Consider the following 143,655-nt stretch of genomic DNA (forward strand, 5'->3'; position numbering starts at 1 on the left):
CCTCTCCCGCTGAGAAGCACAGGCTCCGGACGCGCGGGCTCAGCGGCCATAGCTCACGGGCCCAGCTGCTCCATGGCATGTGGGATCATCCCAGACCGGGGCACGAACCTATGTCCCCTGCATCGGCAGGCGGACTCTCAACCACTGTGCCACCAGGGAAGCCCGGCAGGGGGATTCTTAACCACTGAAACACGAAGGAAGTCCTAAATGATGCTCTTGATGAATACTTGATCACTTTGGGAATTGCCCTGGTTATAAGAAGTGAAGAAAAGATACAAGAATGTATAGAATCCCAATTTTGTAAAAGAAAAAGAGAGGGGAAAAAAGATTAAGGGAAAAGAGACAGATGACTGCCCTTGGTGACCGCTGGGTGGAAAGTGTGGGTGGTGTTGGAGGGCCTCCCCTGTCCTAAATGTCTGATGGGAAGCAGGCGTCAGAGCCATCCCAAGCCAGGAGCTCCCATCCCCACCCTGAGGGGCCCCCCGAACCCTTGCTCAGGCCCCTTCAAGGGCACAGCCAGTTGGTCCCCGTCGCCGTGCCCTCACCCTGCTGTCTCCCTGGCCCTGGCCCTGCTGGTGCGGCGGTGGGGAGGTTCCGGCCCCTGGGGTGTGATCCTCCCTTGGAGGCTGCTTTCATCCTCCCCGACGGTTGCCTCTGCGGAGCTGGATGGGATACGGGGCCCTGCCAGGCACCGCGGCCCTCGAGGCCTCCAGCGGGAGGGAGTCCTCATGCCAGGTTTCCGGAGAGCCAAGCTCTGCACAGCGCACCTGATTGCGTGTGAGTGACTTTGGCTAAACGGGGTCACGGGTTGGAGCCATCAGGGCTGGTCCTGGAGGAGAGCAGGGGAAGCTGGCAGCGTGAGGACAGAGCTGCGCGCGCCGCGGGAGTATATTCTCTGCAGCATATAAAGCAGGGGTTGGGGAGGATGCAAATGTCCCAGCTGTATTCCAGGGACGGAGGATTTTAAAACTTGGGCATATTTTCCCCGACGTTTTGGGAAAACTGCTTGGACATCAGCCTGCAGGCCGGAGGGACTCACGCGTTTTGGAGCCGGGCACCGTGCCCAGCCCTGCTCGGCATCTATCCTGCAGGATTCGGGATGTCCTCTTTTGCGGGACCTCGCCGTAGGGCGGTCTTCCCCAAGGTCAGGCTAGTGCGGTGGGTTCTCCGTAGATGAGCGGCCACCCTCCAGGCCTCGCCTGGCCCGACGCCTTTCTGAGATGGCAGTGATGGCGGTGTCCCCTCGCGGGACCCCCACTTTGCGGCACTTTCCCCTGGTTTGTCGTGCGCTCAGCCGAGTAAATCAGACCATAAGCTACTGACTCTCCAGTCCACAGGGGTAGAGCCTGTCCTGCCCGAGGGATGTTTTCTGGCTGTCTGGGCTCACGGTGGGCATTGGGTGCACAAACTTGTTGAGAAGCTAAATGCTGGCACAAGGGCCACCGCGTTGGGGCCAGTCACCGGTGGCCCTGAAGTTCAAGGGCAAGGCCCACACCTTTCTCTTCTCCTCCCAGCGGCGGCCGCTTCCCTGACCTGAAGGCACCGCATCTGCTGGTGCAGCCCCTGCCCCTTATTCCACCCAGCAAGGTGCCTGGGCCACCAGCTCTGCCTCACCACACGCTCGTGACCCGCCCAGTGCTCCTTTAAGGCCCGAGTCAGCGGCCGGGACTTTTGGGTGCCTGCCGACCCTGTCGGTACCTTTGTAGACCGCCAGCCCCACCCCCACCCGGGCCCACGTCTCTGTCATCCCCTGACCGTGCGCTTCTCCGTCCTTCCCTTGGTGGCCTCAGGCTTCCTGCTCGACATGGGGTCCTGTGCTGGAACCATACCGGGAACAGGGTGCATCCGGCAGGCGTCTTCAGGCCAAAGGGCACCGATGCCCACACCACGCCGACTGCCAAGAAGCGGGAGCTGAGGCATCCCTCTCCAGACCCGACTTTCCAACGCAATGCCACGTGAGACAGAAAACCTTCTGTAGATGCTTATTCTACTTCAAGTAACAAAGCTATGAAGCTCCATGTTTTAATGTACAGTGATGTAATTCTTTGCAATATAAAATACAATTTACAGAAATTTCTATCAAGTAAACCTAAACAAACACACTGCATTTTTTACATTTCTTGCATTTAAATTAGAAAAATTTTGTTTTACACGTAAAAAAGCCTTCACATGTCGTTAGATGTTGGAACTCGTCGCCACTTTAACGTAACCTACTGACAGGGTCTCTAACACCAATCACTCCAAATTGCTAAGTTCTCGATGTTCTCATAACTTAAACGTTTGTGCTAGAAACTGAAAAATCTGTAGTGATGTTCAATGGAACAGACTCCAAAGAAAAAATGAAATTCTCTCATTTTATGTTTGCAAAAGTAAGTTTATGAAAATATAAAAAAATTATCAAAGTTTCTTTGTACAGTCAAATAAATGAGCACGTTTTTTCTCTCTTTCGCACTTCAGAAGTACTTACACATGACGAGAAGCGGTATACTGTGTCTCACAGTGAAAAGCTTTCTAGTTGGCAGTTCTTAAGCTAGTGTCACTATTTTCATCTCAGGCTTTACACAAATATTGTTCCGTTTCAACGACAAACGTTGAGATTTGTCACCTGACAAGTACCACAGTGCAGAGCTCGTGCACCTTTCCCGGGACAGAGAACGAACCGCTCAGATGGTAAAGTTCAACAAACAAAACGTTCCTGATTATCCAAATCAAAGAAACCTACTCCCTCCACCCACCCTGCCTTTTAAAGTACACTTGATTGCTTTCTTTTCTCACTTTCTTTAGGCTGGTAAAATTTACACCTTTCAAAATAAATTGTTCTTTAAAATTCCACAATTTCTATGCAGATGTTGCTTTTAATCCTGTTTGGGGCTGGGGGGAACATGTAAGGCGATACCTAAACACTGAGCAAAACCAAGAAATGTGTTTTTGTTTCCGGGTTGAAATTTGTATTTCAAATTTCTTCATGACAAGAGAAAGATGCACCTGTAAGTCTGGTGTTTCTCAACATTCCAGAGACGAGCTGACACAGCCATGCACAGAAACACGCGGCCGCCTGCCCCGAACCCTGTGAAGTTAGCTTCTGGAAACAGGTATCACAGATGAGAAGATGTCAGGAAAGGTATGGCTCTGAGGTCCACTAAACTCCCTTAAAATTTACAACAGTCAAGTTATGAGAAAAGATAACTTTATACTCTGAAAAGCAATATGCTCTTGTAGATACTTTCCCATTTCAGTACATTCAAATGGACATGTTAAAGACTTCTTAGTTTTTTGTTTTTATTTAAAAAGCGTCAGAATTGTAAAGGTGTGAAATTTTGTAAGAAATAATCACACACAAAATTACAGTAATTTCTCAAGTCCAGAAGGTTCTGTCCTGTGCGTCAGCTCCCAGCTCTTTCCAAGACCACCTGCTTAGCACGTGAGCGCGGCTTCACGGGCGGCCCTAGGTCTCGGTGGCAAGGGCGGCGCCCCGCGGGGCCACGGCCTTGGGGTCCCGGGGTCGCTCCGGGCTCCGACTGCGGTCCCTGTGGTGCTCCTCCTTGCGGGCCTTGTCGCCTTCGTGGTCCCTGCTGCAGGACCTCTCCCGCTCACGTCTGCGGTTGCGGTGGCAGCTCCGTCCTCGGGCCCAGTGCCACTCGCGCCGCTCGGCCCTGCCCGCGTTGCGCTCGCGGCCGCGGTCCCACTCGCGGCCAGTGTCCTTGTCGCGGGGTTGGTCCCACTCTCGGCCTCGGTCCCAGTCCTGCTCGCGGCTCCAGGTCCGGCCGCGTTCCCGCTCCCAGGGCTTCCCACGCTCCCGCTCGCGCCGCCGGTCCTCGAAGGCCTGGCCCGGGCGGCTGTCGGGCGGCGGGGCCTCGGGCTCCTCCGGGGCCTTGTCCCGGGGCCGCCCCTTGCAGCCTGGGCCTCTGTACTCGTGGCCCCTGCCCTCGCGGAATTCGGCCTCGGGGCCTGGGGCCGGCGCGGTGGGTGGCTGCGCAGCTCCAGCAGCGCCCGGGGCGCCGGTTTGGCTCTGGGGTGGCCGGGCCCTGGCAGTGGAAGTGTGGAAGCACCGATTCGCTCTTCTCCGGGAAGGGAGTGGCCCCCCGGGGCCCCCCAAAGGGCAAGGGCGCCGCTGCCCTCTGGCCGGTGAACCTGGGCGGCGAGTGGACCCTCTGCTCTTCGAACCGCTGAGGCTGCATCCCCCTGGGTCCCGGCACGAATCCAGGAGCTTGGCCCATTGGGCCTTCAAACTGCCCAGGGTGTGCCCCCTTGGGCCCACAAAGTGGCCCGCGGTGGGGGCCTCTCTGACCTCTGAACTGAGGGGGAGGAGGGCCACCTCGGGGTCCTTTGAACTGTGACAGCAGAGGCCTCCTCTGGCCCCCGAACTGGAAAGGCGCGGTGCCCGTTTCCCAGGAACGGGGCCTGCTCGGGCCCCTCGCTCTGGCCAGGGGGGCCCGAGGCCTCAGCGTACGGGGCCTCCGGGAACTCCCTCTTCTCCCCGTGGGGGTCCTTGCGGTCTCCAAATGGAGGCGGCCCTGCTCCCCTGGGCCCGCCCACGTGGGAGACGGATGGGCCCCTCCCATCCCTGTAGGGAGGTGGCCCGTGTGGCCCTGAGAACAAAGAAGGGATGGGCCCGTTTGGGGGCCCGAATCTGCCTGGTGGAGGCCCCCCTCGGCCCATCGTTATTAGAATTCTCTTCCGAGATCGGAGGGACTGGCCCCCGTGGGCCTGTGAAATTGGGGCCGTGAAGGCCCGACATCCCGAGAACGCGCGGTGCAGGCTCCCGCTGGCCTTGGAACTGGGGCCGAGGCCCCCCTTTCTCTGCTGCGGTGGGGAACGTGCCGGCCCCCTCAGCCGGCCTGGGCTGTGGCTCTCTGTCTCTTTCGGTTTCAGTTGCCAGGGAGTCACGTTTTTCGGGAAACTGAGCATTTCTCTGATCCTCGTACTGGCAAGAGCCCAGAGGTTTTTCCTGACAGGCGTACACTGGACCCGAGAAAGAATCCCTTCTTCCGGGAGGGTGGAAGGTCTGGCCGTCGTGCTGCCAAGGGAAGAGGGGCTGGAAGGAGGTGCCCTGCAGCGTGGGCAGCAGCACCTTCCGGGCAGGCCTGGCCGCGCCCTCCGCGCCCGCAGGCCCCGGGCTTTCTGTGGGCTCGCGCAGGGGGCCGTCCTGCTTGGCCGGCAGTGGGGCCTCTTCGCCCGGAGCCCACGGTGGAGGGGCTGACTCTGGCTCCTCCTGGGCTGGAAGTGGCCCCGGGGGAGCAGCGGCCCCTCCGGGCGCTACTCTGGCCGGCGGGGGCCTCGGGGCGCGGCCTCGCTCTCGTTGCTCTCCGTGGCCAGCCGCTGGGCCTGACGCGGGTCCCGGCTCAGCCGCGCCTCGGCGCTCGGGCCCGGGGCCTGGCTGCCAGCGGGGGGCGCGGCCGCCTTGGCCGCGGCCTGCGGCTCCTGCGGCAGGAGCACGGGCTTCGGCGGCGGCGGCGACATGAGCGCGTCCGACACGGAGAAGTGGGCCATGGAGGCCCCGACGGCCGCCCTCTGCTGCCTGAGCGCCTCCTCCTGCTCCTCCACCTGCTTCTGCTGCTCCTCGATCTGCTTGGTGAGCTCCTCTATCATCTGCTGCCGCTCGGCCAGGGAGGGCGCCTGCAGGCCAGGCCCGCCGTGCGCGTCCACACACATTCTGGTGGGCAGGTCGTCCACGGTCACTTTGGCTTCTTCTAGGATCGTCTCGTCCTCCGGGTCATAGGCCACCTCCTCCCGCTCAGCTGCCTCCGCGGCCTTGTCCGCGTCCTGGCGTCTCCCGCGGTCTCCGAGCTGAGTGTCCAAGGCTCTCTCAGGACCGTACTCTTCCTCGGGGTCATACGGCCTGTCGTCTTCCTCCTCCTCCAGAGCTCTGTCTTTGGAGAGCTGACCAAACTGCTGGACAATTGGGTCCAGCAGAAGCGCCGACGGCACCCCGCCGCCGGCTTTGGCTCTCGAGTCTTGGTGGGGGGCTGGGGCCGACTCGGCAGGCTCTTCGGTGGGGGTGTCAAACGCCTTCTTCTTCCCGAAGAGAGTCTGCAGGATATATTCTAGGGGTGAAGAAGAGGAAGTGACAGAGGAAGCGGCCACCGCAACCGTCACTGACGCGGGTGATGCTGTGACAGTGTTCGTGGCTCCTGGTTTGAGCGACGACGGTATCTGTAACCCGGAAGATGAGGCCGGCGCACCTGGTGCTTCTGGAGGAGGGGCTGGGGGTGGGGGAGACCCCGGGGGTGTGGTGCTGACAGCCGCGTCCCCTGGGCGCAGCGGGTACTTGCGGGGTTTCTTCTCAGGGAGCAGGGCTGCTGGCATTCTGGGGTGGACGGCATCCATTTCTTCTTGTGTCTGAATACGGGGCCGCTTCTCCTCTGTCTTGTCTGATTCGCCAGCATTTGAAGGCCGCTGTATTTTTTGGCAGATTACTAACCCCAGTATTATGTTTGGACGCGGTGACTCAAGACCTAAAAAGCAAAAGAGTTGTGCAAATTTTAGAATCGAATTGTAGCTTTTGTCCTTCAGGGGTCAACTCTGGGTGTGAAGGGCAGCAGGGGGATGGTTTCCAGAGGGAGGAGGAGGGGGAAATTCTGTGGCAAAATAGAACCAAGTTTTTGAAGACCGGCCGCAAAAGACGCAGACTGCACCGCGCACCTGCCCAGCCTGACGGGCCCACAGACCACAAAACCAAGGGCCCAATGCACACGCGCATTCGCCCAGTGCTAAAATTATTACAGGTTTTCAATTATACACAACGCTAGGGTAGAGGCGCGCTGGGGGAGGTGGGGAAGGCCAGCACGCACACACTCCAGACCGTTCACCTACTGGGAGTGAAGCCTGTATGTACCAGGATGTTTTCTAAACAAACTCTTAGCTGTGTTCCTTCATTTGCCTCTTGCTACAAATCAGGAAGGCAGCACCCCCTTTCGACTTTAACTTATGAGCTGCAATACGTAAATTAAGCTATTCATACTAAAATTAAAGGTTCAATTAAGGACCAATTCTACAACTCAATTATAATGATCAACAAAATTATACGGATCGATATAGCACAACCATTCGATAAGTTCATGAGTCACTGGTGTCAAAATGACAATTGATGGGAAAAGTGATGCTGACCAAAATGCCTAAAACAAATGTTCTTGCAGGTTTAGAGAGACATTCAATGACCAGTAACTTCTCAAAAGCTACCGAACGCTCAGGTGTCTGTCAACACAGGACGTGCGGCTTAAAGCCCAAAGGTGTTCAGTACAGAGGCAACAGAAGACAGACCACGTGGAGAACACGCTGGGAATTTCAGAACATTGCGCAGTTCTTAAAACATAATTATTTCTTAACAAATTCTTCGTGCAAACCTTCTGGACTGTGGTGCACTGAACCAGGGATGCTATTGTTTCTGTATGGCTTCGCCACCCTCACATAACAACAAACCCGGAATACCAACAGGGGAACAGAGAAGCCCACGTCACAGATCAGTAAGTTAGGGAGAAATGATAAACACGGGACCAACATTTTGTTTCAAGAGCATATTTTAAATTAATCAAATTGTATAAACTCAATTTACACATAAATCACTATTGTGTAAAAGACATTCATGCTATATATTTTTTGTTGACTCACTAAAAAAGAAAATCAGCACTGTTTTTCCTATTCTTTCTGTGATTTGAAGTTGATCACAGATCAAAGAGTTGTCCCTAGACACCCTCTGTGTAGTTCTGAGCGCCTGTCACCCTTCCTAAATTCCAACAGAGACGGGGTGACATGCCGAGCACGAGGGTGGCGGATGTCCCGTCCCGCCCCCAAGGAGGAGGAAGACCTGGCATGCCAGAGGGAGCTGGGCTGGCCCAGCATCCGCATGGATCGGCGAGGTACTGCTGGCGCCCCTCCCCACTGTGCTCAGCGCCTCGTTTCACAGGCTGACATTCAAGGGCTGAGGTGCCCATGAAGACACCCACTCATGATAAGAGGAATGGCTTCCAGAATGTCCTCTGCCTGCCCTTCTAATGACAGTGGTGACTCAGGGGAAGGAGGAGCTGGGCAAAGGAGGGCGTGGACACAGGAAGGCCAGGCCCACTGCACTGAGCATGGCATCCAGATGGTTCTGCTCAGATGTGAAAGATACTCTATCGTTTGCTTTCTAATCAAAATGAATTATTTTAACTTAAAATAGTAAATCTCTCACTCACTGTAACAGCCACTTACTGAATAATTTACAGCTCACTAATATGCACTCTGGGGCACAGTCAATAGCTCAACTGGCTCTCGTGGCCCTCTCTGGACCGACTGTCACCGACACGGCCCCAGATCTGGTAGAACAGGTCCCCATCCAAGCCACAAGCTGGAGCCTTGGCCAGCCCCGTGAGCAGGAGCAGCAGAGGAATGTGCTCGGCCACGCGGGCGGGGGCGGGGAGGGCTGGGGAGCCCTGGCCGGGGGCGTCCTCTCAGCAGCCCAGGGTCCACGACTATCCTCATTGTCCTCAATGCAGATGGGCTATGCTACCTGTGAAGAGCTAAACCTCTAAGGTGCCAACACCAGGGCTTGCGGCATGAATCACGTTTCAGGTCAAAGAGGCTGTGTGTGGAGGCTAAGGCACTGCGTTACATCCAGGGAGATGGGGTCCTGTCCTCGGGAGGTGTGCCAGCCCTACAACTGGCAACAGCTTTATATGCCTCCTAACAAAAAGGATACACCCCAGACTTGGCAAAATTCTCTAGACTCTACCCTTTGCGGTCACAGGCATCACAGCTGAGGGTAGGATTCAATTACTTAACATTTACATTTGTTTCGAAAACAGTAAACTCCCTGGAGACCAGCATCTAACTAAGCAGCTAGTATTTTTAAATGCTTTCAGCTCTCAACTACTTCACCTACACACACCCATAAGCGATCTAATAAAGCTCCAGAGTTGGAGGAGTGTTAGTTATGCATTTCCCCACTAATCTTCCCCAGGATTTTACATTTGAATTGGGCTGTTTTTGAAGCAGTCAAACCTTCTCTACTTCACCTGTGCACGTTATGGCTGCATGGAGACTTGAAATGTAACTAGCACCGTGGAGATGACTGACTCGTGGAAGAATATGATTCACTGCGCTACCGGGGTCTCGGCAGTGACCTTTAGGGAGGTGAGGGCACGTCTGGCTCCACCCCGCTCCGCACCCTCACGACAGGTGCCTGGCAAGGGCACGCTGGACACAGTCAAAGGGCTACTACCACTGGGGCGGTGGCAGGGGCAGCTTTCCCCCGAAGGCCCCATTTTATGCCTGGGGCCCCTGTGGGCGCGCCCACTGTTGAGTGTGACCCCTGGAGAGGAAAGGGCGCCCCGAGACGGCGCAGCAGCAGTGAGCACGCTGGCTGTGTGCAGAGACAGGGCTCCCTCCGGGGGCCCGGGGCGCCCCCTCGGCTCCGCACAGGGCCTCTGTCCCATGGTTACAAGGGGGGTGCTTACTTACCGACCTCCCTTTCAGGGTAGTGGTGAGGCTTATGACTCATCAAGTAGATGAGAACTAGGTGGGAGGCCACTGAACTATCATTTCCAGACAAGGGGTACTGGTCAGACTGAGCACCGGGGTGTCAGCACCCCTGCCCGACCCCCTCCAAATTGCGGGAGCAAACGTGTCCACAATGTCCCGTGTGGATGAAACGAGCCTTCCTAGCTACATGTAGGTCCCCGAGTCTTCACGGTGAAAGAAAGGGTCAGCCCCAGACCACCCGTACAAAGAGAGAAGTGGACAAACCCAGGGACGAGGGACAGCTGAAAAGGTGTGTGTGGATTTCCTGAGCCAAGACCCAAACCAGGATCTGTGTCCGGGTGTGTCAGCAACAGGGCCGCGGGGGAAGCAGCCCCCATGCACCTTGGACATGGCACAGCGGGAGACGAGGTTTAGTTTTAATTAATAAACCAGCTGAAAGCTGCCCAACTATCAAATGAGGCTTTTACCCCTAAATCAACCTGGCATGCTCCACTATTCAGTATTTACAGTGAACACCTTTTTATGGTCTGAGTCCGACAAGACAAAACGTCCACACCTGCGGGAACAGAAACTGTGCTGGAGTTAGCAACAACCATCCTCAAAGAGGACTTGGGCAGAGACCCAGCAAATACAGGGAGAAGCAGCTGCCCGCCCGCCACACTCGGCTCCCATGCAGACTTCGCCCGCTCCCACTCTTGGGTCCCTAAGACCTGAGCAAAGCCAGGGCTCCGCGTCCCAGTGAGGAGAGCGTCGTCCATCCGTCCGTCCGCCCGCCCGTGTCCAGGCGCCCCCAGCGCAGCACCGCCGCCTGCACAGCCAGAAGCACACTGGCGTCGGCTGAGGCAAAGCAAGGTGGAGACAGTCCTCCCTCACAATGCACCTGGATGGGCACCAAGAGCTACCAAATGGTTCAAATTCAGACAAACAATGGCCAGTTTCCATGAAATATTCATTGATTTCAAAGGAGAGAGAAGCACTTTCCATTCAGCACCATTTTGCCTTTGCTTACAACATATGTACACAGCTACGCAGGAAGACACGCAGAAACTGAAGACGTGCTTTTATCTGACAATACTGCAAGTCACGAAAACGGTCTGCTGTTCAGGAAGCAGATAAGAGTGAGGACAGAAGGCAGACACCACGGATGGAGCCAGCCTAAGAGAATGGCCCTCTCCCGGCAGTGCCTCGGAAGGCAGGCCCCTATCCTCTGCTCAGGGTGGTCCACACCTTAGATGCCCGAGGGCCCTCGACAGGCACCCCCCACCCCCTCGGGAGGGCCGGGCACCCTGGCCTAGGCCCAGCGTCCCATCTGACTGCTCTTCCTTCCGTGAATAAAGCCCCTAGAATTAAAAACATATATACTAAATTAAACAAGCTGAGATTTAGAAGCCCTTCGATTGAAAAACAAAGTCTTTAAAAGTTTATGGTACGGCTTCCCTGGTGGCGCAGTGGTTGAGAGTCCGCCTGCCAAAGCAGGGGACACGGATTCGTGCCCCGGTTTGGGAAGATCCCACGTGCCGCGGAGCGGCTGGGTCCGTGCGCCATGGCCGCTGAGCCTGCGCATCCGGAGCCTGTACTCCGCAACGGGAGAGGCCACAGCAGTGAGAAGCCCGCATACCACAAAAAAAAAAAAAAAAAAAAAAAAAAAAAGTTTATGGTAAAATTTCCCGTACAATCACGTCTGCAAAACCCCTCCTACTACTTTATTTTAATGAAACATTCGTTCTCTATTGTGGATGAACACCTGCAGGCTTTTGAGCATCCCCTTCAGGAAGTGACAGCCTTGGCAATGCAGGTGGAGGAGCGATGTCCACTCCGCTGGTCATCAAGTGTGGTCACTTAGCAGATGAGGTGGGCGCCCTGCCCAGCCTTCCTTGTCCCCGTGTCACCCCGGAACACCCAGCGCGGCCCCCTCCCTCTGCCAGCCGGGCCCCAACCCAGCACTGCACCAGCTCCCGCCGCGGCTCCGACTGGGGGTTTCCTCGGTGGCCCCCGCACCCCTGCCTCCTCACCACGCCTGACCTCGTCCACCTCTGCCCCCCTCAGGGTCTGTGTGTGGCCCCGAACCTGGCAGCCCCCTGCTCGTGTGACAAGGTGCACCGGGACGGTGTCAGGCAAGACCCCATCGCGGGCTCTGCAGGTGGAGTCGTGAGAGGGGCTCCAACACGGGTGAAACAGGGCTTCGTCACCTCCCAGGTCCCGCTGCTACAGACGCACAGAGTGTGCGTGTCACAGGATCTACGCTCACACTAGGCCCCGCACAGGCTTCCGCCCTTGTGACTGACCGGAGGCTCTTCACGGTATCGGGAAGTCGGCTTCACCACCGTCACCGCTGCTTTGGGAACACGGCGTCCAGGGAGCCGGCCGGCGCCCCGGGAGCTGCCCGCCAAGAACCTCGGCCACAGCCCTCCCTGCTGCCTGTCAGGCGGCACCGCTTTAGCGCGAGGAGTGGGACAGCCCCCCGGAGAGCTTGGCTTCTAACGTGTTTGGCACTGAGACAGTTCCGTGTGTTGTGTCAGGGGACACGAGCCCTGAGGTCACGGGGACCGACCAGGACGCTGGGCCCAGCCGCAGAGCTGCCGGGGCGCTGGCCATGGACACGGAGGCGCCGGGTGCGGGCGTAGCTAGCTACTGCCTGTAGAAGCAGGTGCTTCAAGAGCCCTCACCGCGGGTTACACTCAGCATCTTTTAGGCTTAGCCGTTTTGGGGGCGCCATGGACAAGGAGACACTCCCATTTAGGTGAGACTTAAGTCCCGTCAACTTCTCAGGGTTAAGGGGAGTTGGGTCCCCAGAGACCACGCCCCCCTTGGAATCACCCTTAGCTCCCTTGAGAAGCCTGAACTTTCTTTCTGGTCAGCCTGGAAATAATTCTTTAAAAGCAGCACTTTCTAAGGAATGAGTGAACAAAACGTGGTCTGCCAAAGACAAGAATTCGAGCAGCAGATTTCAAAGTGCCTATTTCTAGAACTAGTTCCTGTCTCTCAACGCTATTTTTCGTTTCTCCTCAAAACGAATGCCTGCAGCCAAGAGGCTCTGCCTGACGCCTGCAAGGAGCCAAGCCCGCAGGCCAGGCCCAGGCCCCGCCCTCCCGGCACTGCCCAGCCCCTGCCAGCAACACCCTGCTCATGCCAGGCGGGCGGGCTCCGGACAGGGTTGTCCCTCTTCACAGGACTTTTCTAAGACAATGCACACCTTCCTCAGGGGACCTCCCGTGCCACCCTCCACTATCCGCTGCTTCACCCCCGTTCCCAAGTTCCGCTGCCAAAGGCCGGGTCTAGGTGAGGCACGCAGCTTGCTGGGACGGACTCCGCAGTGTGTGTGGGGGACGTGTGGGTGGAAGCCTGGGCCTACCTGGTCCCTCAAAGGGCAGGAGTTTGGAGGGGACGGGGTCCGCGGCGCTCAGCGGGATCAGGTAGAAGTCCTCGACGTGCCTGCTGTTGTTTACCACGACGCCGAAGCGGCCGCGGCTACTGAAATAGGAGTACAGAGACATGTAGGCCACCTCCTCCTCCTCCGTCGCGGGGTGGAAGCGGATCAGACACAGCTCCTGCAACAAACAGAGGGCGGGGAGCATTGACCTGCGGCCACTCGGAAAGGCAGCCCCTTCTCCTTGCACCTAAGCCCCCAAAGCAGGAGGGAAGCGAGGAGAGAAGCGACCAGCCCTGATTCTGACTGTCACAGCCCTGCTGCCCAACACATCAGAACAATGAGCTGCTGAAGAGGACACAGGCCCGAGTCTCAAGACTGCTGGGTTTGATCTTGGTTTCGGAGGACTTGCTTTAAAACTACTTAGCCCCACCGTCCTCAACACAGAGCCCACCTCCTGGGGCTCTCGTACTGATGGGGTACTCTGTGTGCAGGGCCAGTCTGGGGCAGCGTCTGACACAGAGCTAAGTGACCACTAAGCGTGCGATGAGCTGCCCGCAGCTCCGAAACGGGAGGGCTGAACTAGACCAGGGTCGTAACCCTTCTGTGACCCCAGTGAAAACCAGAGCCCCTCCCGCAAAGAGCACTGCACACGCAGACACAGAGCTGCGTCCGCATCTCAGCGGTTCACAGACTCCAGCCCAGCCGCCTCCCCCGACCTCTCCTCCATCAGCTCAGACAAGGGACACAGCATCTGTATTTCTAACTCTGAACCACACATGCGCTTTCACAAAGCTTCCACCGTCATGCTACTCAGACCCCCCTTCACAGGTTAGCCAGCTATCAACTTCAACGTCCACCTGCAAACATCTCACCAACTAGAGACATTTCAAGTATTAACGCGCAAGATGAGACGTCAAAAAAGAGCCGTGGGTAAACAAACCCCTTCTTCCTTGGGTGCAGAGGTCAGACTGTGGGCAGGTACCTTAGACACCGAAGACCTGAGTTTGCCGACGTAATCCCAGACTGTCTTCGGGGCAATCCGTCCGCCGATGTGAATTGTGTCAGGCAGGTCCTAAGTGAAATGAGCTCTGATTCAATGGCCGGTGGAACCGTGGCCGTCACAGAGACAGACCCCAAACTACCCGAGATTCACAACTAAGACAACTGCAACTATCCCAAACACAGCGGCAATAACTGTGTCAAATGTTGCTTAGTTGACTAACATCCGGGATTATGAGTGACCAAACCCAAGGGTGGTAGGAGGATAAGCTTCTGCTAAATAGGATGACATTTAGCAAAGTGTGTTACTGTTGTCTTTTAGGAACATACACATACAGGAAAGATCCAGGTATGTCTCAGAAGAGACTGAGCACTCTTTCTTAAGTCTGAAGTGCTAGTGCTGTTTCGTTAATTTTGAAAAATAAAAGACCTGTCACGTGTGCCCCTCCACACCAGGGCAGGTCACGCGTGTCTGGCCACACCTGCAGTGGGCACATGCACATCCAGCTTTTGCACAAGCTCTAGCGGAACAGAGGGAGAAGGAAGACAAGCTTCAGCTTTTTCAGAAAAGAGGGAGGGTCTGATTTCTCATTTCAATTTTCGCCACTGTCCAAACTGCGTAACCTGCTGACTCGGCCCGGCAACCCTTATTTTGCCTTCAGAGGTGCTTGTGCGTCCAGAAACTCAGCAGGAAGGTGGTCACACGCCTGACTCCAGCGCCGGATCAGAGTGCCTTTGGAAAACGCGCGCGTGCACGCACATGCACACACACACACTTCTCTCCCTCCTGGTTCTAACCTCACTGAGATAATCAAAATATCCAGAGACAGGAAACGCCTTAGTGACAAACTTCGCTACACTCTGCATGTTAATGAATCCTTTCCATATGGTGCCGAGTTGAGACAAAAAGAGGGTGGTATCTCCTTCTGGAGGGGACTGGGACTCCGAGATGCTGTAAAACAGAACCACAGAAAATATGTGAATCTTTCTCTGCCCAAAGAATCCCCAAGATTTATTTATTTATTTATTTATTTGACGTGTTTATAAAAGCAAAGTGAATTCCTGCAAGTTTTGATAGCTTACTTTTTCAAATTAATTACCTTCATCATAATGATATGAACACATTCTGGTCAAAGAAATATAAACTATATAGGCAATAAACTGGATGGCTGTAAATTCAAATTCCAGTTTTCAACAACTATATGTCTAAGGTGATAATTAGTCATCCTAAAACTGAAGCTTTAAAAAAACGCCTTTCTAAAATAGAAAATTGAGGAGAGTTGTATATCTGGGTGGATTTCCGAGCCGAACGACTGAATCACTCATTACTGCTCCTTCTGTTCATCTGAAAGAAAGGCCACAGCTCAGCTGCTCAGACCACACACGGGGGCAGCACCTGATGCTTGGCGACGGCGGGACCGACAGGAGGTATCTGGGCTCGGGCAACGTGGACGGCTTGACCAAGATGGACTTGGGCACCGTCACGGAAGTCGGCAGAGGCTTCGGGACATCCTGTCGGGGCTCTGCTGGGTGGGCGCTGCCTGGGCGGGCTGCCGAGGGAGCCGTGCCCGTGCTCGGCCTGCCTGGTGCAGTCCTGGGGTCTCGGCCGGACACCGTGACTGTGGTGAGCACTGCGCCGCCACCAGGGGCCGGACAGGGGGCGCCTTCCAGGGCGGAGGGCTCGGGGTGGCCATCCCCTGGAGGCACCGGGAGGGACTTTCCCTCCAAATGGGCGCGAGCAGGGCTTTCCAGGTCTGGCTCCAAGGTGTTTTCAGGCAGAGTTTCTGGGGCCGCATCATCGGCTGAGCTGAGAGCAGGCTCAGAGGCAGAGCTGTCACGCTTGGACTTTGAGTCCTCCTTCTTGGCACAAGTTGACCACTTTTGTCTTTGCGGAGCTGGCTCATCTTCCGACGATGGAACCTGACCTGGAGAACAGAAGGCAGGCCTTCATCATGAAGTCCCACACATTCGAGAGCAAAGGCTTCCCATGGGTAGACAGACGATCACTGCTTTAAAACAACAACACTATAAAGGTAGGGGCTCACTTCCTAGGCTTGAAGAAACGATTCTAGCCTTTCCACTGTGTGACTTGGTTTGAATGCAGCCATCCTGAGAAGGGTCTCCACAGTCTCCCCCCAGATCTGCTCACCTGTGCAGATCTTACAGTTCCGGTCAAAGAGGTGCGTGCGGTGCTGCCCGGTCGTGTCCTGCAGCGTGCCGCCGCCAAGGCCCAGCAGCGGTACCGCGCTCCTCTCGGGGGCCGCCCGCACCGATTCTTGCTGTCCCTAAAGCACAAGAAGCAGAGGAGGTCATTTCTTTTCCAGCCCCTCTCCAAATTAGCAGCACCCATGGAAAAAACATCTCACGTGATTAAGAACCACTGAAAAAAGAGGAAAAGGACTACTGAATACAAGTCCTCGAGAAGCAATACAACTACACACACTTGTGTCAGCTCAGTGTCTTGCCCAGTAATTCAGGCACCTAACAACGCCTGGAACGGGATCATCTTTGTCAATTCTCGTGAGCACTGGAAATCCTAAACGCTTACATCACAATCTGATACTGGCGGAGAATCTTCCATATTGGGAATAGTTTCTGGTTTAACGGTCGGCTTCTTACTCTCATTATGCAAGTTAGTTCCGGACTCCATCACCTAAGATGAAAAAGACAGACAAACGTGAACCCTTAGCCCTTCTTTCCCAAGGGGACTCTCTCACGCCAACAGGCTATTAATTCACTCTGGGGTGGGGTTGGGGGCGGCGTTGGTGTCAGGCTTCTGGCATCCGCAGCCGCCTCTCCCGTCGGCACACACAGGATTTGACGATCTCTCTTTCCACATGGAAAGCCCTTTGGAGACAAGTTCTTCTGGCTTCATTCTCACAAGTTTTGCCAAAGAGATTTCTTCACGCAGAACACGATGGAAGAGCCCCTGTAAACAAACATCTCTTGTTCACTCGTTCAAAACCCTCTAAGATACTAGAGAGGATGTGGAGGTGGGCAGCAAGGCAAGCCCCTGCCCCGCGGCAGGACGAGGGCCCGGAGCCTCCCATCGATGCTTGGAGAACAAGGGCCCTGAATTCGGGCAGCTCATCTCCAGTATCCCACCGCACTAACCCTGCTACAAAGACCACTTCACAGAAAACACAATTGACTGAAGAAGGTACAGTGTTAGGGACAAAGGTAGAAGAAATCCCTTCTGCCAGGGGGTTAACAAGGCGAAATGGAAAGTCAAGAGTATGTGCCCTGCTTCTAAACACAGGCAAGAGGTCAAGAGGCCGATCCAGACAGCGTGGGCCCCGGCAGGCACACAGGCGCGCAGGTGGCAAGAACCTCAGCTGGCGAGCGCCTGGCCCCACGGGAACAGCATGCCACTCACCCGCAGCCGCAGGGGGACCCAGTGCCCTAACCCAGGCCTGGGCAGCCCCTGGCCAGGACTGCCCCAGCTCCTGACGGTCGGACACGCACCTGGTTGTTGGGGTCCTTGAGGTTGAACATGAGGCTGCGGTACTTGCTCTTGTACCGACTGTCTGTGACTCGGAACAAGTTAAACATCTCCTTCTCGAGGTGCAGTGCAATTTTTCCTACTTCATTTTCTGTTATGATTAAGTCATCGCCGTCAGTGACTCTAGATGGAATGAAGAAAGCCCCACGGTAACTGCTGCACTTACCATGCCACATGGGATCTCAGCTCCCCAACCAGGGATGGAACCCCGGTGCCCCCTGCAGTGGAAGCGTGGAGTCTTAACCACTGGACGCCAGGGAAGTCCCACATGGGACATTTTTCATAAACAGCAGGGCCATCGTGAAACAACCACCCTTTACGTGGAAAACTTTCCACTTTAACAGATAAGAAACAAAGTGGAACAGCCCACCTTTTCCACAAGATCTCCTTCAAGGAGCGTCGTATGTTTTGCCGAATTTGAGAATTTGGCTGTGACGAGGCGGGGCGCGCGGGGCCCAGGCATCCCGGGGCTGGAGAGGCCAGGGGAACCGAGGTGGTCCCAGGCTTCCTGATGGCGCCCACCGAAGCAGCGGAGCTGGGGAACTTTCTGGAAGCAGACGTGGCAGCAACAGGTGCCAGCCTTGCCTGCTTGGCCGAGGGAGCGCTGCCCGAGGGGGAGGGGGCAGCCGAGAGCCACGGCCTCTTGGGGATGGTGCCCTTGAACCCCGGTGGCAACTTTTTGATGGCCGGTTTGGCTGCCGCCGCATTTACAAAAGGAGGGGACTTCTTTGGAAGGAGACTTCTGGGCGAGGGTGGCTTGAGGCCCCCCGAGGAGCCTGGAGGAGCCACCTTCTTCGGCACCGCCGCCACCGCCGCCTTGGCCTCTGCGCGTCTGTCCTCCTTCACGGCTGAAAGGAGAGGGGCCGCTTAGTGAGGCAGGGGTGCAGGGGACCCCACACAGCATGTGCACCCGAAACCAGCAAAGCTAATAACCAGGCATCACTGTGAGACAGATTTAAAGAGGATTTTTAAAGTAACTGTTAAATTCACAAAAGGAGTGTAAACAGGGCTACCAGCAACATTTACGATACTGAATATACTTTTTTTTTTTTTTTTTTTTTTTTTTTTTTTTTTTGTGGTACGCGGGCCTCTCACTGCTGTGGCCTCTCCCGCTGCGGAGCACAGGCTCCGGATGCGCAGGCTCAGCAGCCATGGCTCACGGGCCCAGCCGCTCCGCGGCATATGGGATCCCCCCAGACCGGGGCACGAACCCGTATCCCCTGCATCGGCAGGCGGACTCTCAACCACTGCGCCACCAGGGAGGCCCCTGAATATACTTTGTTTCAGAGAGAAACGCTTTAGTATTAAAACTTTTACTCCAACCGATAAACCAGTAAGCTATCAAAGGCTTGATTTGAACCGTTAGCTTAGCTTGGAACTCCAAGGCCAAATTTCGCTGTATCAAGAGAAGGCATAGATTTCAAAGACCACTCGCATGGAGAGTCCCAGTGCAGTTTTTGGTGAACAGGAGCTTAGAAACTCTTTCCAGGGTGGATCAGACACATTCTCTTCGAATGCATATCCAAGCCCCACCTCGGGGGCCCTTGGGGCACTGGAAGGACTAGCGAGAGTCCACCCTGGGGTTAGGGGCTCACAGGTGCTCATCGTCCTCTTGGACAAGAGTCAACTGGACACGGTTAATAAATATAGAGAATGTTGGCAGAGAACTGCAACATGGGGGGAGACCAGTTACTTTTACACTAGGAGCTCGGTGGCAGGAACGCCACCTGCTGTCATTCACGTTCCCATTCACACCCCTCTAGTAGCAGCTCGCTATTGGGTAAGACAGTAGGTTAGCACTTTTAATGCAAACAAGGATTACAGCCCAAAGCCAAAATGAGAATCTTTATGCCAGTACTTCGCATGGACTGATTCCACTTAATCCTGTATCAGACCATCAGAATTACAGTCAGAGGCAAGCAAGGAGGTTCATCCTAAGACCAGTCCCTCGGTCTCAGGGGCGGGCGGCCCAGCAGACGTCCATGGGGAGCCGTGACGGAGAGCTGGGGCGTGTTCCCAGATGGCCCCGCTCAGGCCCACCGCCCAGAACGTCTGGGACCCAGGGCAGAACGGGGTGGGGGGGGCAGGCAGGTCCAGGGAGCAAGCCAGGAGAGCACAGGGACACCACCTAGGGCCACGTCACACAGGACCGACGGAGAAGCCGCCTCCCCAGGCGCAGGCTTTTCTCAAACTACCCACAGCGCAATGAGCCCCCACATGCTAAACAGGAGACTTCGAGATGCTCTAGCAGCCTTCCGATTTTACGCAGGGGTTGAACACCCACCAATGCCAGTCGGCTGCCGGTGCCTCTTGCAACTCTCCTAGTGAAGCAGGGAGAAAATCTGAAGTCCGGGGACAGAGGTGAGACCCTGTCTACAAATAAGGCCTGACCCCACAAGAGCCCCCAAGGCGTTCACAGCCTACACCCTGCGTGACCATCCTGGCGAAGGGCCGAGCGCTGCCCTCAGGACTGCCTTCCTCCAGCACTGGTCAGGCCAGTTCAGCCACAGGTGTTAAAAGCCCAGGGACCGCAAGAGTTTTCCATTTCATAGTACAGGTGAAATTACCTATGTTTAGAAACGTTGCAACAGCGCTACACACATCCAAAACTTAGAACCGTGTCAGAAGTACTTCATTGTCATCAAGCAACCATCCTGACTGCAAATCTCCTATTTTCATCTCACAGAGCAACCCCCCCAACCTTATGTCCCCTTGTCCACGGTGTCCCAATCACTGGCCCCACGTGTGCCGGCACCCCCGGGCTATGCTGTCCAGGCTTTCCCAAGACCACCTGCTCCCCGCTGAGCAGCACGCTTGTGCTCTACATCCACCCTGCTGGCTGTCACCCACGTCCCGTCAGCAAGTCACAGCTGTCTGACAAAGGAGGAACTGGCCACGTCATAGGAACTAAGAACTATGTTTCTACGTATATTATTCATCAGCTCAAATCCATATTCCTAAGGCGCTACCATACCTCAGTACATGGAAACTTATCTTTACCAGCTCAGCCTTGGCTAACGGGGTCCACAGCACCGAATCCAGGCGGGGGGTGGGGGGAGAGACTGCTAGAGCTTAAGTTAAATGAAATGGACAGAGGCCCCTCTTCTTGGGGGAAGGAACGAGAGTGGAGTGGAGCAGGACGCGGCGCCAGCTGTGACTGCCAGCAGGGGAAGAAGGAACAAACCCGTCCGGATTAAAATCGAGTCCTAAAACCAGCTCACTCACTGACTTTATACGAACTTTGCTGAGATTATTTTAGTAGCACACTTTTAAGCAACTCTAAAAAGCTGGCCTAAGGGGCTTCCAGAATTCTCAATGAGGCACCCATGATGGGGCCTCAAACAAATCTTATCATGTGACATTTACATTGTTTCAAGTGAGAATTCCTGTCAACTCCGAACACATTCACTCCCTAAGATCAACGCTCCTACTGGTCTAACCGGTGTTTTGTCTCATTCAGGGAAAACAGAAGCCAGGAGCTTAATTTTAGGACATTCACAGTACAGGTGATTAAAGGGACCTGCTATCCAAGAGTGGTAACGGCAAATGAACGTACTCTATTTAAAAAGCAGGGGATGGCTTTCCTTAACCATTGTGCGGCTCTTCTAGAAGATTAGCTGCTTCTGGCTTTTAAAAGTCAACTTTCATTATCCCTCACCTGCGTCTCAGAGCGTATGTAAGTATGATTACAGAAATAAAAAGTTGGTCAAATGTGGAAACTGGTGGACCCCAACAAGTCAGCTCTATCCCTCTTCTACTTGGAGGAAAAATGCTCAAAACAGAAAACAGTTGCATGTGGTCCCACCGTCAGCTGGATGCGGGTTAGCTGCTGCTGGAATGGCAGTGACACCATGTAGTGCCAAAGCGTCTGACAGCGACAGAAGCATTACTTCTGAGTACAGCTAAAATCACATTTGCAAATTCTTCATCCAAATTCCCTTTGAACTGTATTATGTGTATACATTCACAGAAGAGCAAGGCGTAAACAACCGACCTCGAAGCGCCAGTTCTAGAACAGGACAGCAGCCCACCAACCCCCGGCAGAGTGGCTCCAGCAGTGGCAGGGCCCCCAGTGCTGCCAGCTCGAGGCAGGGTGACCACCTGCCCACGTGCCGGACAGAGACGGCCTCCTCGGAACGTACACCCAGTCTGGGCCATCCCGGGGGCTGCCGATGGGGAAAAGAGTGGCCCGAGTTCCAGGCCAGGTGCTGTCTCGGGGAGCAGATACAGGAGGAAAGGCTGGCCGGTGGCCAGGCCACCGCCCCACATGACGTCGTTTCTGCTGGGTCTGGCCATTGGTTTCTACTGGAAACGACTTGTTTGTGGTGAAGCCCGGCAGGAACCAGGCAGGCCGGTGCGCTCAGGGACCAGCAACAATCTAACTGGCTAACTTCCCAGTAAGCATGAAACTGGGGGCCTTGCCACACGGCAAGGTGGGCCATGCTGCTATGGCATTGCTGGCCACTGGGTGGCACTGGTGGGCCTTCGAGGGGACAGGAGGAAAAGGGAGTGGAAGCTGTGTTACTGGGAGCAGCCAGTGCTGTGCAGCACCACAAGGAACCGGCGCCTGGCAAGAGCCGAGTCGCACCGCACAGCACAGCATCGCGCGGCCCGCGCCCACTCACAGCTCAGTGACAGCCGTTGCCGGGGTGGGCCCTCACAGGGACCACTGAGAAACCCTGAGGGACGGTCACTGCTTTATACCTTTTGTCCTGCCCCAAAGAGGTGCCAAGTTACCCTACAAATCCCCAGATATGAGGCTTTCAGTCACACTGACACGGTGCGGGGTAGTGGGGGAGACACTACTCAGAATGATTGGCTGTAAACGCCAAAGGAAGCGAAGAGCTTCTGATGTGACCAGGCGCCAAGCAAGCCCTCGTGGTGCAGGTCGGAGCGTCCCCTCCCCCCCGCCATTCCCACAGGGCCCCAGATCCACCCAGACTCAGTGGTGAGGCCGAGGCAGCTACCGCCACAAGGCCCGGGTAACGTAACGGGACCAGCCAGGGCTCAGAGGACACAGTGGACCAGCGGCAGGGGTTGGGGGGAGTGGACTCTGCTCACTGTGACAGCGGTTCTAATTTCAGCTCAGCCTGACACGTGTACGAAGACGCTTCTCATTACAACTTTGTTTCTTGGCTGTCAAGACTTTAGTGTGAAAATTCAAGTAGCAAGAGAGAACCATTTTACTTTTGTGCCTTTGCTTAAATAGTTTGCAGTGAATTATTCCTGTAGAAGTTATGCTTACACAGAAACAGAGACAATCCCCACCCAAGACTTGGGAGGCCTGATCTCCATCTCTGGGGCCCTCACGCCAGCTGCCCTCCATCGCTAGGGGTCTGTATGTGGGTCCACAGCCAAACTGCCACGATCTGGGGCTACACAAAGCTTGTCCAGATTGACTTTTTCTTACTGATGTGCAGTATTTGAGCGACTTGCACCTCAAGAGAGGTGCACAGAACCGGCCGTAACAAGCTTGCAAAAAACCAAGTACGCCTCCGGAGGCAAATGGACCCTTCCTTCTTTTCAGAGTTTCACAGATTTTGAAAACCAAAAGCCAATTCACGTTGGACTGGTAATATATGAAAAAAATGGTCACATCATCCTTCAGCACGAACCACGAGAAGGAAACGGGGCCGAGGCTGTGTGTGAGGCAGGCGTTCCACTCTCCTGTCTACGCCAACTGGACTGGCGGGGACTGGCCGCCAGACCTGACACTCAGCTGCAAGTAGAGCTGCTGCTTTCCCTCATCTCCAAAACCCGCCAACAGGCACTTCACCACTTTGACAAGGTTCAACTTTAACTGTTATCTGTGCCTGCACCATCTGCTACTTCAAGCAACATGATGGGGTCGAGGGCGTGATAAGACTCTGGGGCACAGAGCCCGCGGCACCTGCTGACCCCGGCGGGTTTAGCGGCCGTTACCTTTGTGCTCGTCTTGCTGACGCCTCCAGGTGCACGGCAACGCCCCGACCTTCGCTGACAGAAATCAAAGTGGAAACCCTTCTTCTCGATCTTCCAGGTTTACTTCTTTAACTTTCAGAAGGTAAGACTATGACTACGTGCACGGTGAGGTGCAACACGCAAAAAATCAAAAACATTACTTTACAGCTTCAAGTGTACCTGAGACTCCTACACCGTGTGGGAGGGTTTACAGCTGCATCTTCAGAAAGATCCCTTGGGACTCGATGCCACCTAAGGGACTCTGCCGCGGGACCGTCTGTGAACAGTGCCACAGGAGATGCAGAGCCCCAGAGGCCACATGAAGGCCAAAGGGCAGGTGAGGTGAGCAGGACCAATCCTGCTAGCAACTTCTACCCCGACCCCCCGCTAAAGCACAAGAACTAAGGGGGGCAGCCAGGATACATCTGAGGGTCTCTGTCAGAAAAAGTACATGTACATGCAAAACCTTCCCTGCACTAATTTTCTGAACAGTTGGCTATTAAAAAAAAAAAAAACCTGTAAAAAGTAAAACACTTAAAAATACAAGACAATGCCAATGACCAAGAAAATTCCAGGTATTTGGATAACATTAAAAACAGCTGTCAAGGTAAATCCTTATCAGGACAAGTTTTGGTTCTCTCTCCAAATGGGGGGAGCAAATTGGTGAGATGTACAAGGCTGCTTTGTCCCCACCCACATTTTTTTGCCACTGCAGATCTGGAAGAGACAGAGAAAAACAGCTCGTGTAGCTGATAAAACATGCCTCTCCCACCGTTCCATTCCTACCAAACACCCCTTGGTCCAGGCAGCGCCCCCCATCTATGTCACCATGGGGACCTGTCTTCTCTTACTACCTGTGAAGCGTGCTCCCGGAACTCACACCACCGATCCCTGTGAAACCCGCGCCCCCAGATCCACTTCGCCACAGCACAGGAACCGGACATGTGGCACACGGAGACCACGGGGCAACGCTTACGTCAGGGCAGGATGCTAACACATCACTGGACCTGGGTGCACAGGTTCTGCCAGGGGTCCCCATTTCAATTCTCAAACCTACATGGAACTGCAGAAATCTGATTTCCCAGTCAAAATTTATTCAGGTCCCCAGAGTTTCAAGTCATCTCGGAGCCATTTAGGGAGCCCCCAACATGGGACCATGTACCTATGCCTAACACAATTCCACTTCCAAACCCTAACCAACCAGGGCCACTTTAGAAGAACATCTTCAGCCCTCTTCGTGCCTGTGCCTGGACAGTAACGAGAGGCGATGAAGAGGAAACGAAGAGAAACCATGAGGAGGACTACGAGACACAGGGACCTGGGGGGAAATACAATGGCAACTGTTTCCCTAAGTTACACTGTTTTTGTTTTCAGAAACTCTGGAAAACAATTTAAAAAACTCATCAGAGAACAAGTGGGTGTTAATCCCATCACTGTGAGGACCTTAAGATCTACTGACTGCCCCACGAGAGAAGCAGGTCAGAGCCTCTGTGTAGCAAGGTCTTGCCCACGATGCTCAGGAAAGGCTGCCCTGAACCCACAACCCAAGGCCAGTGCCAATGGCCTGGGAGAAGTGGGGTGGGGGCAGAGCACCTCCAGGGGCCGCACACTGGCTGCCTAAGGATCCACCCAAGACCTGACCCGAGTCCAGGGCAACAGGGAAAACGCCCCCTCCGAAGAGCTGTCCCGGCATCACCTGCACCCAGAAACATATCACGCTCTGCAGCCAGGGAGGCGGCTGGGGGCGTGGTGGGGGTGCAGGGCTCTGCTGAGTGTGTGCGGGGGGCCCCCTCCCATTGTGCCTGTGTGTGGGGACCCGCGGAAGGTCCACAGCCACTGCCACTGTCAAGTAATGGTTTGGGGAAGAGGCAGAGGCACAGCTGCTACTCACCGAGGCTCAAGTCGGGTGTTGACCTTCGACCTTTTACACTCCTCCCAATCATCTTTTGGGAAGAGGACATTTCTGGGATAACAGAAAATGATCAGAAGCAACTAGCTCAACAGCATGTCCCTTATGCAGGCTACAAGCTGTGGCTATCCATCCACGTACTTCTGAGACGTAAATGTGCTACAGTCATCAAGACAGTGTGGTGCTGGCACAAAAACAGAAAGATACATCAATGGAACACGATAGAAAGCCCAGAGATAAACCCACGCACATATGGTCACCTTATCTTTGATAAAGGAGGCAGGAATGTACAGTGGAGAAAGGACAGCCTCTTCAGTAAGTGGTGCTGGGAAAACTGGACAGGTCCATGTAAAAGTATGACATTAGATCACTCCCTAACACCATACACAAAAATAAGCTCAAAATGGCCTAAAGACAGAAATGTAAGGCCAGAAACTATCAAACTCTTAGAGGAAAACATAGGCAGAACACTCTATGACATAAATCACAGCAAGATCCTTTTGGACCCACCTCCTACAGAAATGGAAATAAAAACAAAAATAAACAAATGGGACCGAATGAAACTTCAAAGCTTTTGCACAGCAAAGGAAACCATAAACAAGACCAAAAGACAACCCTCAGAATGGGAGAAAATATTTGCAAATGAAGCAACTGACAAAAGATTCATCTCCGAAATTTATAAGCAGCTTATGCAGCTCAAGAGCAAAAAACAAACAAACAACCCAATCCAAAAATGGGCAGAAGACCTAAATAGACATTTCTCCAAAGCAGATATACAGACTGCCAACAAACACATGAAAGAACGCTCAACATCATTAATCATTAGAGACATGCACATCAAAACTACAATGAGATATCATCTCCCACCAGTCAGAATGGCCATCATCAAAAAACCTAGAAACAATAAATGCTGGAGAGGGTGTGGAGAAAAGGGAACACTCTTGCACTGCTGGTGGGAATGTGAACTGGTAGAGCCACTATGGAGAGCAGTATGGAGGTTCCTTAAAAAACTACAAATAGAACTACCAGATGACCCAGCAATCCCACTACTGGGCATATACCCTGAGAAAACCATAATTCAAAAGGAGTCACGTACCAAAATGTTCATTGCAGCTCTATTTACAATAGCCCGGAGATGGAAACAACCTAAGTGTCCATCATCCAATGAATGGATAAAGAAGATGCGGCACATATATACAATGGAATACTACTCGGCCATAAAAAGAAACGAAATTGAGCTATTTGTCAGGAGGTGGATGGACCTAGAGTCTGTCATACAGACTGAAGTCAGTCAGAAAGAGAAAGACAAATACCGTCTGCTAACACATATATATGGAATTTAAGAAAACAAAACGTCATGAAGAACCTAGGGGTAAAACAGGAATAAAGACACAGATCTACTTGAGAATGGACTTGAGGATATGGGGAGGGGGAAGGGTAAGCTGTGACAAGGCGAGAGAGAGGCATGGACACATATACACTACCAAACGTAAGGTAGATAGCTACTGGGAAGCAGCCACATAGCAAAGGGAGATCAGCTCGGTGCTCTGTGACCATCTAGAGGGGAGGGATAGGGAGGGTGGGAGGGAGGGAGACGCAAGAGGGAAGGGATATGGGAACAGACGTATATGTATAACTGATTCGCTTTGTTATAAAGCAGAAACTAATTTAAAAAAATGCGCTGGGAAGGTGGTCAGTGAGGAGGTGATGTGCAGAGGAGGGGGGTGGGGCAGAGGGAAGAGAAACCCGGCCTGTGAGCAGAGCCACCACCTCCTTGAGGCCGGGCTCCCCGCCCCTCCACCCCAATCTTCCCTCAAAAACCGGGAAGTCAGAACTGGGGATAAGTAAGCACCCACCCCTCCCCCAAACCCCGCCAGCTTTCCTTTCTCACTGTGCGCCCTACATCTGACTCCACACTCCGAGCCTGGGGGCAGTCTCCCGATTCTGGTCCACAGACATGGAAATCAACTGAATTGAAATCAATCACCCAGGGTTTTGTGGCTACACCTCGGTTTCCCTTTCATTCTGTCACGTGCCTATAACCAAATGAGAACATTCAGCCCAGGATTCCAACATGACGGCTCCCCACCCATTCACAGCTGGGCGATGCTTATATTTAGGTCCACTCGTAACCCCTGTAGAGGCGCTACGGTGTAGAGGTGCTACAACTTGATGGATGGTTGCGACACGTTGTTAGCATGAAGTTCTTGCTTCAAACAACCTGAGGTGTGTTGAGACTCATTTTAATACAGCAACTGGTTAATTCTATATTTAACCACTCACTCCAAAAATCCAAAAATAAATACACAAATAAATATGTATAGAAACATATACACACACAGTATTGCTTGGCGGTTTACTTGCAACTCCATTTCTTAGGTCTTGGGTCATTTACATTCTCAAAATGCATCTAGTTATGCAGTCTTCTAACCACACTACATCCACGAGGCCTTCCCTCAGGCCACTGGCCTAAACAGCCCGCTGAGAGGAGGAAGCAGCACGTGGCTATAATCCTGGAATTTAGGGCCATTTAACCTCTTGTGCTTTTAAAAAAAGTTGCAAGAGTATAAAAGAGAGCATAAATAAAAACACAAAATGACCTTAATCATAGAAAAATAAGAATAAGATGTGCCCCAGAGCAATTTAAATTTCTAAAATTTAATTTTGGAGAATGAGCTGAGAAAAAGAAGAAGGAGAAAAGATTCAAGTTGCATGATCTCATCTGGGATTGCAAAGGTCTGTCTGAACTTGAAGCCTGGGTGGCATGACCCAGCAGTGCACGCCAAGACTCCTGGCCTGGGTGCTGCTCAGAGTGGACAGACATTGTGCTCACTTACTTTCAAGCACGGGAAGCAGGGTAAACAGCCTTCAAGACTGGCATGTGTGTTTATGTTGTGTGTAGTATGTGAATTGGACATTAAAAAAATTCCGGTTCGGTCAAGAATAATATAACTCCTGCAAATCATGCTTCAGTTGAAAATCAGCTACAACACTACTGTGCTAATAGTAATAGGTTCCCACAATATACAAAGAAGTGAGGGTCACGTGTGCTGGGAGCAGACCGTGTGGAAAGGCCCCCGCGTGGAGAGCCCACGGCGGTGACGGCGCAGTGGTGAACACCTGGATGACAGCGGACCCTGAGTGCCGGGCAGCGCGCCCCCTTGTCAGATTCTGCTGAAGATAGATACTACACATACTTACCAGAGCCTGATAATAAAGAAAAGCAATTAAAGACATCAGTCGTCGGAGGTGAGACATTCAGCAACGGGGCTGGTACAGCTTTTTGGAAACACGGACAGGAAGTCCCGACAGACTAAGGATGGGCACGCGGGGCTCAGGTGGCCTCCTGGACTTGGGCAAGGGCTTTGATCTCTGCAGGTGCAGCAGAAAACACGGCTAGAACTCCTAGCTCTGGACAGGCCCGAGTGCACGGCCGTCCAGAAAGACCGGGAAGGGTCCAGAGCTCCCCCCCGGCTGATACCTACATTTATACAACAGTGGCGGCCAGGGGGCGGCAGTCTTTTCTGGCTTTACTGCATTGTACTTGTGGTCGCTGGCCCACGACGGCGTGCTGCTCTCACAGGGCGGCTCCTTAGCGAGGACCTCACTCCTTGGAGGCACCACCGCCACCTTCCTCGCTGTGTTCTCCTTCTTGTCTGGAGCCGGTCTCTTGTGCACAGAAGAGATTTTAATGCCTGCCTGGATAATCAGTAAAGCCCCAATCATGAACGAGGTCAGAAATTAACCTTTGCGCATTTCACTCTGCAGTGAGGGTCACGACTCAATCAGCTCCTGGACCATCCTAAGCCCAATACACTGCATCTGCTCAGCAGAGGGCTTGGCTACTCCCCCACATCCAGCAGGCCCGCATCAACATCCGAACGATGACAAGGTCCCTGACACAACAACCCGTCAACCTAGCATCCTCATGAGGCGCTAGGCCGCCAGGATAACCGAGGGGCCGTGGAGTGAGGCAGTGAAGCAAGGCGGAGAGCACGGCAGACCGGGGCCCCGTGTGAGAACGCGCCCAAGCAGCACTGACAGGCAGGAGCTGCAGACACAACAGCACGTGGAGAAAGGACAGGCGTACAAACGACATCCCTGTACCCTACTGGGCACTCAGTGCGGTGCCCCCAGAACCCACTGGCCACCCCGCTGTGTGTCAACTCCCCGCACAGACTCCAGCAGGGACCACTCTCCTCCCAGCGGGGCTGGCGTGTGGGTGGACAGCTATTCCACGCAGCAGCCGGTTCCCACGTTTCTATCAGTTAATCCCTCGGCAGGAGGCGGAGAAGGAAAACATGAGAACACGTGCCTATTTGTCATTTCGACAAGAACACTGGTGGGCAAGGCGGAGGGCAGTGTGAAGGTGCCTGCATCCCGTCCGGGCCTGTGTGCCCTACACTCCCCAAATCAACCCACCGAGCCTGTAACCTCCAGACGCCCATGGTTTGCACTACACAAATGGTTGGTTTCAGTCAACTTACCTGAACGCTCCATTTCTGAAGAATGATTTTTTCCGGCCTTGTCTTGGGTTTCTTTTTAGGTTTTGGTTTCTGCTCTTTCCCTGCGCTCAGGAAGCGCATGGTGGCCGCGGCGTGTTTCCGGATACACTCGCTGCTGCAGTAGACAGAGTCGGGCTGCGCCTCGCTCGAGCACCCGGGGCCAATGCATCTGGCGGCACCAGGCGCCTCTAGGACCTGCAGGATCAGACGTGGCTTCAGTGTACTCACCCACCAGGTGGGTACGGCACTTTGTAACAGAACTATTTATGGTACCGAGATGACTGCTTTTAATCATGTATGAAAAACTGTGAATAAACATGTACCTTTGTTTATTCAAAACACACACATCTACCTCCCCTGAGGAAGGCCCTCGGCTTCTTACCTGCCCTTCAGCCACGCAAGAAGGGCGGAACCCTAAGCGGACCCGGCGCTCACGCTGCGCACTTCTGAACACAATGGGGTTTCACACCACAAGTAGGTTCCCTTATCGGGCAAATGGGCAGGGATTTTACCAACGCATTAAGATCCCAAGTGAGAGGATTCTGAGTTAGTCCAAAGGGTCCAACTTCATCAACTGAAAACCCTTCAAAGAGGAACTGAGCCTCCAGAAGATAGAGGATTCCACTGCTGCCTCTGCTGAGAGGGCGCCCATGCCTAGGCTCGGCGGGCAAGCTTGGGAGACGACACCCAGGACACCCAGTTAAACGTGGCTCTCAGAAACAACAGATCACTTTTTGCTATTATCAGGCCACAAAAATTGCCCGGGATATATTTTTCATGCTAAACCAAGTCAGAGCTTTTGGAAGTGGATCTTTCCCCAGCCGAGCCTCTGATACCTCAGGCCCCACAGACACCTGGAGGGCAGTCTTGTAAGACCCAGAGCAGAGGGGGCCCAGCTAAGCCAGGCCTGGATTTCGGAGCTAATAAATGTGTGTTGTTTAAGCTGCTGAACAAGTCTGTGGTTGCCTGCCGTGCAGTAGGAACCTGGTTCACTACAAGGGCTGAACACAGCTGTCCATCATCACTAGAGCATGTTCTGATGGTCGAGACTAATAACATACATGAACATACCCCTCCAATGTACTGGAGTAACATACATGAACATACCCCTCCAATGTACTGGAGCAAAATCTTAAATCTCAAATTATGCACTTAATTGTTTTTCCTCCACAGAATCCAAGTTTTGCTCAGAGAAATACTTAAGTTTCTGGGTAGTCTCAAACACATCAGCAATCACAGGACGTTTCCTACTGACTTCCATTTCCATTCATTCTCTTCCTTACCAGTTCTCATCATACTTCCACTCGATGCCTCCTCATACGCCCGTGACAGGTAAAATTTAAACGGTCCAGCCCTCGAGGCTACCTCAGTGCAAGGGGGAGACGGCGGGAAGCTAGGACACGGCCACCGCAAGGTCGTCTGCATGCCCAACACTGGCTAGAGCACGGGCTGTGGGGGCGGCATGGGCCCCCAATTCAAGGAAGGCCTGGGGTGAAAACATGCTCTGAGTAGGACGATCATGAGAGCCTCAGACAGCTCTCAAGATGCACGGAATCCATGACAAAGCATCACGGCCCTTGGGCAGGAGACACGAGTGAACAGACTTGGGAAAGGAGAAAACACAGCTGCACAAGCACTGGTGAGTGGGAGAACACCATAACAGAGGGCGTGCCAGCCGCAGCTGTCTTGTCAGCCTGGGGACCTGTGCGGTCACCACCGCTGGCCTTGGCATCTTGCTGCGAGGCAGGGACTAGACCACTGGTTCTCTCAAGGCGCTGACGGGTAATATAGGTGCACACGTGCCCCCGTGACTCAAAAATAATTTTGTTTGTTCACATATGTACGTCAAACTCCGGATCCATTCATGAGAAAACTTAAGGGAAGACTTACAAAAGTGAGTCCACTTATGGAAAATGTTAAGTCAGTAATAACAGCATAGGAGATAGATATGATTAACAAACATAGAGAAAGAATAGACAGGCGTGCCAGCCTTAAGCAGGTGCATGGACCTGGGAGCTCGCAGAGCCCAGCCCCGCGCCCAATGCCACTCCTGGGAAAAGCTAACTTATCTCAGGAAACAAACGCTTCTGTCTTGATGTTTCTGCCAACGGCAGCTGAGGGCTCCACAGTCACCTCTACTGCTGACCTTGGGAGACAGGTACTTACGGGCTGGAATATCTTGAGTTTTTTCTTGCAACTTGGGTTTGCAGCTTTCTCAATTCTAACCTTAATTCCTTGGTCTTCATTCGATTTCTGCTCCACGATTCCTAGACTTGTACAGTCCATGCCGTCGGCATCTGCAGGTCTCGACCTCGAGTCCTGCGTGCCTGTGGTCTCGGAGCTGGGCTCGTCCTGCACTTGCAGGATGGTGCAGTTTGGGCAGATGTAATCCTGCCCGTTCCTTTCCAAGAGCCTCCCTCGAGCCTCAGAAATGCCCACACAGTCGCCATGAAACCATTCTTCACATCGGTCACAGCGAATCATAAACCTGGAATGATAAAATAAGGAATGGAGATTATTATTAGTATTACGAATGGAAAGTGAGAGACCAACTCAATTTTAAACACAAGTCAAATTTCAACATTCTATTATGAAAAAAACAAAAATATTACAGACACGTGGACAGAACAGAATAAAGAGCATCCACGTGCCCCTCTCAATTTTACTAACATTCAATCAAATTTGCTTCATCTTTTCTTTCAGGGGAGCACTCTGCCCTGGACACCACAGTTCTTGTCCACAGGAGGGCAGCCATGCCTTTACCCGCCCCCTCCCTGAGCTGCCCCAACGTCCACACCACAGCCCAGTCGCAGCCGCTCTGGAGCAGCGTCACCCAGCGAGCTCTCTGGGACAGCAGATCCTCTCTGGTCCAGGCCGCCCTGTCTGTGGCTGCTGGGACCGAGGCAGCCAATGTCCCACGCCAGCCCCCACCTTGGTGGAGGGTGTGGCTCTTGGCAGTGCCCAACCATGCCGTATTTGTTTTTGTTTTTTGACAATGACTTGCTCGTCTTTCCCAAGAGAACAAGTCCCTCATTCAGGCCACCCTGGGACTCTCTAAACTAAGACGAATGGAAAACCCTCTCTGGCAATTTCCACACCTCGGATTCCCCCCCGGAAGCCTGGGCAGCCACTTCATCCCCCCACGACCCACCTGTTGTTGTGAGGCTGGCGGCACAGGCAGTACAGGGCATTGGGGTCGTACACTTCACATGCGGGCTTGTGTCGGACTGCGTCTCCGGGTTCCTCTGCATTCCCCCCTGGGGCCGCCCTCCCTTCCAGCTGGCTCTCTCTGTCCATTTTCGCCGCCTGGGACGCAGCCCCCAGGTCGGCCTCCGGCTCCTGCGGGACGGGCCGCGAACCCTCCATCGCATCGCCTGCCTCAGCATCCACGGTCTCCACCGGGTCCTCCTCCCGATGCTTCTTCCTCAGGCGGTTCTGGATGCCCTTTGGGGGCCTGTTGGTGGGCTCCTGCTCGCGCTTTCTCCGCAGGCCATTCTGGAGTTCTTTCAAAGTCAAACCGTCACTGTGGCTATTGGAGGTGTCAATCTCGTCGCCACGCCCTCTGGCCTTTGCCGAGGAGGCCGTTCGTTCCTTAGCACCCGTGCAGCCAGACCTGGGACCGCTATTCCCGTCCGAGGTGCTCTCCATGCTCCCCTCGGAGGCGCTCTCCGCTTCTGTCACTGGACAGGATGCCGGCTCCACTGAGGCCTCTAGGGACACGGAGGTGCCCCTCCGGCCCCGGCGCCGAACCGTGGTCAGGAACTCCTCCACCCGCTCCGTACGCTTCGGCTGCCTTCCGCTGCGACGCAGCGACGGGCTCTGCTGCTGCCCGGGCAGCGGCTCCAGGGAATCCACCTCCGCATCCCTGGCGCCCTCGCGCTTGCCGATGGTGGTCCTCCGGAACCTCCACGTCTTCCTGAACACTTTGCTGGTGGGCTTGATGGCCTTGGGCGCGTCCTCACCACTCGGGTCATCCTCCTCGTCCATACCTAACAGGGAAATGCAACCAAACCACGCCAGGCGTCAGCCAGGGCCGCGGTCCAGGCCCAGGACCGGCACCCACCAGCCACGACAGCGCACCAGAAGGGGCACCACCCGCACGGAGGAAACCCAGACACAGTGAATCGCAACAATTCTCCACCTACAAAAACCGAAGGCTTTTCCTAAAGTGCGCTGAGAGGATTCAAGGTGATCTCTGAAGAAAAGTGTAACACTTACGGAGCTAATGTTCAGTAGAAAAACACAGCTAGCAAACCAAATCTGTGCATCTGTCGACTGCTGAGGACCAGGATTTGTACAAGATGTAGCGGGGAAAGAGGAAGCGAGCAGCAGTGCTGCCAGGACAGGACAGGGTGGCGGGTGCCTCGGGCTCTCCCGCACAGAGACGCGGGGCCCACCTGGCTCTGCCCGCAGAGCTCGGTGGACAGAATGCCGTGCTGGCTCCGGGCCTAGTGCTTGGAAGCCCCGAGCTGCGTGTGAGACGTCTGACCACGCTGCTGGAGGGATCACGTGGAGATGGGGGATTCGGACCCTGAACACCCACACCCAGCCCCCGCTGAGCCCTGCCCAGATTCCCGAGCCACGACTGTGTTGACACAAGATGGGCCCATCCAGCTCTGCACGCAGGGTCTGCAGCAGCAGACCATCAGGACACTGAGAAAATACTGACCCACGCAGCACCTGTGGTATTTATTTCTTCTCTCCTCTTTCTAACAGACTGTTTAAACGGTCGTGTTTGTGAAAACTTCACTCCTGTTTAAAATGAAAAAGCCTGAAAAAGATAGTATATACCTTGAGAATTTTTTCCCAAGCTGCGCGGGCTTCAATTACATTTAAATGCTAACGATGACTCAGGTTTTACGCCATGATCCATCCCAGGGGAAGGACTAGTACAGAATGGAAACCTTCAAACAGAAAACACACAAAATTAAAAATCACACGTAACTGAACTCTCTTTTTCGTTCCCACTAAGTATGGTCACCTCCCATTTCCATGTCCAGCTCTGCAACTCCCCCACCCTGGGCCTGGGCCCACACTCTCCCAGGACACTTGGAAGCTTGCAGGAGTAGCTGTGGCATCAGCACCTGTGCCACCAAGGACCACGCCACTGTCCTGGTCACCCAAGTCTTTCTGCAGGAAGGACTCTCCTCTACAAAACACAGTTCTCACCAGAGACAACATACAACGTCATCGTAAATGCACTAAAGAAATCACCCATGTAAAAATAAAGTAGTGCTCTGAATCAGATTCTTAACACACAGTTAGACACTCTTCAAGAAATCTTGGGCTAAAGCTTAAACCACTGCAAACAAATACTAATGTCACATCAGTTTCTTTACATATAATGCTGCTTTTGAAATAGAAAACATGACATCTAAACTGAAAATTGTGTTGCTGGCGTTTAACACTATTGCCACGTTACCTGCCCCACACGGAAGCTTGGGCGCTTCTTCCGACTTCCTAGGAACAATGAAAACCTGGCCGATGCAACTGCGGGGTCCAAGGGAAGCGCCAAGCCCCGAAACCCTGCTGCTGCCGGTCACTATTCACAGATTACAATGCAGATTATCTCGAGACTGTCACCACGGAGTAAGCTCCTAAAAGAAGACAACAAAACAGTTTAAAGATTTAAAGCAACTATAACTAAAATCATGTTTAAGAAAAAAAAGGCATGAAGCTTTCCAAACAATCTCTTATTTGAATGTACATTACATGACCCACAAAGACACTGGGCGAGTCGACAAACAATATCCACAAAACAAAGTCCCCTGCTTCCTTAAGGACTTTTAAAGAAGGGAAGATACTTTGACTACACCTCAAAGCAGGGGGCTGGAAAGGCCTCCGCTTGCGCACTGGTGGGGAGGAAGCTGGTGGGCAGAGGGCAGAGGCCTCAGTGGGAAGGAGGGTTTCAAAACTGATCATTGGTACCAGCTGCTTTCCAATTACAATCGTACTTTTAAGATGGACCCAGGTCAGTAAAAACCCAGAGACAGAGAGAAAGGAACAAAACATGAAAAGATGAACACAAAAATTACACATGAAAGTCATTATTTAGAAATTCTTTTCTTTTTAAATCTACTTATTTAAGTTTTGGCCGTGTTGGTCTCTGTTGCTGTGCGTGGGTTTTCTCTAGTTGCAGTGAGCGGGGGCTACTCTTCGTTGTGGTGCGTGGGCTTCTCATTGCGGTGGCTGCTCTTGTTGTGGAGCACGGGCTCTAGGCGCATGGCTTCAGTAGTTGTGGCACGCGGGCTCAGCAGTTGTGGCTCGTGGGCTCTAGAGCACAGGCTCAGTAGTTGTCGCACACGGGCTTAGTTGCTCTGCTGCATGTGGGATCTTCAGTTCCCTGACCAGGGATCAAACTCGTGTCCCCTGCCTCGGCAGGCGGATTCTTAACCACTGTGCCACCAGGGAAGCCCTAAAACACTATACCTATGTCATCCTTTTAGTTAAAAATCTAAGGAAGATTTCAGAGGACTAATGTGATGATGATTGAACATCACCGGGGTACAGCTCATCTATGTGTATTTACATATTGAAAGAACGTTTCTCCTCCTGTGCCCTCATTCAATCACGATACCTAGTTTGCTCCACAAATGTGTCTCTGTTTCTAGGTAAGTCCGCAGTGTTAACATTTTAACACATTTTGCTTTCTAGACCCAGGACTCCCTGCCCGCAACTCACCTCTTCCTCACCTCACACCAACTGCCTCCCCTCTAACTGTGGTCTCCTTGGGTGACCTCAGAGCAAACATTCCGTCCCACCTCCTTTTAAAGAGATAGCGACCATCTCACTCTGGTCACCCCCGGCCCCCCATGGCCACCACCTCTCTCACATATGGTCAACCCATCTCAAAATGAGAAACTTCTCAGGAGAAACTGTTCAGAACAGTGAACATGTATAAAAGCAAAGAAATTACGATGGTCTCAGGAATTAAAACGTTTTTAAGGTTTGTGTTAATCTCAACCACCCACCCAAGAAAAAACCCATGCCTCTGGATTTGACTTCTGAATCATCAGAAAAGGAAAATCCAGCTATTTCTGTTAAGTGGAATGAAGTACTTTATTCAGAATACATCATATCATTTTAGATCATCTGCTTCATTTTGGTTCTTTTTTTTCATTTTACATTTGCAAGATCGCTTTCATAATTTCTTCCCAGAAATTCTAAGGTAAAATTTCAGGTCACGAAACAAAAACAAACCCCTATGATCAAGGCAAAAGTTAAGAGAAAAATTGTGTTCTGTTCCTAACACAACTTAAAATGTGGGTCCACACACAACAGCAGGTCACCAAACGGTGGTCACACCGTACTAGTAACAACTTTTCCCCAGAGGAAAAGAACGGTGGGCGGTCATCCCTGAAACTGGGAAAAAGAAAACCTGGAGGCGAACATGATGCACTGAGATACTTTTAGATCTTTACATTTCTAAGTGCAAATGTCCTCTCAGCTGAAAACGGCTCCACTTCCTAAGCAGACCTAGGAATACCAACACGAAACCTTAGGTTCCCCCAGGCCACCCAAGGGCAGGAAGCAGCCCACCACCTCCCAGGCAGCTCTCCAACGTTTTGCTGTCAAGGTCCCTTTATACCCTTACAAACTGAGGACCCCAAAGAGCGGGTGCTCATGTGGGATATGTATTTCCAAAATTAAACTTGAGAAAGGCTTTCAGAATTGTGGATGTTCCCTGATACCACATCAAACCTCGACAGGCCGCAGTTCCATGAAAACTACTTGGGACACGAATCTGCAACCACAGCCATGAATGCTCCACACCTTCCTGCGTCGTAACGCACTCTGAAAACAGCTTTTGCCTATGTGCACGGTGGCCAGTTGGACACGTGCAGAGTCCACACGCTGGCACATTTCATTAGAACGACATGAGACGCATCTCTTAATGTGAGCGCCCATCTCCTGAAATGTCTTTCATTACTGGGAAGCCATCAAGCTCAGGGTGGCAGATAAAAGCTTTTCCAAATGCTAATTTTCCTTTAACACCGGAATTTTGTCATCAGTAACAAATATAGGCAGTTGATTTCCTCGAGTCTCACGCTGTGCATCTTCGAGAAAACGCCTGACACACACCACCTGAAAAATGCAGTCCATCGGCACTGCTCTGCGGCCCCTGGCTGCGGGCGCCTCTGGCCCCTCAGGGGCACTACCAGGAACCTCTGTGCCAGCAGTGCAAACGCCGACCCGGCAGGGCTGGCTCACGAGGCCGACTGTGACCCTGGACAGGGCTTCTGAGCTCTTAGCCTCCAAAGGGTTTCAAAACACACCATTTCCGGTAGCTCAAGAACATTCTGGATACACGCCAAGCGCTCACACGAATCCGCACTCCAGTGTCAGAGGAGAGGAAACATTTGCTTCCACAAAACTGTTCTAAAGCCCCACTTCGTTTTCCCTTCAGACTATACAACCCTTGGAAAACGTTAAGCTGCCAGAAGTGATTTTCTTTCAAGCAAAACCCAAAATACGCTCCCCAAACAAACAACGTGGGTGCTGCCCGACTCTACAAGCACGTAAATCTGAAGGCTCCACTACTACAAAGCTCGCCACAGGTAAGTAACCGCATCTTACCCATCTGAAGATGCTTAGTTCTATGCACTGGAGACTAATTTCTCTGAGATACTTTAAAATGTAGTATATAACCACAATGAAGCTCCTATTTTCACAGCACAACAAACACGAGAAAACCGTTGCGGCTTCTCAAAAACATAACACACAAGCGTGCACCTGCCCTGCCCACCTAGCGGCAAAACAAGGTGGTCCTCCGAATCTCACACCCCGAAACAATATTCAAAGCTAACAATTTTAATTTTGAAACAATTCTAACCTGCGGGTCACAAATTATATCCAGTGCTACAACATAACCTCATTATTTCGCTCACAAATTATATCCAATGCTACAACGTAACCTCATTATTTCGGACTCTGCTAACTCAACTTATGGTTCTAACAGGCTGGGCCAAAGTTCACAGTTACTAATATTTCACGTTAAGAGTCTTCCGTCTCATGACGAATCCTTTGCTGGGGATGAGGAGGGATTGAGAAGGTGCTGAAAGTTCCATGAAGTACTGAAAACAGCAAGCTTTCACAATTTCACAAGCCTCTTGCACAATTCCGTTTTTATTAATGGGACAGTCACTAACGAGGCCACGCCCAGGAATTTGAGAGGACATGCGACATCCTGCCGACCTGGCAGCGGTCCCTCTCAGCGACCCCACGCTCATCCTGACTCGACTGCCCTAGTGGCACTGCAGTCCTTTAGATGGCCAATCCAAAGTCTGCTGCTTGCCAAATAACACTGTCATTCAAATTCCACTGAAGCAAAAGGACCCACAGCACGATACGCTTCTCAAGCGGTAACTACAGAGAGAAATCTAGGAACCACCTGCTGTTCAAAATTTCTTAGGTGTTTTTGCTTCACAGGTCTGTGCAGACAAAAAGTAAAACTTGTTGCTTAAAAGCTCGCCACGACTGGTGCCTCGGCAAAGCTCTGGTGAGGCCGGGACCCCAGCTCCCCCTTGGCGGGCGGGCAGCGGGCACTCTGCTTTCTCTCTATCCACTTCCTAGTGAAAACACAGGCTTGTGACGTCGGTGGGCAGCTCTCCAAAAGCGCTTCAGGAACAACCAGCAGAGCCACCTGAATGCGTCTAGGGTAAGATGGAGGAAACGAGGCTTTCCCTGTCCTCTACGGAACCGCTTGCTACCTTGGATGGACTACTCCTGGGGTCTGCACGTTTGTGCCCCCGGAGCCCTCCTGAATGGGATATCTGCCCTGGAAAAGAGGCCCCAGACCCCACCTGGCCCTGCCACCGGGACCCAACTGCCCCGGCATCCTGACCTCGGGCCTCCCGCCTTCAGAGCTGCAAGAAATCAAGTCCACTGTGTCAAAGCTCCTAGTCTGTGGTCCTTGCCACGGCAGCCCGAGTGCACTGAGGCAGCTCCCTCTTGTCTCTCAAGGAACAAGAAGACATGGCTTCAAACACTGCCAAGGGACTCTCTGAATCCTACACCCTGGGGGTTGGTGCTTATAAGACAAGGCCCCCGCCAGGGTCTTAGGGACCCTCTGAACTGCACAGGCTCCTGTCCTCACCGAGTCTGCAAGATGGGGCAGGTCTGGCTAAATGCCCAGGACAACACTGGGATGGGCCCCCAAACGGGAGCCTCCCCCATCCTTCCCCAACCAAGACAGAGGGTGTGACTGTGAGGTGGGGGGGAGGGAGGGTCACAGAAGGGACCTGGGCACAGTAAGTCGCTCCCCAGGACAGTCAGCCCTGCTGGGCACCTCAGGGGTTGCTTCCTAGGGACCCTGATCCTCCAGCTCCACCCCCCTAACCACCCACCCTATCGCTTTCACATCCGCAGTGGTCTGTCTGGGCCCCGAGTGCACCCGGGCTGGCTACTCCCTTCCAGCACCCACGGGGGCACTGCTGCCAGATCCCCGTGTCACCCGTAGCACCCAGTGCAGGCCCGGTGCACCGTGTCTCGCTGCGGCAAGAGCTGTTGGTAAGGATCCGGTGAGAGGCTGTGGGTGAGGACAGCCTACGATAAAGACAAAATGCCACCGTTCCCTCAGGCCCAAAGACCCCTGGGGCCTCCTCACCCACAGCGCACCCCGGCTGTACTCTGGGGCTCTGGTTCCCGGCGGTCCACTTTGAGGGGGACGTGTGCACTGAACCCTCTTCACTGGGGACCACAAACTAGCCAGATAGTCCACGCTGTTCCCAAAAAGCAAGAACGTGGTTGAGGGCCCCCTGAAAACATTGCCTATCTTCTTAAAAGTAACCCATTTCCCCAGGTGTTAAAGTTCAGAGTCAACTGCCTTTTGAAATTCCCATTTCTCAACAACAAGAGCATTTCTAACCATGACCTACAGCAGAGGTTCTCAAAGTGTGGCCCCCGGGCCTTTCAGGAGGGGCCCCCCCAAGGTCAAACTATTTGCACAACACTAAGGGCACAGACGTGGTGGTTTCTCAGAAGCCAAATGACAGAGATAGGACGAAGGAGACAAGAGAATCCGGCTACTGTCGCTTAAGCCAGACGTTCAGGAGACCTGCAAAACCCTAGGACAACACTACCTTTCTCATTAAATTGTTTTTCTTTTGGAACATAGTTTCCATAAAGTGTTATTTACGTTATTATTTTTAAGTATATTTAAATGTCTCATTTTTAATGCCAAATATGGAAAATATCAATAGACACAACAGAAACAAAAGCCCTTCGGGGTCCTTGTTAATTTTAGGTGTAAAGGGGTCAGTCTGAGTATGGCCAACAGCACAGACTTGACACTACTGGCTACTTCAAAGGGCTGCTCTTGATGGGCCAGTGAGACTGAAGGGCCGTGACAGTGACGCTCCAGGAGGCTGCTCTCCCAGACCCTCCCCACCTCTCCTCGGATGACTGAGAAGGCACCAGTTATGAAACGGCAGCATTCAGAGGGACGGCCACCCAAGTCCAAAGAGAAAATGGCTGGAGGAAAAAACCAAAGGCCTGCTGCTGTCTCACAAGTACGTGCTTCATGAGTGGAGCTGCATCTCATGCCACAGGCCAAGGGGCAAAAATAATGCTTGGAGACCTTGGAAATGCAAAAGTCAAGAATTCAACTGTATACTTGAGCTGGAATCTTCCTTTCTTTCTCTGAGATTAGAAGAGGCCAATGTCTACCTTTGGGGGGCAGTGGGGAAGGTCCAAGCTTAAATAAAGCAGTTATTAAATAAAAACAGGATTTTACAGATCCACGCAGAGCTCAACTTGAGGCAACTTCTCCGACTCCTGCCACCACTGCCCGGGTCGCCGAAGTGCAGAAGAAAGCCACCTTACTACTAAAAACACAAATACTGTTTAAATTACAATCTAACAAACCTAAAGAGCCAATGGCTAGCACTGACCTAGCCCTGTCTCCATGGGGCACTGGGGGCATTTCAGGGGGACCACTCCTTGTGCCGGCTCAGCATCCCAAGTCCTGACCAAGGCAGCCCCCAGTGTCCTCCTCCGCTGACCACAGCATGACCACACCCACACACTAACAAGTAGGGTAAGTCCTCTGATAAGCAGAGAGGGGGCTGGGAGGCTCAAGGGGCAGCACCACGGAAGAAGGCAGGCTTCACACCAGGGTGTCCCTGCCTTCAATCCCAACTACAAACCTAACAGCTAGGTGTGCTGCCCAGGGAAATGGGGACAACTGTGAAACTCCATCGTGTCAAGTGCCAGTCAGAGTATGATAAATAGCCTGTGTCAATTGTAAGGGGGCTCCCAGCATGCCTTTTTTTTTTTTTTAAATTAAGGGACACAAACCAATGTCCATCACCAGTCGACCAGTTTGAGAAAAACCCAGAAACAGCCATATGATGCAATTCTTTAAGACTGTAATTAAAGGATGATGAACTCCACGGCCCCTGCCATGGAAAGAGCCCCACACCCTTGAGCGAAGCCAGCAGGTAACAGTTCCCAGCACATCTTGACCCCCACCCCCACCCCGCCCCAACCAAGTTCACAAACACATCCACAGCTGTAACTGGGCTTCCAAATGGTGCCATTTCTGGGGTTTCTGCTTTCTTTATATCCTTTCATATTTTATATCCTTTCTTTATATCCTAATTTTCTCTCTATATAAACTTATCTTTGCAACCCATACACAGTACAGCTCTCTTTACATTGGGGGAGAACCTCATTTCCCTTCCTGTAGTAAAGGTGTATTAAATACCTCTTGAGTGTCTCTATCAGCGTATGAAAAACAAAACCATAGCACCTAAGTTTGACACTCAAGAGAGAAACTTCTGCTTTACAAATTACAAACAAGATAATCACACCGACTAAGTAGGTTTTACAATCACGGCTACAACAATTCTTATTAAAATGCGTACAATTACCTATTCAACTTCACGCAACAACTTACCCTCAAAATTAGAGGTGACCTTTCAACAATGCAGGAACTGGACTCCCATCCATTTCCCGTGGATAACTTATACTTGGCCTCCGTATACAGCAGACTGTGCAGTACCGTACTATTTACTACTGGAAAAAGTCCCTGTGTAAGTGCACCCGGACCGTTCAAACCCATGTTGTTCAAGGGTCAACTACACTACTCAAACAAATAAAATGAAGAGAACAGTATGGAGGTTCCTTTAAAAACTAGAGTTGCTGTATGATCCAGCAATCCCAGTCCTGGGCATGTATCAACCTAAATGTCCACTGATGGATGCAATGGATAAAGAAGATGTGGTTAATGTATACATCAAAACATTACTCAGCTATAATGAAATGCCATTTGCAGCAACATACATGGACCCAGAGATTATTATACTAAATGAAATCAGACAAAGACGAATATATATCACTTATATGTGGAATCTAAAAAACTTGACATAAATAAACTTACTTATTACAAAACAGAAATAGACTCAGACGTAGAAAACAAAGTGTATCCCACGGCCCGCATGCTCGGGCAGGGGGATAAATTAGAGTTTGGAATTTTTTAAAAAAAAAGGCCTAAGCGAGAGACTCCAGGAAGTGTGGGCGCTTAAGATCAACGGAGCTCAATGGAGACCGTTAGGCCTCCTCCTTCCCAAATAGTACATGTCCATTAGCTTTTAGTCACAGAGCCTTTGCAGTGGAATTAACACACATCATTTGATGCTGGCCTTAAAGAGAGTAACATTAGGTTTCCACTGTACCTGACGCCACCATTTCAGTAAGAAGAAATGCAAAAGGGACTCTTTAAGGAAAGTTTTTCTTAAAGGACTTCCCGAAGCCACCAGTTGTATGAGAAATCAGGCCTCTACTGGACACAGTGCCAACTGCAGGGACCCAAGGACAACAGTGAACTGACCTGTAAACATTCAATCTTCGCTCTGTAAGAGCCAAATGGAAGTCACTTGGTAGCCTGCAACACGTGGATAAAAAAGGTAAAACACGTCATGTTAACAGAAATAAAAAACAATCAGTACCTGGAACATCTGGAAAACACACACACAAAAGACCCAGGCCGCGGGCTGCCAGGGAAGGGGCTCCGCGCCAATAAGGCACCCTGTGCTCAGTCACGGAGAGACTTCCAGTGTCAACAGCAGGACCCACAACTCCACCTCCAAGAAGAAAACGGGAGCCGAGTCCCCACTCCAAACCCTCCCCGCCTCACCAAGAAGATAAACCCCACCCACACGAAGGGCCACCTGAAGCACTGGGCGTCGCCCCGTGTCCAGGTTCCAGTGACGCATTTCCTCAACAAGCCATGGTGATGCTCACACACGCATACATGCTGGGAGGGGCACTGCTCGCCAGAAAGAAATGGTGACCCCCGGTAACAGCAGACAATCAGGGGAGGGGCCAACTGCCCAACTTTGAATTCTGCCCTTTCTTATCAGAACATAACTCGCTTCGCCTGGAACAGCCTGAATTTAATCGAATACTAATAGAAGACAGTTCTCGGTGGAAAATCAGAAGGAAATTAAAGATACGCCTTATTCCTAAACTCACTGCTAACCTAAGTCTGCAAGAACACGGGCAGCTAGGAAACAGAAGGTGCTCAGGAAATGCATTAGGCAGAACGCTTCACAACAGGGTTGGGGCTGGGCCTCCCCAGGCGACCCCTGAGACGTCTCTGCCGTGTTAAGATGGGAGAGCAGAGGACTAGACGTGGAGACGTGGATGTTCAATACACGCCACCCTCAAGTGCCAACAAGGGGCCCCAGGCTCCAGGGACATGGCTGCCGACCCTCAAAGGACCCCATCACACACGTCTCCAGGGCTGGGAAGGCCACCCTTCTGCTCCCTGCTACAACCAGGGTGCTTGGCACACAGGATGCAATAAATGTTTGTTGAATACAACGAGAAATCGTTCTAAAGGTCACAGATCTTATTTCCTTAAAATCCATGACTAAGATATGGGGATATATGCATGTGGATAACTGAGTCACTTTGTTATAAAGCAGAAACTAACAAACCATTTTAAGCAACTATACTCCAATAAAGATGTTGGAAAAAAAGAACCAGGGCTAAAGCACCTTTCTTGGAAACATGAAGGCAGGGACTACGTAGCTCTGGGGAAATCATGGAACATTTGTTTGGGGTTGGCCCAACGGCCCAGTTAGAACCCAGCTCTGTGATCTGGATTGCTGGATCTGGAATCAAGGGGTGCGAATGGGGTGGCCCCTCTCCCTATTACCTCTCCTGATGCCCCGCAGAATCTGTGCTTCCTGTCCTGTGACTCTCGGTTCTAGAGGGCTCAGTCCTGAGAGGAAGAGAGCTTCCTCGCGGGGACGCAGTGAGGCTTCCTGGGGCCGTCGCTGGAGGCTGTGGCCTGGCCACTTGGGACTCTTCAGGCCCAAAGCTGGGGTGGCAGGGCCCGACTGTCCAGGGTGAGGAGCCGGAGAACCCAGGTCCTCTTCGTCCTCCAGGCCGGTGGACAGCCACAGCGATGCCCTCGGGCCCGACGGCTGAGGCTCAGACCCGGCAGAAGCAAAGGTTTGGGTCACCCACCAGGCCACGAACTCCCAGCAGCTGCTCGGGGGCCCAGGAAGCGTGGACGGGTTCATGGAGGAGGGTCGTTGTCGGTACCAGGGCCGCGGCTGCCACCAGGAGTGACGGCTCTGACAGCCGCGCCTCATCCTGCTTCTGATGGAAACGTGCCTGCGTGTTTATCCACCGCACGCTTTTGTTTTCTCCTCCTTGCTCGTCCCTGGTCGCGTTGGATGCGACGGGAATGGCCGGCCTTATTGCCATGGTCTGCAGGACCGGGAAGCCCGCCCAGAAGTGACGGGAGTTCCGGTCACCTCTCCTGGGGGCGGGGACAGTGGCGAGGACGGCGTCGTGTTGGGTGGGAGGTGAGTTTGTGCCTGTCTTCCTTTGGGAATTTGGCTCAAAGGGCACCTGTAAGCAAGGCATGCAGGCACGTGGGGGGCCGAGATGATGGGTCCACTCACCCACGAACAGTAAGGTCAATCAACTGACACTGGCTTGCAGTGAAAGAAAGTGCAGCTTTTATTGCGGGTGCCAAACAAGAACTTCAGGTCTTTTGAGCAATAGCTGCCCACACTGCTTCTTTGGCACCTGCAAGAGACGCTGAACTTTTTTTCACTGCAACTGGTGGCAGCAAATTGGCTTGACTGTTCGCAGGAAGTGGACCCAAATATCGTTCAGTACCATTCAGTCTCATCAATAAACAAACAGCAAGGAAAATAGGAAAGGGGCGCCATAACAGATTAAAAGGTATTGAAGAGCCGTGAACCACATGCAGTGTTTGGATACTGACTTAAGTAAGTCAACAGTAAAAAGACACTTGTGAGCCAATCAGAGAAATCTGGACATGGATGGAGATTAAGGAAGATGATGATGACGTGATTGTGCTTTTAAACAGCCCTTTTCTTTTTAGAGATACGTTTGTGAATGAAAATGATATGACATCTGGAAATGCTTTAGAATAACTCAGTGACGGTGGGAGGATGGCGATGTATAGGTGAAACAAAGTTATGCCTGAAGCTGAGTTATTGCACACGGGAGTTCATTATTCTAGTCTCTCCGTTTTTGTGCATGTATACATTTCTGTAAGTTTTTGTTTTTAAGCACAGCATTCCTAAACAATTAAGTCTAAGTTTATATGTTTTTATTGCGGTAAAATATATATAACATAAAATTTGCCATTTTTTACCATTTGGAAGTGTACAATTCAGTGGCTTAAGAAAGTGATGTTGTATAAACATCACTGTTATCTATTTGCAGCACTTTCTCATCTCCCCAAACGGAAACTCTGTCCCTGTGAAACATGTACCCTCCATCCATCCGCCTCCACCAGTCTCTGGAACCCGTCATTCTAATTTTTGACGTTATGAATCTGATGACTCTAGGTACTTCATGTAAGTGGAATCATACAGTATTTGTCTTTTTGTGTCTGCCTCTTCCCGGTCAGCATCCTGTTTTGGAGGTCCATCCATATTGTGAGGCATGTGTCAGAACTTCATTCCTTTTCATGGCTGAATAGTAATCCATTGGCTGTACAGACATTCTGCTTATCCATTCGACTGTTGATTGGATTGTTTCCACCTTTTGGTGACTGTGAATAAAGCGGCTATGAACACTGGTATACAAATATCTGTTTCAGTCCCTGCTTTCTATTCTTCTGGGTAATTCCTATTCTTTTGGATCATATGGTAATTCTGTGTTTCACTTTTTGAGGAACCACCAGCTGCACCATTTTACATTCCCACCAGCAATCCCGAGGGCTGCAATTTCTCCACATCCTCACCAACACTTGTTGTTTTCTTTTATAAGAGCCACAGCCAATGGGTGTGAACTGCTATCTCACATCCATTAAAGTGCTTTTGATTTGCATTTCCCTGATCATTAGTCATGTTGAGCATCTTTTCATGTGCTTATTGGCCATTTGCTTATCTTCGGTGGAGAAATGTCTATTCAAGTCCTTTGCCCATTTTTGAATTGTGCTGTCTCTTTGTTGCTGGACTACAATAGGTTGATATTTAATTTGTGTCCAGGAAGGGAAGTATAAGCGCTCTCTCTGCTGCCACTGCGCTGACTTCTGAGTCATCTGGAACGGCTGGAGCACTCCACCTGTCCACACGCTAAGTGGCATCCCAACCAAGGCCATCTGCCATTTGCAACAACTGTCTATGCTCAGAAGCTATATCTGCACATAAATACATTCTAATTTCCTTCCCAAAATTTAAAAGATTTTCAACGGGTCTTAATGCAATGTAAGATGAACCATGGTTTGATATATTGGTTTCTATATTCTGACACCCAAAGCCCAACTATAAAATATTTGCCTATATTTCAGAAGGTAGAATTTACCTTTGAGAATACCTAAATAGAAGTCCGAAGGAAGACAAGAATCATCTCTCAGATGTCAGAAAGTACTTCAAGAGATTTTCTAAACAATCGTCATAAAATGAGGTGGATAGCCCTGGGCACCCGTCTTTATTTTGAATACTTCTGCCAGCAGTGGGGTTAAGGTGTAGCTCAATCTAGACTCTCACGAGGTCCCTGGGACTCAGTTCATGGGAACTTGGGGTGACCGTGAAAGAGGGAGACAAGTGGACACCTCCCGCCCTTGACTGCCTCAAAGGGAAGCTAGTAATTGTTACTCTGCTCTCTCAAGTAGCGTCTATTTCAACGAAACATAATCGAAATACCTGAGTTTGAAGGGATTTTTACAACTCATCAGACACCCTGAGATGACCTCTGGTCAAAGTTGGATATTCACATTAAATTTGTAAATAGGAGAAGGTCAATAATAAAAACTATTTTTAGTGGGAAAAAAGAAAGACTGTTCCAATTACATGTCAAGAAATTATACCAGGAAGTCAGGAAGAGGAAGAAAACTGGTGTCATCTGTACAGAGAGACGAGAGACTTAAAGGAAAAGGGTTAATGAAACCAAGCGGGGTGACAAACCTTGGGGCCCCGGTGGGAGGATGTGCCCCCGACACTCAGCCACGCTGAGAGCCCCACAGACATGGGACAAGGCCAGTCACGGCGGGAGATGCCACGGGGGCTCTCAGAACCACAGGTCTGACAGACAAGAGAGGACAGGAAAGGCCTGAACCACAATTCGTAACCTCAACCTAATAAACATACAGAATTCGCCAAACAGAGAATGCACATCCTTTCCAAATAAACACAGAATTTAAAAAAATTGACCACATAAGAGGTCACAATGGAAGTCTCAACAAGCTTCTAAAAACTACCATCTTCACTGATCACAATGTGATAAATAAATGGGAGAAATAGACAAAATGCTGTTCTTACTAAAGAACAGTCTTATCTGCAAAACAGAAACAGACTCACAGACATAGAGAACAGACTGGTGGTTGTCAAGGGGGTGGGGGTGGGGGATTGATGGAGTGGGAGCTTGGGGTTAGCAGATGCAAACTATTACATATAGGATGGATAAACAAGGTCCTAACCCTATATAGGGTTACAGTTCCCTGTATAGCACAGGGAACTATATTCAGTAACCTGTGATAAACCATAATGGAAAAGAATATGAAAAATAATGTATATATATATATATATATATATATAAATATATATATATATATATACGTGTGTGTATATATATGTGTATATACAAATATATACACCTGAGTCACTTGGCTCTACAGCAGAAATTAAAACAACATTGTGAATCAACTATACTTCAATAAAATAAATTTAAAATAAAAAGGACAAAATTCCTACTGCACAGGAAAGGGAGAAGTAATAGTACAGCTGCACCTGATAACTGGGGCTGGTGCGCAAGGACAAGTGGGTGCGGGGCGGCCCCCAGCCCGTCTTCAGGTGGAGGAGGGAAGACAAAGCAGGGGGGCAGCGCCACCGTCCTGCACAAAGACTGTGATGGTGACACGACACAGGAGAGGGGAGCACAGAGTGAGAGACTGCCTCACAGCCCCAGAGCCTGGCTAGGGTTCAAGGTCATGACCCCAAAATGTCACCTCACAACAACTGTGTCACCAGTGATCCTGGATTGGGGCTGGACGGGGAAAATGGTGTAGAGGATGTTATTGGGACAAGAGGCAAAATTTGAATTAGATAAGAGTATTACAGCAATGTTAAGTGTCCTGATTTGGGCCATTGTATTCTGGTTATGTAAGATAATGTAATAGTCTTTAAAATCACAGACTGAAGTGTTTGGGTATCAAGGGGCATGGTGCCCACAGTTTACCATCAAATGGTTGAGACTGCGAGAGACAGAACAAATGGGGCAAAATGTGAACAACTGGGGGTTCTGGGTAAAGCTGGGTGGGCACACAAGGAGCTCTTAGCACTCATCTTGGAATTTTCCTGCAAGTTTAAAATTATATAAAAATTTTTAATTACCATAAATAAATACAACGAATCATCTAAATCCAGGGTCCTACAGGCACCTGTCTGGCCCGATCTCTTCAAAATCTCAGTGCCGTAATAGAAACTGTGGGGTAGGAAGGACTGCTATAGCTTAGAGACAGAAAAACGTCACTAATGCAACACAGGAGCACGGCTGGGTGCTGGTTTGGAAAAACACGCAGCCATAAAAGTCACCTTTAGAACATCTGGGGGACATGGGAATACGGACTAGGTAGTAGATGGTATAAGACAATGACTATCGACCTTGTGAGGTGTGAAAACGGCACTGGCGTTACGTGGGCGACGCAGGCGTAAATATTTAGAGGTGACGGGTCATGACATCTGTCATTGTCTTTGAAATTGTGCTGTGCGCGTGCACGCGTGTGTTAAACATGGGAAATGTTGACGGCTCACACTAGGTGAGGGGAGGGCAGGTGTTCAGTGAACTCTGTGCTCATTAGAAAAATAAAACAAAGAGAACCACCTGCTTGCAGACTCGTTTACTCATTCTCAACTTCTCCACCTGACGCCTCCCGGGCACTGAAAACCTAGCCCGTCGGACACAGAACGTGGCTTCCGCCCCACCCCATCCTGCTCGTCCACACGTCTTCCCATCTCAGGAAATGGCGCCACCCGCCCACCTGCTCCAGCCAGACGCCCCACTGTGATCCCCACTTCCTCTGCCCAGCAGCCCTACATCCAGCACCGCGGGCCCTGGCCAGTCACAGCAGAGCGGCTGCGGCCTCTGACCAGGGTCTGTGTCTCCACTCCTGCCCACCCCCAACCTCTCCTCCTGGAGTCCAGTCTCCCTGCTGCACAGCAGGGAGAGCCATCTTTGCAGCATGTCAACCAGACCCCACACCGGGATGGAGGTGGTCCATTCACCCTCGACCTCTCAGCCGCTTCCCTCCAGCCCACGGGGTCTCTGTCTTATTCAAGGTGCCCCCAGTGTCTGGGACACAAGCCTGGTTAGAGTCGGAACAGACCTGTGGCATGACATGTGTACTGAAATAATTTAGGAAAATCACGGAAGACTTTTGGGTATCACATCTTTCAAAATGTTCATGCAAGGAAGAGGGGGAAAGTCACTAAGGAAACAGGAAGGACACAAGGGTTTAAGCTACCTACATTCTAATTCCCCCCCAAGTTGCTACTGACGTCACTTCAGCCTGTTTCCTGATGGGTCTTGTAATCCGACCCAGAAACAATCTACAACTTCAATGTAACTAAATTTCACAAAGATTCAGGAAGCCTAAGACACATAAAAATTAATGTCCGGAAGTTTTTAACCTATTTAATCTGTGAGTAGAGATAGTGACACTTACGTTTTTTTATTGCTGTAAACACCTTCATTATATTTGAATGAATCATAGAAATAATAGTTTACCACTATTAGGTACACACAGCCAACCAGTAAATCATTGTTTTAAATAGAAAAGCTTTATTTTTTTACAATAAACCAAGTCTATCGCTAAAAAATAATGTTAAAGAGTAACCACACTATAAATAACCAGAAATGATCCAATCAGCACAAACTGCACACAGGGATCGCTTTCAAAGGCAACTAAATATACAAGGAAAATAAGGAACTTGACCAAATTACGAAATACACAAGATGGAAATGCCCATAGGCACAGAAAAGGAAAACGGAGAAGACAAACTCTTAGCACTCAGCCCCAGGGGCCTCACTCCAGGCGACCTGGGGCGCTCGGCCGGCCGCTGCCCCAGGATCTCGATACGGAAGGCTCTTTTGCAAAAGGTTCCACGTTTACAGTGCCAGCCTCAGCTCGGTTCTCTAACCAGGCCCGTGCTGCCGTCAACGGCAGCGACTACACGACAGCCGGGACCAGCAGCAAAACCCGGACGCTCTTCACTAAGGCCTCATCTACAGCGGCCAGCCCCCCTTCAGTGGCCCACTAAGCCCAGTTGCACTCCCTGGAAAGTTTCCTGTTTACTTCTCCTGGGCCAGGAGCAAGGACCAGGTCCAAGTCTCTAGACCAAGGATGGACCCAAACCCCCTGAAACTGGAAGCAAAATTGTGTGTGTGTTTCTTCTGGGCAGGACATTCTTTCACTCACCTGCCCTCCAGGTGCCAAGAAAGTCACAGAAGCTAGGATTCACAGCTTTCATCCTCCAGGGGTCCCGGTTCATAAAGGACCACAGACTACCAGCCGGTTAATATCCCCAAACCTGCTCTTTTTAGGGATGATTTACATCACAACTGGAGTCTTAGACCATCTTTAACTTTTACGTATCACGTTCAGATAATACGGCCCTTGTTTCTATTTCCCCACCTGTACGCTCAGAACTTTAGAGCAACTTTCTAAGGTAACAACAACAGCAGGAATTCACTAGATGCTCTGTAACTGCAGGCACTGGGCCAGACACTACACTTCAGCTTCTTTACTTCCTGTGTCCCATCTACGCAGTAGGTAATACACCTATTGTATAGACGAGAGACTCAGGTGGAGAGGTAAAGAATGTGTAGGAAGTTGTTAAACTAGGGAATGGCAGAGCAAGAATTTAAACTTTTACCGTCAACACGTAGTACATATGAGGCTTTTTTTCAGACGGTAGGTGCTCAGCAAATGTTTATTAAATAAATATAAACCATGCCCATTATGAGTCACGGTGAGTTCAGTGATGCCCATCACTTGGCGTGTATGTGCGGACACACCCTTAGGAAAGGGATCTAGATGCCTAGCTTTAATATATCCCTTTAAAGAAATAAATTTCCACCGCTCCACACTGTAGGTTCAGAGATGAATATTTGTCTTGCTCAATGCTCTATTTCCTGAGCCTAAAACAGAAACTGGTACAAAGTACTCAATAAATGACTAAGTAAATTAACTCTATGTTAGGGAATCATCCCGTACCCAGCTCTAACAGAAAAAGTAACCACATTTTGCTTCTACACAGAACAGCACAAATAAAATCCACAGATAAAACAACTTACATAAGCTGTAACTTCCTCCTTCTTCAATATCCTTAAAAGAACCAAGCAAAACTGAGTAACCCAGTGTGCAGGCGGACTCCCTCCCAGGAAGGCGGCCCCGGCCAGCACCTGGGAACTTAGATTTCGGGGGGGTTCCCACCACCATTGGTCACTGGCTTATGCTAAACACCAGCTTTCCTTCTGGGCGTCTGGGATTTGGCCGCGTGCCACCTAGGGAATACCCCCCACAACCAGCCCCCAGTAGGATCCACGGCCCCGAGTCTCTAAGGAGCTTTGCTGTCCGGGAACATGTCACCAGTGCTGGGGGGTGACAGGCATCCTGAGTGGCTCCACTGAGAGGTGTTCTGGGGAGCTGGCGCCTGGGGCCCCTAGACCTCTCCGCATGTGCCTCTGCTGACTTTGCTGGGTTCTTTGCCCAAAATAAATCAAAGCCATGAGTCCTCCTAATGAATCTTCAAACCTGGGGGTGGTCTTGGCTACCCCCATCCACCTAGCAAAGCAAGGTGACCATTGACTCTTGCCAGCTTTCCCTCCCTTGAACACAGAAGTGCCTACACCATTGTTTTCTACAAAAAGGTGCCTGTTACCAGCACTCACTCTCACCAGCTTGGCGTCTAGGACAACTGTATACCACCGACAGCACGCATTACCTTCTATCTCTTTCCATGCGGTTGTGCCTCTCCCTCCGCTTGGACCTGCCCCGTGGGGGCCCGCTCTGCCTCTGCTCCCCGAGGGCGGCCTGGGGCGACTCCACCGACGGCCAAGCACCCTGCGCTGCTGTGGAGCCTTCACCCACATTCCGGAGCTCTCCAAGGGTTCTTCCTTCTATGTTTGTGTCCAACTGACGTATCCTACTCCGACTCCTCTTATTTATTGCTTGTTTACATAGCGCTTCTTCTTTGCAAAAGAAGGAAAAAGCGGTATTTTAATTTTTTGATTCTTCTAAACTTACCCTCGTGAATGCCGAATATATTTTTCGGTATTTTTGATCCAAGATATAAACATCAATGGGTAAGGAGCACACAGAACCAAACAAGAAGCACTCCAAAATTCCATAGAAACATCCGGCACAAGGCTCTAGGTTTCAAACTATACAACGGAACATAAACTAAATTAAAACACCCCAGAGGGCTTTCCTGGTGGCGCAGTGGCTGAGAGTTCGCCTGCTGATGCAGGGGACACGGGTTCATGCCGCGGTCCGGGAAGATCCCACATGCCGCGGAGCGGCTGGGCCCGTGAGCCATGGCCACTGAGCCTGCGCGTCCGGAGCCTGTGTTCCGCAACGGGAGAGGCCACAACAGTGAGAGGCCCACGTACCGCAAATAAAAAGCACCCCAGGTATTATGTAATCAATACAGCTTATACAGCAATACAATCAAAAGTCCCCCTTTTAAATCAAGACCCATTTTAACTGTCATCTAGGAATAAAAAAACCAAGAAGTTGTTTCATTTTTCTGATATTCAGAAGGGGGAAAAAAAAACAAACCTAGAAATATTTTCTCCAAAAGATTTTCTTGTTATGCAATTATTCTCAGATGACAACTGATATTCTAACTGCAATGCTCAGAAGAGGACAGAACCTAAGTGGTTTAGGATTAAACACGCCCTCACCTTACAAGTGAGATTCCCCCCACAAAAGGAGTCATCACGTCATAGCTTTGACCTGTGCTACAGAAATATGTCAAATTTCTATCACAGTACAGCAGGCGTCTAAGAAGTACCTGTGGTGATGTGCATTCCCGAGGTACCGTACAAAGCCAAACCCTCTACGATGAAAGAATCACTTAACACACATTTCAGAATGGTGATAACTTTGCAAAAGACATAGAGAGGAATTCACAAGTATTGGTAATATTTTGGTTCTTCAGCTGAGTAGTCAGTACAGGGACTATTTTAATTTTAACCTTTATACCTTACAAATGCTAACATATACTTTCACGAGCAATGTCATAAGAACAATGGAAAATTAATCACTGGCGTGGGAGAAAGAAGGAGAGCTCTATCCCTACCCTTTGTCAGCTCTTGAAAAGCTGAGTGTAAGCTGTGTTATTGTTGGATAACTCGAAAAACAATGTTTTCCAGGAAAAACGGATTGAGGGTTAACGTCAGGGGTAAGCAAAGTTTGCCTTCAGAAATTTCTTTCTTTCTAAGACTGTCTGTATCACCTTATGGCCTCTTGCTCCCAACTCAATCCTTTGCCCATCTGCAGATGGTCCCCTAAAGCTCTGAGCGGATTTCAGACTCCTGCCTCACTCATGAAGTATGAAATAAGAGTGAAAAAAAACAAAACCCTAAATTTGCTGTCAGTTAACGAAAATGTACCTAAGTCTATCATGTTTCTGTTTAAGGAGGTTACTGTTAGGAAAAAGCAGCCCGTAAACTCAACGTTTCCAGGCCAAGTATAAAGGTGATGTTCAAAATTTGCAAGGATGTTCCAAGTGAGGTGACTGGGCAGAGGGACAGAAGGATTCCTAAGATGCAAGCAGGCTTCCGAGATCCTTTCATTTGTTTATAAACCACCTCTCTCGCCTCCCCCACCCGTGGCCAAAAAGAAAAGGGGGGCAGAGACATCAGGCAGGAGGAGAAAGCACCTGCCAGCTTCTGTTTTATCGCTTACCTCCTACTTTAATCCGAACCTGCTCAGGCAAAGCTTTGTTTCTACTACCCAAAGTCTGTTTAGTGGATTCAATTTACTTCTGATGACAGAAAGTGCTCTCGGCAATCCAATATCCTGATGCTTGGCAGCTTCAAGTACAGAACGTGAGTTACTACGACTCTGGAAAACAATGAAGCAACAGGAACGTTATCAACAGGTGACAATCTCCTCTCTACGCACAAATAAAATGCACTTTAATAGAAGTAACGTCAAAGTTATTCACATGAACTTGAAGAACTTTAGGTGCACTAAGGATTTTTAAATATCCCCGAACCACATAAATACTCTCGATTTTAACAAGTTATCGAGCTCAATGAAAGACAAAAACATCCTTGGGACCTAACTAAAATACAATTTATCCATTTAACACAAAAGAGCAAAGCTTCGCAAATCATTTTCCCTACTGTGTTTGTGAAAGATTAGAATTTCCACTAGTAGAGCAACTATTTGCAGTTAACAGAGGGTATGTAAATTGAAGAGCAGTAGTTGCAGCAGCTGTTTTATTTTTCACTCATGTTCTACATTTGTTTTGTTGCTGATGAAGTGGAACACTCATTAATCCGGATGGATGGCGAATAAGAGTTACCAAACTGCCAAGACAAAAGAAACCCAGAAACACATGAAGAGTATGTGGCAGGTAAGTTTCCTGAAACACCACAATCGCTATCACACTCTAATGGCTAACATTTGATTTTCTGGATAGGAACTCGAATCTGTTACCATGAATGCCCCCCATCATGGAAGTCTCTACAAAACAATTATCAGCTAGTGTCGTAGGGGACAAGTTCAAACTTTCTTCCTCACATTGGAAGGTGTGGCTGTGTGTCATCTTTTAGTTACACCTCCCTTCCCATTACACTTCTGACACCAATCTCTGTGTTTTTTTGGCCATCCTCCAAAATCTGACGACTATGGGCAAAATGGGGAAAACTACAGGGTGGGGACAGACAGAAAGCTGAGGAGACACCCTAGCAGACAGGCTACTCCTCTCCGATAGTTGTTGCTGCGAGATCACTTATGGGCTGGCAGTCTGGCTGAAGGATGAAGCTGCATTTTACACTCAAAGCCTCACAACATGACGTCTGTCCTCCCAGGGGATGCATCTGTGCAAGATCAGGTCAGCCTCAAGCTGAGTCAACAGAGGGGGAAGCAGAGGTCTCTCCTGACATTTAGGTGGGTGATTTGGGGACAAAACCTTTGTTCCTCAGGAACACGTGTGCACTTATCTCAACTCATCTCTCTTCCACATGCAGACGCAGAGCGCACAACGCAAAGGTAATGCTGCAGGCTGTGTACTTAATATCTGCTTGCTGTGCCTGCACAGAGCACACAAACTTTCAGCTCAGCCTCCACACCCACTGAGGTCTGCTCCCTGTTAAGATGCAAGCTGCAGTGAGGCCGCTGGCCTCTGCAGAAAACCCGGGTCTACATCCAGACCGAGGCTGGTGCTTCTCTGCACAGGACCCTGGTCTACACCCGGACCCAGGCTAGTGCCTCCCTGCAGAGGCCCCTGGTTCCACCCGGATACAGGCCGCTGGCCTCTGCTGAGGACCCTGGTCTACACCCAGACCCACGATGGTGCTTCTCTGCAAGGACCCTGGTCTATACCCGCACACAGCCTGCTGCTTCTCTGCACAGGACCCTGGTCTACACCCTGATCCAGCCGGGCCCGCTCCCTGGGGGATGCACCCACTTGTTGAGCGCCATGCCAGGCTCGGGGGGATCCGCACCGCGCGGGGCTGGCGGGGGCTCGGCTGCTATGCTGTTGAAGCCGTCCTCCAGGCGGACGCGCACCGCCCACTTGGCCCGCACCTCGGTCGCGCCCTCCACGTTCTCCTTGTCGGCGCCGTCGGGCGACTTGGGCCGGGGTGCGCAGCCGCCCGGCCCGTCGGCGCCCGGCGTCCTCTCGGTGGCGCGGGGCGCGCCCGCCTCGCTCAGCAGCATCATGCGCAGCTCCTGGAAGTCGATGTGGCCCAGGCACTGGTTGGCGCCCGCGAAGCCACCATCGGCCAGCGCAGGCGGCACAGCACCGGGTACACGGGCGGCGCGACCCCGCCGCCGCGCCCACGGCCGCAGCGAAGCCCCCCGCCGCTTCGCCCGGCGCCGCCGCCGCCAGGAAGCAAGAGTTGACGCGCGTCTCGAGCTCGCCGTCGGACGCCGCCGCCTCCATGTGCGAGTAGACGATGTGCTGCAGCTGCATGTACTCGATCTCCGTCATCTCCACAAGGCTCAGCTCGCTGGTCATGAAACTCAGCCCCGCCTCGCCGAGCGCCGCGTCCGCGCCCTCGGGGCCCGCCGGCCCGCCCGCCTGCGGCGGCTCCTGCTGCCCGGGGCCCGACATGCCTGCGCCAAAGGCGTGTGGCGCGCGGGCGGGCCGGCTGGGCCAGGCCGGGTGGTCGGGTACGCACAAAACGACGGCCGCGGCGGGGCTGCGCCGCCCGCCCGCAATGGCGGACCCTCCCCGGCCCCACCACGCCCCGCCCCGCCCCGCCCCTCCCGGAGGCCCCACCCCGAAGGCGGGCCACACCCACCGCCCGCCCCGCCCCCGCCGCGGCGCCCCTTCCCGAGCTGCGCGCCCATGTTGGGGACGCGGGGTTCTGGTGGCGGGGGCGCGGCGCGCGGGTCCAGGCCGTCCAAGTCCAGTGCCTGAGGGCCCAGACCACCCGGGTCGAGTGTCCGCAGGGCCGGGCCGCCCGGATCCCAATGTCCAAGGGGCCAAACGCCCGAGTCCAGTGTCCGAGGGTCAGACACACCTGGGTCGAGTGTCCGCGGGGCCGCCCGGGGCCTGGCCGGGTATCAGGGCGCATGCAAGAGACACCTCTCTAGGTAACGCTTCACCACCAGTCCACGTATCCACGGGGTGCCCTGCGGTCCCCCCCTTCTCGGGACACGAGGCCTGCAGTAAGCCCGAACAGTAGACAGGTGAGACAGCGGCCCCAAATACAGGTGTGACAAGGCAGGCTGTACGTAGGTGAAAACTCAGGCAGGTAAATCAATACACGTGGTGCACGGTTCCTCCTACAACCGGCAGGGCTCGTGTAATCAATGCACTGGACAAACACTGGCCACTGATGAGCTGGAATGCACGTGCCATGTGGGTTCATCCTTTTAAAGTGCGCTCTTCAGTGGTAGTGTGTTCACATGCCATCACCACAACCAGTTTTCGAACATTTTCATCACCCCAAAGAATCCCATACCCATTAGCACTCCCTAAACACTAACCTTCTTTTTGTCCCTATGGGTTTGCCGACCCTGGGTACGTCCTATAAATGGTATCATAGAATACGTGGTCTTTAGAAGAATTAGTTTTGCAGGCTCAAAATGATGACTGTACCCACCTCTCACCCTTACCCCCATCTCAACCAGTGGCTGTTTTCTGTATGGGAACCACGTGCTTTAAAGAAAGGCCTGTGATTTAGGCACAGTTTTCTTCCATCAGGCTCTGAATCGCTCATTCTGTCAGAGCTCAGACATCTATGGAGTGCTATTCATTTCTTCTGCAGTCTCTTTTCTTTGAACAATGTAAGATCATCCTGCACTTCCCTGGAGGACCAGTGGTTAAGACTCTGTGCTTCCACTGCAGGGGGTGCAGGTTCAATCCCTGGTAGGGGAACGAATATCTCACATGCCACGTGGCACAACCAAAAAAGTTTCAAAAAAAAAGGAAAAAGACAATATATATATAAATTTGCTTTTCTTTTTGTCGACTTAATATGTCCCCAGTAGGACAATGATGGACCACTTACTCAAGAAAAGGTATCAGGTGTGGGGGGAAAAAAAAGAGCACTCTTTCTCACACCTAACATAAAAATTAGTTTCAGATCATCGAAATACCTACATTTAAAAAGAAAATTATACAACTACTAAATATATAGGATGATATCGATAAAATCTTTGAGAAGATTCTCAGCGTGACATCAACACAGACCGTAATGTGCACAGGCTCGCCCTGGGGATCTTGTTTAAAAGCAGATTCTAATTCAGCAGGCCTAGGTGGGACCCGGAATGCCACCTTTCTAAGGAGGCCCCAGCTGACGTGTGTGCAGCTGATCAGTTGACCCCACTTTGAGCAGCAAAATCACGCAGTATGGTGAAATTTACAATGTTTAAAAAAGAAAATAAAATCAAGATTATATGCGACTTGGTTTTTCGCTTATTGGAAATAAAGACCTTTGGCACCTACATTGTTTTCTGTGTTTCTTGATTTGGGCGGATTCCTTGCAGATAACAGTTTTTGAGCCCTCTTTTATTTAGACATGAAACGTGAGAATTATCTGGCTTTAGTGGGACTTATTTGATAAATAAAATGTGAAGAAAATATAAAACATGTTTTTTTCAAACTCTAAACGTGGCTCCAAGTGGTTCTGGTGTGGCCCTCCAGGGGTAGCCCTCCTTAGCTGAGGACCCTGCCAGCAGTGGGGTTAAGGTGTAGCTCAATCTAGACTCTCACGAGGTCCCTGGGACTCAGTTCATGGGAACTTGGGGTGACAGTGAAAGAGGGAGACAAGTGGACACCTCCCGCCCTTGACTGCCTCAAAGGGAAGCTAGTAATTGTTACTCTGCTCTCTCAAGTAGCGTCTATTTCAACGAAACGTAAGCGAAATAGCTGAGTTTGAAGGGATTTTCACAACTCATCAGACACCCTGAGATGACCTCTGGTCAAAGTTGGATATTCACATTAAATTTGTAAATAGGAGAAGGTCAATAATAAAAACTATTTTTAGTAGGAAAAAAGAAAGACTGTTCCAATTACATGTCAAGAAATTATACCAGGAAGTCAGGAAGAGGAAGAAAACTGGTGTCATCTGTACAGAGAGACGAGAGACTTAAAGGAAAAGGGTTAATGAAACCAAGCGGGGTGACAAACCTCGGGGCCCAGGTGGGAGGATGTGCCCCCGACACTCAGCCACGCTGAGAGCCCCACAGACGTGGGACAAGGCCAGTCACGGCGGGAGATGCCACGGGGGCTCTCAGAACCACAGGTCTGACAGACAAGAGAGGACAGGAAAGGCCTGAACCACAATTCGTAACCTCAACCTAATAAACATACAGAATTCGCCAAACACACATCCTTTCCAAATAAACACAGGATTTAAAAAAATTGACCACATAAGAGGTCACAATGGAAGTCTCAACAAGCTTTTAAAAACTACCATCTTCACTGATCAGAATGTGATAAATAAATGGGAGAAATAGACGAAATGCTGTTCTTACAAAAGAACAGTCTTATCTGCAAAACAGAAACAGACTCACAGACATAGAGAACAGACTGGTGGTTGTCAAGGGGGTGGGGGTGGGGGATTGATGGAGTGGGAGCTTGGGGTTAGCAGATGCAAACTATTACATATAGGATGGATAAACAAGGTCCTAACCCTATATAGGGTTACAGTTCCCTGTATAGCACAGGGAACTATATTCAGTATCCTGTGATAAACCATAATGGAAAAGAATATGAAAAAGAATGTATGTGTATATATATATATATATACGTGTGTGTATATATATGTGTATATACATATATATACACCTGAGTCACTTGGCTCTACAGCAGAAATTAACACAACATTGTGAATCAACTATACTTCAATAAAATAAATTTAAAATAAAAAGGACAGAATTCCTACTGCACAGGAAAGGGAGAAGTAATAGTACAGCTGCACCTGATAACTGAGGCTGGTGCGCAAGGACAAGTGGGTGCGGGGTGGCCCCCAGCCCGTCTTCAGGTGGAGGAGGGAAGACAAAGCAGGGGGGCAGCGCCACCGTCCTGCCCAATGACTGTGATGGTGACACGACACAGGAGAGGGGAGCACAGAGTGAGAGACTGCCCCACAGCCCCAGAGCCTGGCTAGGGTTCAAGGTCATGACCCCAAAATGTCACCTCACAACAACTGTGTCACCAGTGATCCTGGATTGGGGCTGGACGGGGGAAAATGGTGTAGAGGGTGTTATTGGGACATGAGGCAAAATTTGAATTAGATAAGAGTATTACAGCAATGTTAAGTGTCCTGATTTGGGCCATTGTATTCTGGTTACGTAAGATAATGTAATAGTCTTTAAAATCACAGACCGAAGTGTTTGGGTATCAAGGGGCATGGTGCCCACAGTTTACCATCAAATGGTTGAGACTGCGAGAGACAGAACAAATGGGGCAAAATGTGAACAACTGGGGGTTCTGGGTAAAGCTGGGTGGGCACACAAGGAGCTCTCAGCACTCATCTTGCAATTTTCCTGCAAGTTTAAAATTATATAAAAATTTTTAATTACCATAAATAAATACAACGAATCATCTAAATCCAGGGTTCTACAGGCACCTGTCTGGCCCGATCTCTTCAAAATCTCAGTGCCGTAATAGAAACTGTGCGGTAGGAAGGACTGCTATAGCTTAGAGACAGAAAAACGTCACTGAATGCAACACAGGAGCATGGCTGGGTGCTGGTTTGGAAAAACACGCAGCCATAAAAGTCACCTTTAGAACATCCGGGGGACATGGGAATACGGACTGGGTAGTAGATGGTATAAGACAATGACTATCGACCTTGTGAGGTGTGAAAACGGCACTGGCGTTACGTGGGCGACGCAGGCGTAAATATTTAGAGGTGACGGGTCATGACATCTGTCATTGTCTTTGAAATTGTGCTGTGCGCGTGCACGTGTGTGTTAAACATGGGAAATGTTGACGGCTCACACTAGGTGAGGGGAGGGCAGGTGTTCAGTGAACTCTGTGCTCATTAGAAAAATAAAACAAAGAGAACCACCTGCTTGCAGACTCGTTTACTCATTCTCAACTTCTCCACCTGACGCCTCCCGGGCACTGAAAACCTAGCCCGTGGGACACAGAACGTGGCTTCCGCCCCACCCCATCCTGCTCGTCCACACGTCTTCCCATCTCAGGAAACGGCGCCACCCGCCCACCTGCTCCAGCCAGACGCCCCACCGTGATCCCCACTTCCTCTGCCCAGCAGCCCTACATCCAGCACCGCGAGCCCTGGCCAGTCACAGCAGAGCGGCTGCGGCCTCTGACCAGGGTCTGTGTCTCCACTCCTGCCCACCCCCAACCTCTCCTCCTGGAGTCTAGTCTCCCTGCTGCGCAGCAGGGAGAGCCATCTTTGCAGCATGTCAACCAGACCCCACACCGGGATGGAGGTGGTCCATTCACCCTCGACCTCTTAGCCGCTTCCCTCCAGCCCACGGGGTCTCTGTCTTATTCAAGGTGCCCCCAGTGTCTGGGACACAAGCCTGGTTAGAGTCGGAACAGACCTGTGGCATGACATGTGTACTGAAATAATTTAGGAAAATCACGGAAGACTTTTGGGTATCACATCTTTCAAAATGCTCATGCAAGGAAGAGGGGGAAAGTCACTAAGGAAACAGGAAGGACACAAGGGTTTAAGCTACCTACATTCTAATTCCCCCCCAAGTTGCTACTGACGTCACTTCAGCCTGTTTCCTGATGGGTCTTGTAATCCGACCCAGAAACAATCTACAACTTCAATGTAACTAAATTTCACAAAGATTCAGGAAGCCTAAGACACATAAAACTTAATGTCCGGAAGTTTTTAACCTATTTAATCTGTGAGTAGAGATAGTGACAGTTACGTTTTTTTATTGCTGTAAACACCTTCATCATATTTGAATGAATCATAGAAATAATAGTTTACCACTATTAGGTACACACAGCCAACCAGTAAATCATTGTTTTAAATAGAAAAGCTTTATTTTTTTACAATAAACCAAGTCTATCGCTAAAAAATAATGTTAAAGAGTAACCACACTATAAATAACCAGAAATGATCCAATCAGCACAAACTGCACACAGGGATCGCTTTCAAAGGCAACTAAATATACAAGGAAAATAAGGAACTTGACCAAATTACGAAATACACAAGATGGAAATGCCCATAGGCACAGAAAAGGGAAACGGAGAAGACAAACTCTTAGCACTCAGCCCCAGGGGCCTCACTCCAGGCGACCTGGGGCGCTCGGCCGGCCGCTGCCCCAGGATCTCGATACGGAAGGCTCTTTTGCAAAAGGTTCCACGTTTACAGTGCCAGCCTCAGCTCGGTTCTCTAACCAGGCCCGTGCTGCCGTCAACGGCAGCGACTACGCGACAGCCGGGACCAGCAGCCAAACCCGGACGCTCTTCACTAAGGCCTCATCTACAGCGGCCAGCCCCCCTTCAGTGGCCCACTAAGCCCAGCTGCGCTCCCTGGAAAGTTTCCTGTTTACTTCTCCTGGGCCAGGAGCAAGGACCAGGTCCAAGTCTCTAGACCAAGGATGGACCCAAACCCTCTGAAACTGGAGGCAAAATTGTGTGTGTGTTTCTTCTGGGCAGGACATTCTTTCACTCACCTGCCCTCCAGGTGCCAAGAAAGTCACAGAAGCTAGGATTCACAGCTTTCATCCTCCAGGGGTCCCGGTTCATAAAGGACCACAGACTACCAGCCGGTTAATATCCCCAAACCTGCTCTTTTTAGGGATGATTTACATCACAACTGGAGTCTTAGACCATCTTTAACTTTTACGTATTACGTTCAGATAATACGGCCCTTGTTTCTATTTCCCCACCTGTACGCTCAGAGCTTTAGAGCAACTTTCTAAGGTAACAACAAAAGCAGGAATTCACTAGATGCTCTGTAACTGCAGGCACTGGGCCAGACACTACATTTCAGCTTCTTTACTTCCTGTGTCCCATCTACGCAGTAGGTAATATACCTATTGTATAGACGAGAGACTCAGGTGGAGAGGTAAAGAATGTGTAGGAAGTTGTTAAACTAGGGAATGGCAGAGCAAGAATTTAAACTTTTACCGTCAACACGTAGTACATATGAGGCTTTTTTTCAGACGGTAGGTGCTCAGCAAATGTTTATTAAATAAATATAAACCATGCCCATTATGATTCACGGTGAGTTCAGTGATGCCCATAACTTGGCGTGTATGTGCGGACACACCCTTAGGAAAGGGATCTAGATGCCTAGCTTTAATATATCCCTTTAAAGAAATAAATTTCCACCGCTCCACACTGTAGGTTCAGAGATGAACATTTCTCTTGATCAATGCTCTATTTCCTGAGCCTAAAACAGAAACTGGTACAAAGTACTCAATAAATGACTAAGTTAATTAACTCTATGTTAGGGAATCATCCCGTACCCAGCTATAACAGAAAAAGTAACCACCTTTTGCTTCTACACAGAACAGCACAAATAAAATCCACAGATAAAACAACTTACATAAGCTGTAACTTCCTCCTTCTTCAATATCCTTAAAAGAACCAAGCAAAACTGAGTAACCCCGTGTGCAGGCGGACTCCCTCCCAGGAAGGCGGCCCCGGCCAGCACCTGGGAACTTAGATTTCGGGGGGGTTCCCACCACCATTGGTCACTGGCTTATGCTAAACACCAGCTTTCCTTCTGGGCGTCTGGGATTTGGCCGCGTGCCACCTAGGGAATACCCCCCACAACCAGCCCCCAGTAGGATCCATGGCCCTGAGTCTCTAAGGAGCTTTGCTGTCCGGGAACATGTCACCAGTGCTGGGGGGTGACAGGCATCCTGAGTGGCTCCACTGAGAGGTGTTCTGGGGAGCTGGCGCCTGGGGCCCCTAGACCTCTCCCCATGCGCCTCTGCTGACTTTGCTGGGTTCTTTGCCCAAAATAAATCAAAGCCATGAGTCCTCCTAATGAATCATCAAACCTGGGGGTGGTCTTGGCTACCCCCATCCACCTAGCAAAGCAAGGTGACCATTGACTCTTGCCAGCTTTCCCTCCCTTGAACACAGAAGTGCCTACACCATTGTTTTCTACAAAAAGGTGCCTGTTACCAGCACTCACTCTCACCAGCTTGGCGTCTAGGACAACTGTATACCACCGACAGCACGCATTACCTTCTATCTCTTTCCATGCGGTTGTGCCTCTCCCTCCGCTGGGACCTGCCCCGTGGGGGCCCGCTCTGCCTCTGCTCCCCGAGGGCGGCCTGGGGCGACTCCACCGACGGCCAAGCACCCTGCGCTGCTGTGGAGCCTTCACCCACATTCCGGAGCTCTCCAAAGGTTCTTCCTTCTATGTTTGTGTCCAACTGACGGATCCTACTCCGACTCCTCTTATTTATTGCTTGTTTACATAGCGCTTCTTCTTTGCAAAAGAAGGAAAAAGTGGTATTTTAATTTTTTGATTCTTCTAAACTTACCCTCGTGAATGTTGAATATATTTTTTGGTATTTTCGATCCAAGATATAAACATCAATGGGTAAGGAGCACACAGAACCAAACAAGAAGCACCCCAAAATTCCATAGAAACATCCGGCACAAGGCTCTAGGTTTCAAACTATACAACGGAACATAAACTAAATTAAAACACCCCAGAGGGCTTTCCTGGTGGCGCAGTGGCTGAGAGTCCGCCTGCTGATGCAGGGGACACGGGTTCATGCCGCGGTCCGGGAAGATCCCACGTGCCGCGGAGCGGCTGGGCCCGTGAGCCATGGCCACTGAGCCTGCGCGTCCGGAGCCTGTGTTCCGCAACGGGAGAGGCCACAACAGTGAGAGGCCCACGTACCGCAAAAAAAAAACACCCCAGGTATTATGTAATCAATACAGCTTATACAGCAATACAATCAAAAGTCCCCCTTTTAAATCAAGAGCCATTTTAACTGTCATCTAGGAATAAAAAAACCAAGAAGTTGTTTGATTTTTCTGATATTCAGAAGGGGAAAAAAAAAAGAAACCTAGAAATATTTTCTCCAAAAGATTTTCTTGATATGCAATTATTCTAAGATGACAACTGATATTCTAACTGCAATGCTCAGAAGAGGACAGAACCTAAGTGGTTTAGGATTAAACACGCCCTCACCTTACAAGTGAGATTCCCCCCACAAAAGGAGTCATCACGTCATAGCTTTGACCTGTGCTACAGAAATATGTCAAATTTCTATCACAGTACAGCAGGCGTCTAAGAAGTACCTGTGGTGATGGGAATTCCCGAGGTACCGTACAAAGCCAAACCCTCTACGATGAAAGAATCACTTAACACACATTTCAGAATGGTGATAACTTTTCAAAAGACATAGAGAGGAATTCACAAGTATTGGTAATATTTTGGTTCTTCAGCTGAGTAGTCAGTACAGGGACTATTTTAATTTTAACCTTTATACCTTACAAATGCTAACATATACTTTCACTAGCAATGTCATAAGAACAATGGAAAATTAATCACTGGCGTGGGAGAAAGAAGGAGAGCTCCATCCCTACCCTGTCTTTATCAGCTCTTGAAAAGCTGAGTGTGAGCTGTGTTATTGTTGGATAACTCGAAAAAGAATATTTTCCAGGAAAAACGGATTGAGGGTTAACGTCAGGGGTAAGCAAAGTTTGCCTTCAGAAGTTTCTTTCTTTCTAAGACTTTCTGTATCACCTTATGGCCTCTTGCTCCCAACTCAATCCTTTGCCCATCTGCAGATGGTCCCCTAAAGCTCTGAGCGGATTTCAGACTCCTGCCTCACTCATGAAGTATGAAATAAGAGAAAAAAAAAAAAAACCCTAAATTTGCTGTCAGTAACGAAAATGTACCTAAGTCTATCATGTTTCTGTTTAAGGAGGTTACTGTTAAGAAAAAGCAGCCCCTAAACTCAACGTTTCCAGGCCAAGTATAAACGTGATGTTCAAAATTCGCAAGGATGTTCCAAGTGAGGTGACTGGGCAGAGGGACAGAAGGATTCCTAAGATGCAAGCAGGCTTCCGAGATCCTTTCATTTGTTTATAAACCACCTCTCTCCCCTCCCCCACCCGTGGCCAAAAAAAAAAAGGGGGGGGCAGAGACATCAGGCAGGAGGAGAGAGCAGCTGCCAGCTTCTGTTTTATCGCTTACCTCCTAATTTAATCCGAACGTGCTCAGGCAAAGCTTTGTTTCTACTACCCAAAGTCTGTTTAGTGGATTCAATTTACTTCTGATAACAGAAAGAAAATGCTCTCGGCAATCCAATATCCTGATGCTTGGTAGCTTCAAGTACAGAACGTGAGTTACTAGAACTCTGGAAAACAATGAAGCAACAGGAACGTTATCAACAGGTGACAATCTCCTCTCTACGCACAAATAAAATGCACTTTAATAGAAGTAACGTCAAAGTTATTCACATGAACTTGAAGAACTTTAGGTGCACTAAGGATTTTTAAATATCCCCGAACCACATAAATACTCTCGATTTTAACAAGTTATCGAGCTCAATGAAAGACAAAAACATCCTTGGGACCTAACTAAAATACAATTTATCCACTTAACACAAAAGAGCAAAGCTTCGCAAATCATTTTCCCTACCTGTGTTTGTGAAAGATTAGAATTTCCACTAGTAGAGCAACTATTTGCAGTTAACAGAGGGTATGTAAATTGAAGAGCAGTAGTTGCAGCAGCTGTTTTATTTTTCACTCATGTTCTACATTTGTTTTGTTGCTGATGAAGTGGAACACTCATTAATCCGGATGGATGGCGAATAAGAGTTACCAAACTGCCAAGACAAAAGAAACCCAGAAACACATGAAGAGTATGTGGCAGGTAAGTTTCCTGAAACACCACAATCACGATCACACTCTAATGGCTAACATTTGATTTTCTGGATAGGAACTCGAATCTGTTACCATGAATGCCCCCCATCATGGAAATCTCTACAAAGCAATTATCAGCTACTGTTGTAGGGGACAAGTTCAAACTTTCTTCCTCACATTGGAAGGTGTGGCTGTGTGTCATCTTTTAGTTACACCTCCCTTCCCATTACACTTCTGACACCAATCTCTGGTTTTTTTTGGCCACCCTCCAAAATCTGACGACTATGGGCAAAACGGGGAAAACTACAGGGTGGGGACAGACAGAAAGCTGAGGAGACACCCTAGCAGACAGGCTACTCCTCTCCGATAGTTGTTGCTGCGAGATCACTTATGGGCTGGCAGTCTGGCTGAAGGATGAAGCTGCATTTTACACTCAAAGCCTCACAACATGACGTCTGTCCTCCCAGGGGATGCATCTGTGCAAGATCAGGTCAGCCTCAAGCTGAGTCAACAGAGGGGGAAGCAGAGGTCTCTCCTGACATTTAGGTGGGTGATTTGGGGACAAAACCTTTGTTCCTCAGGAACACGTGTGCACTTATCTCAACTCATCTCTCTTCCACATGCAGACGCAGAGCGCACAACGCAAAGGTAATGCTGCAGGCTGTGTACTTAATATCTGCTTGCTGTGCCTGCACAGAGCACACAAACTTTCAGCTCAGCCTCCACACCCACTGAGGTCTGCTCCCTGTTAAGATGCAAGCTGCAGTGAGGCCGCTGGCCTCTGCAGAAAACCCGGGTCTACATCCAGACCGAGGCTGGTGCTTCTCTGCACAGGACCCTGGTCTACACCCGGACCCAGGCTAGTGCCTCCCTGCAGAGGCCCCTGGTTCCACCCGGATACAGGCCGCTGGCCTCTGCTGAGGACCCTGGTCTACACCCAGACCCACGATGGTGCTTCTCTGCAAGGACCCTGGTCTATACCCGCACACAGCCTGCTGCTTCTCTGCACAGGACCCTGGTCTACACCCTGATCCAGCCGGGCCCGCTCCCTGGGGGATGCACCCACTTGTTGAGCGCCATGCCAGGCTCGGGGGGATCCGCACCGCGCGGGGCTGGCGGGGGCTCGGCTGCTATGCTGTTGAAGCCGTCCTCCAGGCGGACGCGCACCGCCCACTTGGCCCGCACCTCGGTCGCGCCCTCCACGTTCTCCTTGACGCCGCCGTCGGGCGCCTTGGGCCGGGGTGCGCCGGCGCCCGGCACGTCGGCGCCCGGCGTCTTCTCGGCGGCGCGGGGCGCGCCCGCCTCGCTCAGCAGCATCATGCGCAGCTCCTGGAAGTCGATGTGGCCCAGGCACTGGTTGGCGCCCGGGAAGCCACCATCGGCCAGCGCAGGCGGCACAGCACCGGGTACACGGGCGGCGCGACCCCGCCGCCGCGCCCACGGCCGCAGCGAAGCCCCCCGCCGCTGCGCCCGGCGCCGCCGCCGCCAGGAAGCAAGAGTTGACGCGCGTCTCGAGCTCGCCGTCGGCCGCCGCCGCCTCCATGTGCGAGTAGAGGATGTGCTGCAGCTGCATGTACTCGATCTCCGTCATCTCCACAAGGCTCAGCTCCCTGGTCCTGAAACTCAGCCCCGCCTCGCCGAGCGCCGCGTCCGCGCCCTCGGGGCCCGCCGGCCCGCCCGCCTGCGGCGGCTCCTGCTGCCCGGGACCCGACATGCCTGCGCCAAAGGCGTGTGGCGCGCGGGCGGGCCGGCTGGGCCAGGCCGGGCGGTCGGGTACGCACAAACCGCCGCCCGCCCGCAATGGCGGACCCTCCCCGGCCCCTCCCCGCCCCGCCCGGAGGCCACACCCCGAGGGCGGGCCACACTCACCGCCCGCCCCGCCCCCGCCGCGGCGCCCCTTCCCGAGCTGCGCGCCCATGTTGGGGGCGCGGGGTTCTGGTGGCGGGGGCGTGGCGCGCGGGTCCAGGCCGTCCAAGTCCAGTGCCTGAGGGGCCAGACCACCCGGGTCGAGTGTCCGCAGGGCCGGGCCGCCCGGATCCCAATGTCCAAGGGGCCAAACGCCCGAGTCCAGTGTCCGAGGGTCAGACACACCTGGGTCGAGTGTCCGCGGGGCCGCCCGGGGCCTGGCCGGGTATCAGGGCGCATGCAAGAGACACCTCTCTAGGTAACGCTTCACCACCAGTCCACGTATCCACGGGGTGCCCTGCGGTCCCCCCCTTCTCGGGACACGAGGCCTGCAGTAAGCCCGAACAGTAGACAGGTGAGACAGCGGCCCCAAATACAGGTGTGACAAGGCAGGCTGTACGTAGGTGAAAACTCAGGCAGGTAAATCAATACACGTGGTGCACGGTTCCTCCTACAACCGGCAGGGCTCGTGTAATCAATGCACTGGACAAACACTGGCCACTGATGAGCTGGAATGCACGTGCCATGTGGGTTCATGCTTTTAAAGTGCGCTCTTCAGTGGTAGTGTGTTCACATGCCATCACCACAACCAGTTTTCGAACATTTTCATCACCCCAAAGAATCCCATACCCATTAGCACTCCCTAAACACTAACCTTCTTTTTGTCCCTATGGGTTTGCCGACCCTGGGTACGTCCTATAAATGGTATCATAGAATACGTGGTCTTTAGAAGAATTCGTTTTGCAGGCTCAAAATGATGACTGTACCCACCTCTCACCCTTACCCCCATCTCAACCAGTGGCTGTTTTCTGTATGGGAACCACGTGCTTTAAAGAAAGGCCTGTGATTTAGGCACAGTTTTCTTCCATCAGGCTCTGAATCGCTCATTCTGTCAGAGCTCAGATATCTATGGAGTGCTATTCATTTCTTCTGCAGTCTCTTTTCTTTGAACAATGTAAGATCATCCTGCACTTCCCTGGAGGACCAGTGGTTAAGACTCCGTGCTTCCACTGCAGGGGGTGCAGGTTCAATCCTTGGTAGGGGAACGAAGATCTCACATGCCACGTGGCACAACCAAAAAACTTTCAAAAAAAAAAAAGGAAAAAGACAAAATATATATAAATTTGCTTTTCTTTTTGTCGACTTAATATGTCCCCAGCAGGATAATGATGGACCACTTACTCAAGAAAAGGTATCAGGTGTGTGGGGGGGAAAAAGAGCACTTTTTCTCACACCTAACATAAAAATTAGTTTCAGATCATCGAAATACCTACATTTAAAAAGAAAATTATACAACTACTATATATATAGGATGATATCGATAAAATCTTTGAGAAGATTCTCAGCGTGACATCAACACATACCGTAATGTGCACAGGCTCGCCCTGGGGATCTTGTTTAAAAGCAGATTCTAATTCAGCAGGCCTAGGTGGGACCCGGAATGCCACCTTTCTAAGGAGGCCCCAGCTGACGTGTGTGCAGCTGATCAGTTGACCCCACTTTGAGCAGCAAAATCACGCAGTATGGTGACATTTACAATGTTTAAAAAAGAAAATAAAATCAAGATTATATGCGACTTGGTTTTTCGCTTATTGGAAATAAAGACCTTTGGCACCTACATTGTTTTCTGTGTTTCTTGATTTGGGCGGATTCCTTGCAGATAACAGTTTTTGAGCCCTCTTTTATTTAGACATGAAACGTGAGAATGATCTGGCTTTAGTGGGACTTCTTTGATAAATAAAATGTGAAGAAAATATAAAACATGTCTTTTTCAAACTCTAAACGTGGCTCCAAGTGGTTCTGGTGTAGCCCTCCAGGGGTAGCCCTCCTTAGCTGAGGACCCTGGCTGTAGGGTCAGGCAGAGCCCGGCGGAGCAGGTCAGGGCGGGAGAAAGGCCCCACCTGGGCTCCCCTGAGCTAAGAACTAAACATGCAAAAAAATCAATAAATGAATAAGTAAACAGCATCATGGACCGATGCGAAGGGCTGGCTTTCGAGAACAGGAGGAGCTGCTCTGTGGACAGGCCATCGTGCAGGGGGAGACCCCCAGTGGGTGGCAAAGGCAGTTTAGTGGCTCCGGACTAACGGCCAGAGACCCAAGCACAGCATCCATGTGAGCCTCAAGGAATGCGGGCAAGCGTTGGACATGACACCGCTGTAGAAATATATGGATTCGGTGGAACCAGCAGGGCTGGAGAGCAAAACCAGATAGAGAATAGAGACATTACAAGAAATTAAAACTACAGGCAATATTGGACATGAACAGATAGGCACACATTCTTTTTTTTTTTTTTTTTTTTTTTTTTGCGGTACGCGGGCCTCTCACTGTCGTGGCCTCTCCCGTTGCGGAGCACAGGCTCAGCGGCCATGGCTCACGGGCCCAGCCGCTCCGCGGCATGTGGGATCTTCCCAGACCGGGGCACGAACCCGTGTCCCCTGCATCGGCAGGCGGACTCTCAACCACTGCGCCACCAGGGAAGCCCCTAGGCACACATTCTTAACAAAAGCTTAGCAAATTGAATCCAACAAGATTTCTTAAAAGGAATAACTCATCGTAACCAAGTGGTGTTTATTCCAGGGATGCAAGTTTTGTTTACATTTGAAAATCAACCAATGTAAATTACTATATTCATAGAGCAAAGTGGAAAACCATATGATTACCTCAAAAATGCAAAAAAAAAAAAAGTGGCTGGCAAATCTAACATCGATTCCCAATAAAAATTAGGCAAACCAAGCATGGAGGGCAAGTTCCTCAACCTGATAAAGGAGTACATGAAATTACCACACTTCACATCATACTTAAATGGCAAAAGACGGAATGTTTTCCCTCTCGATGAGGAAAAAGGAAAGATACCCACTGTCGCCACTTCTATTCAGCATTGTGCTGGAGGGTCTACTCGGCGTGACAGGGCAAGAGAAAGAAGAGCATGCAGGTGGGAAGACCAGAAGTGGAGCTGTCAACTTTCTCCCTAGGCAGCACGATGACCTAGGGAGAAACTCCTACAGAACCTACAGAAAAGCCAGTGAGTTCAGCGAGGTCGGAGAACATAACAACATCCTAATACCAGTCATGTTCCTATACAATAGCGGTGGACATGCAGACCCTGCAATTAAAGTACAGTAGCACCTACCATCACTCAAGTGCACACCGAGGTGTCAGTGTAACAGAATACGTATAGGACATGCATGTTGAATAGCATACGGGGTGCTTTCACTGCCCTAAATATCCCCTGTGCTCTGCCTACCCATCCCTCTGCCCCTTTGCCCCCTGGCAGCTACCAATCCTCTTACTGTCTCCATAGTTCTGCTTTTTCCAGAGTGTCATAGAGGTGGCATCATGAGGCCTTTTCTGATTGGCTTCTTTCACTTAGTTAAATGCATTTCAGGTTCCTCTGTGTCTTTTCGTGGTTTGATAGCTGATTTCACTTAGTGCTGAATCATATGCCATTGTCTGTGTGGGACACCATTTATTTATCCGTCACCTGCTGAAGGACATCTTGGTTGCTTCCAAGTTTTGGCAACTATGAATACAGCTGCTGTAAACATCCGTGTGCAGGCTTTTGTGTGGACATGGGTTTTAGCTCCTTTGGGTAGGTACCAGGGATTGTGCTCCTGGAGCGTATGATAAGCGGATGCTTAGTTTTGTAAGAAATAATCAAACCATCTTCCAAAGAGGCTGCACCATTCTGAATTCCCACTGGCGTGAACGAGAGCTCCTGTCATTCCACATCCCCAGCCCCATCTGGTGTTGTCAGCGTTGCATGCTTTGGGCAGTCTACGAAGTGTGCTTGACGGCCTTTTGAAGACTCAGTTACTGTGCCGGCCTGGTGGCAACCCCGTGCGGCGCAGGGCGGGGGCGATGTCTCCCAGGACACAGTCTGGGCTCCGCGACCAGTGGTGCTCTTGCTCCAGGATTGCTGGATCTGGAATCAAGGGGTGCGAATGGGGTGGCCCCTCTCCCTATTACCTCTCCTGATGCCCCGCAGTATCTGTGCTTCCTGTCCTGTGACTCTCGGTTCTAGAGGGCTCAGTCCCGAGGGGAAGAGAGCTTCCTTGCAGGGACGCAGTGAGGCTTCCTGGGGCTGTCGCTGGAGGCTGAGGCCTGGCCACTTGGGACTCTTCAGGCCCAAAGCAGGGGTGGCAGGGCCCGACTGTCCAGGGTGAGAAGCCGGAGAACCCAGGTCCTCTTCATCCTCCAGGCCGGTGGACAGCCACAGCGATGCCCTCGGGCCCGACGGCTGAGGCTCAGACCCGTTAGAAGCAAAGGTTTGGGTCACCCACCAGGCCACGAACCCCCAGCAGCTGCTCGGGGCCCCAGGGAGCGTGGACGGGTTCATGGAGGAGGGTCGGTGTCGGTACCAGCGCCGCGGCTGCCACCAGGAGTGACGGCTGTGACAGCCGCCCCTCGTCCTCCTTCTGATGGAAACGTGCCTGCGTGTTTATCCACCGCACGCTTTTGTTTTCTCCTCCTTGCTCGTCCCTGGTCGCGTAGGATGCGACGTGAATGGCCGGCCTTATTCCCATGGTCTGCAGGACCGGGCAGCCCACCCAGAAGTGACGGGAGGTCCGGTCCCCTCTTCTGGGGGCGGGGACAGTGGCGATGGGGGCGTCGCGTTGGGTGGGAGGTGACTTTGTGCCTGTCTTCCTTTAGGAATTTGGCTCAAAGGGCGGCTGTAAGCAAGGCATGCAGGCGCGCGGGGGCCGAGATGATGGGCGCGGGGCGGCTAGCCGGGCCCCTTTTCTTAGAAGCCCCTCTGCTCCGTGTTCGCGGTTGAGGGGGTCAGCAGAGACAGTTCTGCACGAGATCTGGAGACCAGAAGGGAAGCAACAGCCACACCGATATTTCAACTCGGACGGTCGACCTGGGGTCACACGCGTAGCATTCGCCTTGTTGGGGGCAGTGTCCCCACTGGCCACGCCACCTCCCGGGCCCGCTCAGCCTCCCTCGGGCCAGGTGTGCCTGTAACCTCTATGACAAAGTGTGCCAGCTTCTCAGGCCGGCTGTCCGCACCGTCCAGGCTGGAGGTAGAGAGAAACACGTGAGAGGGGCTAGTCCATCCTCGTGGGGCCCGGCCTGGCCTCACCTCGCCCTCCACGCCCTCCCCTCTGCCCGTCCTTCCCGTCCAGCTCTGGCCGCAGCAGCTCCCACAGCTGGGGCTAAGCCTGCAGACCAAGCCCTGATGCGTCCCCCCATCCCTGTCTTCCTCTTCTCTCCCTCCCTCTCCTCTTCTCTCTGTCTCTCTCTGATCCAGATAACGAAGAGACGGTGAAACCCACGGCACCGGCATCTGTAAACCATTTGCTGCGCATCGTGTTATTGCTGTGATTTGTGAGTTTTGTTCGCTCCTTAAGGGGTAAAAGAATCGGAATACCTTTGTTAGAGATGTGATTTCAACCAGCGGCTTAGGAGAATTCGATTAAATACCTTTGTGACCGATTTCTAAATATTTGGGAAAATTGTTCAGTATTTAATTTGGTGTTTAAGTGTTCGATATTGTGTTTAAATATCTCTAAAAGTATTGTTTAATAGATTTATAGGACTGAGAAATAGGACATTGAACAAAATACGAGTTTCCTTCTGATTGCTCGAAAGTTCCTCAGCTAATAAAGTATTGATTAATCACACACACACAAACACACACGCACATGCACACGCAACGCACAGAAGGAAAGACAAACTAAAGGAAAGTTTGAGCAACTGCTTTTGAACTTCAAAGGAAATTAACGTGAGTTTGAGCTCGCAGGGTCAAGAGATGAACACTCCAGTGACGAGGGGCAGGGCAGCAGGAGTCAGAGGCCAGCAGAGGCAGGGAAGGGTCGAGTCTTCAGTTAAAACTGCAAAATCACAACACAGTAAGAGCAGCAAGTGGTGGAGCCAGTGCTGGAGAGAATCGGGTCCGAATGCCCAGCAGGGTGGAGGGATTCCAGGACTGGCCTAGAATAAGGCACGATGCAGCAGGACGCCAGAGCCAGGGATGCACAGGGCCGTCCTGACGGGGGTGATAGCGTGACTGAGAAAAGCAGCGGCAGAGGGACCCGAGGCCGCTGCACGGGGCTCCTCTCCTTCCCTCTGCCCTCCTCCTCCCTCCCCACTCCTTGTTTTCCAAACAAAAGGAAAGCTTTCCTTTACCACTTGATTACACGGGTGGGGATCTTTTCTGAAAACCAAGAGTGCGCCACTACAGATGAAAGGTGCACATCGTCCAGGGAGAGAAGCGTGACCGCGGCCGGTTCGCCTTCCACACTTGAGCTGCTTTCTTTCCGTTCCTGACACGTGTGTGTGTGTGTGCCAGTGTGTGCACACGTGTGTGCGTATCCGTGTGCATGTGTGTGCGCGGGGGCTGGGGCTTATCCCTGCGAGCTGCCAGCCCAGCACTTGGTCTCCCTGTGCGTCTGGGTGTTGCTCACGGTCAAAGTCACAAGTGCAAACAGCTGTGCCTGCAGCGCTGCCATCGGACAGGACGCCCCCGTCCCCCAGATGCCTCCCTCGTGCTGCCCCTTAGAGGCCCCGCCACCCCACCCTCTCTGCAACCTGCCCCCTCCAGCATGTCCCTCAGGGGGTCCTGCGGCCAGTGGCCTTGGTCTGGGGCCTCTCTCACTGGATGCACTTCCCTCCTCCCCGTGGCTGGGCCACGATCCACCCCCGTGTTGACTGAAGGGCACCTGGGTGGTTTCCTGGTGTAGGCAACTGTGAATAAATCACTCTAAGTACTTGGGTTCTCATCCCCTTGGGGTGACATTGCCCTCACTGATGATGCATGCTTTGGGGTGAATGTCTAGCGGGGGGTGGCCGGCTTGTGTGGAATTTAATGACAAGTCACTGATTGGAAACCCGCAGCTCTTCCCCAGGGCGGTGCCACCTTCCCTCCACGCCACCCCGCATCCTCGCCAGCACTTGCTACAGTCAGTTTTCTGACCCTTTACGTAAAGGGACACCCTGGGGTGGGGTCCACAGTGGCTGTATTCCTCTTCTTTTTCTCTGGCAGACCCCGATACCCTGATTTGCTGCCTTGTAGCCAGAGGTGGCCGTGTGCCAACCTGGCCAATGAGGTCAAACCAGACATTTCAAAGGGGAACAGAGGCTCTGTCGCTCCTGCTGGCTTCCTCCTATAACAGTGAGGTGATGACGTGATGGCTGCAGGGGCAGCCTCCTTGCAAACACGAGGACAAGAGTCATGAGCTGAGGTTGGCAGAGCACGGGGGACCCTCAGTGGCATTGCAAGCCGCTCCAGCCACCAGGGCTGCCTGCCCCACCCTCGTGGGAAGCTCGAAGATGGAAAAAGTCTCTGTGCTTCCTTGGTGACCCCCTCACCTGAACACCAGCAACATGGGTACAGGAAAAGTGGGCCAGAAACACCATTAAGAACAGTTGTCTCCAGATGGCGGCATTTGGGAGATCTTGATTTTCTTGGTACACCTCTTTCATTTCCCATTCTGGGAACACACAGGACCCCACAAATCTCCAGGGAGCCCACATTCTCTGGAAAGTAGAAGTTAGAAACTTTTGAACGATGTGAGAAATGTAAATGATGCCCTTTTTAATATACAAATATATTTACATATTTTTATTTTTGGCCGCGTTGGGTCTTCGTTGCTGCGCGCGGGCTTTATCTAGTTGCGGAGAGTGGGGGCTACTCTTCGTCGCGGTGCACGGGCTTCTCATTGCGGTGGCTCCTCTTGTTGCGGAGCACGGGCTCTAGGGCTCTAGAGCGCAGCCTCAGTAGTTGTGGCTCGCGGGCTTCGTTGCTCTGCGGCACATGGGATCTTCCTGGACCAGGGCTCGAACCCGTATTCCCTACATTGGCAGGTGGATTCTTTTCTTTTTTCTTTTTTTTTTTTTTTTTGGCGGTACGCGGGCCTCTCACTGTTGTGGCCTCTCCCGCTGCAGAGCACAGGCTCCGGACGCGCAGGCTCAGCGGCCATAGCTCACGGGCCCAGCCGCTCCACGGCATGTGGGATCATCCCAGACCGGGGCACGAACCTATGTCCCCTGCATCGGCAGGCGGACTCTCAACCACTGTGCCACCAGGGAAGCCCGGCAGGGGGATTCTTAACCACTGAAACACGAAGGAAGTCCTAAATGATGCTCTTGATGAATACTTGATCACTTTGGGAATTGCCCTGGTTATAAGAAGTGAAGAAAAGATACAAGAATGTATAGAATCCCAATTTTGTAAAAGAAAAATAGAGGGGAAAAAAGATTAAGGGAAAAGAGACAGATGACTGCCCTTGGTGACCGCTGGGTGGAAAGTGTGGGTGGTGTTGGAGGGCCTCCCCTGTCCTAAATGTCTGATGGGAAGCAGGCGTCAGAGCCATCCCAAGCCAGGAGCTCCCATCCCCACCCTGAGGGGCCCCCCCAACCCTTGCTCAGGCCCCTTCAAGGGCACAGCCAGTTGGTCCCCGTCGCCGTGCCCTCGCCCTGCTGTCTCCCTGGCCCTGGCCCTGCTGGTGCGGCGGTGGGGAGGTTCCGGCCCCTGGGGTGTGATCCTCCCTTGGAGGCTGCTTTCATCCTCCCCGACGGTTGCCTCTGCGGAGCTGGATGGGATACGGGGCCCTGCCAGGCACCGCGGCCCTCGAGGCCTCCAGCGGGAGGGAGTCCTCATGCCAGGTTTCCGGAGAGCCAAGCTCTGCACGGCGCACCTGATTGCGTGTGAGTGACTTTGGCTAAACGGGGTCACGGGTTGGAGCCGTCAGGGCTGGTCCTGGAGGAGAGCAGGGGAAGCTGGCAGCGTGAGGACAGAGCTGCGGGCGCCGCGGGAGTATATTCTCTGCAGCAGATAAAGCAGGGGTTGGGGAGGATGCAAATGTCCCAGCTGTACTCCAGGGACGGAGGATTTTAAAACTTGGGCATTATTTTCCCCGACGTTTTGGGAAAACTGCTTGGACATCAGCCTGCAGGCCGGAGGGACTCACGCGTTTTGGAGCCGGGCACCGTGCCCAGCCCTGCTCGGCGTCTATCCTGCAGGATTCGGGATTTCCTCTTTGGTGGGACCTCGCCGTAGGGCGGTCTTCCCCAAGGTCAGGCTAGCGCGGTGGGGTCTCCGTAGATGAGCGGCCACCCTCCAGGCCTCGCCTGGCCCGACGCCTTTCTGAGACGGCAGTGATGGCGGCGTCCCCTCGCGGGACCCCTGCTTTGCGGCACTTTCCCCTGGTTTGTCGTGCGCTCAGCCGAGTAAACCAGACCGTAAGCTACTGACTCTCCAGCCCAAGGGGTAGAGCCTGTCCTGCCCGAGGGATGTTTTCTGGCTGTCTGGGCTCACGGTGGGCATTGGGTGCACAAACTTGTTGAGAAGCTAAATGCTGGCACAAGGGCCACCGCGTTGGGGCCAGTCACCGGTGGCCCTGAAGTTCAAGGGCAAGGCCCACACCTTTCTCTTCTCCTCCCAGCGGCGGCCGCTTCCCTGACCTGAAGGCACCGCATCTGCTGGTGCAGCCCCTGCCCCTTATTCCACCCAGCAAGGTGCCTGGGCCACCAGCTCTGCCTCACCACACGCTCGTGACCAGCCCAGTGCTCCTTTAAGGCCCGAGTCAGCGGCCGGGACTTTTGGGTGCCTGCCGACCCTGTCGGTACCTTTGTCGATCGCCAGCCCCACCCCCACCCGGGCCCACGTCTCTGTCATCCCCTGACCGTGCGCTTCTCCGTCCTTCCCTTGGTGGCCTCGGGCTTCCTGCTCGACATGGGGTCCTGTGCTGGAACCATCCCGGGAACGGGGTGCATCCGGCAGGCGTCTTCAGGCCAAAGGGCACCGATGCCCACACCACGCCGACTGCCAAGAAGCGGGAGCTGACGCATCCCTCTCCAGACCCGACTTTCCAACGCGATGCCCCACGAGACAGAAAACCTTCTGTAGATGCTTATTCTACTTCAAGTAACAAAGCTATGAAGCTCCATGTTTTAATGTACAGTGATATAATACTTTGCAATATAAAATACAATTTACAGAAATTTCTATCAAGTAAACCTAAACAAACACACTTCATTTTTTACATTTGTTGTAAATTAGAAAAATTTTGTTTTACACGTAAAAAAGCCTTCACATGTCGTTAGATGTTGGAACTCGTCGCCACTTTAACGTAACCTAATGACAGGGTCTCTAACACCAATCACTCCAAATTGCTAAGTTCTCGATGTTCTCATAACTTACACGTTTGTGCTAGAAACGGAAAAATCTGTAGTGATGTTCAATGGAACAGACTCCAAAGAAAAAATGAAATTCTCTCATTTTATGTTTGCAAAAGTAACTTTATGAAAATATAAAAAAATTATCAAAGTTTCTTTGTACAGTCAAATAAATGAGCACGTTTTTTCTCTCTTTCGCACTTCAGAAGTACTTGGAAAATACACATGACGAGAAGCGGTATACTGTGTCTCACAGTGAAAAGCTTTCTAGTTGGCACCTCTTAAGCTAGTATCACTATTTTCATCTCAGGCTTTACACAAATATTGTTCCGTTTCAACGACAAACGTTGAGATTTGTCACCTGACAAGTACCACAGTGCAGAGCTCGTGCACCTTTCCCGGGACAGAGAACGAACCGCTCAGATGGTAAAGTTCAACAAACAAAAACGTTCCTGATTATCCAAATCAAAGAAACCTACTCCCTCCACCCACCCTGCCTTTTAAAGTACACTTGATTGCTTTCTTTTCTCACTTTCTTTAGGCTGGTAAAATTTACACCTTTCAAAATAAATTGTTCTTTAAAATTCCACAATTTCTATGCAGATGTTGCTTTTAATCCTGTTTGGGGCTGGGGGGAACATGTAAGGCGATACCTAAACACTGAGCAACACCAAGAAATGTGTTTTTGTTTCCGGGTTGAAATTTGTATTTCAAATTTCTTCATGACAAGAGAAAGATGCACCTGTAAGTCTGGTGTATCTCAACATTCCAGAGACGAGCTGACACAGCCATGCACAGAAACACGCGGCCGCCTGCCCCGAACCCTGTGAAGTTAGCTTCTGGAAACAGGTATCACAGATGAGAAGATGTCAGGAAAGGTATGGCTCTGAGGTCCACTAAACTCCCTTAAAATTTACAACAGTCAAGTTATGAGAAAAGATAACTTTATACTCTGAAAAGCAATATGCTCTTGTAGATACTTTCCCATTTCAGTACATTCAAATGGACATGTTAAAGACTTCTTAGTTTTTTGTTTTTATTTAAAAAGCGTCAGAATTGTAAAGGTGTGAAATTTTGTAAGAAATAATCACACACAAAATTACAGTAATTTCTCAAGTCCAGAAGGTTCTGTCCTGTGCGTCAGCTCCCAGCTCTTTCCAAGACCACCTGCTTAGCATGTGAGCGCGGCTTCACGGGCGGCCCTAGGTCTGGGTGGCGGGGGCTGCGCCCCGCGGGGCCTCGGCCTTGGAGTCCCGGGGTCGCTCCGGGCTCAGACTGCGGTCCCTGCGGTGCTCCTCCTCGCGGGCCTTGTCGCCTTCGTGGTCCCTGCTGCAGGACCTCTCCCGCTCACGTCTGCGGTCGCGGTGGCAGCTCCGTCCTCGGGCCCAGTGCCACTCGCGCCGCTCGGCCCTGCCCTCGTTGCGCTCGCGGCCGCGGTCCCACTCGCGGCCAGTGTCCTTCTCGCGGGGTTGGTCCCACTCTCGGCCTCGGTCCCAGTCCTGCTCGCGGCTCCAGGTCCGGGCGCGTTCCCGCTCCCATGGCTTCCCACGCTCCCGCTCGCGCCGCCGGTCCTCGAGGGCCTGCCCCGGGCGGCTGTCGGGCGGTGGGGCCTCGGGCTCCTCCGGGGCCTTGTCCCGGGGCCGCCCCTTGCAGCCTGGGCCTCTGTACTCGTGGCCCCTGCCCTCACGGAATTCGGCCTCGGGGCCTGGGGCCGGCGCGGTGGGTGGCTGCGCAGCTCCAGCAGCGCCCGGGGCGCCGGTTTGGCTCTGGAGTGGCCGGGCCCTGGCAGTGGAAGTGTGGAAGCACCGATTCGCTCTTCTCCGGGAAGGGAGTGGCCCCCCGGGGCCCCCCAAAGGGCAAGGGCGCCGCTGCCCTCTGGCCGGTGAACCTGGGCGGCGAGTGGACCCTCTGCTCTTCGAACCGCTGAGGCTGCATCCCCCTGGGTCCCGGCACGAATCCAGGAGCTTGGCCCATTGGGCCTTCAAACTGCCCAGGGTGTGGCCCCCTCGGGCCCACAAAGTGGCCCGCGGTGGGGGCCTCTCTGACCTCTGAACTGAGGGGGAGGAGGGCCACCTCGGGGTCCTTTGAACTGTGACAGCAGAGGCCTCCTCTGGCCCCCGAACTGGAAAGGCGCGGTGCCCGTTTCCCAGGAACGGGGCCTGCTCGGGCCCCTCGCTCTGGCCAGGGGGGCCCGAGGCCTCACCGTACGGGGCCTCCGGGAACTCCCTCTTCTCCCCGTGGGGGTCCTTGCGGTCTCCAAATGGAGGCGGCCCTGCTCCCCTGGGCCCGCCCACGTGGGAGACGGGTGGGCCCCTCCCATCCCTGTAGGGAGGTGGCCCGTGTGGCCCTGAGAACAAAGAAGGGATGGGCCCGCTTGGGGGCCCGAATCTGCCTGGTGGAGGCCCCCCTCTCGGCCCATCGTTATTAGAATTCTCTTCCGAGAACGGAGGGACTGGCCCCCGTGGGCCTGTGAAATTGGGGCCGTGAAGGCCCGACATCCCGAGAACGCGCGGTGCAGGCTCCCGCTGGCCTTGGAACTGGGGCCGAGGCCCCCCTTTCTCTGCTGCGGTGGGGAACGTGCCGGCCCCCTCAGCCGGCCTGGGCTGTGGCTCTCTGTCTCTTTCGGTTTCAGCTGCCAGGGAGTCACGTTTTTCCGGAAACTGAGCATTTCTCTGATCCTCGTACTGGCAAGAGCCCAGAGGTTTTTCCTGACAGGCGTACACTGGACCCGAGAAAGAATCCCTTCTTCCGGGAGGGTGGAAGGTCTGGCCGTCGTGCTGCCAAGGGAAGAGGGGCTGGAAGGAGGTGCCCTGCAGCGTGGGCAGCAGCACCTTCCGGGCAGGCCTGGCCGCGCCCTCCGCGCCCGCAGGCCCCGGGCTTTCTGTGGGCTCGCGCAGGGGGCCGTCCTGCTTGGCTGGCAGTGGGGCCTCTTCGCCCGGAGCCCACGGTGGAGGGGCTGACTCTGGCTCCTCCTGGGCTGCAAGTGGCCCCGGGGGAGCAGCGGCCCCTCCGGGCGCTACTCTGGCCGGCGGGGGCCTTGGGGCGCGGCCTCGCTCTCGTTGCTCTCCGTGGCCAGCCGCCGGGCCTGCCGCGGATCCCGGCTCAGCCGCGCCTCGGCGCTCGGGCCCGGGGCCTGGCTGCCAGCGGGGGGCGCGGCCGCCTTGGCCGCGGCCTGCGGCTCCTGCAGCAGCAGCGCGGGCTTGGGCGGCGGCGGCGACATGAGCGCGTCCGACACGGAGAAGTGGGCCATGGAGGCCCCGACGGCCGCCCTCTGCTGCCTGAGCGCCTCCTCCTGCTCCTCCACCTGCTTCTGCTGCTCCTCGATCTGCTTGGTGAGCTCCTCTATCATCTGCTGCCGCTCGGCCAGGGAGGGCGCCTGCAGGCCAGGCCCGCCGTGCGCGTCCACACACATTCTGGTGGGCAGGTCGTCCACGGTCACTTTGGCTTCTTCTAGGATCGTCTCGTCCTCCGGGTCATAGGCCACCTCCTCCCGCTCAGCTGCCTCCGCGGCCTTGTCCGCGTCCTGGCGTCTCCCGCGGTCTCCGAGCTGACTGCCCAAGGCTCTCTCAGGACCGTACTCTTCCTCGGGGTCATACGGCCTGTCGTCTTCCTCCTCCTCCAGAGCTCTGTCTTTGGAGAGCTGACCAAACTGCTGGACAATTGGGTCCAGCAGAAGCGCCGACGGCACCCCGCCGCCGGCTTTGACTCTCGAGTCTTGGTGGGGGGCTGGGGCCGACTCGGCAGGCTCTTCGGTGGGGGTGTCAAACGCCTTCTTCTTCCCGAAGAGAGTCTGCAGGATATATTCTAGGGGTGAAGAAGAGGAAGTGACAGAGGAAGCGGCCACCGCAACCGTCACTGACGCGGGTGATGCTGTGACAGTGTTCGTGGCTCCTGGTTTGAGCGACGACGGTATCTGTAACCTGGAAGATGAGGCCGGCGCACCTGGTGCTTCTGGAGGAGGGGCTGGGGGTGGGGGAGACCCCGGGGGTGTGGTGCTCACAGCCGCGTTCCCTGGGCGCAGCGGGTACTTGCGGGGCTTCTTCTCAGGGAGCAGGGCTGCTGGCATTCTGGGGTGGACGGCATCCATTTCTTCTTGTGTCTGAATACGGGGCCGCTTCTCCTCTGTCTTGTCTAATTTGCCAGCATTTGAAGGCCGCTGTATTTTTTGGCAGATTACTAACCCCAGTATTATGTTTGGACGCGGTGACTCAAGACCTAAAAAGCAAAACAGTTGTGCAAATTTTAGAATCGAATTGTAGCTTTTGTCCTTCAGGGGTCAACTCTGGGTGTGAAGGGCAGCGGGGGGATGGTTTCCAGAGGGAGGAGGAGGGGGAAATTCTGTGGCAAAATAGAACCAAGTGTTCGAAGACCGGCCGCAAAAGACGCAGACTGCACCGCGCACCTGCCCAGCCTGACGGGCCCACAGACCACAAAACCAAGGGCCCAATGCACACGCGCATTCGCCCAGTGCTAAAATTATTACAGGTTTTCCATTATACACAACGCTAGGGTAGAGGCGCGCTGGGGGAGGTGGGGAAGGCCAGCACGCACACACTCCAGGCCGTTCACCTACTGGGAGTGAAGCCTGTATGTACCAGGATGTTTTCTAAACAAACTCTTAGCCGTGTACCTTCATTTGCCTCTTGCTACAAATCAGGAAGGCAGCACCCCCTTTCGACTTTAACTTATGAGCTGCAATATGTAAATTAAGCTATTCATACTAAAATTAAAGGTTCAATTAAGGACCAATTCTACAACTCAATTATAATGATCAACAAAATTATACGGATCGATATAGCACACGCCCTTTGGTAAGTTCATGAGTCACTGGTGTCAAAATGACAATTGATGGGAAAAGTGATGCTGACCAAAATGCCTAAAACAAATGTTCTTGCAGGTTTAGAAAGACATTCAATGACCAGTAACTTCTCAAAAGCTACCGAACGCTCAGGTCTCTGTCAACACAGGACGTGCGGCTTAAAGCCCAAAGGTGTTCAGGACAGGGGCAACAGAGGACACACCACGTGGAGAACACGCTGGGAATTTCAGAACATTGCACAGTTCTTAAAACATAATGATTTCTTAACAAATTCTTGGTCCACACATTCTGGATTGTGGTGCACTGGACCAGGAATGCTACTGTTTCTGTACGGCTCTGCCACCCTCACAGTAATAACAAACCTGGAATACCAACAGGGGAACAGAGAAGCCCACGTCACAGATCAGTAAGTTAGGGAGAAACGATAAACACGGCACCAAAATTTTGTTTCAACAGCATATTTTAAATTAATCAAATTGTATAAACTCAATTTACACATAAATCACTATTGTGTAAAAGACATTCATGCTATATATTTTTTGTTGACTCACTAAAAAAGAAAATCAGCACTGTTTTTCCTATTCTTTCTGTGATTTGAAGTTGATCACAGATCAAAGAGTTGTCCCTAGACACCCACTGTGTAGTTCTGAGCGCCTGTCACCCTTCCTAAATTCCAACAGAGACGGGGTGACATGCCGAGCACGAGGGTGGCGGATGTCCCGTCCCGCCCCCGAGGAGGAGGAAGACCTGGCATGCCAGAGGGAGCTGGGCTGGCCCAGCATCCGCATGGATCGGCGAGGTACTGCTGGCGCCCCTCCCCACTGTGCTCAGCGCCTCGTTTCACAGGCTGACATTCAAGGGCTGAGGTGCCCATGAAGACACCCACTCATGATAAGAGGAATGGCTTCCAGAATGTCCTCTGCCTGCCCTTCTAATGACAGTGGTGACTCAGGGGAAGGAGGAGCTGGGCAAAGGACGGCGTGGACACAGGAAGGCCAGGCCCACTGCACTGAGCATGGCATCCAGATGGTTCTGCTCAGATGTGAAAGATGCTCTATCAAGTTCGCTTTCTAATCAAAATGAATTATTTTAACTTAAAATAGTAAATCTCTCACTCGCTGTAACAGCCACTTACTGAATAATTTACAGCTCACTGATATCCAGTCTGGGGCATAGTCAATAGCTCAACTGGCTCTCGTGGCCCTCTCTGGACCGACTGTCACCGACACGGCCCCAGAGCTGGCAGAACAGGTCCCCAGCCGAGCCACACGCTGGAGCGTTGGCCAGCCCCGTGAGCAGGAGCAGCAGAGGAATGTGCTCGGCCACGCGGGCGGGGGCGGGGAGGGCTGGGGAGCCCTGGCCGGGGGCGTCCTCTCAGCAGCCCAGGGCCCACGACTGTCCTCACTGTCCTCAATGCAGATGGGCTATGCTACCTGTGAAGAGCTAAACCTCTAAGGTGCCAACACCAGGGCTTGCGGCATGAATCACGTTTCAGGTCAAAGATGCTGTGTGTGGAGGCTAAGGCACTGCGTTAAATCCAGGGAGATGGGGTCCTGTCCTCGGGAGGTGTGCCAGCCCTACAACTGGCAACAGCTTTATATGCCTCCTAGCAAAAATGATACACCCCAGACTTGGCAAAATTCTCTAGACTCTACCCTTTGCGGTCACAGGCATCACAGCTGAGGGTAGGATTCAATTACTTAACATTTACATTTGTTTCGAAAACAGTAAACTCCCTGGAGACCAGCATCTAACTAAGCAGCTAGTATTTTTAAATGCTTTCAGCTCTCAACTACTTCATCTACACACACCCATAAGCGATCTAACAAAGCTCCAGAGTTGGAGGAGTGTTAGTTATGCATTTCTCCACTAATCTTCCCCAGGATTTTACATTTGAATTGGGCTGTTTTTGAAGCAGTCAAACCTTCTCTACTTCCCCTGTGCACGTTATGGCTGCATGGAGACTTGAAATGTAACTAGCACCGTGGAGATGACTGACTCGTGGAAGAATATGATTCACAGTGCTACCGGGGTCTCGGCAGTGACCTTCAGGGAGGTGAGGGCACGTCTGGCTCCACCCCGCTCCGCACCCTCACGACAGGCGCCTGGCAAGGGCACGGTGGACACAGTCAAAGGGCTACTACCACTGGGGCGGTGGCAGGGGCAGCTTTCCCCCGAAGGCCCCATTTTCTGCCTGGGGCCCCTGTGGGCGCGCCCACTGTTGAGTGTGACCCCTGGAGAGGAAAGGGCGCCCCGAGACGGCGCAGCAGCAGTGAGCACGCTGGCTGCGTGCAGAGACAGGGCTCCCTCTGGGGGCCCGGGGCGCCCCGCCGGCTCCGCACAGGGCCTCTGTCCCATGGTTACAAGGGGGGTGCTTACTTACCGACCTCCCTTTGAGGGTAGTGGTGAGGCTTATGACTCATCAAGTAGATGAGAACTAGGTGGGAGGCCACTGAACTATCATTTCCAGACAAGGGGTACTGGTCAGACTGAGCACCGGGGTGTCGGCACCCCTGCCCGACCCCCTCCGAACTGCGGGAGCAAACGTGTCCACAATGAACCGTCTGGTTGAAACGAGCCTTCCTAGCTGCATGTAGGTCCCCGAGTCTTCACGGTGAAAGAACGGGTCAGCCCCAGACCACCCGTACAAAGAGAGAAGTGGACAAACCCAGGGACGCGGGACAGCTGAAAAGGTGTGTGTGGATTTCCTGAGCCAAGACCCAAACCAGGATCTGTGTCCGGGTGTGTCAGCAACAGGGCCGCGGGGGAAGCAGCCCCCATGCACCTTGGACGTGGCACAGCGGGAGACGAGGTTTAGTTTTAATTAATAAACCAGCTGAAAGCTGCCCAACTATCAAATGAGGCTTTTACCCCTAAATCAACCTGGCATGCTCCACTATTCAGTATTTACAGTGAACACCTTTTTATGGTCTGAGTCCGACAAGACAAAACGTCCACACCTGCGGGAACAGAAACTGTGCTAGAGTTAGCAACAAACATCCTCAAAGAGGACTTGGGCAGAGACCCAGCAAATACAGGGAGAAGCAGCTGCCCGCCCGCCACACTCGGCTCCCATGCAGACTTCGCCCGCTCCCACTCTTGGGTCCCTAAGACCTGAGCAAAGCCAGGGCTCCGCGTCCCAGTGAGGAGAGCGTCGTCCATCCGTCCGTCCGCCCGCCCGTGTCCAGGCGCCCCCAGCGCAGCACCGCCGCCTGCACAGCCAGAAGCACACTGGCGTCGGCTGAGGCAAAGCAAGGTGGAGACAGTCCTCCCTCACAGTGCACCTGGATGGGCACCAAGAGCTACCAAATGGTTCAAATTCAGACAAACAATGGCCAGTTTCCATGAAATATTCATTGATTTCAAAGGAGAGAGAAGCACTTTCCATTCAGCACCATTTTGCCTTTGATTACAACATCTGTACACAGCTACGCAGGAAGACACGCAAAAACTGAAGACGTGCTTTTATCTGACAATACTGCAAGTCACGGAAACGGTCTGCTGTTCAGGAAGCAGTTAAGAGTGAGGACAGAAGGCAGACACCACGGATGGAGCCAGCCTAAGAGAATGGACCTCTCCCGGCAGTGCCTCGGAAGGCAGGTCCCTGTCCTCTGCTCAGGGTGGTCCACACCTTAGATGCCCGAGGGCCCTCGACAGGCGCCCCCCACCCCCTCGGGAGGGCCGGGCACCCTGGCCTAGGCCCAGCGTCCCATCTGACTGCTCTTCCTTCCGTGAATAAAGCCCTTAGAATTAAAAACATATATACTAAATTAAACAAGCTGAGATTTAGAAGCCCTTCGATTGAAAAACAAAGTCTTTAAAAGTTTATGGTAAAATTTCCCGTACAATCACGTTTCCAAAACCCCTCCTACTACTTTATTTTAATGAAACATTCGTTCTCTATTGTGGAGGAACACCTGCAGGCTTTTGAGCATCCCCTTCAGGAAGTGACAGCCTTGGCAATGCAGGTGGAGGAGTGATGTCCACTCCGCTGGTCATCAAGTGTGGTCACTTAGCAGATGAGGTGGGCGCCCTGCCCAGCCTTCCTTGTCCCCGTGTCACCCCGGAACACCCAGCGCGGCCCCCTCCCTCTGCCAGCCGGGCCCCAACCCAGCACTGCACCAGCTCCCGCCGCGGCTCCAACCGGGGGTTTCCTCGGTGGCCCCCGCACCCCTGCCTCCTCACCACGCCTGACCTCGTCCACCTCTGCCCCCCTCAGGGTCTGTGTGTGGCCCCGAACCTGGCAGCCCCCTGCTCGTGTGACAAGGTGCACCGGGACGGTGTCAGGCAAGACCCCATCGCGGGCTCTGCAGGTGGAGCCGTGAGAGGGGCTCCAACACGGGTGAAACAGGGCTTCGTCACCTCCCAGGTCCCGCTGCTACAGACGCGCAGAGTGTGCGTGTCACAGGATCTACGCTCACACTAGGCCCCGCACGGGCTTCCGCCCTTGTGACTGACCGGAGGCTCTTCACGGTATCGGGAAGTCGGTTTCACCACCGTCACCGCTGCCTCGGGAACATGGTGTCCAGGGAGCCGGCCGGCGCCCCGGGAGCTGCCCGCCAAGAACCTCAGCCACAGCCCTCCCTGCTGCCCGTCAGGCGGCACCGCTTTAGCGCGAGGAGTGGGACAGCCCTCCGGAGAGCTTAGCTTCTAACATGTTTGGCACTGAGACAGTTCCGTGTGTTGTGTCAGGGGACACGAGCCCTGCGGTCACGGGGACCGACCAGGACGCTGGGCCCAGCCGCAGAGCTGCCGGGGCGCGTAAGTGCCTGGCCGCGGCAGGGGCGCTGGCCATGGACACGGAGGCGCCGGGCGCGGGCGTAGCTACTGCCTGTAGAAGCAGGTGCTTCAAGAGCCTTCACCGCGGGTTGCACTCAGCATCTTTTAGGCTTAGCCGTTTTGGGGGCGCCATGGACAAGGAGACACTCCCATTTAGGCGAGACTTAAGTCCCGTCAACTTCTCAGGGTTAAGGGGAGTTGGGTCCCCAGAGACCACGCCCCCCTTGGAATCACCCTTAGCTCCCTTGAGAAGCCTGAACTTTCTTTCTGGTCAGCCTGGAAATAATTCTTTAGAAGCAGCACTTTCTAAGGAATGAGTGACCAAAACGTGGTCTGCCAAAGACACGAATTCGAGCAGCAGATTTCAAAGTGACTATTTCTAGAACTAGTTCCTGTCTCTCAACGTTATTTTTCGTTTCTCCTCAAAACGAATGCCTGCAGCCAAGAGGCTCTGCCTGACGCCTGCAAGGAGCCAAGCCCGCAGGCCAGGCCCAGGCCCCGCCCTCCCGGCACTGCCCAGCCCCTGCCAGCAACACCCTGCTCATGCCAGGCGGGCGGGCTCCGGACAGGGTTGTCCCTCTTCACAGGACTTTTCTAAGACAATGCACACCTTCCTCAGGGGACCTCCCGTGCCACCCTCCACTATCCGCTGCTTCACCCCTGTTCCCAAGTTCCGCTGCCAAAGGCCGGGTCTAGGTGAGGCACGCAGCTCGCTGGGACGGACTCCGCAGGGCGTCGGGGGGACGTGTGGGCGGAAGCCTGGGGCCTACCTGGTCCCTCAAAGGGCAGGAGTTTGGAGGGGACGGGGTCCGCGGCGCTCAGCGGGATCAGGTAGAAGTCCTTGACGTGCCTGCTGTTGTTTACCACGACGCCGAAGCGGCCGCGGCTACTGAAATAGGAGTACAGAGACATGTAGGCCACCTCCTCCTCCTCCGTCGCGGGGTGGAAGCGGATCAGACACAGCTCCTGCAACAAACAGAGGGCGGGGAGCATTGACCTGCGGCCACTCGGAAAGGCAGCCCCTTCTCCTTGCACCTAAGCCCCCAAAGCAGGAGGGAAGCGAGGAGAGAAGCGACCAGCCCTGATTCTGACTGTCACAGCCCTGCTGCCCAACACATCAGAACAATGAGCTGCTGAAGAGGACACAGGCCCGAGTCTCAAGACTGCTGGGTTTGATCTTGGTTTCGGAGGACTTGCTTTAAAACTACTTAGCCCCACCGTCCTCAACACAGAGCCCACCTCCTGGGGCTCTCGTACTGATGGGGTACTCTGTGTGCAGGGCCAGTCTGGGGCAGCGTCTGACACAGAGCTAAGTGACCACTAAGCGTGCGATGAGCTGCCCGCAGCTCCGAAACGGGAGGGCTGAACTAGACCAGGGTCGTAACCCTTCTGTGACCCCAGTAAAAACCAGAGCCCCTCCCCCAAAGAGCACTGCACACGCAGACACACAGCTGCGTCCGCATCTCAGCGGTTCACAGACTCCAGCCCAGCCGCCTCCCCCGACCTCTCCTCCATCAGCTCAGACAAGAAGGGACACAGCATCTGTATTTCTAACTCTGAACCACACATGCGCTTTCACAAAGCTTCCACCGTCATGCTACTCAGACCCCCCTTCACAGGTTAGCCAGCTATCAACTTCAACGTCCACCTGCAAACATCTCACCAACTAGAGACATTTCAAGTATTAACGCGCAAGATGAGACGTCAAAAAAGAGCCGTGGGTAAACAAACCCCTTCTTCCTTGGGTGCAGAGGTCAGACTGTGGGCAGGTACCTTAGACACCGAAGACCTGAGTTTGCCGACGTAATCCCAGACTGTCTTCGGGGCAATCCGTCCGCCGATGTGAATTGTGTCGGGCAGGTCCTAAGTGAAATGAGCTCTGATTCAATGGCCGGTGGAACCGTGGCCGTCACAGAGACAGACCCCAAACTACCCGAGATTCACAACTAAGACAACTGCAACTATCCCAAACACAGCGGCAATAACTGTGTCAAATGTTGCTTAGTTGACTAACATCCGGGATTATGAGTGACCAAACCCAAGGGTGGTAGGAGGATAAGCTTCTGCTAAATAGGATGACATTTAGCAAAGTGTGTTACTGTTGTCTTTTAGGAACATACACATACAGGAAAGATCCAGGTATGTCTCAGAAGAGACTGAGCACTCTTTCTTAAGTCTGAAATGCTAGTGCTGTTTCGTTAATTTTGAAAAATAAAAGACCTGTCACGTGTGCCCCTCCACACCAGGGCAGGTCACGCGTGTCTGGCCACACCTGCAGTGGGCACATGCACACCCAGCTTTTGCACAAGCTCTAGCGGAACAGAGGGAGAAGAAAGACAAGCTTCAGCTTTTTCAGAAAAGAGGGAAGGTCTGATTTCTCATTTGAATTTTCGCCACTGTCCAAACTGCGTAACCTGCTGACTCGGCCCGGCAACCCTTATTTTGCCTTCAGAGGTGCTTGTGCGTCCAGACACTCAGCAGGAAGGTGGTCACACGCCTGACTCCAGCGCCGGATCAGAGTGCCTTTGGAAAACGCGCGCGTGCACGCACATGCACACACACACACTTCTCTCCCTCCTGGTTCTAACCTCACTGAGATAATCAAAATATCCAGAGACAGGAAACGCCTTAGTGACAAACTTCGCTACACTCTGCATGTTAATGAATCCTTTCCATATGGTGCTGAGTTGAGACAAAAAGAGGGTGGTATCTCCTTCTGGAGGGGACTGGGACTCCGAGATGCTGTAAAACAGAACCACAGAAAATACGTGAATCTTTCTCTGCCCAAAGAATCCCCAAGATTTATTTATTTATTTATTTATTTGACGTGTTTATAAAAGCAAAGTGAATTCCTGCAAGTTTTGATAGCTTACTTTTTCAAATTAATTACCTTCATCATAATGATATGAACACATTCTGGTCAAAGAAATATAAACTATATAGGCAATAAACTGGATGGCTGTAAATTCAAATTCCAGTTTTCAACAACTATATGTCTAAGGTGATCATTAGTCATCCTAAAACTGAAGCTTTAAAAAAACGCCTTTCTAAAATAGAAAATTGAGGAGAGTTGTATATCTGGGTGGATTTCCGAGCCGAACGACTGAATCACTCATTACTGCTCCTTCTCTTCATCTGAAAGAAAGGCCACAGCTCAGCTGCTCAGACCACACACGGGGGCAGCACCTGATGCTTGGCGACGGCGGGACCGACAGCAGGTATCTGGGCTCGGGCAACATGGACGGCTTGACCAAGATGGACTTGGGCACCGTCACGGAAGTCGGCAGAGGCTTCGGGACATCCTGTCGGGGCTCTGCTGGGTGGGCGCTGCCTGGGCGGGCTGCCGAGGGAGCCGTGCCCGTGCTCGGCCTGCCTGGTGCAGTCCTGGGGTCTCGGCCGGACACCGTGACTGTGGTGAGCACTGCGCCGCCACCAGGGGCCGGGCAGGGGGCGCCTTCCAGGGCGGAGGGCTCGGGGTGGCCATCCTCTGGAGGCACCGGGAGGGACTTTCCCTCCAAATGGGCGCGAGCAGGGCTTTCCAGGTCTGGCTCCAAGATGTTTTTAGGCAGAGTTTCTGGGGCCGCATCATCGGCTGAGCTGAGAGCGGGCTCAGAGGCAGAGCTGTCCCGCTTGGACTTTGAGTCCTCCTTCTTGGCAGAATTTGACCACCTTTGTCTTTGCAGAGCTGGCTCATCTTCTGACGATGGAACCTGACCTGGAGAACAGAAGGCAGGCCTTCGTGAGAAGTCCCACACATTCGAGAGCAAAGCCTTCCCACGGGTAGACAGACGATCACTGCTTTAAAACAACCACACTACAAAGGTAGGGGCTCACTTCCGAAGCTTGAAGAAACGATTCTAGCCTTTCCACTGTGTGACTTGGTTTGAATGCAGCCGTCCTGAGAAGGGTCTCCACAGTCTCCCCCCAGACCTGCTCACCTGTGCAGATCTTACAGTTCCGGTCAAAGAGGTGCGTGCGGTGCTGCCCGGTCGTGTCCTGCAGCGTGCCGCCGCCAAGGCCCAGCAGCGGTACCGCGCTCCTCTCGGGGGCCGCCCGCACCGATTCTTGCTGTCCCTAAAGCACAAGAAGCAGAGGAGGTCATTTCCTTTCCCACCCCCTCTCCAAATGAGCAGCACCCATGGAAAAAACATCTCACGTGATTAAGAACCACTGAAAAAAGAGGAAAAGGACTACTGAATACAAGTCCTCGAGAAGCAATACAACTACACACACTTGTGTCAGCTCAGTGTCTTGCCCAGTAATTCAGGCACCTAACAACGTCTGGAACGGGATCATCTTTGTCAATTCTCGTGAGCACTGGAAATCCTAAACGCTTACATCACAATCTGATACTGGTGGAGAATCTTCCATATCGGGAATAGTTTCCAGTTTAACGGTCGGCTTCTTACTCTCATTATGCAAGTTAGTTCCGGACTCCATCACCTAAGATGAAAAAGACAGACAAACGTGAACCCTTAGCCCTTCTTTCCCAAGGGGACTCTCTCACGCCAACAGGCTATTAATTCACTCTGGGGTGGGGTTGGGGGCGGCGTTGGTGTCAGGCTTCTGGCATCCGCAGCCGCCTCTCCCGTCGGCACACACAGGATTGGACGATCTCTCTTTCCACATGGAAAGCCCTTTGGAGACAAGTTCTTCTGGCTTCATTCTCACAAGTTTTGCCAAAGAGATTTCTTCACGCAGAACACGATGCAAGAGCCCCTGTAAACAAACATCTCTTGTTCACTCGTTCAAAACCCTCTAAGATACTAGAGAGGATGTGGAGGTGGGCAGCAAGGCAAGCCCCTGCCCCGCGGCAGGACGAGGGCCCGGAGCCTCCCATCGATGCTTGGAGAACAAGGGCCCTGAATTCGGGCAGCTCATCTCCAGTATCCCACCGCACTAACCCTGCTACAAAGACCACTTCACAGAAAACACAATTGACTGAAGAAGGTACACTGTTAGGGACAAAGGTAGAAGAAATCCCTTCTGCCAGGGCGTTAACAAGGCGAAATGGAAAGTCAAGAGTATGTGCCCTGCTTCTAAACACAGGCAAGAGGTCAAGAGGCCGATCCAGACAGCGTGGGCCCCGGCAGGCACACAGGCGCGCAGGTGGCAAGAACCTCAGCTGGCGAGCGCCTGGCCCCACAGGAACAGCATGCCACTCACCCGCAGCTGCAGGGGGACCCAGTGCCCTAACCCAGGCCTGGGCAGCCCCTGGCCAGGACTGCCCCCGCTCCTGACGGTCGGATACGCACCTGGTTGTTGGGGTCCTTGAGGTTGAACATGAGGCTGCGGTACTTGCTTTTGTACCGACTGTCTGTGACTCGGAACAAGTTAAACATCTCCTTCTCGAGGTGCAGTGCAATTTTTCCTACTTCATTTTCTGTTATGATTAAGTCATCGCCGTCAGTGACTCTAGATGGAATGAAGAAAGCCCCACGGTAACTGCTGCACTTACCATGCCACATGGGATCTCAGCTCCCCAACCAGGGATGGAACCCTGGTGCCCCCTGCAGTGGAAGCGTGGAGTCTTAACCACTGGACGCCAGGGAAGTCCCACATGGGACATTTTTCATAAACAGCAGGGCCATCGTGAAACAACCACCCTTTACGTGGAAAACTTTCCACTTTAACAGATAAGAAACAAAGTGGAACAGCCCACCTTTTCCACAAGATCTCCTTCAAGGAGCGTCGTATGTTTTGCCGAATTTGAGAATTTGGCTGTGACGAGGCAGGGCGCGCGGGGCCCAGGCGTCCCGGGGCTGGAGAGGCCAGGGGAACCGAGGTGGTCCCAGGCTTCCTGATGGCGCCCACCGAAGCAGCGGAGCTGGGGAACTTTCTGGAAGCAGACGTGGCAGCAACAGGTGCCAGCCTTGCCTGCTTGGCCGAGGGAGCGCTGCCCGAGGGGGAGGGGGCAGCCGAGAGCCACGGCCTCTTGGGGATGGTGCCCTTGAACCCCGGTGGCAACTTTTTGATGGCCGGTTTGGCTGCCGCCGCATTTACAAAAGGAGGGGACTTCTTTGGAAGGAGACTTCTGGGCGAGGGTTGCTTGAGGCCCCCCGAGGAGCCTGGAGGAGCCACCTTCTTCGGCACCGCCGCCACCGCCGCCTTGGCCTCTGCGCGTCTGTCCTCCTTCACGGCTGAAAGGAGAGGGGCCGCTTAGTGAGGCAGGGGTGCAGGGGACCCCACACAGCATGTGCACCCGAAACCAGCAAAGCTAATAACCAGGCATCACTGTGAGACACATTTAAAGAGGATTTTTAAAGTAACTGTTAAATTCACAAAAGGAGTGTAAACAGGGCTACCAGCAACATTTACGATACTGAATATACTTTGTTTCAGAGAGAAATGCTTTAGTATTAAAACTTTTACTCCAACCGATAAACCAGTAAGCTATCAAAGGCTTGATTTGAACCGTTAGCTTAGCTTGGAACTCCAAGGCCAAATTTCGCTGTATCAAGAGAAGGCATAGATTTCAAAGACCACTCGCATGGAGAGTCCCAGTGCAGTTTTTGGTGAACAGGAGCTTAGAAACTCTTTCCAGGGTGGATCAGACACATTCTCTTTGAATGCATATCCAAGCCCCACCTCGGGGGCCCTTGGGGCACTGGAAGGACTAGCGAGAGTCCACCCTGGGGTTAGGGGCTCACAGGTGCTCATCGTCCTCTTGGACAAGAGTCAACTGGACACAGTTAATAAATATAGAGAATGTTGGCAGAAAACTGCAACATGGGGGGAGACCAGTTACTTTTACACTAGGAGCTCGGTGGCAGGAACGCCACCTGCTGTCATTCACGTTCCCATTCACACCCCTCTAGTAGCAGCTCGCTATTGGGTAAGACAGTAGGTTAGCACTTTTAATGCAAACAAGGATTACAGCCCAAAGCTAAAATGAGAATCTTTATGCCAGTACTTCGCATGGACTGATTCCACTTAATCCTGTATCAGACCATCAGAATTACAGTCAGAGGCAAGCAAGGAGGTTCATCCTAAGACCAGTCCCTCGGTCTCAGGGGCGAGCGGCCCAGCAGACGTCTATGGGGAGCCGTGACGGAGAGCTGGGGCGTGTTCCCAGATGGCCCCGCTCAGGCCCACCGCCCAGAACGTCTGGGACCCAGGGTAGAACGGGGTGGGGGGGGCAGGCAGGTCCAGGGAGCAAGCCAGGAGAGCACAGGGACACCACCTAGGGCCACGTCACACAGGACCGACGGAGAAGCCGCCTCCCCAGGCGCAGGCTTTTCTCAAACTACCCACAGCGCAATGAGCCCCCACATGCTAAACAGGAGACTTCGAGATGCTCTAGCAGCCTTCCGATTTTACGCAGGGCTTGAACACCCACCAATGCCAGTCGGCTGCCGGTGCTTCTTGCAACTGTCCTAGTGAAGCAGGGAGAAAATCTGAAGTCCGGGGACAGAGGTGAGACCCTGTCTACAAATAAGGCCTGACCCCACAAGAGCCCCCAAGGCGTTCACAGCCTACACCCTGCGTGACCATCCTGGCGAAGGGCCGAGCGCTGCCCTCAGGACTGCCTTCCTCCAGCACTGGTCAGGCCAGTTCAGCCACAGGTGTTAAAAGCCCAGGGACCGCAAGAGTTTTCCATTTCATAGTACAGGTGAAATTACCTATTTTTAGAAACTTTGCAACAGCGCTACACACATCCAAAACTTAGAACCGTGTCAGAAGTACTTCACTGTCATCAAGCAACCATCCTGACTGCAAATCTCCTATTTTCATCTCACAGAGCACCCCCCCAACCTTATGTCCCCTTGTCCACGGTGTCCCAATCACTGGCCCCACGTGTGCCGGCACCCCCGGGCTATGCTGTCCAGGCTTTCCCAAGACCACCTGCTCCCCGCTGAGCAGCACGCTTGTGCTCTACATCCACCCTGCTGGCTGTCACCCACGTCCCGTCAGCAAGTCACAGCTGTCTGACAAAGGAGGAACTGGCCACGGCATAGGAACTAAGAACTATGTTTCTACGTATATTATTCATCAGCTCAAATCCATATTCCTAAGGCGCTACCATACCTCAGTACATGGAAACTTATCTTTACCAGCTCAGCCTCGGCTAACGGGGTCCACAGCACCGAATCCAGGCGGGGGCTGGGGGGAGAGACTGCTAGAGCTTAAGTTAAATGAAATGGACAGAGGCCCCTCTTCTTGGGGGAAGGAACGAGAGTGGAGTGGAGCAGGACGCGGCGCCAGCTGTGACTGCCAGCAGGGGAAGAAGGAACAAACCCGTCCGGATTAAAATCGAGTCCTAAAACCAGCTCACTCACTGACTTTATACGAACTTTGCTGAGATTATTTTAGTAGCACACTTTTAAGCAACTCTAAAAAGCTGGCCTAAGGGGCTTCCAGAATTCTCAATGAGGCACCCATGATGGGGCCTCAAACAAATCTTATCATGTGACATTTACATTGTTTCAAGTGAGAATTCCTATCAACGCTCCTACTGGTCTAACCGGTGTTTTGTCTCATGCAGGGAAAACAGAAGCCAGGAGCTTAATTTTAGGACATTCACAGTACAGGTGATTAAAGTGACCTGCTATCCAAGAGTGGTAACGGCAAATGAACGTACTCTATTTAAAAAGCAGGGGATGGGGCTTCCCTGGTGGCGCAGTGGTTGAGAGTCCGCCTGCCGATGCAGGGGACACGGGTTCGTGCCCCGGTCCGGGAAAATCCCACATGCCGCGGAGAGGCTGGGCCCGTGAGCCATGGCCGCTGAGCCTGCACGTCTGGAGCCTGTGCTCCGCAACGGGAGAGGCCACAACAGTGAGAGGCCCGCATACCGCAAAAAAAAAAAAAAGCAGGGGATGGCTTTCCTTAACCATTGTGCTGCTCTTCTAGAAGATTAGCTGCTTCTGGCTTTTAAAAGTCAACTTTCATTATCCCTCACCTGCGTCTCAGAGCGTATGTAGGTATGATTACATAAATAAAAAGTTGCTAAAATGTGGAAACTGGTGGACCCCAACAAGTCAGCTCTATCCCTCTTTTACTTGGAGGAAAAATGCTCAAAACAGAAAACAGTTGCATGTGGTCCCACCGTCAGCTGGATGCGGGTTAGCTGCTGCTGGAATGGCAGTGACACCATGTAGTGCCAAAGCGTCTGACAGCGACAGAAGCATTACTTCTGAGTAGAGCTAAAATCACATTTGCAAATTCTTCATCCAAATTCCCTTTTAACTGTATTATGTGTATACATTCACAGAAGAGCAAGGCGTAACCAACCGACCTCGAAGCGCCAGTTCTAGAACAGGACAGCAGCCCACCCACCCCCGGCAGAGTGGCTCCAGCAGTGGCAGGGCCCCCCAGTGCTGCCAGCTCGAGGCAGGGTGACCACCTGCCCACGTGCCGGACAGAGACGGCCTCCTCGGAACGTACACCCAGTCTGGGCCATCCTGGGGGCTGCCGATGGGGAAAAGAGTGGCCCAAGTTCCAGGCCAGGTGCTGTCTCGGGGAGCAGATACAGGAGGAAAGGCTGGCCGGTGGCCAGGCCACCGCCCCACATGACGTCGTTTCTGCTGGGTCTGGCCATGGGTTTCTACTGGAAACGAGTTGTTTGTGGTGAAGCCCGGCAGGAACCAGGCAGGCCGGTGCACTCAGGGACCAGCAACAATCTAACTGGCTAACTTCCCAGTAAGCATGAAACTGGGGGCCTTGCCACACGGCAAGGTGGGCCATGCTGCTATGGCATTGCTGGCCACTGGGTGGCACTGGTGGGCCTTCGAGGGGACAGGAGGAAAAGGGAGTGGAAGCTGTGTTACTGGGAGCAGCCAGTGCTGTGCAGCACCACAAGGAACCGGCGCCTGGCAAGAGCCGAGTCGCACCGCACAGCACAGCATCGCGCGGCCCGCGCCCACTCACAGCTCAGTGACAGCCGTTGCCGGGGTGGGCCCTCACAGGGACCACTGAGAAACCCTGAGGGACGGTCACTGCTTTATACCTTTTGTCCTGCCCCAAAGAGGTGCCAAGTTACCCTACAAATCCCCAGATATGAGGCTTTCAGTCACACTGACACGGTGGGGGGTAGTGGGGGAGACACTACTCAGAATGATTGGCTGTAAACGCCAAAGGAAGCGAAGAGCTTCTGATGTGACCAGGCGCCAAGCAAGCCCTCATGGTGCAGGTCGGAGCGTCCCCTCCCCGCCGCCATTCCCACAGGGCCCCAGATCCACCCAGGCTCAGTGGTGAGGCCGAGGCAGCTACCGCCACAAGGCCCGGGTAACGTAACGGGACCAGCCAGGGCTCAGAGGACACAGTGGACCAGCGGCAGGGGTTGGGGGGAGTGGACTCTGCTCACTGTGACATCGGTTCTAATTTCAGCTCAGCCTGACACGTGTACGAAGATGTTTCTCATTACAACTTTGTTTCTTGGCTGTCAAGACTTCAGTGTGAAAATTCAAGTAGCAAGAGAGAACCATTTTACTTTTGTGCCTTTGCTTAAATAGTTTGCAGTGAATTATTCCTGTAGAAGTTATGCTTACACAGAAACAGAGACAATCCCCACCGAAGACTTGGGAGGCCTGATCTCCATCTCTGGGGCCCTCACGCCAGCTGCCCTCCATCGCTAGGGGTCTGTATGTGGGTCCACAGCCAAACTGCCATGATCTGGGGCTACACAAAGCTTGTCCAGATTGACTTTTTCTTACTGATGTGCAGTATTTGAGCGACTTACACCTCAAGAGAGGTACACAGAACTGGCCGTAACAAGCTTGCAAAAAACCAAGTATGCCTCCGGAGGCAAATGGACCCTTCCTTGTTTTCAGAGTTTCACAGATTTTGAAAACCAAAACCCAATTCACGTTGGACTGGTAATATATGAAAAAAATGGTCACATCATCCTTCAGCACGAACCACGAGAAGGAAACGGGGCCGAGGCTGTGTGTGAGGCAGGCCTTCCACTCTCCTGTCTACGCCAACTGGACTGGCGGGGACTGGCCGCCAGACCTGACACTCAGCTGCAAGTAGAGCTGCTGCTTTCCCTCATCTCCAAAACCCGCCAACAGGCACTTTCACCACTTTGACAAGGTTCAACTTTAACTGTTATCTGTGCCTGCACCATCTGCTACTTCAAGCAACATGATGGGGTCGAGGGCGTGATAAGACTCTGGGGCACAGAGCCCGCGGCACCTGCTGACCCCGGCGGGTTTAGCGGCCGTTACCTTTGGGCTCGTCTTGCTGACGCCTCCAGGTGCACGGCAACGCCCCGACCTTCGTTGACAGAAATCAAAGTGGAAACCCTTCTTATCGATCTTCCAGGTTTACTTCTTTAACTTTCAGAAGGTAAGACTATGACTATGTGTACGGTGAGGTGCAACACGCAAAATATCAAAAACATTACTTTACAGCTTCAAGTGTACCTGAGACTCCTACACCGTGTGGGAGGGTTTACAGCTGCGTCTTCAGAAAGATCCCTTGGGACTCGATGCCACCTAAGGGACTCTGCCGCGGGACCGTCTGTGAACAGTGCCACAGGAGATGCAGAGCCCCAGAGGCCACATGAAGGCCAAAGGGCAGGTGAGGTGAGCAGGACCAATCCTGCTAGCAACTTCTACCCCGACCCCCCGCTAAAGCACAAGAACTAAGGGGGGCAGCCAGGATACATCTGAGGGTCTCTGTCAGAAAAAGTACATGTACATGCAAAACCTTCCCTGCACTAATTTTCTGAACAGTTGGCTATTAAAAAAAAAAAAACCTGTAAAAAGTAAAACACTTAAAAACACGAGAGAATGCCAATGACCAAGAAAATTCCAGGTATTTGGATAACATTAAAAACAGCTGTCAAGGTAAATCCTTATCAGGACAAGTTTTGGTTCTCTCTCCAAATGGGGGGAGGAAATTGGTGAGATGTACAAGGCTGCTTTGTCCCCACCCACATTTTTTTGCCACTGCAGATCTGGAAGAGACAGAGACAAACAGCTCGTGTAGCTGATAAAACATGCCTCTCCCACCGTTCCATTCCTACCAAACACCCCTTGGTCCAGGCAGCGCCCCCCATCTATGTCACCATGGGGACCTGTCTTCTCTTACTACCTGTGAAGCGTGCTCCCGGAACTCACACCACCGATCCCTGTGAAACCCGCGCCCCCAGATCCACTTCGCCACAGCACAGGAACCGGACATGTGGCACACGGAGACCACAGGGCAACGCTTACGTCAGGGCAGGATGCTAACACATCACTGGACCTGGGTGCACAGGTTCGGCCAGGGGTCCCCATTTCAATTCTCAAACCTACATGGAACTGCAGAAATCTGATTTCCCAGTCAAAATTTATTCAGGTCCCCAGAGTTTCAAGTCATCTCGGAGCCATTTAGGGAGCCCCCAACATGGGACCATGTACCTATGCCTAACACAATTCCACTTCCAAACCCTAACCAACCAGGGCCACTTTAGAAGAACATCTTCAGCCCTCTTCGTGCCTGTGCCTGGACAGTAACGAGAGGCGATGAAGAGGAAACGAAGAGAAACCATGAGGAGGACTACGAGACACAGGGACCTGGGGGGAAATACAATGGCAACTGTTTCCCTAAGTTACACTGTTTTTGTTTACAGAAACTCTGAAAAACAATTTAAAAAACTCATCAGAGAACAAGTGGGTGTTAATCCCATCACTGTGAGGACCTTAAGATCTACTGACTGTCCCACGAGAGAAGCAGGTCAGAGCCTCTGTGTAGCAAGGTCTTGCCCACGATGCTCATGAAAGGCCGCCCTGAACCCACAACCCAAGGCCAGTGCCAATGGCCTGGGAGAAGTGGGGTGGGGGCAGAGCACCTCCAGGGGCCGCACACTGGCTGCCTAAGGATCCACCCAAGACCTGACCCGAGTCCAGGGCAACAGGGAAAACGCCCCCTCCGAAGAGCTGTCCCGGCATCACCTGCACCCAGAAACATATCACGCTCTGCAGCCAGGGAGGCGGCTGGGGGCGTGGTGGGGGTGCAGGGCTCTGCTGAGTGTGTGCGGGGGGCCCCCTCCCATTGTGCCTGTGTGTGGGGACCCGCGGAAGGTCCACAGCCACTGCCACTGTCAAGTAATGGTTTGGGGAAGAGGCAGAGGCACAGCTGCTACTCACCGAGGCTCAAGTCGAGTGTTTACCATCGACCTTTTACACTCCTCCCAATCATCTTTTGGGAAGAGGACATTTCTGGGATAACAGAAAATGATCAGAAGCAACTAGCTCAACAGCATGTCCCTTATGCAGGCTACAAGCTGTGGCTATCCATCCACGTACTTCTGAGACGTAAATGCGCTGGGAAGGTGGTCAGTGAGGAGGTGATGTGCAGAGGAGGGGGGTGGGGCAGAGGGAAGAGAAACCCGGCCTGTGAGCAGAGCCACCACCTCCTTGAGGCCGGGCTCCCCGCCCCTCCACCCCAATCTTCCCTCAAAAACCGGGAAGTCAGAACTGGGGATAAGTAAGCACCCACCCCTCCCCCAAACCCTGCCAGCTTGCCTATCTCACTGTGCGCCCTACATCTGACTCCACACTCCGAGCCTGGGGGCAGTCTCCCGATTCTGGTCCACAGACATGGAAATCAACTGAATTGAAATCAATCACCCAGGGTTTTGTGGCTACACCTCGGTTTCCCTTTCATTCTGTCACGTGCCTATAACCAAATGAGAACGTTCAGCCCAGGATTCCAACATGACGGCTCCCCACCCATTCACAGCTGGGCGATGCTTATATTTAGGTACACTCGTAACCCCTGTAGAGGCGCTACGGTGTAGAGGTGCTATAACTTGATGGATGTTTGCGACACGTCGTTAGCATGAAATTCTTGGTTCAAACAACCTGAGGTGTACTGAGACTCATTTTAATACAGCAACTGGTTAATTCTATATTTAACCACTCACTCCAAAAATCCAAAAATAAATACACAAATAAATATGTATAGAGACATATACACACACAGTATTGCTTGGCACTTTACTTGCAACTCCATTTCTTAGGTCTTGGGTCATTTACATTCTCAAAATGCATCTAGTTATGCAGTCTTCTAACCACACTACATCCACGAGGCCTTCCCTCAGGCCACTGGCCTAAACAGCCGGCTGAGAGGAGGAAGCAACACGTGGCTATAATCCTGGAATTTAGGGCCATTTAACCTCTTGTGCTTTTAAAAAAAGTGGCAAGAGAATAAAAGATAACATAAATAAAAACACAAAATGACCTTAATCATAGAAAAATAAGAATAAGATGTGCCCCAGAGCAATTTAAATTTCTAAAATTTAATTTTGGAGAGTGAGCTGAGAAAAAGAAGAAGGAGAAAAGATTCAAGTTGCATGATCTCATCTGGGATTGCAAAGGTCTGTCTGAACTTGAAGCCTGGGTGGCATGACCCAGCAGTGCACGCCAAGACTCCTGGCCTGGGTGCTGCTCAGAGTGGACAGACATTGTGCTCACTTACTTTCAAGCACGGGAAGCAGGGTAAACAGCCTTCAAGACTGGCATGTGTGTTTATGTTGTGTGTAGTATGTGAATTGGACATTAAAAAAATTCCGGTTCGGTCAAGAATAATATAACTCCTGCAAATCATGCTTCAGTTGAAAATCAGCTACAACACTACTGTGCTAATAGTAATAGGTTCCCACAATATACAAAGAAGTGAGGGTCACGTGTGCTGGGAGCAGACCGTGTGGAAAGGCCCCCGCGTGGAGAGCCCACGGCGGTGACGGCGCAGTGGTGAACACCTGGATGACGGCGGACCCTGAGTGCCGGGCAGCGTGCCCCCTTGTCAGATTCTGCTGAAGATACTACACATACTTACCAGAGCCTGATAATAAAGAAAAGTGATTAAAGACATCAGTCGTCGGAGGTGAGACATTCAGCAACGGGGCTGGTACAGCTTTTTGGAAACACGGACAGGAAGTCCCGACAGACTAAGGATGGGCACGCGGGGCTCAGGTGGCCTCCTGGACTTGGGCAAGGGCTTTGATCTCTGCAGATGCAGCAGCAAACACGGCTAGAACTCCTAGCTCTGGACAGGCCCGAGTGCACGGCCGTCCAGAAAGACCGGGAAGGGTCCAGAGCTCCCCCCCGGCTGATACCTACATTTATACAACAGTGGCGGCCAGGGGGCGGCAGTCTTTTCTGGCTTTACTGCATTGTACTTGTGGTCGCTGGCCCACGACGGCGTGCTGCTCTCACAGGGCGGCTCCTTAGCGAGGACCTCACTCCTTGGAGGCACCACCGCCACCTTCCTCGCTGTGTTCTCCTTCTTGTCTGGAGCCGGTCTCTTGTGCACAGAAGAGATTTTAATGCCTGCCTGGATAATCAGTAAAGCCCCAATCATGAACGAGGTCAGAAATTAACCTTTGCGCATTTCACTCTGCAGTGAGGGTCACGACTCAATCAGCTCCTGGACCATCCTAAGCCCAATACACTGCATCTGCTCAGCAGAGGGCTTGGCTACTCCCCCACATCCAGCAGGCCCGCATCAACATCCGAACGATGACAAGGTCCCTGACACAACAACCCGTCAACCTAGCATCCTCATGAGGCGCTAGGCCGCCAGGATAACCGAGGGGCCGTGGAGTGAGGCAGTGAAGCAAGGCGGAGAGCACGACAGACCCGCCCAAGCAGCACTGACAGGCAGGAGCTGCAGACACAACAGCACGTGGAGAAAGGACGGGCATACAAACGACATCCCTGTACCCTACCCGGCACTCAGTGCGGTGCCCCCAGAACCCACTGGCCACCCCGCTGACTGTGTGTCAACTCCCCGCACAGACTCCAGCAGGGACCACTCTCCTCCCAGCAGGGCTGGCGTGTGGGTGGACAGCTATTCCACGCAGCAGCCGGTTCCCACGTTTCTATCAGTTAATCCCTCGGCAGGAGGCGGAGAAGGAAAACATGAGAACACGTGCCTATTTGTCATTTCGACAAGAACACTGGTGGGCAAGGCGGAGGGCAGTGTGAAGGTGCCTGCATCCCGTCCGGGCCTGTGTGCCCTACACTCTCCAAATCAACCCACCGAGCCTGTAACCTCCAGACGCTCATGGTTTGAACTACACAAATGGTTGGTTTCAGTCAACTTACCTGAACGCTCCATTTCTGAAGAATGATTTTTTTCGGCCTTGTCTTGGGTTTCTCTTTAGGTTTTGGTTTCTGCTCTTTCCCTGCGCTCAGGAAGCGCATGGTGGCCGCGGCGTGTTTCCGGATACACTCGCTGCTGCAGTAGACAGAGTCGGGCTGCACCACGCTCGAGCACCCGGGGCCAATGCATCTGGCGGCACCAGGCGCCTCTAGGACCTGCAGGATCAGACGTGGCTTCAGTGTACTCACCCACCAGGTGGGTACGGCACTTTGTAACAGAACTATTTATGGTACCGAGATGACTGCTTTTAATCATGTATGAAAAACTGTGAATAGGGCTTCCCTGGTGGCGCAGTGGTTGAGAGTCTGCCTGCCGATGCAGGGGACACGGGTTCGTGCCCCGGTCCGGGAGGATCCCACATGCCGCGGAGCGGCTGGGCCCGTGAGCCGTGGTCGCTGGGCCTGCGCGTCCGGAGCCTGTGCTCCGCGGCAGGAGAGGCCACGACAGTGAGAGGGCCCACGTACCGCAAAAAAAAAAAAAAAAAAAAAAAAAAAAAAAAAACTGTGAATAAACATGTACCTTTGTTTATTCAAAAGACACACATCTACTTCCCCTGAGGAAGGCCCTCGGCTTCTTACCTGCCCTTCAGCCACGCAAGAAGGGCGGAACCCTAAGCGGACCCGGCGCTCACGCTGCGCACTTCTGAACCCAATGGGGTTTCACACCACAAGTAGGTTCCCTTATCGGGCAAATGGGCAGGGATTTTACCAACGAATTAAGGTCCCAAGTGAGAGGATTCTGAGTTAGTCCAAAGGGTCCAACTTCATCAACTGAAAACCCTTCAAAGAGGAACTGAGCCTCCAGAAGATAGAGGATTCCACTGCTGCCTCTGCTGAGAGGGCGCCCATGCCTAGGCTCGGCGGGCAAGCTTGGGAGACGACACCCAGGACACCCAGTTAAACGTGGCTCTCAGAAACAACAGATCACTTTTTGCTATTATCAGGCCACAAAAATTGCCCGGGATATATTTTTCATGCTAAACCAAGTCAGAGCTTTTGGAAGTGGATCTTTCCCCAGCTGAGCCTCTGATACCTCAGGCCCCACAGACACCTGGAGGGCAGTCTTGTAAGACCCAGAGCAGAGGGGGCACAGCTAAGCCAGGCCTGGATTTCGGAGCTAATAAATGTGTGTTGTTTAAGCTGCTGAACAAGTCTGTGGTTGCCTGCCGTGCAGTAGGAACCTGGTTCACTACAAGGGCTGAACACAGCTGTCCATCATCACTAGAGCATGTTCTGATGGTCGAGACTAATAACATACATGAACATACCCCTCCAATGTACTGGAGCAAAATCTTAAATCTCAAATTATGCACTTAATTGTTTTTCCTCCACAGAATCCAAGTTTTGCTCAGAGAAATACTTAAGTTTCTGGGTAGTCTCAAACACATCAGCAATCACAGGACGTTTCCTACTGACTTCCATTTCCATTCATTCTCTTCCTTACCAGTTATCATCATACTTCCACTCGATGCCTCCTCATACGCCCGTGACAGGTAAAATTTAAACGGTCCAGCCCTCGAGGCTACCTCAGTGCAAGGGGGAGACGGCGGGAAGCTAGGACACGGCCACCGCAAGGTCGTCTGCATGCCCAACACTGGCTAGAGCACGGGCTGTGGGGGCGGCATGGGCCCCCAATTCAAGGAAGGCCTGGGGTGAAAACATGCTCTGAGTAGGACGATCATGAGAGCCTCAGACAGCTCTCAAGATGCACGGAATCCATGACAAAGCATCACGGCCCTTGGGCAGGAGACACGAGTGAACAGACTTGGGAAAGGAGAAAACACAGCTGCACAAGCACTGGTGAGTGGGAGAACACCATAACAGAGGGCGTGCCAGCCCCAGCTGTCTTGTCAGCCTGGGGACCTGTGCGGTCACCACCGCTGGCCTTGGCATCTTGCTGCGAGGCAGGGACTAGACCACTGGTTCTCTCAAGGCGCTGACGGGTAATATAGGTGCACACGTGCCCCCGTGACTCAAAGATAATTTTGTTTGTTCACATATGTACGTCAAACTCTGGATCCATTCATGAGAAAACTTAAGGGAAGACTTACAAAAGTGAGTCCACTTATGGAAAATGTTAAGTCAGTAATAACAGCATAGGAGATAGATATGATTAACAAACATAGAGAAAGAATAGACAGGCGTGCCAGCCTTAAGCAGGTGCATGGACCTGGGAGCTCGCAGAGCCCAGCCCCGCGCCCAATGCCACTCCTGGGAAAAGTTAACTTATCTCAGGAAACAAACGCTTCTGTCTTGATGTTTCTGCCAACGGCAGCTGAGGGCTCCACAGTCACCTCTACTGCTGACCTTGGGAGACAGGTACTTACGGGCTGGAATATCTTGAGTTTTTTCTTGCAACTTGGGTTTGCAGCTTTCTCAATTCTAACCTTAATTCCTTGGTCTTCATTCGATTTCTGCTCCACCATTCCTAGACTCGTACAGTCCGTGCCGTCGGCATCTGCAGGTCTCGACCTCGAGTCCTGCGTGCCTGTGGTCTCGGAGCTGGGCTCGTCCTGCACTTGCAGGATGGTGCAGTTTGGGCAGATGTAATCCTGCCCGTTCCTTTCCAAGAGCCTCCCTCGAGCCTCAGAAATGCCCACACAGTCGCCATGAAACCATTCTTCACATCGGTCACAGCGAATCATAAACCTGGAATGATAAAATAAGGAATGGAGATTATTATTAGTATTACGAATGGAAAGTGAGAGACCAACTCAATTTTAAACACAAATCAAATTTCAACATTCTATTATGAAAAAAACAAAAATATTACAGACACGTGGGCAGAACAGAATAAAGAGCATCCACGTGCCCCTCTCAATTTTACTAACATTCAATCAAATTTGCTTCATCTTTTCTTTCAGGGGAGCACCCTGCCCTGGACACCACAGTTCTTGTCCACAGGAGGGCAGCCATGCCTTTACCCGCCCCCTCCCTGAGCTGCCCCAACGTCCACACCACAGCCCAGTCGCAGCCGCTCTGGAGCAGCGTCACCCAGCGAGCTCTCTGGGACAGCAGATCCTCTCTGGTCCAGGCCGCCCTGTCCGTGGCTGCTGGGACCGAGGCAGCCAATGTCCCACGCCAGCCCCCACCTTGGTGGAGGGTGTGGCTCTTGGCAGTGCCCACCCATGCCGTATTTGGTTTTGTTTTTTGACAATGACTTGCTCATCTTTCCCAAGAGAACAAGTCCCTCATTCAGGCCACCCTGGGACTCTCTAAACTAAGACGAATGGAAAACCCTCTCTGGCACTTTCCACACCTCGGACTGACCCCCGGAAGCCTGGGCAGCCACTTCATCCCCCCACGACCCACCTGTTGTTGTGAGGCTGGCGGCACAGGCAGTACAGGGCATTGGGGTCGTACACCTCACATACGGGCTTGTGTCGGACTGCGTCTCCGGGTTCCTCTGCATTCCCCCCTGGGGCCGCCCTCCCTTCCAGCTGGCTCTCTCTGCCCATTTTTGCCGCCTGGGACGCAGCCCCCAGGTCGGCCTCCGGCTCCTGCGGGACGGGCCGCGAACCCTCCATCGCATCGTCTGCCTCAGCATCCACGGTCTCCACCGGGTCCTCCTCCCGATGCTTCTTCCTCAGGCGGTTCTGGATGCCCTTTGGGGGCCTGTCGGTGGGCTCCTGCTCGCGCTTTCTCCGCAGGCCATTCTGGAGTTCTTTCAAAGTCAAACCGTCACTGTGGCTATTGGAGGTGTCAATCTCGTCGCCACGCCCTCTGGCCTTTGCCGAGGAGGCCGTTCGTTCCTTAGCACCCGTGCAGCCAGACCCGGGACCGCTATTCCCGTCCGAGGTGCTCTCCATGCTCCCCTCGGAGGCGCTCTCCGCTTCTGTCACTGGACAGGATGCCGGCTCCACTGAGGCCTCTAGGGACACGGAGGTGCCCCTCCGGCCCCGGCGCCGAACCGTGGTCAGGAACTCCTCCACCCGCTCCGTACGCTTCGGCTGCCTTCCACTGCGACGCAGCGACGGGCTCTGCTGCTGCCCGGGCAGCGGCTCCAGGGCATCCACCTCCGCATCCCTGGCGCCCTCGCGCTTGCCGATGGTGGTCCTCCGGAACCTCCACGTCTTCCTGAACACTTTGCTGGTGGGCTTGATGGCCTTGGGCGCGTCCTCACCACTCGGGTCATCCTCCTCGTCCATACCTAACAGGGAAATGCAACCAAACCACGCCAGGCGTCAGCCAGGGCCGCGGTCCAGGCCCAGGACCGGCACCCACCAGCCACGAGAGTGCACCAGAAGGGGCACCACCCGCACGGAGGAAACCCAGACACAGTGAATCGCGACAATTCTCCACCTACAAAAACCGAAGGCTTTTCCTAAAGCGCGCTGAGAGGATTCAAGGTGATCTCTGAAGAAAAGTGTAACACTTACGGAGCTAATGTTCAGTAGAAAAACACAGCTAGCAAACCAAATCTGTGCATCTGTCAACTGCTGAGGACGAGGATTTGTACAAGATGTAGCGGGGAAAGAGGAAGCGAGCAGCAGTGCTGCCAGGACAGGACAGGGTGGCGGGTGCCTCGGGCTCTCCCGCACAGAGACGCGGGGCCCACCTGGCTCTGCCCGCAGAGCTCGGTGGACAGAATGCCGTGCTGGCTCCGGGCCTAGTGCTTGGAAGCCCCGAGCTGCGTGTGAGACGTCTGACCACGCTGCTGGAGGGATCACGTGGAGATGGGGGATTCGGACCCTGAACACCCACACCCAGCCCCCGCTGAGCCCTGCCCAGATTCCCGAGCCACAACTGTGTTGACACAAGATGGGCCCATCCAGCTCTGCACGCAGGGTCTGCAGCAGCAGACCATCAGGACACTGAGAAAATACTGACCCACGCAGCACCTGTGGTATTTATTTCTTCTCTCCTCTTTCTAACAGACTGTTTAAACGGTCGTGTTTGTGAAAACTTCACTCCTGTTTACAATGAAAAAGCCTGAAAAAGATAGTATATACCTTGAGAATTTTTTCCCAAGCTGCGCGGCCTTCAATTACATTTAAATGCTAACGATGACTCAGGTTTTACGCCATGATCCATCCCAGGGGAAGGACTAGTACAGAATGGAAACCTTCAAACAGAAAACACACAAAATTAAAAATCACACGTAACTGAACTCTCTTTTTCGTTCCCACTAAGTATGGTCACCTCCCATTTCCATGTCCAGGTCTGCAACTCCCCCACACTGGGCCTGGGCCCACACTCTCCCAGGACACTTGGAAGCTTGTAGGAGTAGCTGTGACATCAGCACCTGTGCCACCAAGGACCACGCCACTGTCCTGGTCACCCAAGTCTTTCTGCAGGAAGGACTCTCCTCTACAAAACACAGTTCTCACCAGAGACAACATACAACGTCATCGTAAATGCACTAAAGAAATCACCCATGTAAAAATAAAGTAGTGCTCTGAATCAGATTCTTAACACACAATTAGACACTCTTCAAGAAATCTTGGGCTAAAGCTTAAACCACTGCAAACAAATACTAATGTCACATCAGTTTCTTTACATATAATGCTGCTTTTGAAATAGAAAACATGACATCTAAACTGAAAATTGTGTTGCTGGCGTTTAACACTATTGCCACGTTACCTGCCCCACACGGAAGCTTGGGCGCTTCTTCCGACTTCCTACAAACCATGAAAACCTGGCCGATGCAACTGCGGGGTCCAAGGGAAGCGCCAAGCCCCGAAACCCTGCTGCTGCCGGTCACTATTCACAGATTACAATGCAGATTATCTCGAGACTGTCACCACGGAGTAAGCTCCTAAAAGAAGACAACAAAACAGTTTAAAGATTTAAAGCAACTATAACTAAAATCATGTTTAAGAAAAAAAAGGCATGAAGCTTTCCAAACAATCTCTTATTTGAATGTACATTACATGACCCACAAAGACACTGGGCGAGTCGACAAACAATATCCACAAAACAAAGTCCCCTGCTTCCTTAAGGACTTTTAAAGAAGGGAAGATACTTTGACTACACTCTGAAAGCAGGGGGCTGGAAAGGCCTCTGCTTGCGCACTGGTGGGGAGGAAGCTGGTGGGCAGAGGGCAGAGGCCTCAGTGGGAAGGAGGGTTTCAAAACTGATCATTGGTACCAGCTGCTTTCCAATTACAATCGTACTTTTAAGATGGACCCAGGTCAGTAAAAACCCAGAGACAGAGAGAAAGGAACAAAACATGAAAAGATGAACACAAAAATTACACATGAAAGTCATTATTTAGAAATTCTTTTCTTTTTAAATCTATTTATTTAAGTTTTGGCTGTGTTGGTCTCTGTTGCTGTGCGTGGGTTTTCTCTAGTTGCAGTGAGCGGGGGCTACTCTTCGTTGTGGTGCGTGGGCTTCTCATTGCGGTGGCTGCTCTTGTTGTGGAGCACGGGCTCTAGGCGCATGGCTTCAGTACTTGTGGCACGCAGGCTCAGTAGTTGTGGCTCGTGGGCTCTAGAGCACAGGCTCAGTAGTTGTCGCACACGGGCTTAGTTGCTCTGCTGCATGTGGGATCTTAAGTTCCCTGACCAGGGATCAAACTCGTGTCCCCTGCCTCGGCAGGCGGATTCTTAACCACTGTGCCACCAGGGAAGCCCTACAACACTATACCTATGTCATCCTTTTAGTTAAAAATCTAAGGAAGGTTTCAGAGGACTAATGTGATGATGATTGAACATCACCAGGGTACAGCTCATCTATGTGTATTTACATATTTAAAGAACGTTTCTCCTCCTGTGCCCTCATTCAATCACGATACCTAGTTTGCTCCACAAATGTGTCTCTGTTTCTAGGTAAGTCCGCAGTGTTAACATTTTAACACATTTTGCTTTCTAGACCCAGGACTCCCTGCCCGCAACTCACCTCTTCCTCACCTCACACCAACTGCCTCCCCTCTAACTGTGGTCTCCTTGGGTGACCTCAGAGCAAACATTCCGTCCCACCTCCTTTTAAAGAGATAGCGACCATCTCACTCTGGTCACCCCCGGCCCCCCATGGCCACCACCTCTCTCACATATGGTCAACCCATCTCAAAATGAGAAACTTCTCAGGAGAAACTGTTCAGAACAGTGAACATGTATAAAAGCAAAGAAATTACGATGGTCTCAGGAATTAAAACGTTTTTAAGGTTTGGGTTAATCTGAACCACCCACCCAAGAAAAAACCCATGCCTCTGGATTTGACTTCTGAATCATCAGAAAAGGAAAATCCAGCTATTTCTGTTAAGTGGAATGAAGTACTTTATTCAGAATACATCATATCATTTTAGATCATCTGGTTCATTTTGGTTCTTTTTTTTTGATTTTACATTTGCAAGATCACTTTCATAATTTCTTCCCAGAAATGCTAAGGTAAAATTTCAGGTCACGAAACAAAAACAAACCCCTATGATCAAGGCAAAAGTTAAAAGAGAAAAATTGTGTTCTGTTCCTAACACAACTTAAAATGTGGGTCCACACACAACAGCAGGTCACCAAACGGTGGTCACACCGTACTAGTAACAACTTTTCCCCACAGGAAAAGAACGGTGGGCGGTCATCCCTGAAACTGGGAAAAAGAAAACCTGGAGGCGAACATGATGCACTGAGATACTTTTAGATCTTTACATTTCTAAGTGCAAATGTCCTCTCAGCTGAAAACGGCTCCACTTCCTAAGCAGACCTAGGAATACCAACACGAAACCTTAGGTTCCCCCAGGCCACCCAAGGGCAGGAAGCAGCCCACCACCTCCCAGGCAGCTCTCCAACGTTTTGCTGTCAAGGTCCCTTTATACCCTTACAAACTGAGGACCCCAAAGAGCGGCTGCTCATGTGGGATATGTATTTCCAAAATTAAACCTGAGAAAGGCTTTCAGAATTGTGGATGTTCCCTGATACCACATCAAACCTCGACAGGCCGCAGTTCCATGAAAACTACTTGGGACACGAATCTGCAACCACAGCCATGAATGCTCCACACCTTCCTGCGTCGTAACGCACTCTGAAAACAGCTTTTGCCTATGTGCACGGTGGCCAGTTGGACACGTGCAGAGTCCACACGCTGGCACATTTCATTAGACGACATGAGACGCATCTCTTAATGTGAGCGCCCATCTCCTGAAATGTCTTTCATTACTGGGAAGCCATCAAGCTCAGGGTGGCAGATAAAAGCTTTTCCAAATGCTAATTTTCCTTTAACACCGGAATTTTGTCATCAGTAACAAATATAGTCAGTTGATTTCCTCGAGTCTCACGCTGTGCATCTTCGAGAAAACGCCTGACACACACCACCTGAAAAATGCAGTCCATCGGCACTGCTCTGCGGCCCCTGGCTGCGGGCGCCTCTGGCCCCTCAGGGGCACTACCAGGAACCTCTGTGCCAGCAGTGCAAACGCCGACCCGGCAGGGCTGGCTCACGAGGCCGACTGTGACCCTGGACAGGGCTTCTGAGCTCTTAGCCTCCAAAGGGTTTCAAAACACACCATTTCCGGTAGCTCAAGAACATTCTGGATACACGCCAAGCACTCACACGAATCCGCACTCCAGTGTCAGAGGAGAGGAAACATTTGCTTCCACAAAACTGTTCTAAAGCCCCACTTCGTTTTCCCTTCAGACTATACAACCCTTGGAAAACGTTAAGCTGCCAGAAGTGATTTTCTTTCAAGCAAAACCCAAAATACGCTCCCCAAACAAACAACGTGGGTGCTGCCCGACTCTACAAGCACGTAAATCTGAAGGCTCCACTACTACAAAGCTCGCCACAGGTAAGTAACCGCATCTTACCCATCTGAAGATGCTTAGTTCTATGCACTGGAGACTAATTTCTCTGAGATACTTTAAAATGCAATAGATAACCACAATGAAGCTCCTATTTTCACAGCACAACAAACACAAGAAAACCGTTGCGGCTTCTCAAAAACATAACACACAAGCGGGCACCTGCCCTGCCCACCTAGCGGCAAAACAAGGTGGTCCTCCGAATCTCACACCCCGAAACAATATTCAAAGCTAACAATTTTAATTTTGAAACAATTCTAACCTGCGGGTCACAAATTATATCCAGTGCTACAACGTAACCTCATTATTTCGGACTCTGCTAACTCAACTTATGGTTCTAACAGGCTGGGCCAAAGTTCACAGTTACTGATATTTCACGTTAAGAGTCTTCCGTCTCATGACGAATCCTTTGCTGGAGATGAGGAGGGACTGAGAAGGTGCTGAAAGTTCTATGAAGTACTGAAAACAGCAAGCTTGCACAATTTCACAAGCCTCTTGCACAATTCCGTTTTTATTAATGGGACAGTCACTAACGAGGCCACGCCCAGGAATTTGAGAGGACATGCGACATCCTGCCGACCTGGCAGCGGTCCCTCTCAGCGACCCCACGCTCATCCTGACTCGACTGCCCTAGTGGCACTGCAGTCCTTGAGGTGGCCAATCCAAAGTCTGCTGCTTGCCAAATAACACTGTCATTCAAATTCCACTGAAGCAAAAGGACCCACAGCACGATAAGCTTCTCAAGTGGTAACTACAGAGAGAAATCTAGGAACCACCTGCTGTTCAAAATTTCTTAGGTGTTTTTGCTTCACAGGTCTGTGCAGACAAAAAGTAAAACTTGTTGCTTAAAAGCTCGCCACGACTGGTGCCTCGGCAAAGCTCTGGTGAGGCCGGGACCCCAGCTCCCCCTTGGCGGGCGGGCAGCGGGCACTCTGCTTTCTCTCTATCCACTTCCTAGTGAAAACACAGGCTTGTGACCTCGGTGGGCAGCTCTCCAAAAGCGCTTCAGGAACAACCAGCAGAGCCACCTGAATGCGTCCAGGGTAAGGTGGAGGAAACGAGGCTTTCCCTGTCCTCTACGGAACCGCTTGCTACCTTGGATGGACTCCTGCTGGGGTCTGCACGTTTGTGCCCCCGGAGCCCTCCTGAATGGGATATCTGCCCTGGAAAAGAGGCCCCAGACCCCACCTGGCCCTGCCACCGGGACCCAACTGCCCCGGCATCCTGACCTCGGGCCTCCCGCCTTCAGAGCTGCAAGAAATCAAGTCCACTGTGTCAAAGCTCCTAGTCTGTGGTCCTTGCCACGGCAGCCCGAGTGCACTGAGGCAGCTCCCTCTTGTCTCTCAAGGAACAAGAAGACATGGCTTCAAACACTGCCAAGGGACTCTCTGAATCCTACACCCTGGGGGTTGGTGCTTGTAAGACAAGGCCCCCGCCAGGGTCTTAGGGACCCTCTGAACTGCACAGGCTCCTGTCCTCACCGAGTCTGCAAGATGGGGCAGGTCTGGCTAAATGCCCAGGACAACACTGGGATGGGCCCCCAAACGGGAGCCTTCCCCATCCTTCCCCAACCAAGACAGAGGGTGTGACTGTGAGGTGGGGGGGAGGGAGGGTCACAGAAGGGACCTGGGCACAGTAAGTCGCTCCCCAGGACAGTCAGCCCTGCTGGGCACCTCAGGGGTTGCTTCCTAGGGACCCTGATCCTCCAGCTCCGCCCCCCTAACCACCCACCCTATCGCTTTCATATCCGCAGTGGTCTGTCTGGGCCCCGAGGGCACCCGGGCTGGCTACTCCCTTCCAGCACCCACGGGGGCACTGCTGCCAGATCCCCGTGTCACCCGTAGCACCCAGTGCAGACCCGGTGCACCGTGTCTCGCTGCGGCAAGAGCTGTTGGTAAGGATCCGGTGAGAGGCTGTGGGTGAGGACAGCCTACGATAAAGGCAAAATGCCACCGTTCCCTCAGGCCCAAAGACCCCTGGGGCCTCCTCACCCACAGCGCACCCCGGCTGTACTCTGGGGCTCTGGTTCCCGGCGGTCCACTTTGAGGGGGACGTGTGCACTGAACCCTCTTCACTGGGGACCACAAACTAGCAGACAGTCCACGCTTTTCCCAAAAAGTGAGAACGTGGTTGAGGGCCCCCTGAAAACATTGCCTATCTTCTTAAAAGTAACCCATTTCCCCAGGTGTTAAAGTTCAGAGTCAACTGTCTTTTGAAATTCCCATTTCTCAACAACAAGAGCATTTCTAACCATGACCTACAGCAGAGGTTCTCAAAGTGTGGCCCCCGGGCCTTTCAGGAGGGCCCCCCCAAGGTCAAACTATTTGCACAACACTAAGGGCACAGACGTGGTGGTTTCTCAGAAGCCACATGACAGAGATAGGACGAAGGAGACAAGAGAATCCGGCTACTGTCGCTTAAGCCAGACGTTCAGGAGACCTGCAAAACCCTAGGACAACACTACCTTTCTCATTAAATTGTTTTTCTTTTGGAACATAGTTTCCATAAAGTGTTATTTACGTTAGTATTTTTAAGTATATTTAAATGTCTCATTTTTAATGCCAAATATGGAAAATAACAACAGACATAACATAAACAAAAGCCCTTTGGGGACCTTGTTAATTTTAGGTGTAAAGGGGTCAGTCTGAGTATGGCCAACGGCACAGACTTGACACTACTGGCTACTTCAAAGGGCTGCTCTTGATGGGCCAGTGAGACTGAAGGGCCGTGACAGTGACGCTCCAGGAGGCTGCTCTCCCAGACCCTCCCCACCTCTCCTCGGATGACTGAGAAGGCACCAGTTATGAAACGGCAGCATTCAGAGGGACGGCCACCCAAGTCCAAAGAGAAAATGGCTGGAGGAAAAAACCAAAGGCCTGCTGCTGTCTCACAAGTATGTGCTTCATGAGTGGAGCTGCATCTCATGCCACAGGCCAAGGGGCAAAAATAATGCTTGGAGACCTTGTAAATGCAAAAGTCAAGAATTCAACTGTATACTTGAGCTGGAATCTTCCTTTCTTTCTCTGAGATTAGAAGAGGCCAATGTCTACCTTTGGGGGGCAGTGGGGAAGGTCCAAGCTTAAATAAAGCAGTTATTAAATAAAAACAGGATTTTACAGATCCACGCAGAGCTCAACTTGAGGCAACTTCTCCGACTCCTGCCACCACTGCCCGGGTCGCCAAAGTGCAGAAGAAAGCCACCTTACTACTAAAAACACAAATACTGTTTAAATTACAATCTAACAAACCTAAAGAGTCAATGGCTAGCACTGACCTAGCCCTGTCTCCATGGGGCACTGGGGGCATTTCAGGGGGACCACTCCTTGTGCCGGCTCAGCATGCCAAGTCCTGACCAAGGCAGCCCCCAGTGTCCTCCTCCGCTGACCACAGCATGACCACACCCACACACTAACAAGTAGGGTAAGTCCTCTGATAAGCAGAGAGGGGGCTGGGAGGCTCAAGGGGCAGCACCACGGAAGAAGGCAGGCTTCACACCACGGTGTCCCTGCCTTCAATCCCAACTACAAACCTAACAGCTAGGTGTGCTGCCCAGGGAAATGGGGACAACTGTGAAACTCCATCGTGTCAAGTGCCAGTCAGAGTATGATAAATAGCCTGTGTCAATTGTAAGGGGGCTCCCAGCATGCCTTTTTTTTTTTTTTAAATTAAGGGACACAAACCAATGTCCATCACCAGGCGACCAGTTTGAGAAAATCCCAGAAACAGCCATATGATGCAATTCTTTAAGACTGTAATTAAAGGATGATGAACTCCACGGCCCCTGCCATGGAAAGAGCCCCACACCCTTGAGCGAAGCCAGCAGGTAACAGTTCCCAGCACATCTTGACCCCCACCCCCACCCCGCCCCAACCAAGTTCACAAACACATCCACAGCTGTAACTGGGCTTCCAAATGGTGCCATTTCTGGGGTTTCTGCTTTCTTTATATCCTTTCATATTTTATATCCTTTCTTTATATCCTAATTTTCTCTCTATATAAACTTATCTTTGCAACCCATACACAGTACAGCTCTCTTTACATTGGGGGAGAACCTCATTTCCCTTCCTGTAGTAAAGGTGTATTAAATACCTCTTGAGTGTCTCTATCAGCACATGAAAAACAAAACCATAGCACCTAAGTTTGACACTCAAGAGAGAAACTTCTGCTTTACAAATTACAAACAAGATAATCACACCGACTAAGTAGGTTTTACAATCACGGCTACAACAATTCTTATTAAAATGCGTACAATTACCTATTTCACTTCACGGAACAACTTACCCTGAAAATTAGAGGTGACCTTTCAACAATGCAGGAACTGGACTCCCATCCATTTCCCGTGGATAACTTATACTTGGCCTCCGTATACAGCAGACTGTGCAGTACTGTACTATTTACTACTGGAAAAAGTCCCTGTGTAAGTGCACCTGGACCGTTCAAACCCATGCTGTTCAAGGGTCAACTACACTACTCAAAAAAATAAAATGAAGAGAACAGTATGGAGGTTCCTTTAAAAACTAGAGTTGCTGTATGATCCAGCAATCCCAGTCCTGGGCATGTATCAACCTAAATGTCCACTGATGGATGCAATGGATAAAGAAGATGTGGTTAATGTATACATCAAAACATTACTCAGCTATAATGAAATGCCATTTGCAGCAACATACATGGACCCAGAGATTATTATACTAAATGAAATCAGACAAAGACGAATATATATCACTTATATGTGGAATCTAAAAAACTTGACATAAATAAACTTACTTATTACAAAACAGAAATAGACTCAGACGTAGAAAACAAAGTGTATCCCACGGCCCGCATGCTCGGGCAGGGGGATAAATTAGAGTTTGGAATTTAAAAACAAAAAGGCCGAAGCGAGAGACTCCAGGAAGTGTGGGCGCTTAAGATCAACGGAGCTCAATGTAGACCGTTAGGCCTCCTCCTTCCCAAATAGTACATGTCCATTAGCTTTTAGTCACAGAGCCTTTGCAGTGGAATTAACACACATCATTTGATGCTGGCCTTAAAGAGAGTAACATTAGGTTTCCACTGTACCTGACGCCACCATTTAAGTAAGAAGAAATGCACAAGGGACTCTTTAAGGAAAGTTTTTCTTAAAGGACTTCCCGAAGCCACCAGTTGTATGAGAAATCAGGCCTCTACTGGACACAGTGCCAACTGCAGGGACCCAAGGACAACAGTGAACTGACCTGTAAACATTCAATCTTCGCTCTGTAAGAGCCAAATGGAAGTCACTTGGTAGCCTGCAACACGTGGATAAAAAAGGTAAAACACGTCATGTTAACAGAAATAAAAAACAATCAGTACCTGGAACATCTGGAAAACACACACACAAAAGACCCAGTCCGCGGGCTGCCAGGGAAGGGGCTCCGCGCCAATAAGGCACCCTGTGCTCAGTCACGGAGAGACTTCCAGTGTCAACAGCAGGACCCACAACTCCACCGCCAAGAAGAAAACGGGAGCCGAGTCCCCACTCCAAACCCTCCCCGCCTCACCAAGAAGATAAACCCCACCCACACGAAGGGCCACCTGAAGCACTGGGCGTCGCCCCGTGTCCAGGTTCCAGTGACGCATTTCCTCAACAAGCCATGGTGATGCTCACACACACATACATGCTGGGAGGGGCACTGCTCGCCAGAAAGAAATGGTGACCCCCGGTAACAGCAGACAATCAGGGGAGGGGCCAACTGCCCAACTTTGAATTCTGCCCTTTCTTATCAGAGCATAACTCGCTTCGCCTGGAACAGCCTGAATTTAATCGAATACTAATAGAAGACAGTTCTCGGTGGAAACTCAGAAGGAAATTAAAGATACGCCTTATTCCTAAACTCACTGCTAACCTAAGTCTGCAAGAACACGGGCAGCTAGGAAACAGAAGGTGCTCAGGAAATGCATTAGGCAGAACGCTTCACAACAGGGTTGGGGCTGGGCCTCCCCAGGCGACCCCTGAGACCTCTCTGCCGTGTTAAGATGGGAGAGCAGAGGACTAGACGTGGAGACGTGGATGTTCAATACACGCCACCCTCAAGTGCCAACAAGGGGCCCCAGGCTCCAGGGACATGGCTGCCGACCCTCACAGGACCCCATCACACACGTCTGCAGGGCTGGGAAGGCCACCCTTCTGCTCCCTGCTACAAACCAGGGTGCTTGGCACACAGGATGCAATAAATGTTGTTGAATACGAGAAATCGTTCTAAAGGTCACAGATCTTATTTCCTTAAAATCCATGACTAAGATATGGGGATATGTGCATGTGGATAACTGATTCTCTTTGTTATAAAGCAGAAACTAACAAACCATTTTAAGCAACTATACTCCAATAAAGATGTTGGAAAAAAAGAACCAGGGCTAAAGCACCTTTCTTGGAAACATGAAGGCAGGGACTACGTAGCTCTGGGGAAATCATGGAACATTTGTTTGGGGTTGGCCCAACGGCCCAGTTAGAACCCAGCTCTGCGATCTGGATTGCTGGATCTGGAATCAAGGGGTGCCAATGGGGTGGCCCCTTTCCCTATTACCTCTCCTGATGCCCCGCAGAATCTGTGCTTCCTGTCCTCTGACTCTCGGTTCTAGAGGGCTCAGTCCCGAGGGGAAGAGAGCTTCCTCGCAGGGACGCAGTGAGGCTACCTGGGGCTGTCGCTGGAGGCTGTGGCCTGGCCACTTGGGACTCTTCAGGCCCAAAGCCGGGGTGGCAGGGCCCGACTGTCCAGGGTGAGGAGCTGGAGAACCCAGGTCCTCTTCGTCCTCCAGGCCGGTGGACTGCCACAGCGATGCCCTCGGGCCCGACGGCTGAGGCTCAGACCCGGCAGAAGCAAAGGTTTGGGTCACCCACCAGGCCACGAACTCCCAGCAGCTGCTCGGGGGCCCAGGGAGCGTGGACGGGTTCATGGAAGAGGGTCGTTGTCGGTACCAGCGCCGCGGCTGCCACCAGGAGTGACGGCTCTGACAGCCGCGCCTCATCCTGCTTCTGATGGAAACGTGCCTGCGCGTCTATCCACCGCACGCTTTTGTTGTCTCCTCCTTGCTCGTCCCTGGTGGCGTTGGATGCGACGGGAATGGCCGGCCTTATTGCCATGGTCTGCAGGACCAGGAAGCCCGCCCAGAAGTGACGGGAGGTCCGGTCCCCTCTCCTGGGGGCGGGGACAGTGGCGAGGAGGGCGTCGTGTTGGGTGGGAGGTGAGTTTGTGCCTGTCTTCCTTTGGGAATTTGGCTCAAAGGGCGCCTGTAAGCAAGGCATGCAGGTATGCGGGGGGCCGAGATGATGGGTCCACTCACCCAAATTTGGGTCCACTCACCCACGCACAGTAAGGCCAATCTACTGACACTGGCTTGCAGTGAAAGAAAGTGCAGCTTTTATTGCGGGTGCCAAACAAGAACTTCAGGTCTTTTGAGCAATAGCTGCCCACACTGCTTCTTTGGCACCTGCAAGAGACGCTGAACTTTTTTTCACCGCAACTGGTGGCAGCAAATTGGCTTTACTGTGCGCAGGCAAGTGGACCCACATGTGGTTCAGTACCATTCAGCCTCATCAATAAACAAACAGCAAGGAAAATAGGCAAGGGGAGCCGTAACAGATTAAAAGGTATTGAAGAGCCATGAACCGCATGCAGAGTTTGGATACTGACTTAAGTAAGTTAACAGTAAAAAGACACTTGTGAGACAATCAGAGAAATCTGGACACGGATGGAGATTAAGGAAGATGATGATGACGTGATTGTGCTTTTAAACAGCCCTTTTCTTTATAGAGATACGTTTGTGAATGAAAATGATATGACATCTGGAAATGCTTTAAAATAACTCAGTGACGGTGGGAGGATGGCGATGTATAGGTGAAACAAAGTTATGCCTGAAGCTGAGTTATTGCACACGGGAGTTCATTATTCTAGTCTCTCCGTTTTTGTGCATGTATACATTTCTGTAAGTTTTTGGGTTTTTTTAAGCATAGCATTCCTACACAATTAAGTCTAAGTTTATATGTTTTTATTGTGGTAAAATATATATAACATAAAATTTGCCATTTTTTACCATTTGGAAGTGTATAATTCAGTGGCTTAAGTAAGTGATGTTGTATAAACATCACTGTTATCTATTTGCAGCACTTTCTCATCTCCCCAAACGGAAACTCTGTCCCTGTGAAACATGTACCCTCCATCCATCCGCCTCCACCAGTCTCTGGAACCCGTCATTCTACTTTTCGACGTTATGAATCTGATGACTCTAGGTACTTCATGTAAGTGGAATCATACAGTATTTGTCTTTTTGTGTCTGCCTTTTCCCGGTCAGCATCCTGTTTTGGAGGTCCATCCATATTGTGAGGCATGTGTCAGAACTTCATTCCTTTTCATGGCTGAATAGTAATCCATTGGCTGTACAGACATTCTGCTTATCCATTCGACTGTTGATTGGATTGTTTCCACCTTTTGGTGACTGTGAATAAAGCGGCTACGAACACTGGTATACAAATATCTGTTTCAGTCCCTGCTTTCTATTCTTCTGGGTAATTCCTATTCTTTTGGATCATATGGTAATTCTGTGTTTCACTTTTTGAGGAACCACCAGCTGCACCATTTTACATTCCCACCAGCAATCCCGAGGGCTGCAATTTCTCCACATCCTCACCGACACTTGTTATTTTCTTTTATAAGAGCCACAGCCAATGGGTGTGAACTGCTATCTCACATCCATTAAAGTGCTTTTGATTTGCATTTCCCTGACCATTAGTGATGTTGAGCATCTTTTCATGTGCTTATTGGCCATTTGCTTATCTTCTGTGGAGAAATGTCTATTCAAGTCCTTTGCCCATTTTTGAATTGTGCTGTCTCTTTGTTGCTGGACTACAATAGGTTGATATTTAATTTGTGTCCAGGAAGGGAAGTATAAGCGCTCTCTCTGCGGCCACTGCGCTGACTTCTGAGTCATCTGGAACGGCTGGAGCACTCCACCTGTCCACACGCTAAGTGGCATCCCAACCAAGGCCATCTGCCATTTGCAACAACTGTCTATGCTCAGAAGCTATATCTGCACATAAATACATTCTAATTTCCTTCCCAAAATTTAAAAGATTTTCAACAGGTCTTAATGCAATGTAAGATGAACCATGGTTTGATATATTGGTTTCTATATTCTGACACCCAAAGCCCAACTATAAAATATTTGCCTATATTTCAGAAGGTAGAATTTACCTTTGAGAATACCTAAATAGAAGTCAGAAGGAAGACAAGAATCATCTCTCAGATGTCAGAAAGTACTTCGAGAGATTTTCTAAACAATCGTCATAAAATGAGGTGGATAGCCCTGGGCACCTGTCTTTATTTTGAATACTTCTGCCAGCAGTGGGGTTAAGGTGTAGCTCAATCTAGACTCTCACGAGGTCCCTGGGACTCAGTTCATGGGAACTTGGGGTGACCGTGAAAGAGGGAGACAAGTGGACACCTCCCGCCCTTGACTGCCTCAAAGGGAAGCTAGTAATTGTTACTCTGCTCTCTCAATTAGAGTCTATTTCAATGAAACTTAAGTGAAATAGCTGAGTTTGAAGGGATTTTTACAACTCATCAGACACCCTGAGATGACCTCTGGTCAAAGTTGGATATTCACATTAAATTTGTAAATAGGAGAAGGTCAATAATAAAAACTATTTTTAGTAGGAAAAAGAAAGACTGTTCCAATTACATGTCAAGAAATTATACCAGGAAGTCAGGAAGAGGAAGAAAACTGGTGTCATCTGTACAGAGAGACGAGAGACTTAAAGGAAAAGGGTTAATGAAACCAAGCGGGGTGACAAACTTCGGGGCCCAGGTTGGAGGGTGTGCCCCCGACACTCAGCCATGCCGAGAGCCCCACAGAGATGGGACAAGGCCAGTCACGGCGGGAGATGCCACGGGGGCTCTCAGAACCACAGTTCTGACAGACAAGAGAGGACAGGAAAGGCCTGAACCACAATTCGTAACCTCAACCTAATAAACATACAGAATTCGCCAAACAGAGAATGCACATCCTTTCCAAATAAACACAGCATTTAAAAAAATTGACCACATAAGAGGTCACAATGGAAGTCTCAACAAGCTTTTAAAAACTACCATCTTCACTGATCACAATGTGATAAATAAATGGGAGAAATAGACAAAATGCTGTTCTTACAAAGAACAGTCTTATCTGCAAAACAGAAACAGACTCACAGACATAGAGAACAGACTGGTGGTTGTCAAGGGGGTGGGGGTGGGGGATTGATGGAGTGGGAGCTTGGGGTTAGCAGATGCAAACTATTACATATAGGATGGATAAACAAGGTCCTAACCCTATATAGGGTTACAGCTCCCTGTATAGCACAGGGAACTATATTCAGTAACCTGTGATAAACCATAATGGAAAAGAATATGAAAAAGAATGTATGTATGTATATATATATATATACGTGTGTGTATATATATGTGTATATACATATATATACACCTGAGTCACTTGGCTCTACAGCAGAAATTAACACAACATTGTGAATCAACTATACTTCAATAAAATAAATTTAAAATAAAAAGGACAGAATTCCTACTGCACAGGAAAGGGAGAAGTAATAGTACAGCTGCACCTGATAACTGGGGCTGGTGCGCAAGGACAAGTGGGTGCGGGGCGGCCCCCAGCCCGTCTTCAGGTGGAGGAGGGAAAACAAAGCAGGGGGGCAGCGCCACCGTCCTGCCCAAAGACTGTGATGGTGACACGACAGAGGAGAGGGGAGCACAGAGTGAGAGACTGCCCCACAGCCCCCGAGCCTGGCTAGGGTTCAAGGTCATGACCCCAAAATGTCACCTCAAAACAACTGTGTCACCAGTGATCCTGGATTGGGGCTGGACGGGGGAAAATGGTGTAGAGGATGTTATTGGGACAAGAGGCAAAATTTGAATTAGATAAGAGTATTACAGCAATGTTAAGTGTCCTGATTTGGGCCATTGTATTCTGGTTATGTAAGATAATGTAATAGTCTTTAAAATCACAGACTGAAGTGTTTGGGTATCAAGGGGCATGGTGCCCACAGTTTACCATCAAATGGTTGAGACTGCGAGAGACAGAACAAATGGGGCAAAATGTGAACAACTGGGGGTTCTGGGTAAAGCTGGGTGGGCACACAAGGAGCTCTTAGCACTCATCTTGCAATTTTCCTGCAAGTTTAAAATTATATAAAAATTTTTAATTACCATAAATAAATACAACGAATCATCTAAATCCAGGGTTCTACAGGCACCTGTCTGGCCCGATCTCTTCAAAATCTCAGTGCCGTAATAGAAACTGTGGGGTAGGAAGGACTGCTATAGCTTAGAGACAGAAAAACGTCACTAATGCAACACAGGAGCACGGCTGGGTGCTGGTTTGGAAAAACACGCAGCCATAAAAGTCACCTTTAGAACATCTGGGGGACATGGGAATACGGACTGGGTAGTAGATGGTATAAGACAATGACTATCGACCTTGTGAGGTGTGAAAACGGCACTGGCGTTACGTGGGCGACGCAGGCGTAAATATTTAGAGGTGACGGGTCATGATATCTGTCATTGTCTTTCAAATTGTGCTGTGCGCGTGCACGTGTGTGTTAAACATGGGAAATGTTGACGGCTCACACTAGGTGAGGGGAGGGCAGGTGTTCAGTGAACTCTGTGCTCATTAGAAAAATAAAACAAAGAGAACCACCTGCTTGCAGACTCGTTTACTCATTCTCAACTTCTCCACCTGACGCCTCCCGGGCACTGAAAACCTAGCCCGTGGGACACAGAACGTGGATTCCGCCCCACCCCATCCTGCTCGTCCACACGTCTTCCCATCTCAGGAAACAGCGCCACCCGCCCACCTGCTCCAGCCAGACGCCCCACCGTGATCCCCACTTCCTCTGCCCAGCAGCCCTACATCCAGCACCGCGGGCCCTGGCCAGTCACAGCAGAGCGGCTGCGGCCTCTGACCAGGGTCTGTGTCTCCACTCCTGCCCACCCCCAACCTCTCCTCCTGGAGTCCAGTCTCCCTGCTGCACAGCAGGGAGAGCCATCTTTGCAGCATGTCAACCAGACCCCACACCGGGATGGAGGTGGTCCATTCACCCTCGACCTCTTAGCCGCTTCCCTCCAGCCCACGGGGTCTCTGTCTTATTCAAGGTGCCCCCAGTGTCTGGGACACAAGCCTGGTTAGAGTCGGAACAGACCTGTGGGATGACATGTGTACTGAAATAATTTAGGAAAACCACGGAAGACTTTTGGGTATCACATCTTTCAAAATGTTCATGCAAGGAAGAGGGGGAAAGTCACTAAGGAAACAGGAAGGACACAAGGGTTTAAGCTACCTACATTCTAATTCCCCCCCAAGTTGCTACTGACGTCACTTCAGCCTGTTTCCTGATGGGTCTTGTAATCCGACCCAGAAACAATCTACAACTTCAATGTAACTAAATTTCACAAAGATTCAGGAAGCCTAAGACACATAAAAATTAATGTCCGGAAGTTTTTAACCTATTTAATCTTTGAGTAGAGATAGTGACAGTTACGTTTTTTTATTGCTGTAAACACCTTCATCATATTTGAATGAATCATAGAAATAATAGTTTACCACTATTACGTACACACAGCCAACCAGTAAATCATTGTTTTAAATAGAAAAGCTTTATTTTTTTACAATAAACCAAGTCTATCGCTAAAAAATAATGTTAAAGAGTAACCACACTATAAATAACCAGAAATGATCCAATCAGCACAAACTGCACACAGGGATCGCTTTCAAAGGCAACTAAATATACAAGGAAAATAAGGAACTTGACCAAATTACGAAATACACAAGATGGAAATGCCCATAGGCACAGAAAAGGGAAACGGAGAAGACAAACTCTTAGCACTCACCCCAGGGGCCTCACTCCAGGCGACCTGGGGCGCTCGGCCGGCCGCTGCCCCAGCATCTAGATACGGAAGGCTCTTTTGCAAAAGGTTCCACGTTTACAGTGCCAGCCTCAGCTCGGTTCTCTAACCAGGCCCGTGCTGCCGTCAACGGCAGCGACTACACGACAGCCGGGACCAGCAGCAAAACCCGGACGCTCTTCACTAAGGCCTCATCTACAGCGACCAGCCCCCCTTCAGTGGCCCACTAAGCCCAGTTGCACTCCCTGGAAAGTTTCCTGTTTACTTCTCCTGGGCCAGGAGCAAGGACCAGGTCCAAGTCTCTAGACCAAGGATGGACCCAAACCCCCTGAAACTGGAAGCAAAATTGTGTCTGTGTTTCTTCTGGGCAGGACATTCTTTCACTCACCTGCCCTCCAGGTGCCAAGCAAGTCACAGAAGCTAGGATTCACAGCTTTCATCCTCCAGGGGTCCCGGTTCGTAAAGGACCACAGACTACCAGCCGGTTAATATCCCCAAACCTGGTCTTTTTAGGGATGATTTACATCACAACTGGAGTCTTAGACCATCTTTAACCTTTACGTATTACGTTCAGATAATACGGCCCTTGTTTCTATTTCCCCACCTGTACGCTCAGAACTTTAGAGCAACTTTCTAAGGTAACAACAACAGCAGGAATTCACCAGATGCTCTGTAACTGCAGGCACTGGGCCAGACACTACATTTCAGCTTGTTTACTTCCTGTGTCCCATCTACGCAGTAGGTAATATACCTATTTTATAGACGAGAGACTCAGGTGGAGAGGTAAAGAATGTGTAGGAAGTTGTTAAACTAGGGAATGGCAGAGCAAGAATTTAAACTTTTACCGTCAACACGTAGTACATATAAGGCTTTTTTTCAGACGGTAGGTGCTCAGCAAATGTTTATTAAATAAATATAAACCATGCCCATTATGAGTCACGGTGAGTTCAGTGATGCCCATCACTTGGCGTGTATGTGCGGACACACCCTTAGGAAAGGGATCTAGATGCCTAGCTTTAATATATCCCTTTAAAGAAATAAATTTCCACCCCTCCACACTGTAGGTTCAGAGATGAATATTTGTCTTGCTCAATGCTCTATTTCCTGAGCCTAAAACAGAAACTGGTACAAAGTACTCAATAAATGACTAAGTTAATTAACTCTATGTTAGGGAATCATCCCGTACCCAGCTCTAACAGAAAAAGTAACCACATTTTGCTTCTACACAGAACAGCACAAATAAAACCCACAGATAAAACAACTTACATAAGCTGTAACTTCCTCCTTCTTCAACATCCTTAAAAGAACCAAGCAAAACTGAGTAACCCCGTGTGCAGGCGGACTCCCTCCCAGGAAGGCGGCCCCGGCCAGCACCTGGGAACTTAGATTTCGGGGGGGTTCCCACCACCATTGGTCACTGGCTTATGCTAAACACCAGCTTTCCTTCTGGGCATCTGGGATTTGGCCGCGTGCCACCTAGGGAATACCCCCCACAACCAGCCCCCAGTAGGATCCATGGCCCCGAGTCTCTAAGGAGCTTTGCTGTCCGGGAACATGTCACCAGTGCTGGGGGGTGACAGGCATCCTGAGTGGCTCCACTGAGAGGTGTTCTGGGGAGCTGGCGCCTGGGGCCCCTAGACCTCTCCCCATGCGCCTCTGCTGACTTTGCTGGGTTCTTTGCCCAAAATAAACCAAAGCCATGAGTCCTCCTAATGAATCATCAAACCTGGGGGTGGTCTTGGCTACCCCCATCCACCTAGCAAAGCAAGGTGACCATTGACTCTTGCCAGCTTTCCCTCCCTTGAACACAGAAGTGCCTACACCATTGTTTTCTACAAAAAGGTGCCTGTTACCAGCACTCACTCTCACCAGCTTGGCGTCTAGGACAACTGTATACCACCGACAGCACGCATTACCTTCTATCTCTTTCCATGCGGTTGTGCCTCTCCCTCTGCTGGGACCTGCCCCGTGGGGGCCCGCTCTGCCTCTGCTCCCCGAGGGCGGCCTGGGGCGACTCCACCGACGGCCAAGCACCCTGCGCTGCTGTGGAGCCTTCACCCACATTCCGGAGCTCTCCAAGGGTTCTTCCTTCTATGTTTGTGTCCAACTGACGGATCCTACTCCGACTCCTCTTATTTATTGCTTGTTTACATAGCGCTTCTTCTTTGCAAAAGAAGGAAAAAGTGGTATTTTAATTTTTTGATTCTTCTAAACTTACCCTCGTGAATGCTGAATATATTTTTTGGTATTTTCGATCCAAGATATAAACATCAATGGGTAAGGAGCACACAGAACCAAACAAGAAGCACTCCAAAATTCCATACAAACATCCGGCACAAGGCTCTAGGTTTCAAACTATACAACTGAACATAAACTAAATTAAAACACCCCAGAGGGCTTTCCTGGTGGCGCAGTGGCTGAGAGTCCGCCTGCTGATGCAGGGGACACGGGTTCATGCCGCGGTCCGGGAAGATCCCACATGCCGCGGAGCGGCTGGGCCCGTGAGCCATGGCCACTGAGCCTGCGCGTCCGGAGCCTGTGTTCCGCAACGGGAGAGGCCACAGCAGTGAGAGGCCCACGTACCGCAAAAAAAAAAAAACCACCCCAGGTATTATGTAATCAATACAGCTTATACAGCAATACAATCAAAAGTCCCCCTTTTAAATCAAGAGCCATTTTAACTGTCATCTATGAATAAAAAAACCAAGAAGTTGTTTGATTTTTCTGATATTCAGAAGGGGAAAAAAAAAACAAACCTAGAAATAGTTTCTCCAAAAGATTTTCTTGATATGCAATTATTCTAAGATGACAACTGATATTCTAACTGCAATGCTCAGAAGAGGACAGAACCTAAGTGGTTTAGGATTAAACACGCCCTCACCTTAAAAGTGAGATTCCCCCCACAAAAGGAGTCATCACGTCATAGCTTTGACCTGTGCTACAGAAATATGTCAAATTTCTATCACAGTACAGCAGGCGTCTAAGAAGTACCTGTGGTGATGGGAATTCCCGAGGTACCGTACAAAGCCAAACCCTCTACGGTGAAAGAATCACTTAACACACATTTCAGAATGGTGATAACTTTGCAAAAGACATAGAGAGGAATTCACAAGTATTGGTAATATTTTGGTTCTTCAGCTGAGTAGTCAGTACAGGGACTATTTTAATTTTAACCTTTATACCTTACAAATGCTAACATATACTTTCACGAGCAATGTCATAAGAACAATGGAAAATTAATCACTGGCGTGGGAGAAAGAAGGAGAGCTCCATCCCTACCCTGTCTTTATCAGCTCTTGAAAAGCTGAGTGTGAGGTGTGTTATTGTTGGATAACTCGAAAAAGAATGTTTTCCAGGAAAAACGGATTGAGGGTTAACATCAGGGGTAAGCAAAGTTTGCCTTCAGAAGTTTCTTTCTTTCTAAGACTTTCTGTATCACCTTATGGCCTCTTGCTCCCAACTCAATCCTTTGCCCATCTGCAGATGGTCCCCTAAAGCTCTGAGCGGATTTCAGACTCCTGCCTCACTCATGAAGTATGAAATAAGAGAAAAAAAAAAAAAACCCTAAATTTGCTGTAACGAAAATGTACCTAAGTCTATCATGTTTCTGTTTAAGGAGGTTACTGTTACGAAAAAGCAGCCCCTAGGGCCTCCCTGGTGGCGCAGTGGTTGAGAGTCCGCCTGCCAATGCAGGGGATACGGGTTCGTGCCCCGGTCTGGGAGGATCCCATATGCCGCGGAGCGGCTGGGCCCATGAGCCATGGCCGCTGAGCCTGCGCATCCGGAGCCTGTGCTCCGCAACGGGAGAGGCCACAACAGTGAGAGGCCCACGTACCGCAAAAAAAAAAAAAAAAAAAAAAAGAAAAAGCAGCCCCTAAACTCAACGTTTCCAGGCCAAGTATAAACGTGATGTTCAAAATTCGCAAGGATGTTCCAAGTGAGGTGACTGGGCAGAGGGACAGAAGGATTCCTAAGATGCAAGCAGGCTTCCGAGATCCTTTCATTTCTTTATAAACCACCTCTCTCCCCGCCCCCACCCGTGGCCAAAAAAAAAGGGGGGGCAGAGACATCAGGCAGGAGGAGAAAGCACCTGCCAGCTTCTGTTTTATCGCTTACCTCCTAATTTAATCCGAACCTGCTCAGGCAAAGCTTTGTTTCTACTACCCAAAGTCTGTTTAGTGGATTCAATTTACTTCTGATAACAGAAAGAAAACGCTCTCGGCAATCCAATATCCTGATGCTTGGTAGCTTCAAGTACAGAACGTGAGTTACTACAACTCTGGAAAACAATGAAGCAACAGGGACGTTATCAACAGGTGACAATCTCCTCTCTACGCACAAATAAAATGCATTTTAATAGAAGTAATGTCAAAGTTATTCACATGAACTTGAAGAACTTTAGGTGCACTAAGGATTTTTAAATATCCCCGAACCACATAAATACTCTCGATTTTAACAAGTTATCGAGCTCAATGAAAGACAAAAACATCCTTGGGACCTAACTAAAATACAATTTATCCACTTAACACAAAAGAGCAAAGCTTCGCAAATCATTTTCCCTACCTGTGTTTGTGAAAGATTAGAATTTCCACTAGTAGGGCAAGTATTTGCAGTTAACAGAGGGTATGTAAATTGAAGAGCAGTAGTTGCAGCAGCTGTTTTATTTTTCACTCATGTTCTACATTTGTTTTGTTGCTGATGAAGTGGAACACTCATTAATCCGGATGGATGGCGAATAAGAGTTACCAAACTGCCAAGACAAAAGAAACCCAGAAACACATGAAGAGTATGTGGCAGGTAAGTTTCCTGAAACACCACAATCACGATCACACTCTAATGGCTAACATTTGATTTTCTGGATAGGAACTCGAATCTATTACCATGAATGCCCCCCATCATGGAAATCTCTACAAAACAATTATCAGCTAGTGTTGGAGGGGACAAGTTCAAACTTTCTTCCTCACATTGGAAGGTGTGGCTGTGTGTCATCTTTTAGTTACACCTCCCTTCCCATTACACTTCTGACACCAATCTCTGTGTTTTTTTGGCCATCCTCCAAAATCTGACGACTATGGGCAAAATGGGGAAAACTACAGGGTGGGGACAGACGGAAAGCTGAGGAGACACCCTAGCAGACAGGCTACTCCTCTCCGATAGTTGTTGCTGCGAGATCACTTATGGGCTGGCAGTCTGGCTGAAGGATGAAGCTGCATTTTACACTCAAAGCCTCACAACATGACGCCTGTCCTCCCAGGGGATGCATCTGTGCAAGATCAGGTCAGCCTCAACCTGAGTCAACAGAGGGGGAAGCAGAGGTCTCTCCTGACATTTAGGTGGGTGATTTGGGGACAAAACCTTTGTTCCTCAGGAACATGTGTGCACTTACCTCAACTCATCTCTCTTCCACATGCAGACGCAGCGCGCACACCGCAAAGGTAATGCTGCAGGCTGTGTACTTAATATCTGCTTGCTGTGCCTGCACAGAGCACACAAACTTTCAGCTCAGCCTCCACACCCACTGAGGTCTGCTCCCTGTTAAGATGCAAGCTGCAGTGAGGCCCCTGTCCTCTGCAGAAAACCCGGGTCTACATCCAGACCGAGGCTGGTGCTTCTCTGCACAGGACCCTGGTCTACACCCGGACCCAGGTTAGTACCTCCCTGCAGAGGCCCCTGGTTCCACCCGGATACAGGCCGGTGGCCTCTGCTGAGGACCCTGGTCTACACCCAGACCCACGATGCTGCTTCTCTGCAAGGACCCTGGTCTATACCCGCACACAGCCTGCTGCTTCTCTGCACAGGACCCTGGTCTACACCCTGATCCAGCCGGGCCCGCTCCCTGGGGGATGCACCCACTTGTTGAGCGCCATGCCAGGCTCGGAGGGATCCGCACCACGCGGGGCTGGCGGGGGCTCGGCTGCTATGCTGTTGAAGCCGTCCTCCAGGCGGACGCGCACCGCCCACTTGGCCCGCACCTCGGTCGCGCCCTCCACGTTCTCCTTGCCGGCGCCATCGGGCGCCTTGGGCCGGGGTGCGCCGGCGCCCGGCCCGTCGGCGCCCGCCGTCTTCTCGGCGGCGCGGGGCGCGCCCGCCTCGCTCAGCAGCATCATGCGCAGCTCCTGGAAGTCGATGTGGCCCAGGCACTGGTTGGCGCCCGCGAAGCCACCATCGGCCAGCGCAGGCGGCACAGCACCGGGTACACGGGCGGCGCGACCCCGCCGCCGCGCCCACGGCCGCAGCGAAGGCCCCCGCCGCTGCGCCCGACGCCGCCGCCGCCAGGAAGCAAGAGTTGACGCGCGTCTCGAGCTCGCCGTCGGACGCCGCCGCCTCCATGTGCGAGTAGACGATGTGCTGCAGCTGCATGTACTCGATCTCCGTCATCTCCACAAGGCTCAGCTCGCTGGTCCTGAAACTCAGCCCCGCCTCGCCGAGCGCCGCGTCCGCGCCCTCGGGGCCCGCCGGCCCGCCCGCCTGCGGCGGCTCCTGCTGCCCGGGGCCCGACATGCCTGCGCCAAAGGCCTGTGGCGCGCGGGCGGGCCGGCTGGGCCAGGCCGGACGGTCAAGTACGCACAAACCGACGGCCGCGGCGGGACTGCGCCGCCCGCCCGCAATGGCGGACCCTCCCCGGCCCCACCCCGCCCCGCCCCGCCCCGCCCGGAGGCCCCACCCCGAAGGCGGGCCACACCCACCGCCCGCCCCGCCCCCGCCGCCGCGCCCCGTCCCGAGCTGCGCGCCCATGTTGGGGGCGCGGGGTTCTGGTGGCGGGGGCGCGGCGCGCGGGTCCAGGCCGTCCAAGTCCAGTGCCTGAGGGCCCAGACCACCCGGCTCGAGTGTCCGCAGGGCCGGGCCGCCCGGATCCCAATGTCCAAGGGGCCAAACGCCCGAGTCCAGTGTCCGAGGGTCAGACACACCTGGGTCGAGTGTCCGCGGGGCCGCCCGGGGCCTGGCCGGGTATCAGGGCGCATGCAAGAGACACCTCTCTAGGTAACGCTTCACCACCAGTCCACGTATCCACGGGGTGCCCTGCGGTCCCCCCCTTCTCGGGACACGAGGCCTGCAGTAAGCCCGAACAGTAGACAGGTGAGACAGCGGCCCCAAATACAGGTGTGACAAGGCAGGCTGTACGTAGGTGAAAACTCAGGCAGGTAAATCAATACACGTGGTGCACGGTTCCTCCTACAACCGGCAGGGCTCGTGTAATCAATGCACTGGACAAACACTGGCCACTGATGAGCTGGAATGCACGTGCCATGTGGGTTCATGCTTTTAAAGTGCGCTCTTCAGTGGTAGTGTGTTCACATGCCATCACCACAACCAGTTTTCGAACATTTTCATCACCCCAAAGAATCCCATACCCATTAGCACTCCCTAAACACTAACCTTCTTTTTGTCCCTATGGGTTTGCCAACCCTGGGTACGTCCTATAAATGGTATCATAGAATACGTGGTCTTTAGAAGAATTCGTTTTGCAGGCTCAAAATGATGACTGTACCCACCTCTCACCCTTACCCCCATCTCAACCAGTGGCTGTTTTCTGTATGGGAACCACGTGCTTTAAAGAAAGGCCTGTGATTTAGGCACAGTTTTCTTCCATCAGGCTCTGAATCGCTCATTCTGTCAGAGCTCAGACATCTATGGAGTGCTATTCATTTCTTCTGCAGTCTCTTTTCTTTGAACAATATAAGATCATCCTGCACTTCCCTGGAGGACCAGTGGTTAAGACTCCGTGCTTCCACTGCAGGGGGTGCAGGTTCAATCCTTGGTAGGGGAACGAAGATCTCACATGCCACGTGGCACAACCAAAAAACTTTCAAAAAAAAAAGGAAAAACACAAAATATATATAAATTTGCTTTTCTTTTTGTCGACTTAATATGTCCCCAGTAGGATAATGATGGACCACTTACTCAAGAAAAGGTATCAAGTGTGGGGGGGAAAAAAAGAGCACTTTTTCTCACACCTAACATAAAAATTAGTTTCAGATCATCGAAATACCTACATTTAAAAAGAAAATTATACAACTACTAAATATATAGGATGATATCGATAAAATCTTTGAGAAGATTCTAAGCGTGACATCAACACAGACCGTAATGTGCACAGGCTCGCCCTGGGGATCTTGTTTAAAAGCAGATTCTAATTCAGCAGGCCTAGGTGGGACCCGGAATGCCACCTTTCGAAGGAGGCCCCAGCTGACGTGTGTGCAGCTGATCAGTTGACCCCACTTTGAGCAGCAAAATCACGCAGTATGGTGAAATTTACAATGTTTAAAAAAAAATAAAATCAAGATTATATGCGACTTGGTTTTTCGCTTATTGGAAATAAAGACCTTTGGCACCTACATTGTCTTCTGTGCTTCTTGATTTGGGCGGATTCCTTGCAGATAACAGTTTTTGAGCCCTCTTTTATTTAGACATGAAACGTGAGAATGATCTGGCTTTAGTGGGACTTATTTCATAAATAAAATGTGAAGAAAATATAAAACATGTTTTTTTCAAACTCTAAACGTGGCTCCAAGTGGTTCTGGTGTAGCCCTCCAGGGGTAGCCCTCCTTAGCTGAGGACCCTGGCTGTAGGGTCAGGCAGAGCCCGGCAGGGCAGGTCAGGGCGGGAAAAAGGCCCCACCTGGGCTCCCCTGAGCTAAGAACTAAACATGCAAAAAAATCAATAAATGAATAAGTAAACAGCATCATGGACCGATGGGAAGGGCTGGCTTTCGAGAACAGGAGGAGCTGCTCTGTGGACAGGCCATCGTGCAGGGGGAGACCCCCAGTGGGTGGCAAAGGCAGTTTAGTGGCTCCGGACTAACGGCCAGAGACCCAAGCACAGCATCCATGTGAGCCTCAAGGAATGTGGGCAAGCGTCGGACATGACACCGCTGTACAAATATATGGATTCGGTGGAACCAGCAGGGCTGGATAGCCAAACCAGATAGAGAATAGAGACATTACAGGAAATTAAAACTACAGGCAATATTGGACATGAACAGATAGGCAGACATTCTGAACAAAAGCTTAGCAAATTGAATCCAACAAGATTTCTTAAAAGGAATAACTCATCGTAACCAAGTGGTGTTTATTCCAGGGATGCAAGTTTTGTTTACATTTGAAAATCAACCAATGTAAATTACTATATTCATAGAGCAAAGTGAAAAACCATATGATTACCTCAAAAATGCAAAAAAAAAAAAGTGGCTGGCAAATCTAACATCCATTCCCAATAAAAATTCGGCAAACCAAGCATGGAGGGCAAGTTCCTCAACCTGATAAAGGGCGTACATGAAATTACCACACTTCACATCATACTTAAATGGCAAAAGACGGAATGTTTTCCCTCTCGATGAGGAAAGAGGAAAGATACCCACTGTCGCCACTTCTATTCAGCATTGTGCTGGAGGGTCTACTCGGCGTGACAGGGCAAGAGAAAGAAGAGCATGCAGGTGGGAAGACCAGAAGTGGAACTGTCTACTTTCTCCCTAGGCAGCACGATGACCTAGGGAGAAACTCCTACAGAACCTACAGAAAAGCCAGTGAGTTCAGCGAGGTCGGAGAACATAACAACATCCTAATACCAGTCATGTTCCTATACAATAGCGGTGGACATGCAGACCCTGCAATTAAAGTACAGTAGCACCTACCATCACTCAAGTGCACACCGAGGTGTGAGATTAACAGAATACGTATAGGACATGCATGTTGAATAGCATACGGGGTGCTTTCACTGCCCTAAATATCCCCTGTGCTCTGCCTACCCATCCCTCTGCCCCTTTGCCCCCTGGCAGCTACCGATCCTCTTACTGTCTCCATAGCTCTGCGTTTTCCAGAGTGTCATAGAGGTGGCATCATGAGGTCTTTTCTGATTGGCTTCTTTCACTTAGTTAAATGCATTTCAGGTTCCTCTGTGTCTTTTTGTGGTTTGATAGCTGATTTCACTTAGTGCTGAATCATATTCCATTGTCTGTGTGGGACACCGTTTATTTATCCGTCACCTGCTGAAGGACATCTTGGTTGCTTCCAAGTTTTGGCAACTATGAATACAGCTGCTGTAAACATCCGTGTGCAGGCTTTTGTGTGGACATGGGTTTTAGCTCCTTTGGGTAGGTACCAGGGAGTGTGCTCCTGGAGCGTATGGTAAGCGGATGTTTAGTTTTGTAAGAAATAATCAAACCATCTTCCAAAGAGGCTGCACCATTCTGAATTCCCACTGGCGTGAACGAGAGCTCCTGTCATTCCACATCCCCAGCCCCATCTGGTGTTGTCAGTGTTGCATGCTTTGGGCAGTCTACGAGGTGTGCTTGACGGCCTTTTGAAGACTCAGTTACTGTGCCGGCCTGGTGGCAACCCAGTGCGGGCCAGGGCGGGGGTGATGTCTCCCGGGACACGATCTGGGCTCCGCAACCAGTGGTGCTCTTGCTCCAGGATTGCTGGATCTGGAATCAAGGGGTGCGAATGGGGTGGCCCCTCTCCCTATTACCTCTCCTGATGCCCCGCAGAATCTGTGCTTCCTGTCCTGTGACTCTCGGTTCTAGAGGGCTCAGTCCCGAGGGGAAGAGAGCTTCCTCGCGGGGACGCAGTGAGGCTTCCTGGGGCCGTCGCTGGAGGCTGTGGCCTGGCCACTTGGGACTCTTCAGGCCCAAAGCAGGGGTGGCAGGGCCCGACTGTCCAGGGTGAGGAGCCGGAGAACCCAGGTCCTCTTCGTCCTCCAGGCCGGTGGACAGACACAGCGATGCCCTCGGGCCCGACGGCTGAGGCTCAGACCCGGCAGAAGCAAAGGTTTGGGTCACCCACCAGGCCACGAACTCCCAGCAGCTGCTCGGGGGCCCAGGGAGCGTGGACGGGTTCATGGAGGAGGGTCGTTGTCGGTACCAGCGCCGCGGCTGCCACCAGGAGTGACGGCTCTGACAGCCGCGCCTCATCCTGCTTCTGATGGAAACGTGTCTGCGCGTCTATCCACCGCACGCTTTTGTTTTCTCCTCCTTGCTCGTCCCTGGTCGCGTTGGATGCGACGGGAATGGCCGGCCTTATTGCCATGGTCTGCAGGACCGGGAAGCCCGCCCAGAAGTGACGGGAGTTCCGGTCCCCTCTCCTGGGGGCGGGGACAGTGGCGAGGAGGGCGTCGTGTTGGGTGGGAGGTGAGTTTGTGCCTGTCTTCCTTTGGGAATTTGGCTCAAAGGGCGGCTGTAAGCAAGGCATGCAGGCACGCGGGGGGCCGAGATGATGGGTCCACTCACCCAAATTTGGGTCCACTCACCCACGCACAGTAAGGCCAATCTACTGACACTGGCTTGCAGTGAAAGAAAGTGCAGCTTTTATTGCGGGTGCCAAACAAGAACTTCAGGTCTTTTGAGCAATAGCTGCCCACACTGCTTCTTTGGCACCTGCAAGAGACGCTGAACTTTTTTTCACCGCAACTGGTGGCAGCAAATTGGCTTTACTGTGCGCAGGCAAGTGGACCTACATCTGGTTCAGTACCATTCAGCCTCATCAATAAACAAACAGCAAGGAAAATAGGCAAGGGGAGCCGTAACAGATTAAAAGGTATTGAAGAGCCGTGAACCAAATGCAGTGTTTGGATACTGACTTAAGTAAGTCAACAGTAAAAAGACACTTGTGAGCCAATCACAGAAATCTGGACACGGATGGAGATTAAGGAAGATGATGATGACGTGATTGTGCTTTTAAACAGCCCTTTTCTTTTTAGAGATACGTTTGTGAAGGAAAATGATATGACATCTGGAAATGCTTTAAAATAACTCAGTGACGGTGGGAGGATGGCGATGTATAGGTGACACAAAGTTATGCCTGAAGCTGAGTTATTGCACACGGGAGTTCATTATTTTAGTCTCTCCGTTTCTGTGCATGTATACATTTCTGTAAGTTTTTGTTTTTAAGCACAGCATTCCTACACAATTAAGTCTAAGTTTATATGTTTTTATTGTGGTAAAATATATATAACATAAAATTTGCCATTTTTTACCATTTGGAAGTGTACAATTCAGTGGCTTAAGTACATTCACAATGTGGTGTAAACATCACCGTTATCTATTTGCAGCACTTTCTCATCTCCCCAAACTGAAACTCTGTCCCTGTGAAACATGTTCCCTCCATCCATCCGCCTCCACCAGTCTCTGGCCCCCCTCATTCCACTTTTTGACGTTATGAATCTGATGACTCTAGGTACTTCATGTAAGTGGAATCATACAGTATTTGTCTTTTTGTGTCTGCCTCTTCCCGGTCAGCATCCTGTCTTGGAGGTCCATCTATATTGTGAGGCATGTGTCAGAACTTCATTCCTTTTCATGGCTGAATAGTAATCCATTGGCTGTACAGACATTCTGCTTATCCATTCGTCTGTTCATTGGATTGTTTCCACCACTTGGATTGTTTCCACCTTTTGGCGACTATGAATAAACCGGCTATGAACACTGGTATACAAATACCTGTTTCAGTCCCTGCTTTCTATTCTTCTGGGTAATTCCTATTCTTTTGGATCATATGGTAACTCTGTATTTCACTTTTTGAGGAACCACCAGCTGCACCATTTTACATTCCCACCAGCAATCCCGAGGGCTGCAATTTCTCCACATCCTCACCAACACTTGCTATTTTCTTTTATAAGAGCCACAGCCAATGGGTGTGAACTGCTATCTCACATCCATTAAAGTGCTTTTGATTTGCATTTCCCTGATCATTAGTGATGTTGAGCATCTTTTCATGTGCTTATTGGCCATTTGCTTATCTTCTGTGGAGAAATGTCTATTCAAGTCCTTTGCCCATTTTTGAATTGTGCTGTCTCTTTGTTGCTGGACTACAATAGGTTGATATTTACTTTGTGTCCAGGAAGGGAAGTATAAGCGCTCTCTCTGCTGCCACTGCGCTGACTTCTGAGTCATCTGGAACGGCTGGAGCACTCCACCTGTCCACACGCTAAGTGGCATCCCAACCAAGGCCATCTGCCATTTGCAACAACTGTCTATGCTCAGAAGCTATATCTGCACATAAATACATTCTAATTTCCTTCCCAAAATTTAAAAGATTTTCAACGGGTCTTAATGCAATGTAAGATGAACCATGGTTTGATATATTGGTTTCTATATTCTGACACCCAAAGCCCAACTATAAAATATTTGCCTATATTTCAGAAGGTAGAATTTACCTTTGAGAATACCTAAATAGAAGTCAGAAGGAAGACAAGAATCATCTCTCACATGTAAGAAAGTACTTCAAGAGATTTTCTAAACAATCGTCATAAAATGAGGTGGATAGCCCTGGGCACCCGTCTTTATTTTGAATACTTCTGCCAGCAGTGGGGTTAAGGGGTAGCTCAATCTAGACTCTCACGAGGTCCCTGGGACTCAGTTCATGGGAACTTGGGGTGACCGTGAAAGAGGGAGACAAGTGGACACCTCCCACCCTTGACTGCCTCAAAGGGAAGCTAGTAATTGTTACTCTGCTCTCTCAAGTAGCGTCTATTTCAATGAAACTTAAGTGAAATAGCTGAGTTTGAAGGGATTTTTACAACTCATCAGACACCCTGAGATGACCTCTGGTCAAAGTTGGATATTCACATTAAATTTGTAAATAGGAGAAGGTCAATAATAAAAACTACTTTTAGTAGGAAAAAGAAAGACTGTTCCAATTACATGTCAAGAAATTATACCAGGAAGTCAGGAAGAGGAAGAAAACTGGTGTCATCTGTACAGAGAGACGAGAGACTTAAAGGAAAAGGGTTAATGAAACCAAGAGGGGTGACAAACTTCGGGGCCCAGGTGGGAGGGTGTGCCCCCGACACTCAGCCATGCCGAGAGCCCTACAGAGATGGGACAAGGCCAGTCACGGCGGGAGATGCCGCGGGGGCTTCTCAGAACCACAGGTCTGACAGACAAGAGAGGACAGGAAAGGCCTGAACCACAATTCGTAACCTCAACCTAATAAACATACAGAATTCGCCAAACAGAGAATGCACATCCTTTCCAAATAAACACAGGATCTAAAAAAATTGACCACATAAGAGGTCACAATGGAAGTCTCAACAAGCTTTTAAAAACTACCATCTTCACTGATCAGAATGTGATAAATAAATGGGAGAAATAGATAAAATGCTGTTCTTACAAAGAACAGTCTTATCTGCAAAACAGAAACAGACTCACAGACATAGAGAACAGACTGGTGGTTGTCAAGGGGGTGGGGGTGGGGGATTGATGGAGTGGGAGCTTGGGGTTAGCAGATGCAAACTATTACATATAGGATGGATAAACAAGGTCCTAACCCTATATAGGGTTACAGTTCCCTGTATAGCACAGGGAACTATATTCAGTATCCTGTGATAAACCATAATGGAAAAGAATATGAAAAAGAATGTATGTGTATATATATATATATATATATATATACGTGTGTTTGTATATATATATACGTGTATATACATATATATACACCTGAGTCACTTGGCTCTACAGCAGAAATTAACACAACATTGTGAATCAACTATACGTCAATAAAATAAATTTAAAATAAAAAGGACAGAATTCCTACTGCACAGGAAAGGGAGAAGTAATAGTACAGCTGCACCTGATAACTGGGGATGGTGCGCAAGGACAAGTGGGTGCGGGGCGGCTCCCAGCCCGTCTTCAGGTGGAGGAGGGAAGACAAAGCAGGGGGACAGCGCCACCGTCTTGCCCAATGACTGTGACGGTGACACGACAGAGGAGAGGGGAGCACAGAGTGAGAGACTGCCCCACAGCCCCAGAGCCTGGCTAGGGTTCAAGGTCATGACCCCAAAATGTCACCTCACAACCACTGTGTCACCAGTGATCCTGGATTGGGGCTGGACGGGGGAAAATGGTGTAGAGGGTGTTATTGGGATAAGAGGCAAAATTTGAATTAGATAAGAGTATTACAGCAATGTTAAGTGTCCTGATTTGGGCCATTGTATTCTGGTTATGTAAGATAATGTAATAGTCTTTAAAATCACAGACTGAAGTGTTTGGGTATCAAGGGGCATGGTGCCCACAGTTTACCATCAAATGGTTGAGACTGCGAGAGACAGAACAAATGGGGCAAAATGTGAACAACTGGGTAAAGCTGGATGGGCACACAAGGAACTCTTAGCACTCACCTTGCAATTTTCCTGCAAGTTTAAAATTATATAAAAATTTTTAATTACCATAAATAAATACAACGAATCATCTAAATCCAGGGTTCTACAGGCACCTGTCTGGCCCGATCTCTTCAAAATCTCAGTGCCGTAATAGAAACTGTGGGGTAGGAAGGACTGCTATAGCTTAGAGACAGAAAAACGTCACTGAAGGCAACACAGGAGCATGGCTGGGTGCTGGTTTGGAAAAACACGCAGCCATAAAAGTCACCTTTAGAACATCTGGGGGACATGGGAATACGGACTAGGTAGTAGATGGTATAAGACAATGACTATCGACCTTGTGAGGTGTGAAAACGGCACTGGCGTTACGTGGGCGACGCAGGCGTAAATATTCAGAGGTGACGGGTCATGACATCTGTCATTGTCTTTGAAATTGTGCTGTGCGCGTGCACGTGTGTGTTAAACATGGGAAATGTTGACGGCTCACACTAGGTGAGGGGAGGGCAGGTGTTCAGTGAACTCTGTGCTCATTAGAAAAATAAAACAAAGCGAACCACCTGCTTGCAGACTCGTTTACTCATTCTCAACTTCTCCACCTGACGCCTCCTGGGCACTGAAAACCTAGCCCGTCGGACACAGAACGTGGCTTCCGCCCCACCCCATCCTGCTCGTCCACACGTCTTCCCATCTCAGGAAACGGCGCCACCCGCCCACCTGCTCCAGCCAGACGCCCCACCGTGATCCCCACTTCCTCTGCCCAGCAGCCCTACATCCAGCACCGCGAGCCCTGGCCAGTCACAGCAGAGCGGCTGCGGCCTCTGACCAGGGTCTGTGTCTCCACTCCTGCCCACCCCCAACCTCTCCTCCTGGAGTCCAGTCTCCCTGCTGCACAGCAGGGAGAGCCATCTTTGCAGCATGTCAACCAGACCCCACACCGGGATGGAGGTGGTCCATTCACCCTCGACCTCTCAGCCGCTTCCCTCCAGCCCACGGGGTCTCTGTCTTATTCAAGGTGCCCCCAGTGTCTGGGACACAAGCCTGGTTAGAGTCGGAACAGACCTGTGGGATGACATGTGTACTGAAATAATTTAGGAAAATCACGGAAGACTTTTGGGTATCACATCTTTCAAAATGTTCATGCAAGGAAGAGGGGGAAAGTCACTAAGGAAACAGGAAGGACACAAGGGTTTAAGCTACCTACATTCTAATTCCCCCCCAAGTTGCTACTGACGTCACTTCAGCCTGTTTCCTGATGGGTCTTGTAATCCGACCCAGAAACAATCTACAACTTCAATGTAACTAAATTTCACAAAGATTCAGGAAGCCTAAGACACATAAAAATTAATGTCCGGAAGTTGTTAACCTATTTAATCTGTGAGTAGAGATAGTGACACTTACGTTTTTTTATTGCTGTAAACACCTTCATCATATTTGAATGAATCAGAGAAATAATAGTTTACCACTATTACGTACACACAGCCAACCAGTAAATCATTGTTTTAAATAGAAAAGCTTTATTTTTTTACAATAAACCAAGTCTATCGCTAAAAAATAA

The 143,655-nt window shown here is 51.4% G+C and overlaps 2 protein-coding genes and 3 pseudogenes across 5 annotated transcripts; all 5 read right to left on the bottom strand.

Moving 5' to 3' along the window:
• Positions 1-3,259: 3,259 nt before the first annotated feature.
• On the bottom strand, positions 3,260-33,671 carry LOC307053239 (death-inducer obliterator 1-like; the record flags this gene model as incomplete). The annotated part of the gene is given in 19 exon segments (XM_079704594.1): positions 3,260-3,960; positions 3,963-4,004; positions 4,007-4,383; positions 4,385-4,651; positions 4,653-5,272; positions 5,275-6,455; positions 12,812-13,007; positions 13,812-13,901; positions 14,627-14,780; positions 15,225-15,753; positions 15,978-16,113; positions 16,377-16,481; positions 16,641-16,757; positions 17,294-17,453; positions 17,701-18,178; positions 28,665-28,878; positions 29,667-29,879; positions 31,851-32,172; positions 32,836-33,671. Coding segments are annotated over 19 exon segments (6,552 nt in total). The 3' UTR covers positions 3,260-3,445.
• A 19,450-nt stretch (positions 33,672-53,121) lies between these two features.
• LOC307053247 (transcription factor-like 5 protein) lies at positions 53,122-57,472 on the bottom strand (annotated as a pseudogene). Its single transcript has 4 exons — positions 56,825-57,472; positions 55,536-55,721; positions 55,093-55,243; positions 53,122-53,372 (listed from the first exon to the last, which is right to left on the bottom strand). The product of its transcript is annotated as a transcription factor-like 5 protein (transcript).
• A 7,532-nt stretch (positions 57,473-65,004) lies between these two features.
• LOC307053245 (transcription factor-like 5 protein) lies at positions 65,005-69,365 on the bottom strand (annotated as a pseudogene). Its single transcript has 4 exons — positions 68,718-69,365; positions 67,428-67,614; positions 66,981-67,143; positions 65,005-65,255 (listed from the first exon to the last, which is right to left on the bottom strand). The product of its transcript is annotated as a transcription factor-like 5 protein (transcript).
• An 11,499-nt stretch (positions 69,366-80,864) lies between these two features.
• Positions 80,865-109,515, bottom strand: LOC307053240 (death-inducer obliterator 1-like; the record flags this gene model as incomplete). The annotated part of the gene is given in 19 exon segments (XM_079704595.1): positions 80,865-81,392; positions 81,395-81,442; positions 81,445-81,709; positions 81,711-81,816; positions 81,818-82,710; positions 82,713-83,890; positions 90,044-90,239; positions 91,047-91,136; positions 91,862-92,015; positions 92,460-92,988; positions 93,212-93,347; positions 93,612-93,716; positions 93,876-93,992; positions 94,529-94,688; positions 94,936-95,413; positions 104,324-104,537; positions 105,311-105,523; positions 107,695-108,016; positions 108,680-109,515. Coding segments are annotated over 19 exon segments (6,555 nt in total). The 3' UTR covers positions 80,865-80,877.
• A 19,404-nt stretch (positions 109,516-128,919) lies between these two features.
• LOC307053242 (transcription factor-like 5 protein) lies at positions 128,920-133,508 on the bottom strand (annotated as a pseudogene). The gene is made up of 4 exons: positions 132,861-133,508; positions 131,571-131,757; positions 131,124-131,286; positions 128,920-129,170 (listed from the first exon to the last, which is right to left on the bottom strand). The product of its transcript is annotated as a transcription factor-like 5 protein (transcript).
• Between the last annotated feature and the right edge of the window lie 10,147 nt (positions 133,509-143,655).

This window comes from Hyperoodon ampullatus, assembly GCF_949752795.1.
Source record: "Hyperoodon ampullatus genome assembly, chromosome: 5".
Taxonomy (NCBI): domain Eukaryota; kingdom Metazoa; phylum Chordata; class Mammalia; order Artiodactyla; family Ziphiidae; genus Hyperoodon; species Hyperoodon ampullatus.